The following is a 144179-nucleotide window of genomic DNA, read 5'->3' as shown; positions in this document are numbered from 1 at the left end:
GTTTTTTTTTTTTAATCAAGTGCTTCAGAAGGAAAGTGAAATGTACAGCTGGTGTGTTCAATGGAAATTAACATGGTCTGTTGTAGGATTTCTAAACAATTGTGACCTTGGATAAAGATAGTTTAAGCAACGATAACACATAGGAAGTCCTCGTTTAGTGACCATAATTGGGACTGGCAGCTTGGTCTGTAAGTGAAACACAGGGATGAAATCAACTTATCTTTGCTACTGGTTCGGTAGCAATGTGAGCGTGCGTGCATGAAATCAAAGCATGCACAGGACCTTCTACACATACGAGAGCATCAAAAACGGACTGCAAAGCTAAGAGAACAGCGAGAGGTGGGGAGTCCACTGTGCCATACAATTTAGATTAGCTAGATAGCAGGCAATCTTGTTTTAAGTTTTACATGAAAAAGGTGGGATACAAACATTTGAAAATTAATAATAATTGCACAGCCTCAGTTCTCAGATTGTAATAAATATTCTCCTCCTCCTCACTCATTTTGAAAACTGCCTACTTGTACATTGTCATGGGTTCATGCAAGTTCCTTCTGAAAGGAACAAAACAGGATAATCTCAGATTATAAAAGACACAAGGCTTGACTTCACATAAGGAAGTTGGTACCTCCTTATGAGCATGACAACTTGCTATGTGTTTGAGAACATTTTGCCCACCCAAAGTTCCTGAGAATTGCTACATGCATATCAGAGTTTGTTGCAGCAATCAAATGCAGAAAGCACACACAGGTAACTGATTCAGCAGGATTCATTAACTTCTCTTTATATACATACTATAACACATGAGACATACCAGAGGTGGTATACTGCCGTATCGCTCCAGTTCGGGGGCCGGGCCAGACGTCATCACAGACATTCTGTGCACGCACTCCCAGTTCCGAACCGCTAGCGAAGGTAATTTCATGCCTGATATATACAATACCACAAGTAGTTCTTCCAATATGGTAGAGAGTACAAGCAAACACAGGCAGAAGAGAGAACAGATTCCAGTTCCAGCAGCAGACCAGTTTTCAGCTTAGCACAGACTAGTATACAGTTTTAGTACAGAACTAAGCCACGCCCAGGCTCCAAAGTGTTTCAGCTCCCATTGGCTGACCTTGTTACTAAGCCCTATTCCATTTCATGAATATATCTACTCTGACAATGCACATGTGCTTGGTTCCAACAAAATGGCTCTTTGAGCATAAGTAACTTACTTACAAGATAACCTTTGCTCATGCATAACCTGAAAACATGCTGCAATACAAGCAAACATAAATAAGACTTGTCTTCAGATCTCACAGCTGAATATGTGGAAGTGCTGGAGAGTATCAGGCTCCCATCTTTTCTTTTGCGGGATTGTATTCATTATTACAGAGCAGCTTCTATCTGATTGGTTGAAAATGATGATGACTAGTAAGAATGGGGACTATTTTTTGATAATATCAATTAAGAAAACAATAGCTCTTGATATCAAGTAGGCGTAAGACATAACAGATAGAAATCCATGTGGTTCTTTTTCCGATATTATCTTTGCTTGCCCCCATCAATTGATTTTATCTGAAATGTAATTAAGTAAAACTGTTATATGATCTGCATTGTAAATACTTCATTTACTTTGATGTAGTGGAACAAAATAGTAGGGATTTTTTTAATGCATTGGTGGTCAAAATGAAAATATGTTTATAATGACTTTGCTTAAGTTGGCCGATTAGTAGAATATAAATCTTTCTAAACAGATCACAACCACAGAAATGCAATTAAATAAAATTAAGGATGGGGGAGGACAAACATAAAATAGTTGTTAAATAAATCCATAGTAAAACTCTGTGAGCTGAGTTTAAACAAATTCATTTCCCACGAAGATAAACTGCTATCTCAGAATATATTCCAAGGTTAAATTAAAGGTCTTGGGGGAATATTGAGAATAGCAAATGGAAAATTCCAGTTGTTTTCTAAAAAATAACACATTCCTGAGTGGCAGATGTTAGTATTCACTGAACTCTAGTAAAGAAATTGTGGATTTATCTTTTTGATAACTCTCAAGAATATATTTTTTTGAGAACACAAATTAAGATTGCAATTCATTTTAATTTTCAACAACCATATTTTAAGTCCTCAAATACCTGCAGCAAAAGATACAAGGTTGTTTTTTTTTAAATGTAACGTTGTTTAATCCATGGGTAATTTTATCCACAAATGGATATTTTACACCACCATATAAATTGCCTCATAGAATTGGGCTCTCCAGATCATATGATTGTACAGTGTACAATCAAATTTTGTAGTGTAGCATAATGGGCTGGAAGGCTACATTCAATTCCATGCTGTAAAAGATTTCGAAATTATAGATGGCATCCCAATTTGGTGACTATCTTTATACATGCAATTTGAATAAATGTGAAATATGAAAACATTTACCTATAGGCAATAACTTCCATACAAAGATCAACATATTAGTTTTAGGCAAGAATCTGTACATCATTCCTTGAGAACAAAACACACAATAATATGCTATAATTTGTTATGTTACAGATATTCAGTAGTTTCAAAATAATAAAATTGATATTCCTCCAGACAAAAGTTTTATTTATTTCCAAGGTTAAAATACAGAGTCAGAAAAGCAAAAAAAAAAAAAGACTACATAACAACAAAGACAAAAACGTATATAAATCAGAATGTCAAATATAGACATAAAATATCCTTCCTAGTTGAATATTGATAAATAGGCAATACTAATTTATATTCCTATTTGTTTGTTTGTTTATTTGTACATCACTGAAAAAGAAAGAAGAAAACATTTTGACATTTTTGAAGGATGCTACACCTAGTTTTGATGGTTTTACCATCTATCTTTCCAGTCCATAGGAGACAGCGAATGGAAAGAATACTGAAAATAAATGACTGAGTACACCAATGATCAGAGGGCATATGGACATACTCTCATTTTCTTTAGAAGAGGACCAGGCTGATGAGTCTATCAGCTCAAAAACTGAGGAATTAAGCCTCAGTACCAGAAGATAAAATACATACTTGGACCGTATCATTTCAGATCCTGATGTAGAGAACATTGAATTCTAACTAAGAGGCAAGACAAGTTTTCACATCAACCAATGAGACTGAATGGCAGCAAATCAAAGAAGTGACCACTTGCAGAGAAAGGTACCTGATAGGAAATAAAGGTTGGCAGAATTTGACTCAAAGCTCAGGTCTTCTCTGCTCCAGTTACACATGAAGGAGGAATAAAAAGTAACGCTGTACATTTAGTCAAGAAAAACCAAATGCACAGGTATAGAATAGATGGTACCTGGCTCAATAGTAGTAACTGTTAGAGGGATCTTAGTGTCCTAGTGGGCAATCACTTAAATATGAGGCAGCAGTGTGCTGCCAAAAAAGCCAACATTGTCCTAGACTCCTATAACAGAGGTACAGAATTACAATCACGTAAAGTATTAATACTACTTTAAAACGCTTTGGTAAGACCACACTTGGAATATTGCATCCAGTTTTGGTCGCTACAATATAAAAATATGCTGAATGCAGAGTGCAGAGAAGAGCAACAAAGATAATTAGGAGACTGGAGGCTAAAATATATGAATAGTTGCAGAAATTAAGTATGTCTAGTTTGATGGGGGAGAAAAGAACTAATGATATATCAGTGTCCCAATAGCAAAGGGGTTGCCACAAAGAAGGATGGATGTCAATCTATCCTCCAAAGTACTTTAAGACGGGAAAAGAAGTACCATATTTTTCGGAGTATAAGATGCACTGGAGTATAAGACGCACCAAGGTTTTGAAGAGGCAAATTAGAAAAAAAAAGTTTTGCACTCTGCAAACCTCCCCAAAACAGCCGTTTTTTTGCAAAAACTGGTCTGTTTGTTTTTTTAAAAAGGGCATGAATAGCCTTTAGAAGGCTTATAGAGTGCTCCTGGGGGCTGGGAGGGGCAAAATTGATTTAAAAAACAGCTAATTGAGCAACATTTCTGCCCTCCCTAGCCCCGAGGAGCTCTCTGAAAGCCTCCTAAAGGCTATGCACGGTCATTTTGGTGAAGGGGGTGGGGTTTCGGGAGGTAAAAAATGCTGTATTCGGTGTATAAGGTGCACCCAGATTTCAGCCTCTTTTGAGGGAAAAAGATGCGTCTTGTACTCTGAAAAATACTGTAATTGAAGAAAACTAAACAAAGAGAGAAGCAACCTAGAAGTAAGGATAAATTTCCTGACAGAACAATTAATCAGTGCAGCAACTTGCCTCCAGAAGTTGTGGGTGGTCCAACACTGGAGACTTTTAAGAAGACTAACCATTTGTCTGAAATGGTAATAGGGTTTCCTGCTTTAGCAGGCAGTTGAATTAGAAGAACTCCAAAGTCCCTTCCAACTTTGTTATTCTGTTATTCTGGATTCCTTAGGCATCTTCAGAGAAGAGTTCCCTTTATTAGAAGTTGTATAATTTCCATTGTATTCCTGATCTTTGCACTGGACTTAACAACTATTAACCAACTTCTCTTTTGAACATGCCCATCCTATCCAGTCCACTGTTAATTTTTGACACCTAGATTGATTCAATTATAACAAATGTCTCTCCCAGGCAACCAGACAGTCAATTAAAACCCAATTTACACTTTTATGAGCAGAAATGTTGTAAATTAAGTTTCATGACATATGACTGACCTGTTTATTTTCTACCTGAGTCTAGTTAGGCTATGAAAATCATTATACTTGTTTTCTGGACCGTGTCCAATTCATTTGAAAAATAAACTACTGACCAGAGCAGAGTATACTTCTCACAAGGACTGTCATTTTGCTTAGTGTTTTATTAATGACTTGAATTAAAATGCTGAAAGAATGCTTACCAGAGCAACAAATAAAAATCAAAGTGGTCTTGTTAGTATAGAGAAATGGCCTGAAAACAATATAATGCAATTTAACATAAATGAGTGCATACTGTAGATTCAGGGGTGTAGGTATGCTGGTTTTGTTGTATTCGGGTCTTTTCCCGTGTAAGATTGAGATTGTCTTGGCAACGTTTCAGTGAGGTGTCACTCGCCACTGAAACGTTGCCAGACAATCTCAATCTTATATGGGAAAAGACCTGAATACAACAAAACCAGCATATATATACTTACTCTCTGGAGAAAAATACCTAACACCCCTCGGGGGGGGGGTGTTTTCTATTAAGATACAGTTTGCTGTGCCATACTGCTGTACTATTTTTATTTCTTGGATTTCTAAACCGCCCCCTCTCCCAAAAAGGGACTCGGGGCGGTGTACAGTCAGATAAAATGCAGATAAAATACATGAATAACAATATAAATAGTATAAAAACAATTAAATACTAAACATTTAGATGGAGGAGAAGAGACTGTACAAGAAATAAATATGCTATGGAAACCCTAAAAAACATCCCCAATTAAAATACCCAAACCCAGTTAAAATATATCCCCGGGAGACAAAACTAAGAGAGTGCCAGGCCAGCTGATTGACTGCCAGCTGATTGACTGCCTAGTACTGGCTTCTACTGTACAGCGCAGTAGAGTTGCCATGGTAACGGCTTCACAGTACTCCACAAGGGGACTCCCTCTGGTAAGGGGGAAATTACCAGATGTTAGCAATTATGTTTGGTCCGGACATTTTCCCCCTATAAATAAGTACCGGGGCAATGCCGGGTTATCGGTTAGTACTTATTAAAAATATATTGGAGTGGTAGTCAATTGCAAACTGAATATGAGTCAGCAGCATGATGTGACTACAAAAAAAAGGGAAGTGGACATTTAGACTGCATGATCAGAAGTAAAGTTTACAAATCATGGACATTCTGATTTTATTTGGCATTGGTCAAACATCGACATATTCAGTCCAGTTCAGGAACAGATTCGGATAAACAATGCAAGAATTGGAAATTAAATCAAGGAATAGAAACTAAAACCTTGGAAGAGAATGGAACAGCGTTTAGCCTTTAGAAGAAGAAAAAGAAGATAGCTTTCTCCAGATACCTGAAAGAATGTCTTACAAAAGGTTGGGATCAATTATCTGTCCTTCCAGAATTGATTTAAGTTACAGAACGGCAGATTCCAACGAAATGACCATGAAACCAGTTGCTCAGAGAGATGACAGGCTGTACACTAGTGAAGTCTAGCCATCTGCTACACAGTTCTTTGAACTGGATTCCTGTTATTATTATAATTGATTGCAAGATCAGCCAAATATTTAGACTAGATTTGGTGGTTTTGCCCACTAATCAAGTTCTTCACAAAGACCTGGGATAGGCAGATGTTATGGTTTAATGCTGTTAAAGGTGTTGTCCCAGGATGTAAGATGTTCCAAATGTTACAGTAATTGGAAGCAATTCCAAGTTAGCTTCTTCCAAATGTTCCAGTTATTAATTGTTCTGAAAGATTTTACACAATAATGAAAGCAGTAAAATGTTAAGGAAAAGAACAAAGAAACATAGTGAACAAAAAAGAAAGGAAAAAGAAAGAAAAATATAAAGAAGAAGCTTCCAATCTTCATTAGAGCAGTTCCAAATATATTTATCGTCTGTTCTCCCTCTTTAGAGTTGTTTGAACTGGATTCCTATATTGAGTGGTGGTTGTGATTTGACCATCTGATTATGTTTCCAGTTCTATGATGACAAGATCCTTTTGCTGCCTTTGACTATTAATTCTGTGGACCAATTACAAAAAAAAGAATACAGAAGAATAAATATACAGGGTGGATATTTCAAGTATCTCTTATTTAAAGTGCCAGCTAATTGTTTCAGTCCCTTCTGGAATAAGTTATAAATACTCCTTTTGTCTGAAATAACAACCATCCTGATAATGCAATGAATGTTCAAGTGAACAGTGATAGCTTTCTCAATATATTAAAAATTATCTTTTCATGATTAAACTTCAGAGTAAGCTGCTAGTTTTCCATAAATCTTCATTCCTTCCTCTAAACATGCCTGAGTAATTTATTCATGAATGCAGTGAAAGATGATAAGCAACCGCCAGGCTTTGGGACAGTACAAGAAGACCTTGAGAAGAGCCCTTTAGCAGTTTCTAAACTCAGTCACAAGCCAGCTGTTACCATCTGCCAATGAAAGGGGGTTGGCAAGAGAATTTTTCAAATGTTTGCCAAAATCCAATCCAATCCAAGTGAAAATGGTTTATTTTAATCCTTTGAGGCTGTTTCCTCAAACGGATAAAAGTTTACATAACTGATCATGTTAGATACAGTTTCTTCACACAGATGCGTTATTGACAAGAAAAAAGTGGAAATGTGATCTCATGTAATGTGCCCCACAGAAATAAAGGGGGGGAGGGTTGGGGGTCGATGAGAAACTTCTTACATTTTAAAACTTTTTTCCATTCCCCCCCTCCCCTGCAAACTGAACACTATTTTTTTATAATACTATTTTTTATAAACCAAAGGTGGTAAGAGATATGTTAACTAAGAAATTTGTTTTCATGGCTGATGTTAACTATATTGAAAACAGCAAGCTTTTATAGTTATCAATTTTTTTGGCTTGTTTGTTAACTTTATATTCAGCTATCTCTCCACTCCAATAACTCAAGATGGCATGCATAACACTTCCTCCTCCAATTGCCTCCTGGGACGTCAAACCTGTGAGTTACTGCGGCTGAAAGAGAGTGGTTAGCTCAAAATCATTCAATGAATTTCCACGGCTTCCATGAGAAGGGACTTAACCATGAATCTTCCTGGTGCAGTTTTTGTTTTCTCATGCTGTTACCGACATATCACATGTTTGCCATAGCATTCTTCTGTTCATGGGAACCCAATTTCCTGAGCTATGTTTGTAAAGTCCTTAGGTCCTCGACTTACGACTGACTGGCCGGCAACCAAAGGTTCATGCCTATTGGTCAAGATGTGCCGGGTTGAAAATGGGCTTTTACATTGTTCCTATTGGCTGCTGTGCTTGACAGCTCCCTCATAAATAGCTGTCAAGCAGAGCAAGATGCTGAAGTTGCCGTTCCTACTCTGTTGCTTGTGTTCTGTAACTAAAAGCTTGTTAAAGTACCTCAAAGGCTCCGATGCCTCTATTCCTGACCAGTCCTCAATAATATTCCTCATGTTTCTCTAGGAAATAATGAGCTGCTGAATGTTAACATTCCATTTAGATCAGGGGTGTCAAATTCGATCCCATTGTGGGCCGTATCAGGATTTTGTTTGCCTTTGGGTGTGTGTGTGTGGCCTGCTCATTGCAGACAACTGGATGGGTGGAGGCAGAATGGGTCTGGGAAGGGGCAGCAGGGGCCAGTCCCTTGCCATTTCCATGCCGACCCCATGGAACAAATCTGGGTCTATTGCAGGCTGGATCTGACCCATAGGCCGCATGTTTGACATCCCTGATCTAGATGATACCAATTTTATCCTATTGTTCTACAGTTGGACAATCTTTAGTATTTGAAGACAAAGAATGAGATGTGTTTCCGTATGTGTGTCCGTGTGTCCATGTGTTCGTGTGTGCATGAGAGAGAGAGAGAGAGATCAAGTAGCAGATGCACAATTTAAAAAGGTTTACTTTATTTATTTAATTTATTCATTAAATTTGTTTGTTACTCAACTCCTCACAAGGGCAGCATATTATGTTATGTTATCTAATGTTATGTTATATTATGTTCAATGATCCATATAAAAACACAATAATTAGAAAACTTAATTGGACAATGCTTTTTAATTGCAGTAACACAGAACATATCCACAATGCTCATAATGCTAGCATTAATTCAAACCAATAAGTAGAATGTATGTCATTGATACAGTCATAATAAGATCTAATTCTTACCAATAGAGAAAAAGTGATAGAGGGGTTTGAAGTTTCTGGAACTTGGCCAAGAGTGACCATGTCATACTGGAATTCAATATAATGCAAACAAAAGCAATAGAATATAATCCAACCAATGTCTTAAACTTTAAAAGAGCTGATTTTAACACACTGAACCAGAGTTCTCAGGTTCTGAAGCCTCATATACAAACAGGTTGTGGCAGTTGTGTGAGTGTGCAAGAAATCTCTGAAACAGATCAGTTAGGTTTGACACAAATAAAATAGCACTGTGGTCTTTTCTTAGAATCACCACTTTAGTTTTGTAAATTCCAAATTCATATCACTGACATGTTGCATTTCTTCAGGCAAATGTATCTATGTATTTTGTAGTAGTTGCTTAGTATGAATAGCCCTTCAGAAAGATTCAAACTATGTTAAAAGGTGGGTGCCTCCATATTCCTGAACAAATTTTCCTAAGATTCTGAAATACGTAACACACAATGTATCACATTTCCAATGTGTTACTTATATCATAACTGCAAATTTTGTAAAAGTAAAATCATATATTTCTCAGGTATTCTGATGGATCTTCTCATTCTTTTGACACTTATTATTGCAACTAAAAGAATTAGTTAATTTGTTGGGGAATTCAATTCACTAAAAAAAAGTGTAATTCCATGCTGTCCCAAAGTTGCAACTTTTTCAAGAGACAACTGGACTTTTTGGCTTTTTTTGAATAGGTTTCACTTCTCCTCCAAGAAGGTTCTTCAGCTCTGCACCTATGCTCAACAGTGAAGGGACACAGAGCAGAAAACATCCTGCTGAAAACACAGCTCCAACTTTTCAGTGAAAGAATAAGAATTTCTTTTTCACAATTTCACATAATTTCACAACTGAGGTTTTGAAAGAGAGAGTGGAACACGTACTCCAAGAGCTGAAATCACTTCAGAGCTGAAGAAGCTTTTTGGAGAAGCAAAACGTCTTCAAAGGAAAACCAGAAACTCCCGTTGCTGCTTGAAAAAGCACCTTTGGGACAACCATGACCTGGAAGACAGAGAATCTCCACAGACACGTAACTTCATGCTGCTTATTTTAGAAAATCCTTCTGTCCTAAACATTAATAACATCCATATTAGCTGGTTTAGATTTACTGTAGTTTTGCACATTGTTTTCATATTGTTTGTGGCATGTAAACACATGTTTCTTACTTAACATATTGTATGAATCCAGTCAATTGGGATTTATACAACAATCAAGTTTAAACACATCACATCTTGATGTGATAGGTCAACCTGGTTAGTATGTCAAGCCCAATAATAGATCTTCAGGTATTTTCAAGTGGTATAAAAATGCCCTTGGATATCTCCTTCTCAGTAGTTCCTGTTCAAAACAGAAGATATTATTGTTTCTCGCTTCATTTTTTTACTTACCAAGCATTTTGACAAAGCCCCAACCACTTCCTCTTCTAAGGATTCCCACAGAAAATCATGAAAGCAAATACAAAAATCTTGTTTTCAGTCCATAATGTTAACACTTGCACATAATTACTCCAAGAAACTCCTGTGGGTCACTGTAGGGATAATTTGATTTCTCTGGATGGTCTTCTGCTTATAGAATGACGTATATGGCAACTCAGATCTCTCTTCAGTACAGTTGTAGCTCACCTTTGTAATGATAGGAAAGTTTCATATAGTTGATACAAACAGAGAAGTGATGTTGGAGTTTCCCAAGCTGCTGGTATTGTGGGAATTCAACTTTCTTTTTCTGGGTATTAAGTCAAGAGTGACTCAGAAGTTCATGATTACCATAACAAAAACTGTAAGTTGAACTTGACCCAAATTATGAAGAGCCTGAGGCACATAAGAGATCACAAATGACCTGGTTTTGTTTCAGGGCAAACATAAAGTGATCTAAAAGTGAAAGTATCCAACTCAAGTTCTTGTTGTGGGCAGATCAGTCTCTAATTGTTATAGAGATTCATAGTTCCCCTCTATGGAGTGGGGAAGACCCTGTTGTATCAGTCTGCCTGAAGCACCTAATGGATCTGTTGATCTTTTAGAGGATGTTTAGGCAGTTTCTCAAGGATCTAATAGGCAGTTTGGTTAAGATTTTAATTGCCCAAAGGAATGAAGTATGGCATTTGACCAAGTTGCTCTAGAGCAGCTTCTTTCTATTGGTAGATTTATTGCACATTTTTGGCTTACTGAGAACCTCAGAAAGATGAAGCCTTGTCTATCATAATTAATTAAAGTCTTTTAAGGCAGCAGAAGTTTGGATTTCAATAATACTCAACACTTCTTTCACTGATGGGATGTTTTCATTTACTCAGAAAAGGCTCTAGTATGTACCAATTTCAAGACACTTTCCTTTAATTTACCTGGGATTATTTTAAATTGGTCTTCAACAGTGGAGATAATGGTAACGTTGAAACTCAAGAGGATTCTAGATAAAGTAGATTAATTGGACCTTGGAAAGTGGGTGCAGGGCATGGTATGGAACAGAAACTACTCCATTCTCTCCCCACCCCAGGGGAAGGATACTATAAAATCTCCATTCCCTTCCCACTCCAGGGGAAGGTTACTGCAAAGTCCCCATTTCCTCCTGATCAGCTGGGACTTGGGAGGCAGAGAATAGATGGGGACAAGTCAGAGGTGGTATTTACCGGTTCTCCAAACTACTCAAAATTTCCACTACCGGTTCTCCAGACCTGGACAGAACCTTATGAATACCACTTCTGAAGCAAACCTTTTCAATTACTGCTCTCCTCCTCTGTAATTCCAGAGAAAAGTTATGCTGCAGTTGGTAGAGTAGTCAGGTTTTGCCTGCTTTCCAGAAAGCTAGAAGGGAAGCCAAGGACTGAATTTCTGCAGAGAAGAAGTGCAGTTCAGAATGCTGGTTTACACCGACTGTTCCACAAGGCTTTGGGGCCTTTTGTGAAGTGAACTGAAATGCTCCCAGTGGCAAAATATTATATTAGCTTTAATGTTTACCATAGATTTTCATAATTGACCATTTCTGTTCTTGCTGCAATTGTTTTTTCTAAACTCTGCAAAGTAGCCTTGACTAAAGTAGTGTATCAATTAATTAAAAATACAGGTTGTCCTCGACTTACAACAGTTCATTTAGTGACCATTCAAAGTTAGAACAGCACTGAAAAAATGACATTATCATTTTTCACAGTTTCGACCTTTCCAGCATTCCCGTAATCATGTGATCAAAATTCAGATGCTTGCCAACTGATTCCTATTTATAACCGTTGCTGTGTTCCAATATCATGTGATCACCCTTTGCGGCCCTCTGACAAGTAAAGTCAATGGGGAAGCCAGATTTACCTAACAACCAGGTTACTAACTTATCAACTGCAGTGATTCCCTTAACAACTGGGGAAAGAAAGGTTGTAAAATGGGGCAAAATACACTTAACAAATATCTCACTTGACCACAGAAATGTTGGGCTCAATTGTGGTCAAAAGTCAAAGATTACCTGTAAAGTCCCATGTCAATTCTTAATGTCTCTGTCAGCGTTCCAAATATCATTCAAAATTAAATCAGAGTCCAAGGCAAAGCATTGCTCTAAATTCCAATTTATTAAGAGAGACAAGTTGGCACATATGTGGGGAACCCAAATCTTAACGCTTCCTGGGTTTCCACCCAGTTGAAAGTTCAGGATCTTGTCCCCACACCCAGTAGTTCATCACATGGTCCAATCTTCCTCTGCCATGCTGACATTTCCACCTATCTAGTTCCGGTCAGATGCAGAGGTGCAGAGACAAAGAATGATTAAAAACCGGGCCTTCCCCAATGAAGCCAAAAGCAAACCAACCCCTGAAATAGACAATAGACTGTCAAAAAGCCTCTGAGAAATTAAAACGGCTCTTTGCCCAAGAGCCAATACTGCAACACTCTGACCCCAAGTGACCATTCATAATCCAGATGGATACCAGTGATGTAGCAATAGCTGCAGTGCTACTACAAAAGAATAGAGAGTGCCACCTCTTGCATCTCCAAGAAGCTCACCACTACTGAAAGGAGGTGGGCCATTTGGGAGAAAGAAGCGTTGGAGCCTGCTCATGTGGAGACATCTCCTGGAAGGGGAGGATATGCCTTTCGAGGTCTGGACTGATCATAAAAACCTCAAAGCTATCCACGCCCATCGAAGACCATCCCGCAAATAAGTTCGCTGGGCACAATACTTCTAAAGGTTTAAATTTGGAATTAAACACATCCCTGCTGGGAAGAACTTGTTGGTGGATGCTTTGTCGAGAAAACTGCAGTATGACAGTAAGAAGGAAGAAGTTGTTCAACCCATCATTTTTTCCTCCCACCAACAGGTGGCCCAGGTCACCAGCCAAAGCCAGGATAAGCTAATGACAGAGTTCAAAGCAGCACTCCCAGCAGACCCGTGGTTCAATAATAACAAGGACATCCTAACGATGAGCGGTGGCTTAGCCTGGAAGGGGTGCAAACTGTACGTCCCTGCGGGGTTGAGACTGGAAGTCCTACAGCGAAGCCATGATGGGAAACTAGGAGGCCACTTTGGATTCATAAAAATGCTCCACCTCGCCAGGCGTCAATTTTGGTGGCCAAAGATGAGAACGGAGATGGAAGATTATGTAAAAAGCCATGCTACTTGCACAACGATGGAAACACGGCCGGGGACGCCCCTTGGACTACTACAACAAGTGGCCGGCCCTAGCCGACCATGGGAGGAGATCGCAATAGACTTTATCATCGAACTCCCAGATAGCAGTGGGAATAAAGTAATTTGGACAGTTATTGATTTGTTTTCCAAGCAGGCGCATTTCATCGCTTGCTCAGGGCTGCGGTCCGCAAAGAAATTAGCGAAAATGTTTGTGAAACACATTTATCGCTTGCACGGGGTGCCCAAGAAGATCATTTCAGACCGCAGAGTTCAGTTCACCGCCAAGTTCTGAAGAGAGTTCCTGAAATCCATCGGGTCCACTTAAGGACTCAGCTCAATGTTTCATCCCAGCACGAATGGTGCAGGAGAGGGGGCCAATGAGATAGTGAAACAATTCATCCAGTGTTACGTGGACTATCAGCAAGACAACTGGTCGGACTTGCTACCATTCGCTGAAGTGGCGTACAACAATGCGGTCCACAGCAGCACTGGATTAACTTCCTTCCAGATTACCAGTGGCCTGGACTACTGTAATGCTCTCTACATGGGGCTCCCCTTGAGATGCACCCGGAGACTGCAACTGGTCCAGAATGCGGCCGCGCGGGCAATTATGGGGAGAACGAGGTTCTCCCATATAACACCTCTCCTGCGCGAGCTGCACTGGCTCCCTGTGGTCTACCGGGTGCGCTTCAAGGTGTTAGTTACCATCTTCAAAGCGCTCCATGGCACAGGACCTAGCTATCTGTGGGATCGCATCCTGCCCCATACATCCCTGCGACCAATTCGCTCTCACAGAGAGGGACTCCTCCGGGTGCCGTCCACCAGGCAGTGTCAGAGGGCGGCGCCCAGGAGTAGGGCCTTCTCTGTGATGGGCCCAGCCCTCTGGAATGACCTCCCCCCAGATATCAGGACAACGACCGATCTCCGCTCCTTCCGCACGAAACTCAAGACCCACCTGTTCCAACTAGCCGGCCTGGCTTAACTAGAACCTTCTAACCTTCCTGGCAATTTTAATATTTTAATATTTTAAACGTAAATTTTGGGGTTTTTAAATTGTCTTAACTGTTTTAATTTATTGCTATTTATTTTAACCTAGTGGCTCTCACTTGTATTTGACTGTTAAATATTGATGTCACCTCCTCCATGCCACACTTGTATTTTTGATTTAATTGTACGTCGCCCCGAGTCCCTTTGCGGAGAGGGGGCGACTGATAAATCGAAACAAATAAATAAATAAATAAAATAAAATGGAATTTGTTTTTGTTGGGGAAGGAGGGGGCGTCCCCACTTATTGTAGTAGTCCAGGGGGCTTCCCAGGCTGTGTTTTCATCATTGTGCATCGTTTTCAATTCTATCAGCTCTGTGTCACTCAATATAGTGAAATTCCCAGAAGTGGGATTCAGCAGGTTCTGCCAGTTCTGGAGACCTGGTAGCGGAAATTCTGAGTAGTTTGGAAAACTGGTACATCTCTGACTGGCCGCGCCCCCATCTATTCTCTGCCTCCCAAGTCCCAGCTGATCAGGAGGGAATGGGGATTTTGCAGTAACCATTCCCTGGAGTGGGGTGGGAATTGAGATTTTACAGTATCCTTCCCCTGCCATACCCACCAAGCCACGCCCACAAACTGCTAGTAAAAAAATTTGAACCCCACCACTGGAAAACCCAGATAGGAGCTGTCAATGATGAAGGAAGCAGTACTTGGCATTATGTAGTAAATCTCTCTCTGAAATGTAAGAGCTTTTCATTCATTTGTGTGTGTGTGTGTGTGTGTGTGTGTGTGTGTGTGTTCATGGCCTTTTTCCTGCTGAACATCCAGCTTTCAGAGTCTCTGTCTCTCATTTACACTTACTTCTGCATCACAGGAGCTCAGGGATATAATACATATACTCTGTGTAGTGCTGGTGAATGAAGATTGTGCTACCATCTGGGATAGTTATCAATCCTGTAAGTGTTATACCACCTAACATCTTTCTAGCATGCCATGAGGAATGCAGATAAAAGAGCTTTGCTGTCTGCTATGGCACTGGCATTGAGCAAACATTTCAAAAAATTATTTTCTTTTGCTTCTGTACAATTATTTGCTTTCTATGACACTGCAACACTCAAAAGTAGCAATGTTTTTTTTTCAATAGGAGAATTACCCATAAGTCAAAACTCTCCCCCTTCTATGGCCCTTGCAATGCTAATCCATTTGCAGAAAACAAACTGGATATTTAAAGCAGCTTATCTTGAAACAAAATTACTTCCTTTTCCCACACTTTCTTTAAAAGGCCTTGGCTGCAGCTTGAGATCCCATTTAAGAACAGCACTGGCTTATTTATAGCCATTCTTTGCATATTTAAAAGGGACTTTCCATATGGTATGAGTACAGGAACCTAACAGTGTAGCAATTAACTGACAATGAGAATGGTCTTTACAGCGCCTCCCAAACAGAGGAGAGAGATTATTTAACAATTTGAAATACTGAACCCTGGATTCAAACACTGGAGACACTGCTGTGTTCTAGCGTAGAATTTAATCAGCTGAATTTTCAGAACATTTAGGAAGTGCGTTGTAGAGACCTCATTATACTGAAACAGAATATTGCTGGCAACCTTGGGATAATCAGCTATCTTCTTTCTGTCTTAAAGGCCATGCTAAGTATAATCTATGGGCTACATTTCCATCTTAATCCAATGTTTGTTACTACTTTGGTGCATGTTTATGCTTTCTTCCATGGAGTAGCCTCTTTGAAAACAGAGGAAGTCACATTTTGCAAATGAAGATGGGCGATTTAATCTCGCGTTACCTAAACAAAAGGCAATATCTGTACGAGCAAAGAAAGATTGTACGGTACATATGGTATTATGCAACACCCTGCCTTTGTTTCTAAGACCATATTCATGCTGGGTGCTCAGTATTCTGGATAATTGAAATTTCCTATCCAGAAAACCTTGGTTTTTGTTTTTATTCCGTATTTGGACTTCTTAGAAGCCAACACCAGACAGTGTAGTCACTCATGTACTTAAAGCTGTACTGGTGGCTTTCAAATTCAGTGAATGCTTTGGAAATTTATCTGGCATTCCTTCACATAGGGTTAGATATTGTTGGAAGAAATGTCTATCTGGGTTCAGTTTCAAGTGGGGAAAAAAGACACTGGAAACATGGAGGCTGTTTGGAATGGTGATTTCATTGGTGGACAGGACCACATGGCTTGAAGTACTATGCAAAAAGGGGATCACATGCTTCGAAGATGTAGAGTGAAGAAAAAGAAGGCAACAGGGCTTGCTGAGAGTCCCTGAGTTTTTTAAACCCTCTGTTCGGCCCCATCCCAGTTTCTGGTTCCTGTGCAAGAAATGCATCCAGATTGGTTGTCAAACTTCCAGGGGTCTTAGCTAACTCTGTAGGGTCTTAGCTAACTCTGTAGGCTGTCTTTGAGTCCAAGTTTGGTTGAGCCTTACTGGGTGGTGATGTAATGAAAGGGCTTTGGGATTCCTATTATGGTTCCCCTATAGATCTTTGTTATGTAGAATAGAAGAAACACAGCACCAGATAAATGTTATAGAAATTCAAAGCAGTAGATATGGTCAAGAAAGGTCACACAAAGGGACAAAAGGTACCTATGGCACTGGGACAAGTAACAGAGAAGCAGCTTGTGGATATTGTGGAAACATGCACCATAAAAATAGTGTCTGTCCTGCAAGGGGGCAGATTATGCAGATAAATGCAAAAAAAGAGGACACTTTGCCAGGGTGTGCAAACTGTCTTCACAAACTGGAAGTTAACAAACACGGGCTGTACATGCCATAGAGGACAATGATGCCAATGCAGGGTCAGACTCGGACTGCTCCCCGATATATCTTGCAGTGGTACAAAAAGCACATCGGTCTGCAGATGAAGCAAATGTAACATTACAGATAGGGGCTAACAAAACTCCAGTCACATTCAAAATAGATACTGGAGCACAAGTAAACTGTGTGCCAAGCCACATATACTTGGAACACCTCAGGAACAAATCCCCCTTAGAGACTCTGGACCTACCAAAACTAATGGGATATTGTGGTAAAAAGCTGAAAGTAATGGGTCGCTGTCATGCAAAATGCTCTTACAAGGGATATGAAAAGGTTTTACAATTGTTTGTGATAGAAACGCAAGCCCCAGCCATACTAGGTCTCAAAACAAGTAAAGAGATTGGACTTGTGAAGATCATAATGACTATGGATGGTGGGCACAGAGGTCTGACGGAGGCTGACATTAAACATGATTACTGTGATCTGTTCAAGGGCCTGGGGTGTCTCCCAGATATAAGCCACATACGTATAAAAGAGGGTGCACAGCCTGTCATTCATGCCCCAAGGAAAATACCTCTAACTCTTGTGGATAAAGTTAGACAGGAACTCACTAGGATGGAGAAGCTGGGAGTAGTAAAGAAGGTCACTGAACCATTGGAATTGGTCAGTTCCATGGTTGTGGTGGTGAAGAACAACACAGGTGAAATTCGCACATGCATTGACCCACGTGATTTGAACAAAGTAATAATGAGAGAACACTACAAACTCCCCACCATGGAGGACATAGCACACCAGCTAGTAGGAGCAACAGTGTTCAGTCTGGTTACTGGCAATTGTGCCTTGATGAAACCAGCAGTTACCCCACTCCTGGTACCATGTGATGATTTAACACAATATAAAAGCAGAGAGCAAGGAGCTTGAACCAGAGGCTTGTCTTTACTCAGCAGCATTCATCTTACAACTGCTTCCTGCCTCCAGATAACATGACTAGAAATGTTAACTGTTTCCTAACATGCATAAAGAACTGGCATAACAATTGAACTTGAGATATAACATAAAGCATACACATCATTACAGTCACTTCTTTAAACACCTTTCTTTTTCTTGCTTTTTGTTATCCTTCACTTTTATCCTTTTCTAATCTTTTTCTATTTCTTCTATGTTTCTGCAGTTTTTTAAAAAAATCTTTATAAAATCTTTTTTTAAATAAAATCATTTTTTAAAGAGGAAAATCTCCAAAACAAGTGTGATGAAGCCCACCCACTGTAGTTCCTGAGTTTTTCCTTCAACAATCAGGAAAGTGTGTTCAGCTGTTTTTAAATTGTCTCCAGACCATACTGGCTGGAGATAAAAAGAAAGCCTGGTGATTAGATCCATCAAACATAGATAGTATTCTATGCTGTCAGAGGTTAGAGAATGTTATTCTCTAACATGCCACTATTCCTTGATTTACCAGAAAGGAACTATCTGTCAAACAATATGATAAGGAAAGGATTTCTTGGGGTCAGAAATGTTCATTATTCAGTATTGTAACCATTCAAAACTGCAAAACATTTGTTAGTCAGTGTGATATAATAAGTAATTTGTTTATTTGAATTTAGAATAAGATTAGGGAGCTCTAAATTCATTCTCAGCCATGGAAATCCCTGAGTAATTTTGGGACAATTATTTCTTTTCAACCTGTTTCATGAGTTGTGGGAATGAAACCATGAGCTGTTGGAGGAAAGATGAGTTATGCCATTAAAAGATGGGTTATACATTAACAAGTAGAATAAATAAAACTGTGCCCAAAACCTATATATCTATATTTAATCATTTTTGTATTCAAATAGTTTCCAAACATTTATGTTCCAATACTTGTTAGAATCCTTTTTTATATATAAGTGGAAAGCAAAGGATGAGAAATAATGTCTCTAAAAAGATAAAACTACCATGAAATCTCCATTTTAAGGATTCCTGATTCAGCTTGATCCTTGATAAAAGAATGTTAGGAGAATGTTAGAATGTTTTATTAGAAAGTCTTGCTAAAATGTTCCAGAACTGCATTTTGTGATTTTATAATGCCCTATTATATAATTGTATATGCAGAAGTAGATATTTTATTTGCTGTTCATACCAAAAATGGAATATTCTTCTCAAACAAATGCATAGCATGCCATAGACTCTCCAGATTTATTCACTAGCAGCAGACTAATTACAACTCATAATTTTTATCTAGCACATATATTTTATTTTTTTATCTGCAGGCTGCATAAACATTATGAGATGAGGCAGGCTTTTCATTCTTAAGTAAATTAAGGTATGGAATACTTTTTATTCTTTATACAGAGTTATATTTTTATCCATGGATATTAAAATAGAAATGGCAAAGTGAACTGGTATATATTTTTTCCAAGCTTATATAATAAGAGTAATTCTACCCTTTTCACCCAAAAATAAGACTTCCCCAGATAATAAGCCCAATTGGGCTTTTGAACGCATGCGCTAAAATAAGCCCTTTCCTGAAAATAAGCTGTCCTTGAAAATATTGTAGCACAGCAGCAGCCATGAGGTGACCATGCTCACCGCTTCCTGCACCTCAAAAATAATAAGACCTTCCTGAAAATAAATAAGGCCAAGCACTTATTTTGGGGGTCAAAAGAAAAAAAGATATATATATATATATATATATATATATATATATATATATATATATATATATATATATATATATATATATATATATATATATATATATATATATATATATATATATATATATATATATATATATATATATAAAATTTGTTTTCGTAGATTTTCATGGGTGGTCTTGTTGTATTCAGGTCTTTTCCCATGTAAGATTGAGATTGTCTTGGCAACGTTTCGGCGAGGTCTCACTTCCCATCTTCAGGCTGGTGTTTTCGGCTTAAAGCATGATCGGAGCTGCCGTCTTTCTATAAATCTTGGTGAGGGCTGGAGTGCTGGCTTTGTTTCAGTAAGTGGATTGATAGGCTGTGTGGTTGTATCATGATTGGTAGATTGATGCTGGTTGGGTGCCCATTGTTGTTTTGTGTTGTAATGGCCTGGGTGGTGGGTGAAGCTTGTTTGTTGACTAGGGCTGGTTTCCAGATGTCTGGTAGGCGGGAGGTATCGTCACGTTTATTCATGGCTCATTCTAAATGATATTGCTTTTTCACAGACCTTGGCTTATGATGATTTATGTATTGATTTTCAGGTGGTTGCCCAGCCTAAGCAGTAACTTATCACTAGCTGGGAGAGATATGCCCAATAACTAGACACAGTGACCATGGCCTACAGCAGATTCATATCTACTGTATTTCTCTCCCCTGTTCTCCTGGCAACACCATTACAATTATTTAAAAATAGTTGTATTCAGGAGTATTCATCACATGAGCACTCCTAATAAGTTCCAACAGTGGCAATATTATGCAGTTGAGATCAGCCTTCAGCCATGAATCCCAAAGAGTAAATGTCTTTAGGTGTACAACTCCGTGCACTTGAGCCACATCCCTGACAATGAAGAAAGCAGATACATTTGCCCAATATTGAGTTTCTCAGGCATATTTAGGTGGTGGCAGTTTTCAATTATGATGCCTGAAAATGGCTAATGATCTTTTCCTCCAACCGTTTATATGCCTTTCTGCATTCTGATTCAGAAACAGGTTAGCCACAGTATAAAACTATATTGAGTTGGTCAAATATGCCAGCTTTGGCTTGTATCAAGATAAATGTTCATTTCTTATTTACCTTTTTTTAGATTAAGTTACCTAAATGTAGATACAATGACATTATGTGCCAGTTTAGAAAGTACTTGGGGGATTTCACTTTCTAGGAAAGGACACTTCAGGGCAAGACGTCTACTCTGGGTTTCCACTTCAGACACTTTGGTGGACCATATTCAGGCTATAAACAAAAACTAACACAGTTCCTTTCAAATATAAAACTACTGACCTAATTTTCAGGTATCTAGCTGAAATGCTTCTGGCATTCTGCATAGACCAGATCTGTTTTATTTTCAGAGTATTTAATACAGATACTGTCATGCAGATTGGGTTCTTTTTCTGGGAAAAAAAATGCATAAATGCACATTCGCAAATGTTCTTGTGTGCCTGATGGTTCAGATTCAGTTGCAGAAAGATGTTTTGAAGTATGAGGAAGTGTAAACCTAGCGCCTGCAACTCTTTAAAGCAGCTGCTTTGTTTCCTGCTGGGATTGCATAAATGTTCTATTAAAAAGGTACTGTTGCTTTAAAGAGTTGCATGCAGATTCTACATGCGCTTTCTTAAAACTTTAAAACCTATTTTGGAAACTGAATGTGGAGCACTCCACAACCCTAACATATACACATTGGGGGGAAATGATATCTGTCCCTTTCCTTCAGTTTATTTCTTGTTTTAAAATGGCATGACACATTTTCTTTTGATGTTTTAGAAACTCTGACTAGAATATTTGAATACTTTTCTTGTTAGAAAACAATACATATTTTCAATAATAATTTACAAATTAAATAGACAAGTATTGATTTTAAAAGGAAGTTAGTACCTTTTCAACATCAAAACCTTTGGAACTCAAATTCCAAAGAAATAAATCAATAAATAAGTAAACAATGAAGCAGAGACTAATTGGGAGAAAGATCAGATAGTATTAAAGGTACATCAGAATGCTTAGCCCTGTGATGGTGAACGGAGGGCACCAGTGCCAAAGGTGGTACGCAGAGCCCTTTCTGTTGGCACGTGTTCCATTGCCAACTGCTCTTCCGGTTTCCGATGCACCAGCCAGCTGGTCTTGGGGGTGCTGGAGTGCCGGAAAACGGCCCGAAAAAACAGCCAAAAACCTCCTGAAAACGGTTCAAAAATGGCCTGAAAATGGCCCCAAAACAGCCTAAAAAAGGCCCCAAAAGGCCCCCAAAGCAGGGCATTTTTCAGGCCATTTTCAGGTCATTCAGGTCAAAATGGCCAAAGAACAGGCATGTGCACACCAGCCAGCTGGTTGAGTTACCGACTCTCGGCCACGCGCACATGCACACACGTTCCAGTTTGGGCACTCAGTGCTGAAAAGGTTCGCCATCACTGGCTTAGCCTGTTATGAAGACCAAATCTCAGCTTAATATGAGTATTACAGTTTTGCTACCACAGGAAAGAAAGCATAGTCTGGATCAGCTAATGCCAGCACATCAGTTAATGCCAGTACATTAGGAATCAGTGATGCAATTCAGCCAGTTCTATCTGGTTCAGCGAACCGGTAGCAGTGATGGCAGGAGGCTCCGTCCAACCAGCTGGACGTCATCATGTCCTGTTTTTGACGCTCTGCGCATGCATGGAAGATCCTCATTTGCGAACCGGTAGCGAAGGTAAGTTGATTTCATGCCTGCTCCTAATCAAATACTGTACCTTCTCATTTATTGAGTTACAACTTCCATTATCCCCCTCCCACTCTCCAAAGCATAACCTCCAAGTCTATTGAGGATTATGGAGTTATAGTCTACCACTTGATAAAACCATTGGGTTGGGAAGTTGGTATAGCTGTAAGCCAGCAGTTGATCCCTTATATTTCAACTGTCTGGGCTAGATCGCCTGGTGCAGTCTTTTTCTTACATTTAGCTCTCTATTTTGAGGCCAAGAATCAATATGCCATTCCAAAATTTTATTCACTTAATACAAGTATGACTTTACAGCGTCACCTGGAAGCCTTCTTACATTTTAGTTATAAAGAATCATGTAAATAATAATTTTTAAATTTTATTTATTAGATTTGTTTGCTGCCCATCTTGCTTCAAGGCGACTCTGACTACATAGTTGATTAGGGAGATGAACAGATCCTTGGAGAATCTAAAAGTCAACTCCATTATTTATTATTGCTCAATAGATCATATCCTTGCGTTCACTTGCCTGCTTTCAGTGGTCTGCTATTTATCACTCTGTAATAATAAAAAATTCATCTTTAGTCTGGCTTCAAAGAGAGTTGCTTCCTGCAGTTGCTAGATGACAGCCATCTCTTCAATGTCAACAAACACAAAACCCAACAATTGAGTAGCTAATAGTAATAGCACTAAGGGCAGTACCTTATCCTTTTAATGCTACTCCTTTTTCTTTCTTTCTGAGCAGAGAGCTACATTTGAGTTTTAATGACCACAGTTGGTTTGGGTTCACTTCTCTTGGCAGGTGGTCCATTAATTGAAGTAGAAATTTTGAAGATCTATTTTTAATTCATTCCTCAGGCAGACTTTGATGTGCTTCCAAGTATTCTGAGAAGACAATTATAACAGATTCACAGCCCAGCTATTTTTCTCCCTTCTGAAAGAAAAATAAGAGTCTAGGCACACATACAAAACATGATCAGTTCAGCATTTTCACAACATAAGGCAATTGTTTGTAGGTCATTATTACTATATACAGCATCAGAGAAATCGGTATGGAGTATTTGCACCAAAGTAAGCAAAGCTACTTTGGATCCTGCATCGTTGTCCACTTCAGATCCAAATCTGGTGTTCTGGCCTGACTCCCAAACATGACTAGCCTTTGTAGTTAATGAAACATTCTCTTTATTAGGAGTGCCAGCAGCCGCTCTCTCACAGCAGGCTACAAAGTCTCTAAGTCCTGTGGAAAGTGACTCTCTCTCTCTTTCCGCCTGAACTGGCCCAACACACCAGGAGTCTCTCTCTGTGTGTGTCTCTTCCCACACTTGCAAAGGAAGTCATGGAAGGTGCGTTCGCTTTCTTCAGCAGCACACACACACACACACACACACACACACACACACGCTCAGAAGGCGCTACAGATTCCAAGAATTGTGATAATTTCCAGACAGGATTCGGAAGTGCAGGCTATCAGTGATGGACTGGCAGGGAGATGAATAGTTGTTTGTCATATATATTCATCTCCTCCCCCTGTCTTTTATCCCCAGAGATAGGATGGCTCTTCCGCCCATAGATATCCACTGCTCTCCTCTTCTCTGACTTCTGCACATCCGCACATCAGGCATTGGACCCAGCTGTTCCTCTTTTTTTTCATCAGCCACCTCCAGACCTGGGAGCTGTTGACTCTCCATCTGAGGGCTAATGGAAGGCACAGGCTCCGCCTCTGTCTCTATCTCTGACAGCTCCATTCCCTCTTCCCCCTCAGAGCTCTCGGATTGCCTTGATGCTTGCCCTGACTCCCACGCCACCTCCTCAGATTCGGCTGCCAAAGGGGCCGGCAGCTGACAGGCCACAACATCTGGCTTGCCAAGTTTTAAATAGTTTTTGCCCACTAGCAACTCATTCAACATGTTTTGAGTTTGTCTGTGTAGGAGGGGAGGGCAAGGAGCATCAAAGGAACACATGAAAATAACTGATAACAATACCTTGAAAAAATTGAATTACTGATTACTTTCCTTCAGAGATTATTAAAAAGGACAAAGTAGATACTAAGCTGGTTAGACGTATAACTTGCACTAAGTTTTCCTAACAAAATCAACATCTCATAATCATAAAATGTTTTACTCACTTTTAGTCAGGCTTGAAACCGATTTCAATCCATGTTACATTTGAATGAGATGTTCAGGAGTATAATACTACTAAAATTCATTATGTGAGGTAGTTTGTGTCTCATTTTATCTATTAAAATCTGTCACCAGGTACTAAGGAAGTAAAAATGCATTGAAAACACAATAATGAAGACAATCTGAACTCTCTTGTAGAAAAGGCTTTTGTGGAAGACAGAATTTTCAACTGCCTCAATAAAGTCCCATTCTCCCATCTTGGAAGTGCATGTTTAGTGCCTAAAAGCCCCATAATCCACCAAATATTGTGTTTTCTACAAGCTGTGTTATACGCAAACAATAAACAAACTACTAAACATTAATAAGAAAAATTAAAAAGTCTGGATAATCAATATGACAGTACAAAGAGACAGCAGAATAAAAGAGAAAGAGCTGGAGAAAACCACAAAATACAAAGATCAAATAATAGTACCATGTCTATGGCAAAAGAAAGCAAAGATGGTCCCTTTGGGGAGAGGGGGCAGTCTATAAATCAAATAAAATTAAAATTAAATTAAATTAGTAGCAATGGTAATCCCCAAACATGCAATCCCCAAATAACTGAAGTATCCCTTGAACACCAGAAACTTTATTTGCAACAGCTTACATCCTGTAATGATACCATACTACCAACAAACAACATATTTACCCCAGGTCCTTGGACAAAAATGCCAAATCCAGTCTAAACACCTAGTTCATTGCATTTATTTTTATTATTTTTATTTTTATATTATTATTATTATTATTATTATTATTATTATTATTATTATTATTATTATTGTTGTTGTTGTTGTTAATGATGATGATGATGATGATGATGATGATGATGATGATGATGATGATGATAGAATAAGCAAAGGTGGTACCAATTGTAATAAGTGCCTTGGGTGCAATCTCAAAACACTTGGAGTACCATTGGCATTGACAAACTCACCATCAGTCAATACAGCTTACATTCTGTGATGAGACCTTTAACACATTCACATCTACCTATCCCAGGTCCATGGGAAGGATTCAATAGTTGGACAAAAATGCCAACAATCAAACAACTAGTATGTTTAATCTATAGAAGAGATAGCCTTCAGATATCCAAAAGGTTGTGAAACAGAGGAGACAGTGTAGTTGTCTTTCACTCTAAAGGGACAAAACCAAAATCAGTGGATTGAAAGTAGGTTCAATTTAGATGCATAACTGGGACAGGAAGATCTGTGAAGCAGTCAAATATGCTGCTTCATGAAGTGGTACATCCCCCTTCACTGGAAGTCTTCAAACCTAGGCTGGATACCCACCTGTTAGAAATACTTCAGTAGATTCTGAACTAAGCAAAGGTGGACTAGATGACCTCTGACATCTACAATGTATCTTCTTGTGTTATGATTCTCATTCTAAAAATGCTGGTTTCTGTGGTCCACTTGATCCTAAAAAATAGCAAGGGGCTTCCAGAAATTGAGGACGACAGCCAAAGTTGATAATCTATTTATAGTGTAGAACAGGGGTCACCACCCTTTCAGGTCTCAGGGGCCACTAAATTCATAATTTTAAATTCCGCAGATCACTAATATGATTTTTAAAAAAGATGAATAGTATTTAGCGCAGTATAAAAATGCAAATAATTTTTCTGCGGACCACCAAAATTTTCTCACAGGCTACCAGTGGTCCACAGTCCACCAGTTGGTGACCACTGGTTTAGGTTAACATAAAATCTAGTTTGTGTTAAGACCTACCTCCCACTGGTAAAGCTATTCTAGAATCAGATTTTAATTCTAGCATCTATTTGTATGGAAGTAATTTCCAAGATAGAGACACTTGGGATAAATCTTCTTAGTTCTAAGCATTGTTTTCAAGGAAGGCCTAGTTTTCAGTTGGGAGTAGTAAATTTAGCTATCCAGAAGCATCCCGCATTAAACAAGACAAAAAACTAACTGTAATTGGTTTGCCTAAATTGTCAGTCTTGTCTGACAGGATTTATTTTACACATATCTCACACAATGCAAGTTGTCATTGATTTGAGAAATGAATTGCCCTGGATGCAGCTATTCAGTTTCTGTCAAGTTGTTTTTTTTTTAAAGCTGCAACAGAGCTATATTAAATCATGCAATTTGCCAGCAGCAATTCCATTCTGGAACACTGCTTGAATGAAGTAGATCCATTCTAACAACTTACATATCTTTGCCAAGGCCCATTAAATTTATTGACTTGTAGAGTTCAAAAAGTAGGCAAGATTTTCTCCATACTGTATTTTTATTGGCATATCTTGCAGCAGCGGCATGATAATTATCCAAATAGTAGGAAAGGACAGATAGCCTTTCTAAAGAAGTCAAAGCCTTTGTTGAAATAAACTCTTTATTCAGAAGAATCAATAATATTGCAGAGAGGAATAGATCAAAGAGCTTCAGAGATATTTTTAGAGGAATAACAGTTTTGCAGTTTTTATACTGATGTGAATAATTGCAGCTATGATGATTATTATGGATATTTTAAATTGATAACCACGATACAATATTATAAACTACTGTAATAAACAAACATATACACATGTATCAGGAAAAGTGTTTTAAAGAAAGCATTTGCAGAATAATGGCAAAATCTTTTATTCCGTTCTAAATATTTTTAAACAGTTCTATTAGTAGATCTATATTTTAAAGTAGCAACAAAAATGAAACTTGCTGCTTCTAGAAATTCATCACTGCATCGAGTAGAAATCAGAATGACAGAATGGAAAAGGCCCTGGTGTGCGTGTGCTGGAGTGGCGGTAATTTAATTCCTCCATGGAGTTGAGCTCATGACTAATAAACCTTCCAGTCTGTTTGGTCAGTAATAATGCAAGTAGAACTAGCAGCTGAAGGAGAGTATGACACTTGACTAGTAATATGAAGTTGATGGTTCATTCAGAAAAGGACACCAGAATGTAGTCTAGAATGAAGATGTCTGCATTTCATACAGCAAAAAATATAGACATTTCACTGAACCAAAATATCGTTTAATTTCCCAGCTTATTTTATTACATGGATCTACCTACTGTCCTTGTAAACCATGGTCATACCCTAGCATCTTTTACAACATAGCCACCTGCTTTATTCAGCAACAAATCGTGGCTTATTATAGGTATGATCATTAGTCCATGAGTATCTAAACTTTAACCAGTGCCGTCAATTGACATAACTTAATTTCCCTAAACTTTTGAAACATCCGAGGAAGAGGAGGAGGAGAAGGAGGAGGAGGAGGAGGTTATTCTCTGGTGTTAATAAAAGTAGATCAGCAGCAACTGATCTACTCTTGGCCCAATAACTGGCAATTAGTAGCAGAAAATAAGCAGGCCAGTGTGGCTGGTCTATTTTTTGCATTATGCAAGATATATGAAATGCTAAGCGTGTAGAGTGGTATCGCTCCATAATGCAATGGTGTCACAATGCAGGCATGTAAAGGACTTGCTCAGTGATATCACCGCAGGACAGAGCATCCTATAAAATGTCATATTTTGCTGTTGAGATCCTTAGGCTTAGTCTATTTTTCTGATAAGGTGGACAATGGCACCATGAGCTTTTCTGCTTTTTGTTGAGATAGTAAGTATTCAGCATTGTTGAAATCAAAATCCCAAAGCTTTACTTAATATATAGTGATACCCAAGTCTCTCTTATTTTTTACTAAAATCTATTTTTTTAGATCATTTGGCACATTTAGAATGTTAGAAATACATTTCTTTCTGTTCATTCCCTTTTAAAAACAACCAGGGAATCTTTGTTGTGTACATCCTTTCCTTTATTAAAAAAAGGAAATTATATGGGTTTGGAGCATCAAATAACTACACGCAGCAAACCCAACCTCCTTAAACAGATGTTCCTCTTAAGAAGATTATTCTGTGCCTGAGACAGCTTTGCTTCTTATATGCACAGACATGATATGCAGGATTTCTGGTGAAGGTTGCAACACCACAAAAAATAACTTCATAAACACTGGGAAAGCTGCTTAGTTTAAAAACCGTAGTCCTTCCTATAGTTACAGTAACCAATGAACAAATGATAAAAAGGAATATGAAAGCAGAATCAAATGCATTAGCTACTACTTCAGAATTGAATGAGCTAATAGCATTAAAACTGCAAGTTGAGAATAGAAGGGATACTAGAATATTCATAAAATACTGAACAGCTTTTGTACAAGTTGAGCATATGGTAGATTTCTGCACCTTCTACAAATAAAAACACACATTTTTTTTACCTTATAAGTAGCAAATGCTACAAAAATTTCAAAGAATTCCTCCAGTCTCTGTCTACCAATAAAGGAGAATTTTTGTAGCTCAGTGATGAAATGAAGGATCCTTGGTATTCTCTGAGTTTGGTTGTTTTCTTTCATTACCCAAAGTAGGTAACATCATCAGTCCTAGTAAGGAGTGGAGTTTGCTCTTTATATTCTAGTGGCTTATCCTGTCAGTGTTCATGGGGAGTGGTCTTAGAGGTTCTTTGTTTGGTTTGTTTACTGTTAGCTTGCTTGGCAGTTCCTTGATTTGGGTATTGTTTGCTTCTTGACTGTTGGTCTGATGTTAATCTTGCAGTTAATCTATGGTTATCTGGGTGCTGATTGCTGATGGGGAGGAGTTTTGGTCTTTCTGTTCCTTTTTGGCTTGTTGATTGTTTCTTTCATATAGTATGCAGATATTTAATTTCATGACATATGGACAGACTTAAACCATAGTTTCAGATGGGACACTGTGACCATCCTAGACCAAGTCAAGACGAAAAATATTAGGGAATTTCTAATAGTCTGGCATTCTAACAAATTAGCCATCAATAGACACATAGACAAAAACAATATCTACATACCATGCAAAAGTGACACTTAACAAGCCAAAAGGGGACCAAAAAACCAAAACCACTTCCTACCAGCAAACAGCCTCAGATGAACATAGATTACCTCCAAGATTAACAATCAAGAAGTAAATAATACCCCCATCAAGGAACTGTCAAACAAGCTAACAGTAAACAGAGCAACCAAAGAACCTCTAAGATCACCCCACATCATCTGTGATTGGGCAAGCCAATACAATATAAACTAAGAGCAAATTCTAGTTGTTACAACACGGATGATGTTACCTAGTTTGGGAAATGAACTGTCTGCAAGGGAAAAAAAAACAAATTCAGAGAGTACCAAGAACCCCCCAGTTTCTGTCTATTTTGTGAAATCTTTTGGTGTTCTTTAGCTTAGTTTTGATGATTTATGGAACTCAAAATTTATAAGGAAAAAAAACCTTCATTCTTGCTAAGTCAAGAACAAAATTTAAGGCTTTCCAGACACTGATAGACTTTTACAATAATTCCACCGAGGTACAAGTGTTGCAATCTTGATCCGTTTCTGGTGACACTCTACAGCTCTTCTAAGATCATTCTGGTAATATTCCTATAATGACTCCAACCATATATTTTATTCATTCTCTTCCTCTTATTCTACTTTCTTCAACCTTACAAGCATAACATTTTTCCTGGTCCATACCAAAATCATGAGTTTCTCCTTGCTGATGATTGCCTCAAGACGAGCACCTGCTAAGAACGTTATTTAGATCTATTACCACACATATATTGTCTTTTCCTCAAGCTATGCATTTCTACTAGAAGAAACACATCCTCAGTTGACATATACATAGCTTGATTACTATAGGCAGTAGGCAAATTATATATGTATGTATATGTATGTGTGTGTGTGTGTATATGTGTGTGTGTGTATGACTTTTTTTCATCTGTAATAAAGGAAATTACTCAAACTGAATCTGCGAAAGTTGTATTGTTAGCTAGTTACAACATGTAGGATTAAGTTTCTGCAGAACAGAGATTTATTGACACAACTGCTAGAAATTTGACATTGTCCAACATTACCTCTTCTTGAACCAAAACCAGAAAGCTACTTACCAACTTCATTTATTTGCCATAAACTATAGTCTATTAAGCATGTTGGTTGATATTAAGCATGATGATTAATATTTCACTTTCGTATTCTGGTTTTAGGTTTCCTTAAATTCAGCTAACGAAGTGGTATCATCTGTATTTCTCAAACTATTAGTGTAAACAAGATTTACTTTCCAATATTATGGCAAGTTTTGGCTATTACCTGCTTCTATTGGGGAAGAAAATGGTAAGTGAGCATCTTTCTACCTTAGATGAGTTCAAATCATCAGGACCGGATGGATTACACCCCAGGGTTCTGAAGGAACTGGCAGACGAGATCTCAGAACCACTGAACTATATCTTTCAGAGATCCTGAAGCAGAGAAACTGAAGGAACTGGTAGACGAGATCTCAGAACCACTGAACTATATCTTTCAGAGATCATGGAGCACTGGGGAACTACCAGAGGACTGGAAAAGAGCTGATGTGGTTCGCATTTTCAAAAAAGGGGAAAAAATAGATCCAGGAAACTACAGACCTATCAGCCTGATCTCAATACCAGGAAAGATTCTGGAAAAGATAATCAAGCAACGAATTAGCAAACCCCTAGAAGCAAACAAAGTAATAGCCAAAAGCCAACATGGGTTTGTCAAAAACAGATCATGCCAGAATAATCTTATTGCATTCTTTGACAAAGTGACAAAATTAGTGGACCAGAGGAATGCCGTCGATATAGTTTACTTGGACTTCAGTAAGGCATTTGATAAGGTAGACCATAACCTACTACTAGAAAAAGTAGAAGAATGTAGGTTAGACAGCATCAGCACCAAATGGATTTGTAACTGGCTGACCAACCACACACAATGTGTAGTCCTCAATGGAACTGCATCTACATGGAGGGAAGTATGCAGTGGAGTACCCCAAGGCTCTGTTTTAGGCCCAGTACTCTTCAACATCTTCATCAATGATTTGGATGAGAGAATACATGGGGAACTCATCAAATTTGCAGATGACACCAAGCTGGCAGGAATAGCCAACACTCCAGAAGATAGGCTTAAAATACAGAAGGATCTTGACAAACTTGAACATTGGCACTATCTAATAAATGAAATTCAATTGTGAAAAGGATAAGGTCCTACATTTATGCAAAATGCACAGGTACAGTATAGGTGGTACCTTGCTCAACAGTAGTAACTATGAGAGGGATCTCAGAGTCCTAGTGGACAACCATTTAAATATGAGCCAGCAGTATGCAGCAGCTGCCAAAAAAGCCAACACAGTTTTAGGCTACATAAACAGAGGGATAGAATCAAGATTACATGAAGTGTTAATACCACTTTGTAATGCCTTGGTAAGGTCAGACTTGGAATACTGCATTCAGTTTTGGTCGCCACAATGTAGAAAAGATGTGGAGACTCTAGAAAGAGTGCAGAGTAGAGCAACGAAGATGATTAGGGGACTGGAGACTAAAACATATGAAGAACGGTTGCAGGAACTGGGTATGTCTAGTTTAATGAAAAGAAGGACTAGGGGAGACACGATAGCAGTGTTCCAATATCTCAGAGGTTGCCACAAAGAAGAGGGAGTCAAACTATTCTACAAGGCACCTGAGGTAGAACAAGAAGCAATGGGTGGAAACTAATCAAGGAGAGAAGCAACTTAGAACTGAGGAAAATCAGTGGAACAGTTTGCCTCCAGAAGTTGTGAATGTCCCAACACTGGAAGTCTTTAAGAAGATGTTGGATAGCCATTTGTTTGAAACGGTATAGGGTTTCCTGCCTAGGCAGGGGGTTGGACTAGAAGACTTCCTAGGTCCCTTCCAACCCTGCTATTGTATTGTATTGTATTGTATTGAGGCAACACGGAGACGCAGCAGTTAAGACACTGGGCATGTTGGCTGGAAAGTTGCCCCTAGCGCCACATGATAGGGTACATTCCCAATAGACTGTTTCTATTAGTCCCATGAATTCAAGATAAGAAATAGGAAACAGAAATGGTCTTCCATATACAACTCTCAATGTTTTCCACTATTGACCATGATGTCTAGGACTGTTACGACTTTTTTTTTTAACACAAAGTTTTATTGGTTTTTTTAAAGATTTACAGGGAAAAAGGTAATGGAAAGGTTACAAATTTTGGCAGTTGCGATGTGCGGTAGGTGCCCCCTCCCTCCATATTCGTAGTATAGATTTACACAAAATTCATTAATAAGTAGTAACATATAGTCAGCATATGAATTCAGTTAATAATTTCGATCAGTTTATGTCAGGTAGATTTTCTTGTTCATTTTTGTGATCTGAGTTTTCTCGGTATTGCCCCATCTCCCCCCGCCGACAGAGCTCCGGCCCCTCCCGTGTCCTGCATGCCTGTTGTAGAATCATCTGGTTTTTCTAGGAGTACTTTATTTTTTTCCATCAAGGCATGCGCCTGTATGGGTGTATTAATTCTAACTCTTGTCTCCTCCCAGAATATTAGCATACCTTCAGGCATCAGCCATCTGAACCACACCCCCTTCTGGTATAATTTATTCGCTAATTGCGAATAACTTTTTCTTTTTTCCCTCACTTTCTTGGGGATCTGTTTCAGAATGGTTATTTCCCTATCTTGGTATGTCAAAGCTTGCCCCCTTTGTGCATTCAGAATTTCATCTCTTGTGCTTTTTCTGAGAAATTTAATGTGTACCTCCCTGGGTACGTTATGTGTTCTAGCATAAGCTGAGTTCACTCTATAAACCAAATCTATTTCCCACCCCATCTGTTGTTTCTCTTTCTGGATGTATTCAGCCAAAATATTTGTCATAATGTCCCTTATATTTTCATCATCTGCCTCCAACACGTTTTGAAATCGAAGGTAAAAGGACATTCTCTCAAATTCTATTTTCATCTGTTGGGTATCAAGTTCTTTGTTCCCCTTCTGCACCCCTTCGATCCCCTCCCTCATCTCAGCCGCCCCCCCTCCAAAAGATCCAGTCTCTGTGAGTTTTTGTTGATTTGGGCCTGGTTCTCTTTAATTTCTTCTTTCATCTCCTTTAGTTGTTTTTTTTAATTTCCTCTTATCCCTGTAAAAGTTGCTGAAACATTTGTTGAAACTCCGTCTCTGTAGTTTTAGGTTGCATCAAAGCTGTTATCGTTGATTGTGTACTAGGACTAGATGTTGCAGATGTCGGGGCAGAGGCAGCAAAGCCAGGCTTTCCAGGGGGTGGTTTTTTAGGAGACATTGTTTGTGGAATAGAGAATTCAGTCAGTACAGGGAGTGATCGGTCAGAGAGGTAGAACAGCCAGGAGAGTCCAGGAGACAGAAGGTCCAGGCAGTAGAGGATTTTTCTAATCCCTCTGGCAATAGAGTAAAGTTTTTCACTCCAGGGAGTTCAAAAGGTAGCAATCAACAAGAGATTTGTCTGAGTAGCACGGAGACAAAGACCAGAAGCCTGAAGTTTTAAAGGTGGAGTCAGGTTTCACAGTTCAGAAAGACAACGGAAGTGTGCCATCTTGCCCTGCCAGCTTCGGGTTTAGAGGCATAATAAAGTTTTCAAAGTTCCCAAAGTTTCCAGATCATCATTATGTTATGGAGTTAAATCCGAAAATTTACTTTTAGTAAGGGCGTGACATCATTGGTTGGCTCTCCCCCTCCTCCTTTCCCTGGGGCTGAGAGCAAGAATTGTTTCAAGCCACCTGTCCGAGGGGGGGGGAAATCCCCCTCTCTCCAGCCGCGCCTCTCCAAGTCAAGCCGAAAGGAGGAAATTTAAACTGCTGACAGTTTCTCCAACTTGGTAAAGGGAATGGAAGGGAGTTTTCGCCTCACCGCCCGCAGCCGCGTCCTTCTGCTCGCTTATTCTACGCACAGCCTCGCAGCGAAGACGCCGGAGCGTCTCCCCATCATGCTCCCCAGTGCCTGGAGCGAGGCAGCCCCCCCCCCACCAGCCGCCGCCGATCCCGGGGATCCCCCGCGGTGCCGCCCCTCTGGCAGGAGCCTCTACGGGGCGTCCTGTGCCCCCCAAGGAGTGGGGAGCCCACTGGGGAAGCGCAGGGCGAGCAAGGCTTGCCCGTCGCCGTCAGCCGCCAGAACCGGAAGTGACTGTTACGACTTTCTTGTGGACCACAGATTCTCTATATCTGGCCTAAAGAATAAACATTGTCGGATTAAAAAATGTCAGTATCCAAACTGCATGTTCCCAGTCATGTTGAACACAATAGAATTTTTGAATAGATTCTCTGCAAGCACAGAGTATCTCACACATGCATACAAAGTTATTAGTTGCACAGTAACACTCCCTCTACAATTAATTATTTCATTAAATGATGAGCCACATAATTATAACAATAAAAACCAGTCACACATTTAAGCTATGTACAATCATAAGATGGATTTATTTTAGGGTACCTTCTATAATTAAATCTTGCTATTTTGTGTTGTAAGACTATTTAAAATGCGAAACAGGAAACCCAAATCAGACTTTGGAATTCAAGGTTTTAGTGAAAATGAAACAACTGAGCAGTCTTGCATAAACCAGTTACTTCTCTCCCTGCTTCCACTATGTCCTAGTGATACTTCTTACCATGCAGAATATAACTGGGGAAGGAAAATGCCTAACATTATTTTTAGCCATGAGTGTTGCAAATAAAGTACTGCAAATAACTGCAAATTAGTTTCAGTTCAGTTAGGGTATAATGGCTGCCTTTCCGTTTGTTGCCTAAATGGCACTGAAATGTACAGAGGTGTATTTAGTCAAAGAAAGAGCTTCCATTGAATTGTGCAAAGTACCGTAACTTGGAATAGTCTAATAGCCTCCGCACATTTTAATAGAACATATGTTAAACAGTGAAGAGTGATTTTACACAATCTTGTGGATCTGGTAATCACACACCCGTGTGCCAAGGAAAAATGCTAAGTGAAAAGTGTTCCCATACATGATCATATGAATTCAAACTAGATTTTATCTTCTGTTGATGATAGCAAGGTTATATGATAGTGCAGTATGTGGCAGAAAGACAGTGATCAATCAGATTTGATATTAACTAACGTCTCAAAGAAAGAGACAATTTGGTCTAATGGTTAAGGTGGTTGAAATAGATTTGGCAGCCTAAGTTCTAAAGCTGCCTTAGGCATGGAATCAGCCATGACTGTCTTTCAATTCAACGAAGAACTACTTCTAAAAATGTTGCCAAAAAATGCAGGGACCTGAGAAGTTGGACACCAAAAGTCAAGCCTAGCCCACCCTCCAAAAATCCCAAGCCCAATATTCCAGCTCACAATTTTCAACTGTATAACATGTGGAGTATTGAGATTAAAACTGATTTAATGTTGTAGATAGAACTAAACTTGCTTGATGAGGGAAAAAAGACACTACGATAAGATGGGTTACATTCCTGCATATTTGGCATTTTTCTAGAGGATGTCCTCTAGATTAGTCATATTGCTTCCTGGTCTTACCTTTTGAACAGAGGTACCACCAAGGATCTTTCTTACTTTACTTTAATAGAGCGCAGTTTATAAATAATGCAACAGCTATAAAGCTTTTTGCTGAAAGTTGTTACTTTTCATTGTATGGCATGATGTTTTCCACCTAGAATCACTAGTTGAGATGGGCTTCTATAGAAATCGAATAAATAAATAAATAATACGGTGGCTATATTTATAGGATACTGTAAGCCTGGTTTATAATAAATCACTGATAAAAGTCTTACATGAATGTTATACTAATTATATGATCCAACAATGTCTAGCCGGCTACCATGCCTGTTGGACAGCATTACATCAGCTTTTATGATGACTGACTAATACTTCTTGGTTTTGTCTGAAGGCTGGACAGTTAAAACATTCCTCTGCAGTGACTGGATTGGACTGGAGCCATTAAGTGGGCAGGGAAGGGCTGGAATTCCCTGGCTCCTCCCATCAGAGATATATTTCTTTTTTATTTTTTCAATGCCTGCAGGATCTTTATGTTGCAGATGCTGAGATGCTGCAGCTGGAACAGCAGCCCCATTTTGTAACCCCTCCTGTTTTCTATCCCGGGACAACAAAATGGGGAGTTAAACATAAAGTAATCCCTGTCTGGGTTTCTCTAACATGCGGCCCCACAGATCAGAGAAATCAACTAAGAGCAAGCTCTAAAAACAAATTTAAGGGCCCTCATATTACAGCAGGGATGTCCAAACTTGGCAACTTTAAGACTTGTGGACTTCAACTCCCAGAATTCCCCAGCCAGCACCCCTGTATTACAGACTTGGGACATTTACTGAGCCCAACATGCCATGGCTTAGGATATAACACAAATTAATTCAATGTCTTGATTTATTCATCATGCTAAGCCATGAACTATAATACCAGTAGTTGATAAACCATAATGCAGGTAGTATTCGACTTACAACAGTTTGTTTAATGACAGTTGGAAATTACATCATCACTGAAAAAAGTGACTTATGACCATTTCCCCCCTTACAACCACTACAGCATCCCCATAGTCATGTGATCAAAATTCAGATGCATGGCAACTGACTCATATTTATGACGGCTGTGGTGTCCCAGGGTCATGTATTCACTTTTTGTGAGCTTCTGAGAAGCAAAAATCAATGGGGAATCCAGATTCACTTAACAATTGTGTTACTAATTTAACAGCAGCAGTGATTCACTTAACAATTGGGGCAAGTAGGGCAAACCTCACTTAAATTTCTCATTTATCAACCAAAAATTTGGCTCAATTGTGGTCATAAGTCGAGGACTACCTGTAGTTAGTTTTGAGTACACAAAACGAAATGAATGAGTTCTATGAACCAATCACATTCCATTAACTTCAAATTAAGTCATCTGTGGCATGTTTGCTACAGGTGCTACAGTACTGTAACTTCTCTAAAGATATAATCAAGTCACTGAAGAAACCTGGGAGCAACTTTTTACAAATAGCACATTTTTTTTCCAAAGGCATAGTTTTTGTGAACTTCATGTACAATAATTAATGAACTCGAGGTTGACATCATGATTCAAAATAAGCATAATCAACTTCCCATGACACTCTATAGCCAACCTCAAAGTGAGTGTTTTAGAAGACTGGAACTCTACCATGAATAGGAGGTTGCTGAACTCACATCATCACATCTCAGAAGGTGTCAACAAACACAATGGGTTGTAATGCATTCCACTTATTAATTGATAAGTGTTTGCCCTGCACAGTACTCCATCTCTCAGATAACTTGTATATGTATCAACCTTTCTTTTCCTTTTTCACCCCAGTTTAAATCTTACAACAGCCTAGGCGTTGTAGTGCATCAGATGAAGGGGGCTGCAACTCACAAAAGCTTGTCTTTTAATAAAATGCCTTAGTCTGAAAAGGTGGCATAAGATTCCTTCTGATTTTTCTGCCACCAGACAAGTAATATCTCTCTCCTTCTGGGTGAAATCACTGATGGCTAAGAGATGCTGGGATGCCTGCAATGAATCATCAAAGCGCATCAGGCTTGATTAAAATCACCCGATCGGGGATGATCGCATAAGCCCTTCCAGCTTTCGACGTATGAGACGGCCCACTGACCCAGTTAAAGGCTGCACTGGCCACCATCTGCCCGGTTTAAAACTTGGCCATTCCTGCCTGCCCGCGCAGGGATCATTCACGGGCCGGCCCAGGCCAGGCGAGCTTGAGCAACCTGAGGCCACCGATAGTTGGGGGGGGGGGCTCCCCTCGAAGAAAAAGGCTGGCTGGCAATATTGCTCCGACGGAAAGTTCAGGGGAGCGCCGCGCGCTCCTCGGCCGAGATCGGAGAAGCGCGGACAGAAAAGCGCAAGTGCCCGGCGAGACGGAGGAAGCGGCTGGCTTGACCGTCGACCGAAGGACCAAGACAGCCGCGACCTCCTTCGCCCTGAATTAATAAGGCCGCCAGCTTGCCACTCTCGCCATTTGACCGACGCCGCCGACGCCGCCAGCAGTGCCGGCGGTGGCGAGTCTTGCGAGCTGGCGCTCATGCGCATTGCCGCCGATGCTTTCGCGCTGTCCTCTCCTGCTCCTCTGGCGCTCCTCCTCTCGCGGTGGCGCAGCGGCGGCTATTATACTAGAGTCGTGCGGGTGTTTTTACCCCCTTCTCCCGCCCTCACGTATCAAAATTCCTGAGTCGGAGAAACTGCCTGCTGTGGGGGGATCTTCTCCCTCTCCCGCCTTCACCCCGCGCCTGAGAGCGAAAGAGTGAGGCGGGTGCCCTGGGCGCCGCGCTTGCTCGTTCCCCGGCGGCGTCTCCCTGCCTCCCTCTCCGCCTTCTCCGTTTTAATGTGCCAAACGAGATTGCGGAGGGCTCCAGGCTGCCCAGGCCAGTTCCCGTTGGACCCGGCGCTTCTCGCCGCAGGAGTCGCAGCCGTAGTGCGGTAGTGCCGCCTCCCGCCTCTGGAGGCGCGGCGACTCACGCTGGAGAGGTGGGGAGAGCATCTTCGGCCACGGACTGTCCGGCGAGTCCGGCGGAGGTGCCGCGAATTCTGGTAAGTCGTGAAAGGTTGGCATTTTTAATACGGACCCCGACAAACGACGAGACGGACCCCTTCTGCTTGGGGAGACTTTCCTGCTTCAGGATCCCAGGATGGTCTATTAGATCTTGGAGGGGTGGGGAGCGTAGCTTAGGCTGGCTGTAAGTAGCGAGGGCAGTGCGCTCTGTAGTTGCTCAGAAGCATTTCTGGGAAGCTACAAGAGCCCCAGATTCGGCAACCGTAACTTGGATCCAGAACACTGAACTCCCTGTTCAGAAAAAGCCTTGGCAGTTGGAAGGAAGGGAGGGTAGGGGCCAGAGGATCTTTGCTTCTGGATTCCTGAATGGAAAGGGAACAAGTGGCCACCAGCAGGTTATCCTATGGTTTCGGAAGATTTAGTCCAAGAATTAATGCAATGTACACAGAATTTGAAGAGTGAGCACTCAAATAGCTTGGCCCTGAAAGGCCTTTTTTTTTTTTTTTGCATCTCAAGAATGCATTGATCTGAGAGGGCAGCATTCTGCTAACAGTTTTGGGGCTTGCAGAAGACTGAGACTGAGAAGGGGTGGTGCAGTTTTGGGGTACAGAAATGGCTACCATTTACTCCCACGTGTGCAGAAGGATCTTAGCCTTCTCCAGAAGAAAGTTCAGTGCAAACCAATAAGTCCTTCTTGAGCTGGTGCATTTCTTAGATCTTAGGATTGTGGTATCAGTTAATTGATTGCAGCTTGACTTTGGGGTGGGCAAAATGCAGGGGAATGGTGGTCCCGTTCAGTTTATGAAACTTGCTGGGTGGTCTAGGGAAAAATCCTAGAATAAATGTGTACAGACGAAGGGGGAATGACAAAATTGTTTCTGAGAGGCACTTTAGAAGGCTGAATAATACCGCTTTGCAGAGAAAGGGGGTGAAGAAAGCTCAAGAGGAAAGAAAAAGATGAGAGAGTAGACGCAACTTGGCATAATGTCTAAATAAATTAGTGAAGGTTGCCAGTTATGAACTTCAATAACAATTTGTGTTTAGGTGCCTTTACAGTCTGAAATTAAGGACTTGTGCAGTCATAGAATTTGAAAAGTAAGGTGTTTCCTTGGGGCTGGGGGGAAACCCCTAGTTGTCTATAAATTGTAACATAGAGCTGGTTGTTTGATCGCAGCTATTTGTGGTTGTAATCTTACATAATCCCCATGATGTCAGTGGAAGTATTTCCAAATTAATGGTTTGTAAAAAGCAGTCCAAAGAACTAAAGTCTGTTATGACATTATTTGGGAGAACATGATGGGATGAGGAGATTGCTGCAGTAGGAAAGAAACCTCCATTGTGATTCAAGCAGAGGATGGAGAAAAGGTAGCATGTGGCAAGTGTAATGTACATGCAGTATGAGTAATTTACTCTAGCACAGAAAGAGCTGCAGGATTATTCAGTTCCAGGTATTGGATCACAGGTTGTGCAGCATCTAGTGGATTGTTGCCAAGTCTTTGTAAACATGGCAAAGGGATCTTTTCCCCCCTATTCTAGTCACAGCACATTTCAGTTAGATTTATTTCTAAGTTAACATTCTCTCAGCTATCAGTTAACTGATTACAGCTTGGCTTTGTATGAAGTGGTACCTTTGCTTGTCTTTAGATTTATGTGAACATTTTTCTGAAATCTGTCAGCACCACTTTAGGGCCGTAGTGACTAGTACAGATGCTATATTTGTGCAGATTTATCTTATTTAATTTTGGAACTCATGCATATCAATGGACTTTGGAAGAATCCCAAGAAATAGCTTCTGGGAAGCAATGATGGACTGAAAACTGTTCCACAAGAGTAAAGCTAATGAGCACAACAGAAATGGAAGCTGGTGAATGGATCAGCTCAGAATTCCCCACTGGAATAATAAGAGGACCGGGATCACCCCACAGGTACTCCATACAATGGTGCCCCATAAGGAGACTGTAAGAGCGTTTAATAGTTTTTAGAACTGTGGGAGCTGAAGGAAAGTCATCTCACCTAAGCCACACCTTCAAAAGATACTGGGTTTGGATACTTCTTTTCTTAACCCTTTAGGAAATTTCTTGTTAATGGCTTTATGGATGTCAAGCATCTTCAGAAGAGCAAGTTTCATTACTCTGTGTGAATTTCCTTCTATTTTTGATCAAAGAAGTTTCATGCAAGTTTAAGGACTTAAACTTACTTAAGCCCTTAAGTAAAAGGGCTACTCAAATGTTGGTTTTGGAGAGTTTTGAATATTTTACACACGCATACACAAATATTTTGAAACTAATTGTAAGAAACCTTACTGATAGAAAGTATCTTTATTGTTGAATAAAAATGATAAAAGGGGACTAAAAAAGTTGACTAAAGGAAAATAGAAAGAACTAAAGAGTATAATTAAAGGAGAAGAGATCCATTAATTCAAAACAGAGCACATTTGAATGTAGAACAATTCAAAGGTATTTAAGAAAAAAGCACTAATTATTTTTAAGACTTTGCTATTATAAAAATGGATTTAAAAAATGGAACAGATTTTACTAGATGAAATAGAAGGACTGATCTGAATGTGGATGTGAAAATGGATTTTAAAATATGCTTCAAGAGTGATATGCAAAATGATGTTACACTGAACTTACAAATGAAACCAGCTGATGTTCTGATAATTTAAAGAGGATATATAAATAATAAACCAGAAGAGGGACTTGGGTAGTTTTATTATCTTAGAGTTACAAAAGAGGTGTGCCAAACCTGTAAGGAATTTCTGACAGGACACAAGCTATTGTGTTAAAAATAAAGGAATATAAATTTGATTTATTTGATTGGGGTTAAAATATATGTGTTATTCCTGGTAATTCTTAATGTACTTTTGCTGTTTAGGGCTGAATGATAGGACTTTATAATTTATATATAAAGATGAGATATGGGAAGATATTTTACTGAAATGTCAGAGAAGGTAATAAATTACCTTAATAATAAGTAATGTTACTATATTTGTCTTGATAAAGTCATTTTTATATATCTTTTCTTTTCTTTTTTTCTGGGCCTCTTCTTTTTTCTTTTTTCTTTTTCTTTTTTCCTTAATATTTTTCTTTTTTAACTTAAAGGTACCTTTAAAGGTATCTTTAAACCTTTAAAAAGTTATTATCAAACAGAGCATTCTAAGAAACCTTTTATTTGTTGGCAAGCGCAAGATGATTTTTGACAATATTAAGTATATAATTATAATTTGTGAAATAAATTGATACTAACTCAGTGTATGATAGAAGAGGTGAACTCTGTGTCTGCATTTCATTCTTGGTTTCACAGCACAGCACTTTTATATGGTAGCCAGGAAAACTACGGTAATTGCATACATTATCATGAAGTCAACAGGAATTCAGTTCAATTTTACTTTAGCATGCAGCATTATATTTCAGCCTCTGCAACTTTAAGATTTTGAGAGCCACACAAAATGACAAATGTGCAAGGATCCTGCTATAAAGAATACTCTGGATAGCTGCTACTCATTATTGGCAATGTTTAATTAGTAAACCACAACATCTGTTCTCTGGATCTTTTGAGAGGTAACTACAGGTCAAGCTAATATGGTACCTTCTGCTGTTTGAAAAACTACCTTATTTTGATAATGCGATTGTTTCTTCTAAACCAGGAGAAAGAATAAATAGGCAGCTAGATATCAATCATGATGTATAATATTAATTTTCCTGAACTATGGTTGTAACTGTATCTTAGGTTTACTCAGAAACAATTTTTATAAATGTGTTTAATGATCCATCTTACATCATTAACTGCAAACAGTACATGACATCATAACTTGAAATAGATAATAGAAATGATTCCATGAAAATTTTACATTTACTTTATACTTGCAACAGCCTGTGATGTAGGTTAGCCTGATGAACTTTGCTATTAAATGTAGAAATTAGGAGTCGTAAGCTATAGAAAATGCCGCAATGAGCAAACTATATACTACTGTATATACATGCATAATTCTTGAACATGGTACAGTAAATTAGAATAAACTTTGGATCCTGGGTCTTAAAGTAAATTTTCACATGCATACTGGAAATTTTATGATTTGTAGTTCCTATACAACTAGAAAGCATCATGTTAAAATATTAAATGATAATACATCATCCATCATTAAATGTTGCATATACTTTCTTTGGATTGATTAGAAAAATTTCAAGGTAATTCTCTTGCACATATGGTACAATGCCCCCACAAACTGCAGCTGCAGTGCAGTCTTTGAAATGCCACTCTCAGGCTGAAATCTTTATTTCCTTTGGCTCCCAAGCAGTATAAAACCTTTCCCTCTGCTATGCATAAGCTGGAGCTTTCTCTGCATAGATGCGGAGGTGTGTATTTATGGTGATCTCTCCATGGAACTTACTCCCACTGTTACTTGAAGAGAAAACTTCCAAGCTAGTCATGCAACAGAAAAGCTTTTCAGCTAAATACAACTAATGATCTACTTATCTATGTACACAGCCAGTGATTCATAAGTATCTGAACTGTAATGCTGGGAATATGAAAGGTCTTTAACCTTTTCTTTGGATCTGGCACTCAGAGATCTGGCAAGGAGCAAAGCAATTTATTATCATGATTTGTGCTGACTATTTGAGCTGATAAGAAAAAAGCTTGTTAACATGTATTTGCAAAGCATTAAGAGTCTGCCAGTTAGGATTAGAATTAGGATTCAGAGCAATTAGAATATTGAATAATTTGTGTTCTGTCTTTAGGCCAGAATATACCATGGTTGATGATGTATTTACAAATTGCAGGAAGGATAAAATCCGATCTCAAGAATGAAAGAAGGATTTTTTTAAAAAAAATGCAGCATTTGAAATGCTCTTACTGTTATCTAAATATTAAAATGTTAACAATCTTTAATTAACACCATACAAATAGCACTCTATTGAAAAAATAAGATGGATTATGTAGTTTTACAATATAATAAAATATGACAATAAAATTTTGAGGCATAATTCTTTCATAGGTCCTTTCTTGGCAAGCCTGCTGCAGGGCATGCATTATGTAGGTCTTCAGCACATGGAATCAGAAAAGGCTATCCTTGACTCTTCAACCTGCAAAAGAAACATTTTAGGATAATTTTTATATATTTTGTAATCTATACACAGATTGATTATATTTGTATATTTCACCAAGCCTTAATATGATTTATTATATTTATTTTATTTTATTTCAATTTTATCTTATTTTCTCATTTTGGTTTCTTATGATTTATCAATTCTTGTTTGGAATTTATGATTAATGATTGTAACTATGATTATGACCTATTATTTGCTGTTTATATGTACACTATGAGCTTATGCACCAGAGACAAATTCCTTGTGTGCCCAGTCACACTTGGCCAATAAAGAATTCGATTCTGTTCTGTTCCGTTCCACTCCGTTCCTGTTCCTATTATTGATGTTTTTGATCTGACCTGGATGCAGTTATTTTTTTCTTAAGTTTTTAATCCATTGAACTCTTCAACATTTTATTAATTACTCTGATGAAGGGGCAGAAGGATTATCTATCAGATTTGTACATGATGCAGAATCGGATGGGATACCTAAGGCTGAAGAAGACAGGCAATAAGTTCAAAATTATTTTGACAGATTAGAGAAGTGGATGAAATAACAGAATGAAATTAACATTTAGAAGTATGCCAATTGCTAAGAAATCACATGAAGGACAAAGATTATCCAGGAACTTAGAACAATACAGTAGGTGTTCACAAACTAAATTCTGTAGGAGTCAACTGTAAGATGCAATTGTATGATTGTAAAAAGGCAAAAAGAAACGCATATTCCAAAAATTGGATAGTAATAACAATAGCACTTAGACTTATATACCACTTTACAGTGATTTACCGCCCTCTCTAAGTGGTTTACAGAGTCAGCATATTGCCCCCAACAATTTGAGTCTTCATTCTATCCACCTTGGAAGGATGGAAGGCTGAGTCAACCTCGAGCCTGCTGATATTTGAACTGGCAAATTGAAGGCAGCCGGGAGGCAGCACAAGTAGCCTGCAATACTGCACTCTAACCACTGCGTGACCGGGGCTCATAGTGTTCATAGATGTTTTCTTGTATATATTGGGGTTCTTATCTCCATCTGAGCATATTTTTCTGAACCATTGGAAAAGGTGGATCAAAAGGAGTGGCAGATAAGCCTTGTGAAGAGAGACTAAGGGAACTAGGTATGTTTAGCTTTTGAAAAATGATGACTAAGAAAGGATCAATAGCACTTTATAGCTACCTGAAAAGGTGTCATTCAGAATACAGTCAAAGATCTGTTCTTTATTGGCTAGAGTGCAGAAATAGAATAATAGTGCTTTTTTTTTTACAGGAAAACAGGATTCAATTAAATGTTATGAGAAGTTTCTAACAGGTAGAACAATTGGTCAGTGGAACCATGGGTTATGGTTGGCAATGAGCAGCCTTCACTGAATGTTTTAAGCAGAGGCTGAACAATTACCTCTTGATAATGCATTCATGTGAATTTGAATTTTGAATTTATTAGATTTGTTAGCCGCTCCCTCTCCACGAAGGGACTCGGGGCGGCGTACAATAAATAAAAACACATATTATACAATTAAAACATTTCACGGAGGAGGTATCAAAATCGCATAATACAATACATAGGAATAGTCATAATAGGATTAAAAATTAAAATACCCCAATATAAAATTACAAATTTAGAAGATTGCCAGGAGGATAAAGATGGAACTATAATTGAGCCAGGCCGGCTAGTTGAAAAAGGTGGGTCTTGAGTTTTGAACGGAAGGAGCAGAGGTTGATAGTAATCCTAATGTCGGGGGGGAGGTCATTCCAGAGGGCTGGGCCCATCACAGAGAAGGCCCTGCTCCTGGGCGCCGCTCTCTGGCACTGCTTAGTGGACGGCACCCGGAGAAGTCCCTCTCTGTGAGAGCGAATTGGTCGTAGGGATGTATGGGGCAGGATGCGATCCCGCAAGTAGCTAGGTCCTGTGCCATGGAGCGCTTTGAAGATGGTAATCAACACCTTGAAACGCACCCGATAGACCACAGGGAGCCAGTGCAGCTCGCGCAGGAGAGGTGTTATATGGGAGTATCTGGTACTCCCCATAATCACCCGCGCGGCCGCATTCTGGACCAACTGTAGTCTTCGGGTGCATCTCAAGGGGAGCCCCATGTAGAGATGTGAATTTCTCCATAGAGGAAAAAGTTGAACACAGCCAAAAGGTGAACTTAGCTGTTGCTGATGTTTAGGGGACTGAAGATGATTAGGGGACTGGAGACTAAAACATATGAAGAACGGTTGCAGGAACTGGTATGTCTAGTTTAATAGAAAGAAGGACTAGGGGAGATATGATAGCAGTGCTCCAATATCTCAGGGGTTGCCACAAAGAAGAGGGAGTGAAACTATTTTCCAAGGGACCTGAGGGTAGAACACGAAGCAATGGGTGGAAACTAATCAAGGAGAGAAACAACTTAGAACTGAGGAGAAACATCCTGACAGTTAAAACAATTATTCAGTGGAACAGCTTGCCTCCAGAAGTTGTGAATGCCCCAACACTGGAAGTCTTTAAGAAGATGTTGTATAGCCATTTGTCTGAAACGGTATAGGGTTTCCTGCCTAGGCAGGGGGTTGGACTAGAAGACCTCCAAGACCTCCATTCCAACTCTGCTATTATATTGATGTGAAAAACATGCTTAAATGTGTATGAACTTAGGAAATTGGTTCATTTAACAAATCACACATAACCAAACAATGGGGTTTTTTTTAATAAGAAAAGAGCATTTTACTGTATATTTGTTTGACAGCAATACTTTAGTCTTGCTATATAATATAGGCTTCAGAGGCTTTATAGGAGCCTGGGGAGGGTGAAAAGAGCCTCCCCGCCCCCCGGAGGCCCTCCGGAGGCTTCAGGGACCCTCCGGAGGCTTCCCTGAAGCCTTCGGAATGCTTAAAACGACCCTCCGAGCAAACCGGAAGTGACTTCTGGTTTGCTCAGAGGGTCGTTTTAAGCGCTCTGAAGGCGTCAGGGAAGCCTCCGGACGGTCCCTGAAGCCTTCGGAACGCTTAAAACGACCCTCCGAGCAAACCGGAAGTCACTTCCGGTTTGCTCGGAGGGTTGTTTTAAGCGTTCCAAAGGCTTCAGGGAAGCCTCCGGACGGTCTCTGAAGCCTCCGGAGGGCCCCCAGGGGGGGAGCTCTTTTCACCCTCCCCGGGCTCCTATAAAGCCTCTGGAGCCTGGGGAGGGCAAAAAATGGCTTTTAAAAAGGTGAACTCAGCTGGCCAGCATGCGCATGTGCACTGGCCAGCTGACAGGGCAGCGCCTCGCGTGCCCTGACAAATGGCTCCGCGTGCCATAGGTTCGCCATCACTGCTACATATTAAATATAATTTGTATGAATAAATAATTTTTGTGACTATTTCCATGTTACACTTATAAAATTATTCTTCTTCTTTACAGAGCCAAAATGCTTTAAATGAAGACATCATAATATTAGTACAAGATTACAAATCACTTTGTACAAATCAAATCAGAATCAGTTATATTGTTAAATATTTTTGCTGGTACTGATGTGTATGCCCCATAGATGTTGCATGGAATGTGAGTCATAGTAATCATACTATCCTCTATAACTCAAGGTTTAAAAAAAAACGAGTACTTGGAAGAATTGTTTTAAAAATTTAACAACTACGTAAATTAGTTTTTCTATTTTTTTGTTACAATCTATTTTAATGAAAAATTAATGTTCCTGGATTATTCTTAATATATCTGAAACCCAGTGTTTGCTGAAGAACCTTTAATAACAGTGGATAAGAGAGGCAAGGCTCATTCATGCATCAATTTCCATTAAGTAACTTAAGTTTCACATTATCCAGTTATTAAAATAATTTTAATTTGGTGGATTGTACCATCAGCAACCTGCTTTTTAAGAAGGAAATATTTCATAAACTAAAAAGAAATTGTGAAAAGAATCACAGGGTTATTTGTTGTGACATGAGTCTTTCAGTCATTAATCTTTATTGACCTTAAGGCAGCATTCCATTATTTTTCCCAGTCACAAATGAAAATGTTCAGTTGACCTGGATTCTTCAACCATAGAAAAAAATAGGGAAGAAAATCCTTTTCTGAATCCATGTGGGTCATGCAATACTATATTTAGGCTACATAGCCGTTAAAAAAAACCTCATATTATATATTAATTTACTGATAGCAAAATAATTTCTTTTAAAAATTAGGACTATGATTGAAGATCAGTAGCAATAGCATTTAGACTTATATACCACTTTACAGTGTTTAGAGCAGTGGTGGGTTTTAAATCCTGTCCCAACCGGTAAGGTTGGAACGGGCTTGCTGGCATCCACGTGGATGCGCGCTGCATGCACATGCATCTTGGCGCTTCCCTGAGCCTCTGTGATGCTCCAGCTGCTCAGTGGAGCATCGCGCAGGCGCTGTATGCACTATGTGGGTGTGCGGAAGCTCTGAAGACCTAAAAGGACGGTAAGGAGCGAGGGCGGGTGGGTGGGCCCTCCGGAGCACCGTACCAGAACGGTATCTAGTGCTTCGGACTGGCTCCAGTACGCGCATACCAGAGAGTACGCCTGCAAACCACCACTGGTTTACAGCCCTCTCTAAACGGTTTATAGACTCAGCACACTGCTCCCAACAATCTCATTTTACTGACCTTGGAAGGATGGAAGGCTGAGTTAACCTTGAGCCTGGTGAGAGTTGAACTGAGAAATTGCAGGCTGCTAGCAGTCAGCAGAAGTAGCTTACAGTGCTGCATTCTAACCACTGCGCCACTGCAGGTCAGTAGCTGTATCAATAACTGGATAGCAAATAGCTTTGTATAAATCCAGAGCGGTTTCCCTGAGAGTTCTTTTTTTTTTTAGCAATATATTGATTAGGGTTATGCAAAGCCTTAAGAGAAGGGTCAGAAGCAATCATCCAAGATCCAGTTGCTTTGGCCATTGGGAGATCTCCTTATGTGCTCTCATGTGCTGTGCAGCATTTACGTCAAAGGCTTTGTATGGTGCAACTTACATGGTTAGGGTGTTTACTTGCAAAACAAAACACTGTTGCAAAGGTATGATTATGTTTGAGAATCAGCAAGGTTATTGAGTATTATTCTAGCAAATATCTATTGTTATTTGTACACAAAATACATTACAATATTTCAGATGTACATAAAAAGCCCTGTCTAAAATATGGAAGATTGATACCAACAACAATGGGCATAATTTAAGATAACTTAAGAAGGTCAATTGCAAAATCCATTCCTTTTCCCATCTCTCTTCCTGTTCTAGGACTAATGCTGGTTTATTGTTCTGCTAACAATAATACCGTTATAAGATTCTCTGCTTGTAACTTGAACTTGATTTTAACTGCATAACTGAACATATTTATTTGTTCCAAAGTTTCACAGTATAAATTAAGCAGCTCCTCCTTTACATGTGTTGCCCATATTAATTTTTGCATAAATTGACACGTTTGCTGCTGAGGCGGTAATACTGTTAGAAATCTGTGTTGTGACTGCTGTTGGAATTCTGGTCACCATAATATGATGCCAGTATGTGATTAAAGTAGCTCAAAAAGGTGCAAAAAATGGAAGCCACTCATTCCAGAACTAGAACAATCCCTACAACAGGAAGAAGCACGTTTTCTAAAGCCAGAGGCCAAGGATCAGAGGGGCTTTCTAGTAATGTAGATTTCCCCCCTTTTCTTGTGATGAGAGGAATTGCACAGAAGATGAAATGGGAGCATTTTAAAGGAGTCAAATATCCCTGTTCCTACCTTTATTTTAAGTTTTTTTAAAGCTGAATATTATTTTATTTTGAGTATTCATCCAATTTACATGGGATGCTATTGGCGTGCTTTGGTCTTATGTTTTTAACATTCCATATGTAAACTTCCATTACAGCAACCTGAACTGGGACCAGTTAATCTAGAAACCAAATCTTTCAAATTTTGATTAGTAATACTTATTAAAATGAAGATGCAGAATTCCACTGAACTTTCTACTTATTTAAATGAGAAACCTACATGTGGACAAACTAAAGCAGAGAGATTCTCGTTCATTTTTTCCACTTGTTTTGGTTTGAGAAGAAAAAAGCTTCTCTTTTCCGTGAAAGAAGGAAAGGCTGCACCTGTCAATTGTTTTGGAAATGGCTATTAGGCTTGTTATCAGCGTGAGAATATGCAACATTTTGTGGTTTTTACTGTTATTGCAGCATTATAGCCATATGATTAACATAGGGTTCGGTATGGTTGAATATATACCTGTATATAGGACACATATTTTATTTTTCCTTTCTGCCTGGAAAATATTTTGAAATTCATAATATAATTTATAGACTTTTATCAGCAAAATGTACTCATAAAAATTTATTTTACAAATCAGAGATCTTTACTTGTGTTCTAGTACCATAGCAACTATATTCCAAATTTGGTGTTCAAATTTGGTCTTTTTAATCTTCTGAACCACCTGCCCATTAAATCAGGGAAGCCCGTTATGAGAACATAGTACAAATCTGTACAGCTCAATTAATTCCAGGAGTATGCACATTAGCCAATGTGAAAATGGAAAAGTCAGTTCATTTACTTTCATATTAACACTTTTAAATTATAAATAATCTTATTATTTTTATTCTTTAAGAATAAATACTTGAATATTTTGCTACAAAAGATAAGAACTTGGATTATGATTTTTTTATGACACGTTAAAAAATACAAACTTTTAGTGCTGTGATTCTATTGCTGATACTTTGAAACTGTTTATAATATGACAGTTATGTATAGTGTTCCTTCAGCTTTTCAGTGTTTTCATCTATGTAGATAAGCTTTCAGATCTCTGCAGCACCAGGCAATAATAGTGCAAAACATTTCACTTCCTAGAATAAAGATCCAAATATGATTTTAAAATAAATTTGTTATTTATAACAATAGAAATACAGATGGTTAGATATGTTTTGTTACAATAAGTTTAGCTTAAGTGCTTGCTGCCTTTCATTGCAAGTATAAAATGCTTATCGTGCTCGTAAAGGTAATGGAAATATGTCACTCTGCAGTCCAGCTGAACTTAAAGCTGTGACTTACAGATATGCTCTTGTGAATCAATACAATACAATACAATAGCAGAGTTGGAAGGGACCTTGGAGGTCTTCTAGTCCAACCTCCTGCCTAGGCAGGAAACCCTATACCGTTTCAGACAAATGGCTATCCAACACTTCTTAAAGACTTCCAGTGTTGGGGCATTCACAACTTCTGTAGGCAAGCTGTTCCACTGATTAATTGTTCTAACTGTCAGGAAGTTTCTCCTCAGTTCTAAGTTGCTTCTCTCCTTGATTACTTTCCACCCATTGCTTCTTGTTCTACCCTCAGGTGCCTTGGAGAATAGTTTGACTCCCTCTTCTTTGTGGCAACCCCTGAGATATTGGAACACTGCTATCATGTCTCCCCTAGTCCTTCTTTCTATTAAACTAGACATACCTAGTTCCTGCAACCGTTCTTCATATGTTTTAGTCTCCAGTCCCCTAATCATCTTTGTTGCTCTTCTCTGCACTCTTTCTAGAGTCTCCAAATCTTTTCTACATCGTGGTGACCAAAACTGGATGCAGTATTCCAAGGCATTATAAAATGATATTAACACTTCATGTGATCTTGATTCTATCCCTCTGTTGATGCAGCCTAGAACTGTGTTGGCTTTTTTGGCAGCTGCTGCACACTGCTGGCTCATATTTAAATGGTTGTCCACTGGGACTCCAAGATCCCTTTCACAGTTACTACTGTTGAGCAAGGTACCACCTATACTGTACCTGTGCATTTTGTTTTTGTTGCCTAAATGTAGAACCTTACTCTTTTCACCATTAAATTTCATTTTGTTAGATAGTGCCCAATGTTCAAGTTTGTCAAGATCCTTCTGTATCTTTAGCCTGTCTTCTGGAGTGTTGGCTATTTCTGCCAGCTTGGTGTCATCTGCAAATTTGATGAGTTCCCCATTTATTCCCTCATCCAAATCATTGATGAAGATGTTGAAGAGTACTGGGCCCAAAACAGAGCCTTGGGGTAATCCACTGCATACCTCCCTCCATGTAAATGCAGTTCCATTGAGGACTACACGTTGAGTGCGGTTGGTCAGCCAGTTACGAATCTATCTGGTGGTGATGCTGTCCAAACCACATTCTTCTACTTTATCTAGTAGTAGGTTATGGTTTACCTTATCAAATGCCTTACTGAAGTCCAAGTAAACTATATCGACGGCATTCCTCTAGTCCACTAATTTTGTCACATTATCAAAGAATGCAATAAGATTAGTCTGGCATGATCTGTTTTTGACAAGCCCATGTTGGCTTTTGGCTTCTAGGTGTTCACTAATTCGTTGCTTGATTATCTTTTCCAGAATCTTTCCTGGTATTGAGGTCAGGCTGATAGGTCTGTAGTTTCCTGGATCTGTTTCTTTCCCTTTTTGATCACTTTTAGCAATGGAAATGGCAAACATAGGGAGTGATTCGTTCCAGTTAATTCCAGTTAGGACCAAATAATTAAAAACATCCACCATTATACTAGGATACAAGTCTAAATTAAGTACCTTGTGCTTGCTCTAGTGCAGAGTTTCTCAACTTAACAACTTTAAGACATGTAGACTGCAGCTCCCAGAATTCTCCAGCCAGTATCTTAAACAGAATAACAAAATAACAGAGTTGGAAGGAATCTTGGAGATCTTCTAGTCCCAACCTCCTACTCAAGTAGGAAGCCCCTATACCATTTCAGACAAATGTTTTTTCACACTCTTCTTAAAAACCTCCAGTGTTGAAGCACCTACAACTTCTGGAGGCAAGTCGTTCCACTGATTAATTGTTCTGTCAGAAAATTCTCCTTAGTTTTAGATTGGTCCTCTCCTTGTTTAGTTTCTATCTATTGCGTCTTGTCCTGCCTTCAGGATCTTTGGAGAACAGGTTGACAACCCCCCCCCCCCACCTATTCTTTGTGACAGCCCCTTAGATATTGGAACAGTGCTATCATGCCACTCCTAGTTCTTCTTTTCATTAAACTAGACATATCCAATTCCTGCAACCATTCTTTGTATGTTTTAGCCTCCACTCCCCTAAATATTTTTGTTGTTCTTCTCTGCACTCTTTCTTGAGTCTCAACCATTTTTTAATATTATGGTAAACCAAAATTGGATGCAACATTCCAGGCATTTTGTATTATGGTGGACCAAAACATGCAATATTCAGGTTGCTGAGGCTTGTAAATACTGCTGTAGTGTAATATGTATATATATGACCCTGACAGAACCTTTTTGAGAAATTATAGCTTTAGGGACCAAAGCTTTCCGCTGAATTAGTTAGAACATCATGCTAAGTCAGTAGCACAGAAGGGGGGAGGGGATTGGCAATTCATCCAAGAAGCCGAAAGCAGCAGGAAGACCTTGAGGCAGAAATCTAAAATCTGTCTCCAGTTGAGAATGATTAACTGAGGTGAAATTTTGAGAGATTTTGATGAGGGAAGAGCTATTGATCTAATTAAGAGGCTTTTGCATTTTAGAATTCTATCCATTATCTCTAAGAATGTTAGAAGCTATATTCTGACTCCAGTTGGAACCAACTCTTTATTTCCTTATATAAATAATCTGCTTTTAAACATCTTTCACGTTTTTACCCCCTGGTGAATGGGTATTGATTGTGATATAATTGTCTCCATCATAGAATACACATCCAGATAGATAGATAGATGATAGATAGATAGATAGATACACACACACACACACACACACACACACACACACACGCACACACACACTGTTCATGGAATGGACTCCTGTCTCTAGTTTTCAAAAATCTTATCTCCAGGAAACCTGTATTTTAACCATACATGACAGCAAGAATTGAATCTGGTTGAATAAATAAGAATTACCATGTTTCCCTGAAAATAAGACCTCACCAGGTAATAAGCCCAATCAGGCTTTTGAGACATGCTCTAAAATAAGCACTCCCCAAAAAAATAAGCCTCCCCAAAAATATTGCAATGCAGCAGCAGCAGCCACGAGGCTCGCTGCCTCCTACACCTCAAAAATAATAAGAACTCCCAGAAAATAAGGTCAAACACTTGCATTATCAAGAGGTAATTGTTCAGCCTCTGCTTAAAATATTCAGTGATGTCTTATTTTCAGGGAAACAACTGTGTTGGATGATAATTTTGCAAAAATGTAATTCAAAGGCATGAGTGATTATAGGCGCATAAACACCACCATTATACGAGCTGCACTGGTTAGCTGTAGGCTTTCTGGTGAAATTTAAGGTAGTGGTATTCTCCTATAAATTCCTGCATGAGGCAGCTTCTGAGTATTACATACATTAAACAATGTCAAAATAGCAACGTCTGTGATACTATAGTATGTTTCATTCACGTTTCATTTCATTTCCAATAGAAGTATTTTACAATGGCATATATCGCCAAGTTATGTTACACATGGATAGAACTACATCTGTGTGGCTTTGAAATTTCCCCATTCACACTCAATATGTAGCACAGAGCCAGGGGTGTGTTCCGTCAGTTGCTACTGCCGGTTCGCTCAGGGGTATGTATGCACAATACTAAAAAAAAATGCTTCTGTGCATGCGCAGAAGCAAAAAACAAGATGGTGGTGCCTATGGGGCACCGAGAAGACTGGTTTGGGGGCGTGGCAGGCCGAGTTACTATCTACTTGGCCGAACCAGTAGGAATCCACCTCTGCACAGAGCAATGGTAAAGTACAAAAGAACATTCCACAGTGTTCACCAACGGTGCCACAGAAAGAAATAACAATGTAACAATATAACAATATGCTCAACAGGTAGAGATTATCTTCATCTAAAAAGCCATTGGATGCTGCAGAAATCGCTACTCGAGTATTCATTAATACTGCATTTTAGTAAACTTTAGTACCATGTGGAGAAAATGGATCAACAATAAGCTCTTTCAGATATTGATGCATACATTTTGGACCAAAAAGAATGGCAAATGTTAGGCTACGAATTCTATGTGAAGTCCATAAATTCACCAGCACTGCTGAAGTGAGATAAGAGCCAAAGTTTTTTTTTTAAAACATACTACAAATAAAATCTGTCCAGGCTTCTAAAATGATGTGTGTGACGTGCTATGAATCTTGTGTAATCATAGCATCTTTCTGCTATTCATTAAACCAGGCTGGCTATTCCAAGTTCCCTGCTGCTTTAGAAGTCGCATTAACTTTATGACTAAATCAGAAATGAAATCCTGAAAAAGTCAGGTGCTCTAATGAATAGCAGAGAGATGCTACTGCTGGATGAGAACTGTAACACTTCCCTGAAAGCTTGTGCACATCCCTACTAACTACTACATTTGGCACAAAACTACTTTTAGAATCAAGTGCAAGCCATCCAACCGAATCTAAGGAATTAAAATGCACACGTAGATTTATTACAATCAATAGAAATGTAAATTAAATTATGTCAAAAGACAGTTACAAAGCAGAGCAGGAACAATACATGAAATTAAAGAAGAAATAAGAGTAAAAATGAAGGACTGATTCCCAAATGAGACCCTAAGAAAGGCTGATTTCTAATAATGAAATAAGTTGCAGGAAACAATGCTGTTTTGTGCAGTTACTTTAACATAAGCAACAGAGGTGGTACTCAGCAGGTTCTGACCAGTTGTGGAGAAATGGTAGCGGAAATTTTGAGTAGTCCGGAGAACTGATAAATACCACCTCTGACTGGCCCCACCCCCATCTATTCTCTGCCTCCTGCATCCCAGCTGATCTGGAGGAAATGGGGATTTTGCAGTAACCTTTCCCTGGAGTGGGGAGGGAATGGAGATTTTACAGAATCCTTCTGCTGGAGTGGGGTGGGAATGGAGACTTTACAGAATCCTTCCCCTGCCACGCCCACCAGGCCACGCCCACAGAACCAGTAGTAAAAAAATTTGAATCCCACCACTGATAAGCAAAGTTATGATTTCAAGAAGAATGTCAGTACTAGGGAGCACTGTTAGTAAAATTTACAATTGCAACAGTGTAGACCTTTGGGGGGGGGGAATGCACCTGAGCAAGCATTTCACACATGGAATGAATCAGGAACATTAGGGTTACTTTTATAGTTTTAATGATTCTTTGTCCTGTAGATGCTTGCTATTATTTGAAATGTCAGCATCAAAGCCAGACATTTTACTCATTTAGCTGGCTCCAACCTGGTGTTGGATTTTAGAAAATGTTTTCAAGAAGAAAAAAACCTTTCAAAACTGATAATAATCAATAGGGCAACATTCTTCACTTCCCACTTTATGTTATTTAGAAGCTGTTTGACAGTTTGAGAGCTTCTGCACCTCAGCCTAACATTTTTCAGAGATTGCATCACCATTGACATCTGTGATTTAGTAAAATGAATGTGTTCAGAGTTTTTATCCAGCCATATATGTTATTTCTTTCTTACTTGCTTTTGTCCCATGTATATGACTAATCAGGAGGCGTTCCTGCCAAGATGAATGTCTAGCTCAAGGGAATAGTAATTTTTGTGCCACACTTTAAAACATAGCATTGCAGAGATGGATAGAATAAATACAGATGATTGAGAGAAGCAATGACTTAGTCTGATAGAAGTAATGCTATGCTTTGCAATCAGAAAAATCTGCAGTGGTCCACTCAAATGAAAAAAGGAAATTGCATGAAAACACAAATGTGTCCTCTTCTGTAACTGAGTTATTGCTTTCTTTTAACTAATTCAGAATAACAGAATAGTCTTGGAGATCTTTAGTCCAATCCTCTGCTCAGACAGAAAACCCTATACCATTTCAGACAAATGGTTATCCAATCTCTTCTTTAAAACTTCCAGGGTTGAAGCACCACAACTTCTGGAGGCAAGTCGTTCATCCCTTAACTCTGTCACTAAACCAAGTATAGGATATATATTTTATTTATTGCATGTTATCTGCATTGTTTCTCAACCTTGACAACTTTAAAATCTGTGGACCCCTCCCAGAATTATCCAGTCAGCATGGATCTCAAGCTTTCACACATTTTAAAGTTGTCAAGATTTGTTGACTAAGACTATGCAGATACAATGCAGATTCCAATATCTCAGGAGCTGCCACAAGAAGGAGGGAGTCAAGCTATTCTCCAAAGCACCTGAGGATAGGACAAGAAGCAATGGTGGAAACTAATCAAGGAGAGAAGCAACTTAGAATTAAGGAGAAATTTCCTGACAGAACAATTAATCAGTGGAACAACTTGCTGCCAGAAGTTGCAAATGTTCCAACACTGGAAGCTTTTAAGGAGATGTTGGATAACAATTTGTCTGAAGTGGTGTAGGGTTTCCTGCCTGAGCGGGGGGTTGGACTGGAAGACCTCCAAGGTCCCTTCCAACTCTGCTATTGTATTCTATTCTTTCTAAATTACAACTATTTTATAAACACATGACAGCAAACAAGGCTGTGTTGTTTGGGAAAAATTGTTACGGTATTGTTCAAAGTGATGTAAGGAAGTTTTTATAGCAGGAGGGTGATATTTTAGTGATCCTAGGCTCCGTTTTGACATTTGAGGAGAAGGGTGGCCCACAGTAGATGGACATAAGATGCAAAATAAGTAGATCTGCAGCACTTAAATAGCCAGAAGTCCACTCTATATGATGATAGAGTTGAATTTATCTACATAGCTTTAATGAGCAGCACCACTTGTCCAACTTCAGTTCAGTTGGACTCAGAAATTAAGCAAACTCATGCCTGGTGAATACTTAACAATATGTTTTTGGAAGTACCAGGGTTATAACCTAGACCAGTAGATTGAAAAAATATATATCTTAGGAGAAAGCAGCAACAAACCTTTGTAATGCCATTCCCCTCTCCCCAAAACCATGACGGTGTTTTATCCAAAATCAAAAACTTCATAAATGAAGACTTTATTTTGTATATGTAAATGAATGTTGATGTTTTTAACTTGTTAGCAATACACTGTAATTGTGACATTAAATAGTGCAATAAAAATAAAATGAAAAAAAAAACAAATAAGGTTGGGAATAAAATTCTTTTTTCATTAAAGCTATATCTCAAAGAAATTGCTCATGAGCAAAGCCTGCTGCAATATATATTTCCAGTGATTGCTAATTTTCTATTGTTTTATGTTAGTTGGGTGCTGAAATATGTATGATAAATGGAACAGCACTACCATCAGTACTATCACTTGTGATCACAAATTAGGTTGTTAAATCCAAATCTACTCTGATAGGAAAGTTTCTACCTTGCAATAGCTATTAATTTGCTTTAAAAGATACGTTTTGTGATTCCCCCCAAGCAACACACACAAAGTTCTAGTGCAGAATGTTCAAAGTTTTATCTTCTATTGTTTGCAAAAGACTGGTAGAACAGAAGAAAAGAACAAAGAACAAAAATCACTTCCTGGAGTTCTTATCTATTATATTCACTGACTTTGCTTGAATTGATTGATGTGAATGATGTAGAGACTAGAATGGGATCATTGGCTGCTTCACTCTGGCCCACTACCCCAACCGACTCATGGTGGACTTCCTTTCCCTGCCACTGTTCCAACATTGCCTAGCTGCAAGCGATTTGCTGTGGGACAAATTGACCCGGCCAATTTGCCACCCCGGACAATTAGCCGTGCATCCCAGCAGCCAATCCGTGCACAGAGTGGTGGGCCTCTGTCTTCCCATTGGACACAGCATGCAGGGAAGGTGCTGGTTGGGGCAGGAATGGCCTTGAGTATCGGGCTTTTTCAAAGCAGGAACAAAAGGAATGTGGATAAGAATTCTTAATACAGTACTATATCTACTACTTTCCATCTTAAAACCTTCTCCCCCACTTTTCTTAGCAAAGCAATGGAATAATGGAAGGGAAGGAGGACTGAAATACATTCTGAATTAGAATTTCTGTAAATGAGAAGTAATGCATAAGTAACCATTTTAGGCATGCTTTCGAAAGAAAACAAGTTTATAGCATGAATATCTTTCCTTTCTACCTTTCCTCTATTCCAATTTCAAGCTTCCAGTAAATGACTTGTACTGAATTTTGTTTAATTACTAAAGGTAGGCTTGAACCAGAGCTCCCCAGTACTAACTCAACATCTTAACCACAATCCCACTATGGCTCAAAAAAATAAGATCCAGCATTGCTTCAGTAGCCACATGGCCCAATTTAAATTCTTTTCGCCTAATGTAGCTTTGACCACTTTCTGCAGTTCTTCCTTTTATTGTTTGCCATTACTGCTTTTCTGTGTTAGATCAACTAGACAACATATCTGGACTGCTGATGAAACTGAATGCAGGTATAATACTGTTATTTTCTTCTATTATGAAAGTATATAATTATGCTGTGCTAATTTTGTTCAACATATTCTTTGAAAGTATTATGGTAACTATTATGTTTCAAAAAAAGTATTGGGTCTCCAACGTCTTTGCATTGCATAAAGATAGGGGGGAGGGAATCTAAACATTTATTATTTACATGTTTGAACTTTATTTAAGAAACATTAGACATAATCTTTTTTTGTAATTCCAAAAGGAGTTCTATGTGGTCTTTTTTTCAACAGAAGAAAAAAAAAACATCATAGGGCAGAATAATGACATGTCTTTGCAAGTAAGATGATGAGTAATTATAGTTTACAGTCTTCTTGGAGTGATGGGTGACATTGCTGAAATAGTAGAGACTTCCATATAGTCTATTAACTTGCACACTTTTTTGTTTATTATATATTTGTAACCAATTATTTTGCTTTCAAAATAAGCAGAAGAACAATGAGTGGGCTACATATTTAATGAAGATTGTTAATAGAATTTGAAGATAACATTAAGGAAATAAGGAAAAAAGGGAAGTTGACTGTCAAGGTGCATATCAATAAGTTTAAACTACAGATAAAAGAAATTTGTAGTTCTATTTTTGGTACTTTCTCTGTTTCATCAGATAAAATTTGTTCCAGATCTGTTATTCCTTCATTAACACCATTTAGACTTGTTCTATCAATAGAAGTAGACATTGGTACTGACAATGTCAATATTGTAATTATTAATTTCTGACTCCATTCTTCAAATATTTCTGATGCTATAATGTTCTGGGTAATTTTGTAAGTCCTAGCATTAACTGACATCATTAACAGGCTTGTATTTTTTTCTTCTGCTTAGAATATTTAATCCCCTCTAATGTGCAATTTCTAAAACCATCACTTATCCTTGTCATACCCTATAATAGACAGGATAGCCAAAATAAGTCTGTTTCCCTTGAGAAGTTTTTTTTATTTTGTATAGTTAATTCCAAATAGCAAATGTCAATATTCTAAATTTAACTGGGTCCTTAAGCCACTTATAAATTTCTTAGATCAATGTCTTAGCTTCTTGCTGTTTATTTCAAATTCCTTAACTTCCTGGTCTTATCATTTTTATAGAACTTTTGTTCAGATCTGAACTTAAATTTACTGACTGAAGATTTTTCAAACTTGCCATTCCTATAAACCAGGGGTGTCCAAACTTGGGAACTTTAAGATTGTGGACTTCAGCTCCCAGAATTCCCCAGCCAGCATGGGTTGAAGTCCACAAGTCTTAAAGTTCCCAAGTTAGGACATCCCTGCTATAAACCTTTAAGAATATAAATAGGAAATGTCTGAAAGTGATTAGAAAATGACATTTATGGATTTAGCATCCTTTAAATGGTTGCAACAAGATGGCTGATCCTGTCATCTTCCAACATTTAGACCTGTAGAAAACCAGTACCCTGCAGTCTTCTCACAAGCAGTAGCTATCCAGAGCACATGTGGGTGATCTCCGGTGCTCTTCTTATACAGAAAGATTTCAAAGTACTGGTCTGTTCACTGGTTACTTGGCCTTTCTTGCAGTTGTCAGCTCATTTTGCAGACCCAATTTCAGTTCATAATACCTCTCCCGCAAGTTCTTAATCTCAAAATGATGAACCCTTCCCTTCAAATTTAATATTTTAAAACATAAATATGCCCCAAGTAATTGTACTAGTAAAACTTGAAATGCTTTGACTCTTATACATTAAAATATATATACTTAATGTTCATTTTTGGATGCTTGGACATTATATGAATTACATAAAAATATAAAAAACCAACTGGGAAAAGTTTCTGATTCCTGCTCTTGAGACTTGGTTCATCAAAGTAAGTGTAATAAGGGAGATTTCTATAGCACATTGGAAGTTTCTTCATTTAAAAAGAAAAAAATAGCCATATTTTTAATACTTCATTATAGTTTTTAACAAAAAGCCATGAAAGACTGCTTTAATTTATATTAAAATAATTTATAAATTGGTTAATTTATAACCGAGCTCTGTACAGTGGCATGTTTCTTTTTAATACCTCAAGATGAAAACTACCAATGTATGAATTGTGCTAATATTAATTATGAATCTCCCACTTCAAATTATGTGGGGGAATGTTGAGCCCCACTTTCCCAGCAGGAAGTGTATCATAAATATTTCCCAAGAAAATGAAGAACACTTCATTTTGGATGTAGCATATTACACTCTTTTGATTTTTGTTTTAAGAGTGGTAGAAGAATATTGCACTACTATTTCTTTTTCACCTCTCACCACCTCTATTACTCTCAATTCATATGCCGATTAGTGAGAACTTTCTTGCCTCTGACCAGGAGAGAAGAGCTTTTAATATGATAGATCACTTCAGAACAATTTATAGGGGCTGAGAGATCATTATTTGTATAACTGCAGTTTGCTTTCTCTAGAGGTCAGTTTGAGTTTATTCCAGGCTTATATGAAGACAGTTACGATTGATGGAGGTACCAGTTCTGAGCAATTAAACTCAGTAACAACATTGCATTTAACTTTTAGTGGAACATTTTAACTTATGGCTTAATTTTCCTTTGTGTGCTATATTAACCTATCCTCCCTTCCCTTCACAGCTGGCCGCTGAAACCTAAAACTTATTACCAAGGATATTTATGATCTAGAAAATGTGTGTTATTACTTACATAACCTTTGCAAGTGACTGTTTGCACTCAAATATCTACAAACGGTATAAATTAATTCAGAAACCCTAATCAGTTTTAATCAAAAGCAGTGTGCAGTCTAGATATTGTCCTACTTGAAATGTAACTTCCATTCCCTTCCCGTCTCAAGTCATTTATGATTATAGTATTTGAAGAAAAAAATCCCACAAAACAATTCTTATACCCTTCTTTTGGAATTATGAGAATGACCAGTTCTCCTGATTCTTCATGATACTGCAGATCAGCTGCATTTTTGGTTCCACTTCCCATCAGCCCCGCCCACTTCTCCAATCCCGGAAAAATTTGCAGGGCAAAATGGGCATCTTGTGTCATCAAAGTTTGCCTATCTGGTGTGAAGGAATGCAGACCAGACCTGACCACCGTTTTCCAAGGTACTCTCCACTGGTATTTGAGAGCAATAAGGTTCTCATAAAACCTAAAGTGCCTTTTTGATCATCAAAAGTAAATATTGAAAAAAATAAGATGTTCTTCTATAATGCTACTTCCTGGTTATCTATAAGACATGTAACTAGAGGTTTCAGTTCATCTGTTGGTGGTGCTCTGGGATCCTTATCTTTGTTTTCTAGGCTTCCAAGTGAAATTCAAATGCTGGTTTTAATCTGTGAAGTCCTATATGGTTGTCACAGATCTTATAGGCCATCTATTGGCTTTACCTGTGCAGTTCATATGTTCCAGTGGTCCCAATTTTTCAATTTGAAGAATATAGAAATATATCTGTGTTTGGAACAGTCTTCTGTGGAAAATTGATTGGCCCTAAATTTGATAACCTATTTCAGAACTATTTCAGAAAACATTTGGTGGTGGAGGTGATGCCATACTTTTTTTTTTTTTTTTGCTTGTATATGAGTTTATTTTCTTTTGTATTTAACTATTGATGTTATTGTACCACATACATTTTACTGTATTGTTTCTTTCACGGCTGCACTGAAAACCACTGAGTGTTTTAAAAACTGTGATGTGTCCAGATCCAATACATAAATAGATTCCTAATTTGTGTAGATACATAAAGATAATGAAACGAATTCTGTACCCTACACAGAGAAATAATAAATTAATACAGAAATTTTGGCTAAACATTTTCTTATCTTTTCAGAGATAGCTGTTACATGAAATAGACATTCCTTTTATCTCAATTATAAGGTAGAAAGTAGATATTCTACCTTCTGTGGATCTGGTAAATTAATTCTGAAGCTTTTGAAGAGGCAGACATACCTCAGTCATTTCCCCAAGCCTCAGACCCCAGCTTTTCCTTTTCTGTTTGAAAGGAAGAAAAGCCTTTTATACCCACTGCAAGATAAAGGTCTGGAGGAATCTGCCATTGTTTATGTGACAGACAACTGGTGTTCCTCTTGGATGTTTTCTGAGGAAGTCCAAACTTTTGTGAATGTCTGAACCTGTCCTGTAAGAAGTACATTCAAAATAGCATTGTGATCTTTTTCAATTATCCTCAGCCCTTTGAACACAGTTTCTAGAAGATCAAGAACTAGATGGATGTTAAGTAAGGGAATTGAGAATTAGTGAATAATAGAAATGTCAATTTGCTCAATATTCTGTAGTTTGGGGTCCAGGTCAACATTTTGTTTAATTGTTCATTGGTGCTTAATGAATTTTTGCTCCCTCGCCAAACACTGAGTCCATTTGTGGTTTTTACTTTTAAAACTCAAACCACAAAGACATTTCTTAATCTTTAAGTAACCCATAGCTCTCCATTTCTTTTTCCACTGCAACTGATTAATGAGTCCCAGGTGGCAGCCCAGGGTTCCTTCTGTTGCAATATATCTTGGCTTGTGTTTCTTAATAGTCCATTTGGAAATCAATGTGAATTGTCAGAATGGAGAAGTACTTATTTTCATTTATTATCAATATTAATAAAAAGATTGTGTGTTCCCTCAAGCTCTCGTCTGTTAGTAAGATGATCTTTAGAAGCCAAAATCTGAAATTTGCCTACAGGGACCTTATATATTTTGACTCCATTCTGCTCCTGTCATTAAAACTCTTTTCATCATTTACTTACTTAGTGGGCATGGCTTGGTAGGTGTGGCATGACTTGGTGGGCATGGCTTGGTGGGCATGGCAGGGGAAGGGTGCTGTAAAATCTTCATTCCCTCCCTATCAGCTGGGACTCAGGAGGCAGAGAATAGATGGGGGTGGGGCCAGACAGAGGTGTTATTTACCGGTTCTCTGAACTACTCAATATTTCTGCTATTGGTTCTCCAGAACTGGTCAGAACCTGCTGAATACCAACTCTGTTTGCAACCATCTGCAGTTCCTGGCTTTTGGCTGGCTCTTTTTTATAGGTTCTTCTTTGACTTCAGCTGCTTGAGGGTACTTCCTGTTTCTTTTCCCAGACTATGGATTGTCTTCTGGCCTTCATCCATTGCCTTCTCTATCCGTCATCCTCTTTCTGTCATTCCTGACACACCTAAAAAACATCTTCCACCTCCCACAAGCTGCTGTGGCCTCTTACAGTGCTCTCCTTTGAAACCAGTGACAAAGGATTCTAAGGAGTTTTAAACATTTTTGTCTATAAGTCCTTATGAGCCCGAGCTGGACAGCTGACAGTTGAACCATTGCAGAGAAAAGAAATTTATCTAAACATCCCCAAATAACATTTGTCTGTTTTAGGGCAATTTGTCCTTCCACAAATCTTATGACCATTATAAACTAGTTATTGTTTGTCTGATTCATTGTGGTGGTCAAAATTTGGCACAATGTTTAGGATGCTATTTTGCCAATATAGAATAAACTACATCTTGCAGAATAAACGTACATCTTGTAGAATAAACTACCATCTTGCAGTTTGCGAATTATACTTTTCTACATGTAGCTGAATACAACACTTATTTTGTTCTCTTCTGCAGTGACATCACAACGCTTGCACTTTCTTTGTTTGAAGGAAGTCATGATTTAGTATTTATCTAGACTCATTTCCCTAAGCCATCACTATCACATCTGTAAAGCTGATTTAATAATGAAGAAGCTTTACAATCTTTATACCATCTCTACTTCAGCTTTATATCACATAGCAGAATATCAGTTGCTGTTTTCTGCACATTGTTGAATGGGAAATATGCATTCCATTGGGACTCAGTCAGCATTTGTTACGTTTTGAATTTTGCATGTGTTGTTTGAAAAACAAAACTTTCATCTTCTACTTATTACATCAGATTGTATGCATATTACATTCAAAAATACATTTTTAACAATCGAAGTATTTCTGATTTTGCAAGGGATCTGAGGAAATACACGTAGAAGGAACACATTGAGACCACATTGAGATAAAAATGTTACAAGAATGGAAAAACTATCCTTTAAACAAAATTATTAGGAACCAGAAAAACAATATGTCTGGGGAAAAGACTGTACCAAGTTATACTCTTGGATAGAATGATGAGAATCTCCAGATAGGCAAAATGAGTTTTATCAGGCTCAAAAAATGTTAAATTAAATGTTAAATTATACCAGGAAGCCTTGCAATACTCATTGGAGAATCTGAGTGGAATTCTGAGGGGAATCTGAGAGCATCATGAGAGGAAGAATTATTTTACATGTTTGGGGATTTCCATTGAACCAGCATGGGGAATGGTTGGTTTGGGAATTGCAGGTGTTGAAATCCACATATCTTAAAATTGCCAAGGTTAGAAAACACTAAGCTAAACATAGACTATTTCAACTTGTTACTTGGATCATATGAGAAATTAAAGTAAATAGTGGAATGAAAGTGAATAGTTTTAGGTAAATAATATTCTCAAGCATCATTCTTATATTTCCGGGCTCTTTTTATGTCCAGCATTAATTAGACCTGGAAATAATTTGGGAAACATGTGCTTGTTTTGAAAATGGTATACTGTAATACTTTCTGAATAGCCAACACTTGTTAAATAGTTGCTCTTAGTATTTCTCTGGTGTCCGGGGCCTTTGGTTTCTCTACCATGGTTCTGTAGTAACAGATGTGTGCCATCTTCTCTCTGATATACATGAAGGCTACTATTCTTTTTTCCTTTTTGAATAAATTGTAGTGCACATTGTTTGTTCACAAAATGAAAAACGATATCTTGCACATTTAATCTGTTGGTATTCTGATCCTCTTTGTTGAAAAATCAGCTTGCTCACGCTCATTAAAAATATAAGACCTTTGCAAAATTCCCCAATAGATTTAGTTTTTCAGTGAAGCCTTTATAATGACACAGAGGCTACTACAAAGAGATGCAGTGAAACAAATTCAAGAGTCAAAATAATTTACAATTATTATCCTTTTTTTGCTAGGTGGCAGAAATCTGTCCGTCATTTTATTCAGACTATTATGCAAACAGCATACCAATTCACTTTGGAAATAATTATTTTTGCAGACAGAATATAGAATGCAGTAGCAGCAGGCTGTTAAAGCCTCTGTTTGAAAATGCCACCTTTTTCACGTTTTGTCATTAAAATTGGTCTATAAATTTTAGGCAGACCTCAGTTGAATGAAAGTCTATCACATGCCAGACATATATTGATTTCTCTCTCTCTTGAATCAATGCTTTCAGGACTCCTTATTATTTATTCATAAGATAGAAAAGTTATCTGAGAGGCATTTATAGAAGTGTAAATCTGTAATCCAGATAGCTGTGTAAAATGCTCTGCAGGACCTCAAGCAACTGGTGTTGGCAAGAAAAATATTGCTTGATTTTATTCTAAGCACATATTCATTTCTGTAATTTTTTCTTCACTAACACATGCCCATAGGTATTATTGAAGACTGTTATTCTACATTTTAGTGCTTTCTTAATTTTATGCATGAATATTCAAGTAAAGGAAGTGAGAAGATTTTCCATATTCCTTACAGTTTTTGGAAAAAAGACCCCTTTCAGACATTTTTAAATTGATATTGCACCCTAAGGAATGTTTTCAACAGATCAGATTTTAAACTTTAAATCATTGTTCAATCAGCCTAAAAAACAATCAGTATGCATGTTGTGAATTTCCCTTGACCATAAAGATATTTTATTTTACACTGCTGCCTCTGCATATATTCACAATATTAATGCAGTGTTTGCTGTGTTATGCACTGCAGAGCTGAAATAGTATGGCAACATTCTAAAATGTATCAACAAGTTCAGAGTGTTTATGTCTATGGAGATTCTCAGTCATCCTGGTCATGGCTGGCCCAAAGGTGCTTTTTTTCAAGAGGCAACTGGATTTTCTGATTTTTCTTTGAAGACATTTCGCTTCTCATCCAAGAAGCTTCCTCTGCTGAGTGGTACTTGTAATAATGCAAGACAACGTTATATACCAGTGATAGCTAACCTTTTTCTTCTCGCGGGCCAAAACCATGCCCACGCGTGCCCACACCCATAATGCAATGCGCCTGCGCATATGCATGTGATCCCCTCGCACCCACCATGCATGCACACACATCTCCTGCATGCGCAGACACTCAAAAATCAGCTGGCTGGCAGGAGGCACGTGCATGTGTAGTGAAGCTGAGCTGGGCGACGGCTCGCGTGCTCGCAGAGAGGGCTCTGCAGGCCACCTGTGGCATATGTGGCATAGATTCACCATCACGGTTATACACCCTGTCCTAGGATCCATATCCCTTTGCTTCCATGCATATTTTAAGCTTAACACCCTGATTTAGAGTGAGAAAACTAATCACACTGAGATATGTCACTACAGTCATATTTTTATAATCTTCATTGATATTGGACTAGAGACCAAAAACATGTTAGAGCCTCTGCTCATCAATCTGCCCTACACGCTTATAGCCCAGAAATCTGTTTTAATTTACTATGTGAACTGTTGTAGCAGCTGCAGCTTCAGAGCGAAAAATAATTAGTCATAGCAAAATCTTTTAACTTACATTCAGTCCCACAATAAACTGCACTTATCTGCCAATAATTGTATTTTTTGAACTTCTTAATTACGTTTTTGATATCTTTGATACTCATTTATTCATTTAATCATTATACCATGCGTGCTACTAATTAGTTTATGAATTTTGCACCTAATTTAAATCTCCTTCTTCCGGTCTATCTTCAATCTTCACCTTATACAAAGTAATACAAATATGGTTTCATTTCTCCTCTCCATATCCAATTAAACTTCTTTTCATTATCTCTTGGAAAAATTGTTGGAACTTCAATTCAGACATTTGCTTACTCTAATATTCTGACTGTAATCTCCCTTCCTGATACTGTACAGTATTTTTTATGCTTTCTATACAGCACTTAGAAATTTGAAATTTGAATGTTATATATAAAAGGATGTAAAAACAATTATAGTCAAATTAAGGTTGAGATATAATAATCGTGATATACCTGAATATAGGTGAATTCAAAATATGTGATTTGATATGAAAAGCAGGTGATGACTATGGAAGAGATGCATGGAAATACTGTAACCAACTGACAGACTTTCTACAATTTATTTTTATTTTAATGTTTGTTTGTCTTTGTTCAAAAATAAATAAAAATTGTTTTTTTTTTTTTAAAGAAATTTAAATGCTCCATTCGTCATTGTAGTGATATGTGGTAGTGTTTCATCTCTAATCAGAATATATTCTTCCTTTGATATATTTTCTGGTACCTCTATCCATTGATACCTTTATAGCAGCAAAAAGGGAGGCTATGTGTTATATGAATATAGTATTAACCGATTACTCAGTGACTTACGTAGCTCAATTATTTTTTTCAGCCTTCTGCAACACAACTTTCCTATTTTTACCTAGCAGTAATTAATCAACTACTAAGTGTGAAACTGACTCTTAGTAGTTGAGAAAATAACACAAGGGATTTGATTTTCTTTGAAGTGACAGTTTGCAGGCAAGGGGGATCTTGTGAATCTGGCAGGGCCATCAGAAAGAGCCACATGACATCTGTGGCAAGATCATTTATCATTTTTATTTTGGCTGATAATGATGACTTCTCCCTGTAAAAGAGAAAACTGGTGTTGGTGACACATGCCTGATAACCTTATGGCTGGTTTATTTTTCATAGAGCACCTAGAAATGGAATGTGACAGCACAGATAGAGAATGGAAGTATGATGAAATGTGCTAGTTACTGTTTGTTTTTTGAAGTCAAATCAGGGTTTTTGCAAAAAAACAACCAAGCTCAGAGAGCACCAAGGACCCCTCATTATACCTGAAATGCTGTTTTCTTTCAGCCAAAATTGCCCTCCATGCACTGCTTCCCCAGACATGGTGGGGTGGGGGATATTCAGGGACAGCTTGTTGTTTCTCCCATTAAGATAATAGATTTTTTAGCTTCCTATCTTCAATCAATGGGAAATCAGCATTGTTGGGATAGGATCCTGAATAGAATGGTACCATGTTTTTTTTTAAAAAATTGGGTAGCTCTGCTCAACACCCACCAGGTTGCCAGCTTCTCTTACTGTCACATCAAAAAATATTCCCAAGGTTTTTCCAAGAACTTTCCTGTGAATCAAAACTATTGGCATATAGAAGAAAAAATTGATAAAGATTCATATTACTTTCATGTACGAAGAGCCCCGTGGGTCTGGTGAACAATGCTGGTTCATTGTGTTATGTTGCACAATAGCAATAGCACTTAGACTTATATACCACTTTACAGTCATCTCTAATTTGGGTCCTCATTTTAACCACCTCAGCAGGCTGGAAGGCTGAGTCAACCTTGAGCCTGGTGAGATTTGAACTGTCAAATTGCAGGCAGCCGGCAGGCAGCAGAAGTTGCCTGCAGTACTGCACTCTAACCACTGCACCGCCGCAGCTCATGTGTCACACAAGGGCCCATCACAGGTATGAAGGAACTAAAAGCACAGGCAGGAAAAGGGTAGGCCTATTCTACTGTTGTTCCTCAGATATTGTTGTTCTCCTTGGATTCAGGAGACAGAAATTGTGTTACTGACATTGTATTGTGAATGGGCCCAATGCATTTTAAATCAGTGGTCATCACTCATCTGATGGCTGCAAATTTTGGTTTAATTATGTGGCATTTCAGTCTTGAACAAATGACCCAATGTTCTAAAATTTTGGGAAGGAACAATCTGTCCAGATTTTCCTTATCATCATAATTTTATATCATAACATTATATGCAGGGGTGGGTTTCGGCAGGCACTACTGCTGGTTTGCTTGTAGGCGCGTTGTGCCCACATACATGTGCAGTGCAATAAAAATTGGATTTTTTTCGCAGAAGTTAAAAATAAGATGATGCCGCCGCAGACACTGCCCAGAGAACCGTTTTGGGGGCGAAGCAAGCCTGGGTCGCTGCCGGTTCCAGTGACCCAGGCCACCAAACCACTACCAGTTTGGCTGAACCGGTCCGAACCAGTAGGAACCTACCACTGATTATATGTTTATGTTATGAACCCATTTCAAGTGAAAATACATATTCTTGTTCTACTTCTTCACGCATACGGAATCTGTAGCCAAATCTAGTCTGAAAGGCTTTCATTATTTGAATGTTTTAGTTCACTGCTCCTTTTTCTCTCCCCACACCCACTTATCTTTGATCCTACAATTCATCTTTCCTTGTCAGTGTCAACTTCTGAACACATTGCTCTTTTCCTGTATATAAACTCTCTAGTGCAGTGGTTCTCAACCTTCCCAATGCCACAACCCTTTAATACTGTTCCTCATGTTGTGGTGACCCCCGACCATAAAATTGGTGTCTCGGTTCCTAAGACCATCGAAAATATGTATTTTCCGATGGTCTTAGGCGACCCCTGTGAAAAGGTCGTTCGACCCCCAAAGGGGTCCCGACACACAGGTTGAGAACCACTGCACTAGTGGATCTATTAACTTTCTGTTTTGGTCTGTAGCATTTAAGGAGGTTTGTCAAAAATTGGTAGTTTGGTGGCACATTCTGATTCTTTCCTTCCTTTAGTCTTAACAACTTTAATACCTTTTGACCCAGAAGTATCCCCTTTTTAAATTTTAAATTTCTTTAAAATTCTCTTTATCTTTCATAGAGTTTCCAAGCATTTTTCATGAAATTGAGATGGTTAAAAATGCAAGAGAAATTCTGCACTGGAATACATTTATAGGATTTCATCAGAATAGTCTTTCATGGATAATGAAAGTAGGCAGAACATAAGTAATGGTACTCCAATTCTTAAATGCATTTCATTGCGACGGAGCCAGCCAATTTTATAAATCTGATAAATAAATCAGTGCAGAAGTCATGGGTGCTTAAATACCTTTCCAAAAAGCCGCAAGGTAGATGTTTCTCTCTCTCTTTAACACTTTATTCTATTTTGAGAATTATAGGGTTTAACCATTGCTGTTGAAATTTATTGAAAAAGCGGCAGTGTTATTTTTGGCAGCAGCAGTGGTATGATCTTAGGGAAGTCGGTAATATGGGAAAAGTAAATGAATGCAACAAAAACATAACACTATTCTATCTGATGCTCTTTAAAAAGAGTAAACAAGATGGGTAACTATATCCCCTCAGATCTGTGGTGAGCAGATTGGAGGTCAATGTGAAATTCTAACGCAATAGAGATTATGCCTGATAAAAGGGAGAGGAAATCTTAATGGACTGATCTCTGCTTTCCCCTGGAATATAACTCCATATTTTTCCTAGTTCAATGCTTTAGGAAGTCAGTATTATATAAAAGCTTTTTAACAATTGTTAGACAATCTGAAAAACACGCTTCCATCATATTTGTATATATCAGTTACAATATTTTAGCTAATTTTCATTTGCAGACAAACATCTTTTAAGTACTTTGGGCAATCCAATAAATTTTGTGTGCATGTATTTGTACACGAGAAAGAGACACAAGAAATGCAAAATCAAAAGCATATTTTAGTATGAATGATAGCAGATTTATCTATATTAGAACTTGTTTCCAGCTTGATATATTATAAACACATGCTTAAAAGGATATCAATCTGTAATTTATGAAAATGACTTATTTTGGGATTTTGAAATTAAACCCCAAAAGGTGATGTCATGCATTATACTAAATATACTACTTGTTTGGAAGACAGAGAGAAGCACAATTTTGTGGGTCTGTTTTCTGTGTGGCTAAAGACTTGTGTCAATACACTAGCATTTTAAGTCCACGTGCTCTGTCTGTGGTCAGTTTTGGCATCATGCTCTTCAGCAGTTTTCAGTGGAAAACTCCTGCTTTTCAGATGAAAACCTAGGTCTACACATCCCATTTAGTCACAGTTTGATTTGGTTATATGAACTCCACCATGTGTTTTGCCCTAAAAAAATATGATTTGATTAACCATCACTTAATATGGTAGACTAGACTACATTACCCTATCAATTAATCTATGATGATCAGAGCATGTTTAAATAAACAGAGGTCTTTTTTCCCCCTATTGGTAAGTAGAAACAGGAGATTAGAAGACACTGCATGCTATAATTACTTGTATTAGACTATGCAGAGATTACCAGGAAAATATGTAGGTGAGCACTAACCTTTTTCAGGAACTCTTTAAAGCAGCTGCACCTTTTCCTGGCTAGGCATGGATGCCCTCTGCAGCTGACATGCAAATGAGAGAGAGAGAGAGAGAGAGAGAGAGAGAGAGAGAGAGAGAGATTGATTCTAGTGTAAGTAAGTTTGGTTGCCTTTTAAAATAACTTCGTTAGGCCTACCTTAAAGTAGTTTGCATATTTAAGTAATTAGCAGTAATTAGTAACAGAGGGCTGTCAGAGTCTTGGTCCGCAGACTGGATGCATCACGTGCTGGCCCGCCCGGTTTAGCGAAGGGGAACAAGTCCTGATACATCACGTGACTCTGCTGTGACGACGTGTATTTGATACCCTCTAACAGCATATTGAACCAATACTGTTTGAGGGGTTTCGTTGTACATATCTTTCAATGAACATAATATAAACATAAAAACTTTGTTTATTCCTTGTTGAAAAATGAGAATTGCTTTTTGTTTCCTCTTCTTTCATGTTCATGTACATTGAAGCAGCCCTGTTTAATGTGAGAATTAATATTTGAGATAGCTACAATGATTAAACCACTATTTCCCTCATATTCAAATACCCTTTTAAATTACTTTCCACATTGCTAGCTAAAGTGTAATCATCTCATTTATTTATTTCTAATGGAATGTTACTGAAGGCATTAAATCTGGTATTCCAGAGAAAGCCTTTTGGAGAATGCTATTTTGTTGCTGCAAATAGCATTATTTCTGCATATAAATGATTGATTACGGGAATAAACACTTGATGTGCAACCAATATCTGATTTAAACATAAATGACCATGTGTGAAAATCAAGTTGTTGATTTAAATGGTTATAACAATTGGGACAATTACTTTGCACTCCTGCTTATTAGGGGAATATTTTGGAGTAAAAATGAGAAACACATTGATAGCACCATTCCACAGGTTTCTTCTTAGGATTAGATATGCAATGTAATGTGGATACTCAATTTATTAAAATCAATATATATGTGTATGTATATGTATGTATGTGTGTATACACACACACACACACACACACACACACACACATACAGCTGCCCATATTATAGAAAAATAACCCAGGACAGCCAAGGACCAATATACAAATAACAAAAAATGCAACAAAATTAAGAAGTCTTACATGCAAGGTGTCATAATACTCCATATCAATTACACAAATCCGGGCGTAATGCCTGGAAGGAAAACTCAGTTCTTAATGGCTTTTAGAAGGCAAAGAGCATAGAGATATGTTGGAACAGAGGAGCTGTTACATAGGATAGGTGTCACTATGGAAAAGGCTTACTTGCTAGTCCCATCAGATGACAGCAGTTAAGGGAAGGTAGCTGGAGTGAGCTCTTTTTGTCTAATCTGGTGGGATAGATACCTTCAGGGAGATTTGGTCCCACAATAAGCTAGTTCTGCACCATGCAGGATAAGCAGTAACCTGAATTGTACCTAGAAAACAACTGGAAATCAGTATCAGGAAAATTGATTTGATAGGGTAAACAGCCTCTTACAACTTTGACTCTGTAAGAAGCATTAAAGACATAAGGGAAATATAGCTCAGAACTCTTCAAGCAAAAAAGATGCTTCTCATTTTCTGTATTTTCAGAAATAATGACTTCTGATTTGTATTTATGCTAATAATCTATTGTTATAGGTTTTGCCTGTATTTTGAACATTGCAGTTGTGGGATTTTAAAAAAAATCATTATTGGGTCTCTTCCGTTGTCACTAGCAACAGGAATTCCATTCTAGTTATATGATAATCTCTCTGCCCCTAACTGTATCTTGACAGGAGTGCTAAAACAAGGTAAGATTATAAATTAACTCTGACTCTTGCTATTGTAATTGCTTTTAATTCAAAAGAATTGTGTTTCTCTGTTGCAATTCAGTTGTGTAACATTGCAATGATACTGATTCTGCATGAAAAAATATACTATATGAATATCCTTATTACAAAATTCAAAGGAAACATCAGAAGACTGATGTGAGCATGAATTTATGAATGCTTGGTGAATTGTAAATCTCAGATTAGTTCAGGAGAAGATAACATTTATTTTTGTTGCTTTTTTATGTTTGAGCTAGTAAGCATGCTGCTACACAATTTTTCACTTACTGTTATGGTTGGTCACGCAGCCAGGCACATGTTTAGATTGGATTTAGCATTTTTATTTATCCAGTCCGTCCTAAGAACCTGCAATAGGCAGATGTTGTTTGATGGTGATAAAGGTATCGTTGCACTATGTAAGCTCCAGGTAAAGCGTCTTGTGCAATTGACTGTGGGTTATTTTGTCAGTGCTGAGAGTGTTCAAGTGGTGCTTGTTGTTGTTGTCGTTATTATTTTAGCTGTCTGTCTTTTAATTTTTATTATGCTATTAGATGGGAGCATTAGGAGTGAAAATCAAGTCTGCAGTATTGGTTTTCAATACTACTGTACTAAATTCAACCATTTTAAACTTATGGATCCAGAAATCAAGGTTTCTTAAGAAATGTATAAGTTTGCTACAAATAACTGAACCGAAAGATGAACAGTCTTTTTTGAAAGACTGTTTTGAATCTTTTCCTGCAGTCTGCAGCAAAAACAGTGTTGCTCAATGGTCCATAAGAACCAGCTTAGCCTGTCTACCAACTCCACTATTATCTTACCCGTAACGAGGGTATCTTCTGATAGTGGAGAATACTTGTAAGAAATATGGAGCCTCTTCTTATATCATTGGATGTCTAATCATTTTCACTCATTCTTTTCAATGGCATTTTTAGATAGCTGTATGTAATAACCTATAGTTTAGATTAGCTATATCTTGTTAATATGGCTAATTCATCTTAGTTTTATAAATTCCCTTCCCTGCCACCAGAATAGCTCCACCAGAAATACCATTATTGTTCTTGACTATTTTTCATGCTGCTCCTAAAAGGGGCTGTTTTGCATGTAGCATTGAGCTTGTTAAACATTGTTTTATAACAAATATGCAATAATAATTCTGAAATCAAAAGAAAGCATGGAGGAGGATGGACCTTCTGTTTGCTTATTTTTCATTTTATAGGCATTTATTATTATCAACATTTTCTTGATGTTATCTTGACAGCAATGAATATCTGAAAATCAATTTGTGGATTTGAAATTTTGGGATATTAAATAGTCTGCACTGCATACCTTGGGAACTTCCATGTTGCTTTGGTCAAGACTAATATGTTTTTTTTAAATTTCATTTAGTGCTGGGCAAACATTGATATCTTTGCTTTGTTGCTGCCGTAAATAAACCTTAGTGGAAAGCCAGAGGACTTGGTCTGCAAATAATACACATGATACTGAACAAGTGACATAGGGCTGTGTGTGTGTGTGTGTGTGTGTGTGTGTGTAATGACTCCTGGTGGCAGAAATTACCAAGAAGAAGCAATTGTGCTAACCTGCTTTTATGTGGATTGCCACTGCAATTTACAGTGAATTTAAATTAGTTGTGTAGTGGATAAGGTTTCAGGCTAGAAACTGGGAGATGGGAAGCTCTGGTCCCAACTTAAGCCGAAAGCTAGCTGGGTGACCGTCCCCCCCCTCTGGAAGTTTTATTGATTTATTATTTATTTAGTTTGTCAAACATGTACGAGATAACAGCTATAAGTATAAACATGGACACGAACACAGGAAATGGGTATGAATAAATGGGGACAGTAGGACAGGGACGGTAGGCACGCTGGTGCGCTTATGCACACCCCCTTACAGACCTCTTAGGAATGGGGTGAGGTACACATTAGACCGTTTAAGGTAGGCAGTTTAAGTGATCTTGGGCCAGTCACTTTCTCTCAGCTCTGGAGGGAAGCAATGAGCAAACGACTTCCGAAAGATTTTGCCAAGAGAACTGCAGGGACATATCCAGGCTCTGAGAATCAGACATAGTTGAACAAAAGGGGAAAAATTAGTCCAGAATGTACATTTGAACTGCCCTTAAATTCTACATAAAGGTGTTTTCCCTTCAAGAAATACTTGGACGCACTGATACTTGACTTGATTCAAAGATCAGGAATATAAAGTATAGTTTTTCTATTTGACAGCTGCACTGGCTTTTATGGAGCATATCAAGGTGAAGTGACTAAGCCCAGAATTAATTTGAGCTTAGAGATAGTTACTGACAAAATGAATGCTTTAGGTTGGCTGCATTGAGCCCCTTAATAGCCTCCCAGTTTCCCAAAAGAAATTTTTAAAATTCCTCAAAAGGAGAACAAAAAATTAGTCTTACCAACTTTGGGGCTTCCAAAAGGATATTGGTAGGTATCATCTGATCATTCAGTCATACTCTTTGCATTCTAGCTATATTTTTGTAGCATTATTTAATATAGCTGAGTTATAGTTTTCCTTTATCTCCTCCTACTTTAATACAACTTTAAAATCCTTTGCATTTGTGAAATAGATTCAGTTTCAAAATAACTGATTCTGGTTCTGATTCTCATTTTCTGGAGAGAAGCAACTAATAGAGGTGTAAGACAAGGTTGCATATTAGCTTCATTATTTTTTACTCTATCTAATATCAGATAACAATCTAATATACCAACAATCAAGGCAAATTGGAAGCAGATAAGAGTCAGTGGACTTCAAGGGAGGTTGAAATTAGATCTCTTACAGAAATATAGTAACCAGAGATGGTATTCAGCAGGTTCTGACCAGTTCTGGAGAACCGATAGCAGAAAGTTTGAGTAGTTCAGAGAACTGGTAAATACCACCTCTGACTGGCTCCACCCCAGTGGTGTGTTTCAAAAAATTTTATATGGGCGTGGCTCGGTGGGGGTGGGGCATGTGACTGAGTGGGCAGGGCCAATTTGACATCACTCTCACACACTAAGTCACATGACCCCCCCTCCCCACCAAGTTAGGCCGACTGAAACAACAGTAAATTTTTTTGACAAAGGGTGTGTGTGCCAGGCTGCGGGGTTTTGCTGTCTCCCGGACGGCACAGAGGGCAAGCCAAGCAGCCTGCTCTTGAACTGGTGGCTATGGCCAATGGGCTTGGTCCTGGCTCTCTCTGCCTGGGAGACAGAGCCCAGAGAGGAAGATAAGGTCTGTTCAGGAAGTACTGCCCGGCATCCTTTGGAGGCAACTTGCTGGGCAACCTACAAGGTGGACATGTGCCCCACCTCACCCCGACACCCAGCACCTTTCACTCACACCTGCAGCAGCAGCAACCACTACTCCCTGCCACTGTGCACCTGACTCCACCTTCAGAGGTAATGGAGGCAAGTGCTCCTCTTGGTGCGGCGGCTCTGCTCGAAGCCTCATTCCACCCCATGTCCACCCAGCCAAGTGTGCCACACCAAGGGAAGCACTTCCCTCCGTTGGTCCACCTCAACTCGCAGCAGCACCAGTACCTGCTGCTTCCTGTTGGAAGAAGCCCGTTCGTGCTTCCTTCTCTTTGACAGCTGCATGGTTTCTAATGGAGTGCAGAGAAATCCATGCATTAGAGAGAAGCCATCCCTAGCAGTAGCTTGCCCCGCCACCCACTTCCAACAGCCAAGTCCTCTGCTCCAGCAAAGGAAGTGGGTCGGTGGTGAAGCATGGTGCAGACAGGTGGGGTGATAGAGAGGGAGAGCAGCGACTGGGCAGGAGGGGGAGTAAGCAGGGGTAAGGGGGAGGGGAGGGACCGTTCCGGTACGGGGCCTCCGGAAGCCCCGGTATGGGAACGGATGCAAAATTCTTTCTCCCAGTATGCACTCCCAGTATATCAAAATGTACCAGCTGAAACCCACCTCTGCTCCACCCCCATCTATTCTCTGCCTCCCGAGTCCCTGCCAATCAGGAGGGAATGGGGATTTTGCAATAACCTTCCCCTGGAGTGGGGTGGGAATGAAGATTTTACAAAATCCTTCCCCAGCCATGCCACCAAGCCACGTCCACTAAGCCACACTTACAGAACTGGTAGTAAAAATTTTGAATCCCATCATTGGTAGTAACTCTAAACTGATGATATATTTGACCCCATCCTTGGGATCAGCCTGGACTCCTCCTACATATATTCACCTATTTTAGCTAATTGTGTGATTACAGTATTACTGTATCAGAGGTGGGTTGCTGCCGGTTTGGCCCGGATCGGTAGTAGCGATGGTGGGAGGCTCCGCCCACCTGCCCTGCACATGCACCTTGCTTCTGCATATGCACGAGCGTGCCCAAACCGGTAGTAAAAAATTAGCAACCCACCTCTACTGTATACCAACAGTGTAGTTATTATGTCTATTTCGTAAGTAGGAATGTGAAATCACAATATCACCCATTTTGATTCTGAAATTTTGAAACATTTTCGTTTTAGCCACGCTGGATGCATTGTCCTCAGCAGTCATTTCTGGACATTATGAGCATTCTCCTATGTATCTTTGGTTGTGTCCATATATCTCAATAAAACTGTAAGCCATATGCTACCGTGCTGGTCCCTATAGAAGTCTAGATCTTGAAGAAAATTCCAGGCAGACAGTATGATTTCTCCATAATGTGACTTCCTTCAGAGAAGGATTCAATAATATCTTCGGAAGTTATCCAGCTTTTTTCTATCATTTGTATAACACATGGTACCATTAATTAAGTTTGGAACAATATACTATTCTTATTCAGTTTTATTTTAATATATATTCTCTTAATTGTTTTAGATCCTTTTATACTTATTTTTCTGTTTCTTATACATATAAAAGTGTGTAATCAGGGGTGGGTTCAAAAAAGAATTAACCATTCTTTTTTTACTAAACGTCCTTACACTAAACACTATATCAAATTAAAGAATTTGGCAGGCTTCCTGTTACTTGATTCTAAGAAGATTCAAGTGAACGGTTTGGGTAATTCCACATCAGTAGAAGTTAGATCAATGAGGTTTTCATTTTATTCAAATTGGTTTTGAAATCAACAGCATCTGAACATAAATCCTTGAGTATCCCTTGTCAGTTTCACAATAAGAATATGCTTGTTTATGAATTATATTGCATGCTGTGAAGCTTTTTTGTTATGGACATTTTGTGAATTAGACTGTGATACAATTGATTTGTGGAAGACATTAGAGGCAAAAAAACATTAAGAACATTTATGAGTTTGCTGAGAAACTGTTTCCTGTTAATCTAGGCACTTTTATTCAAAACATGCTTACAAATAAAATGCTTTTGTTTCTTGCATAGAAAATCAAGCAATACTTAGTCATATTGATGCCTCTGAAAAATAATGCTTCACCCCATAAATTGACTCTGGCCTTTAAAATTCTGCTAAAACAGAATGAGAGAGAAAAATTTAATGCTCCATTCTCCATTTCCTGCAGGGTTTTAATGGATTACTAAATAAATGCTTTTTTCTTCTTTTTTGGTCAGAATTTAATGGAATTTTGGCCCTTTCCCATTTAAAGTGGGAAAGTAGCTGTTGGATAGTGGCATACAGCTTTTTTATAGCTAAATAATGAAACTCTAATACACTTTCTTCCTTTAAGAAGTTAGAATGTGTAACAGTTCCTTCAGGCCATAGTAATTTCAAACTTCTAATAGCATCCAAATAATATCTCATGACTTTTTTGTGCAGCTAAAAATCCATCTCAACTACCAAATGTATTACATGCAAAATCATTTTAAGAAGCAACAATATGTTCAAAAGAACTCACTAGTCTTGAAAAAATATTAATGACATGCTCATTAAGCATAAGGTCCAATTAATGCCTGGATAGAGCTAGTTTGTATAGTTCCTTTTTTGAAGGGACAACTTCCAACTTATTATATTTCATTCTATAGCTTTACTGTTAAAACCCTGCTCTGGGCGGAAAGTGTACAAGACATCACCACTTCACTGAAAAACCACATGTAGTGTCCAATTGCAAAAAGTGTGCTTTCTGCTAATGTAACAAGTAGTACTACTTATATAAAATATTTATTTGGTAAGAGTTATTAGAGCTGCATCTACACGTACAGGCATTGTATTTACATCCCCCTATATGTACCTTTTTGTCTTCAGAAAAAAAGCTCAGTTCAAACCTAAAGGTTGTATGTTTCTCAGGTGCTTTCATTTTGAAGGAGTATGGTTTTTTTCTTGTGCCGTAGTCATATGCTTTCAACCATATGCTAAACCTTAATAGCTAGTTTACAAATCAAAATGACTTGGGACAGGGAAAATGTGGCTGGTTTCTGCCTCCCTTAAGATTTTTATATCTCCTTTAGGGGAAATATTTTATCCTGCCTTTTTAATATTTCCCTAAATATTTCATTCTTTGGGGAGGGGGGTTCCCACATCACTAATCAAGAACCAGAAGTATCTAGACTTGTTCAGTTGCTAAATAATTTGATTAAAAAGTTCTGTGACAAAGTTTGTAATGAAGTGTAAAGAGAGTCCGTCAGAGGTGTTATTCAGCCAGTTCTGACAGGTTCTGAAGAACCGATAGCTGAAATTGTGAGTAGTTCAGGGAATGGCAATTAGGCTGGCCCCGCCCCCACTACCTCCCAGCCTCCCAGCTGAACTTTTGTTGCCCTGAACAGGAGAAAGGAGCTGGAAATCAGGTTAGTGGGGTGGGGAGGGAATGGGGATTTTGCAGTATCCTTTCCCTGCCATGCCCACAAAGCCACACCCACAGAACCGGTAGTAAAAATTGTTGAATCCCACCACTGGTCCATCACCTTCAGTATACAACTCAGTTGAGATTCTGCAGTAGCTTTCTATATGCTAGCACTTAAAAGAAAAAAAATGAAGATTCAATGTGAGGGAGGAGGAGGCAATATCAAGATGTTTTGAACTATATGTTTCATAACCCCCAGCCAACCTAGCAAATACAATAGATTCTATTCCTGAACATGTGCAGATACTAGCTTACCCATCCCTTTGTTAACTTATGTAAGATGTTCATAAGGCCAACTTTTGTTAATTTGCTGGTTGAATTAAAGCTATAACTGATGCCCAGCCAAGGTGCATAGTTGCCAAGGCAAGTTAAATTATTTTGACACCTGAAATACAAAATCCATTGACATCTCTTTTTCCCAACCACAGTAAAAATACAGCAATAATTAATTAACAAATTGTTCTTTCACTAAAAATCTCTTGCTTGAGGTAACCATTACAGCCTAATACTTAATATCCAGTGCACGCACGTGTCTTTGTCAGGGCCTGAGATTTCATAAAAGCAACATTTTGTTTTAAATGGAGAAACATATGGCAGTGACAACTTGAGCTTGTTATATGCAGAGATTTTATCCTAAAGTTAAGTCTTTAGGGTAAATTAACAAGGCTGTGTTGAAAGAGCAAATTGGGATACATGTTCAAGATATTGTTGGTTTTAAAGAACAGTTTCCGCCTAGGTAGTATTTTTAAGATACGTCTGTTGTTTTGAAAAAGAAAACAAAGAATGTAAAATCTCAGGCAGATTCTGCTTGTTAATTCATGAGATGTACGATCATTCTTTATATCAGTTGTATGCCTTTGGGTTTATAGAAAGAAAACTCATCTGCTCTGATTATGACTTTAGCAATGCCGTATTGATTATGCTCCGCAAAAGCAATTTTGCCCTTTTCCTAACGGAGGGCAGCTGAATCAGTTTAAAAGCCATTTTGGAAAAACGGATTTTTCTTAATGGAGTTTTCTTTTTAGAGTATGCATATGGGATTTCCACTGTTTTTAATTCAACGATGCATTAAAAAGAGGAAATATCAGTTGATGGGAGTAGGTCATGTTAAAACATCTGTTGCTAGGAGAGCTACAAGATGAAGAGACCCAGCTGGAATAAATATATTAATAAGAGATTAAAGATAGCTGAGAGAAGGAAGTTGGGATAGGGCACTAAAAATGGATGAGGTACTTACAAGTGACTGGTGACTGCTCATTTGTGGAAAGCATTTATGAGGCCATAAATTACTCCTTGGGCTGTTACTGAGAGTGTTTGTTGGATGGTTATAATACAGGGAGGTTGTTTGGAAGGTCTTGTATTGATTTAATTTGGCCTCTTAAATTTTATTCCATTTTGTCACTTTTTCACTCCTGATTTGAAATGGGGCACTTTCAAAATAATGCAAAATAATTAGGGGGATGCACTCCTCGCCCCACTTTTTCCTATATACCATAATCTCTTTATGTTTTTCCTTCATGGCAGATAGTGCTGCCATTTGAAACAGAGGATGTTGGAGTTTCCTGTAGTTGCCAGGCAACAGGAAGAGATATGGACCAAACACCCTTTTGTCTTAACCAGTAAAATGTCCCAGTCTGGCTGTCTGCAGTTGTAAGACTAAGATGAAAACTCCTGAAGAATTTGCCTAGGAACTTTATGGAAAATCTGTATTATGTGTTTGATGAGTTACTTGAATGTAACATTCTTACCAGATGTGAGGCTGCTTATATCTGAAAATTGACAGTCAGTGTTTGGTGTTTAAATGAAATCCTATTCAAGATCTATGATGTCTAAGTTCTCCCCATAATTTGGAGCCTGATTTTATATTGAAAGACATTTTGTAGTGATTAAGGAAGAATTTGAAATTGGCTGTATTGTGTAGTCATTTCTTTAATTATTTCAACATGAAGAAATAGAATATGAAATGATTATTGAAAAGCCCAATACATTCTTTTGAAGAGGTAAATTCTATTTCAAGAGTCAGAAATATTTTACATAATTAATCTTAATTCTCTTCATGCTCTCTTTCGGGCACATTTATTTTTAGTCAGTTGGTTCCCAGATGAAAGAAGTTCCTTTTTGGTTCAAATAAATAAAATAGCAGTTTGGCTGCCTGAGTTCCCACAATACGAGCAAATGATCTTATTTCAGGGATAGCTAAAGCCTTTTCATCATAGAATGATCATTGATTTATCAGAAGCAGCAGCTGCAGACCTCATGGAAAAGTTCACAGCTGTCTGTATCTGCTAGAGTAAATTGCTCTCTTAAGGATCCAATACAGCTTTTTTGAAAAGAAGAGAAAGAAGTGTAAGGAAATAATATTAACTATGAATATAACATGGAAGAGTCTGATAGATTATTGTTTTTTCTCATTGAAGGAGATCTCTGTGTAGCCACAGTTCTGATTAAGTTCTTACATTTTACCTCTCCAACCCTGTTATATTCCAATTATTACTTATTCTTCTGGTATAACAGCCTCCAGGTATTCTACTCGGGTGTCAAACTGGTGGCTTGTGGACTGGATGCATCACGTGCAGGCCACGCCCACTCCAGCTCCATGAAAGGAAAAAAAGTTGCAAAATATCACATGATGGTGACATGACATCCGTGTTCTGTATGGATCAAAGTAATTAGTTTGATATTCTTGTGCATCAGACATGCCATGCGCCTTCCCTTATCACTGACTGTTGCTCATATGAATGAGAATGCAGGACTGGATACCGGTACTTAGCCTTTCTAGGAACTTCATTTCATTGGCTTTTCCAGAATTATTTCAATCTTCTCTTACTATCCAGCTATGTTAGCTTCATCTTCCACTACATGATTCCTTAGATGAAATCTTCTATTTCAGACTTAATCCACACTCAGCACATCATATCATTCTCTATACTTCATAGCCTTAAATCTAGATAATGTCAATCTGCAACATTTATTATTTCCATACAGTATGACCAATGACAGATTTATTCATTATTATTACTATTATGGTGAAGACATTATTATTATTATTCATTATTATGCTTGGATTATGTTGGATAGCCATTTGTCTGGAACGGTATAGGGTTTCCTGCCTAGGCAGGGGGTTGGACTAGAAGACCTCCAAGGTCCCTTCCAACTCTGCTATTGTATTGTATTGTATTGTATGCTACTTTTAACCTAATAAAAAGTAGGATTACCTCCTGTTTTATCTCTTCATTGGCTCAAGGAAATTTTTATTTTGACTGTTTATACTCAATACAGGTAGTCCTTGAATTACAACAGTCCATTTAGTGACCATTCAAAGTTATAACGGCACTGAAAAAAGTGACTTATGACCATTTTTCACACTTACAACTGTTGCAACATCCCCATAGTCATATGATCAACATTCAGAGCCCATTGAACTTAATGAGTCAGGACTAGTATGTACAAACAACAACTAGATAAAAAAGAATGATCAGAGAAAGCAGAACAACAACAGAAATAAAAGGCACTCGGCTTTTATTAATGAAAGAAGACTTGTTTTATACATGTCCTGCCAGAGGGAAGTTTGGGTAAAAGCTGTTAAGTTCTTCACTGGAAACCTCTGCTGAAAGATTCAACATTGGACATTAGTCAACAATTTGCCCATTACAATTGGAAATGTAGTAAGTGATATTCATGTTGTACTAAACTAAATGAGATTCTGCCCATACTGGCAATTTATCACAGTTATTTTCAATTGAAAGAAAGTGTTAATTTTTTCCTGGAAATTGCTTTTCTTCATTTAAAGCTGGACAAATATTTTTTTTAAATCTGCGTACTTCTGAATGTCTTATTCCATGAGCTGGTTTTTGTTTTTTCAATCCTTGCTATCTAAATTAAGCTTCTGAAATTCAAATGCATTTTAAGTAGTTGCATTTCTGGAAGTATATTTTACATGGTGAAGACATGTATGTTTAATAAAAATATAATTTGTTAGGGTAATAGTTAATGGCAGGAGAATCTTCAACAAATTTGTTATAAAGCTCATACGTAGGTGGACAGTGGCTATATAGAAAGAAGAAGGTAATATTTTCAAGGTATCTGTAACAAATGTTTTATCACACCCCAGCCTAAAGGGCTGCAATGTTTTTTGTTATGTCTCCTGCATGCTGATTTCCTGAAACAGATGAGTTGCTCAGAAAAATGTACTTTGGAAAAGTAATAAGAAAATTATAGAATGATTCAAAGAGAATCTCTTTATCTGTAGACTAATGTTAATGTTTCATTAATCAGCTAAAAAATGGGACATTATGTCTCCAACTGTGATGTTCATTTCTTTCTTACCCCATCATATCTTCATTAACAACCTTGTAATTCAAGTGTAGTTCTTTTATAGCAAGTAAAAAAATCTTATGTGAAAATGATGAACTATTTCCAGCTAGAAAACGGTATCTAAATGTTCAGTGGTCAACTGCTTTCAAAAAAGGAATTTTAGAGTTGGGAAATAACTTTATCATTGTAATGGAGCCACTGACGTTATCTCTACTGCTACTAAGGGTAGTAAGTAGTGTAAGGAACAGTGGAACACAACATTTAAAAATGAGCAGTATAATATTGCTTAATTTAAAATGAAATAAGCTTTTGACACTTTCAAAATAGTAGGTAGCTCTAGGGATGTACATTAAAGATGGAAGACCATGAAGGGAACTGAGGGAGAGGTCTACAACTCTGTTAATCCAGATTCATGATCCTCTAACAGCTAAGTTCCTGGTCCCAATTTTACTTACATGCATCTTGTATACACCTTTCTTTCCAGATGACAAAATGTCAACACAAAACATAAGTAGACAGAAGAAGAACATGACTATATAAATCAAACACATTTGGCTGTTACTATATCTATATCTTAGTAACATGTTCCTTATAGATTGACCTCTGAGCAAAGGGAGTTTTTTGAGCATGAACAAAATTTCTGCTAGCCAAACTTAGCGAAATCCATACTTTCACACATAACTATAAGTACTTCAAAACCATTTTTTCTGAATAATTTCTCATCAAAATCATCATTCATTCTAACATTATTGTGTCTGAAACTATAAAAGCAAATCAAAAAGCAACATTTTTTAATGTGCCTTGTATTGATATTCAAAATTTTAGGATTCAAATTTTGGGATTAGTTTTAGGATTAATTATCTGGTAATGTACAATTCCTGGCATCTCTTTCTGGTGAATGAATACATTTCTGGTTCTATTAATATTTAATTTCAAAGTTTTCCATTATACTGACATCCAGTGATTTGGCATGCTACTTGACATTCTTTCTAATCATATATGGCATGTCAGAAAAGCATTGTTATTACCATTCCCTTGTGTCTTAAAGTCTTAGCAAATTTATTTACCCTAGGAAATATTCTGCATAATTTAAATTATGTCCAGGGAGTTTTTATTATTTAGTCATGCCATCATTGTAAATGAGTTGGCTTTTATATTTTTGAAGTCATATTCATTTAAATGTGATTCGAAATCACTAACATAACAGAAGAAAGTACAAAAAGGAAAATACCCCCATGAAAAAACCCTCCTAAATGCTTAATCTGAATAGTGCCACTCCTTCTTATATGTGACACAAACAGTACACTTGAAATGGCAAAGTACACCTGTAGTCCCTGTCTAATATTGAATAATTCTTTCCAGTCTTCACAGTTAATTATTTCTAAAAGCTGTACATTTATTTTTATCACCTTTATTTATTTCAGTGTATATGAATCCATTGATCACTGCACAATCCAATGAATAGATTCAGAAAGAATTAGCTCAAGCCTCAATGTAGGTACTTTAAGATGCTTCGTACTCAATAATTAATTGGTTTGGAAAAAGTGTTTCTTATTCATGTAAGAAGAATCTCATTAGATTCACCAAGGCTATTTCTTATTTCTCCCAGCAAATAGCAAGCAAGTATTCCAAGGCTACAATATGAGGATATTGTAACTGAGTATGGAAATAACTCCAGTAGAGTGCAAGAACACTGTTGTCCTTTTCCCCCTTGTGCAATAAGCACACCAGGACATTTTAGGCAACAAAAGTGTGGTTTTTTAAAAAAAAGTGAACTGGGTTCTAAGGGATTTTTTTTTCTAAACTTGAAATATTTTTCATCTCCATTGTTGTCACAACATAAAGGGATATTCTTGCTCTGATTGTGTCTGAATTCAGCTCTCAAATATACAATTCAGCCAATTGTATAACTTCAGGATTTACTCTGGATCCTGCAACATTATCCTGGAACATGTATATTCACCTTTATATATGTTTTCAGTAGATTAAATCCTAAACTTTTTTTATGCAAATGGGAAGGCACTTCCATCAATGGAAAATTTTTGATTTGATGCAATATTAACTGGATGGAAGAAGGGAGAGTGGCTTTTTCAATTCTTTCTTTCAATCTTCTCCCACTGTTTTGGAGGGCCCACGAGCAGATTTTTATAGCAGGTGAGAAGGAAAATCAACATTTGTTGGCAGGAATTTCCTTGAAATTTTTCTTATGAGACAGGAGAATCTTCTGAACACATCTGTTTCTTGAATCCTCTGTTGAAGCAATTGATTTTCCCAATTTTAAACTCAGGTTCTTTTTATTTTTCATCAAAAAAATTTCTCATAAATAATATGAAAGAATATTGTATGCAATAGCTTCAAAATAACATTAATTAATTCCGTGAGTTACATTTGAGTGCAAGAATTCTACATTACTTAAATGTTATTTGATACTTTTACAAATTAATGAACAAATTGGCCTTGAGCAGTAAATGTTTTCCAAATATCTGTAAGATGTATGTGCGATTTCCTTTTACTATCCACTTGGGAGAACAAGTGCTATAATAAGCAGAAGTAGAACTAAGTTGTATCTTGGAAGAATTAGAAATTCATTGAATGAATTCACTGCTCTTATAATCGTCATGGAGCTGGTATTTAAAAAATGTGTCAAACATAATTGCTGCATGGACCCTATTCATCAGAAGATTGTCTCAACTCTGCAAGGTTAGTTGTCTCGGATGTTTAGAAAGTTGTTATAAATAAATGCACATGAAAAGTTGAAGACTGTTTCTTTCTGATTTATTACCCATGTAAATGTGTAATGTAAATCTACATCATTGGCTAAGATGAAAACTTGAAATTTTGGAAGACTTCCTGTGAGAGTCCTAATTCCAGCCAAAGGGCCATCTGATCTAATGTTCTCTCTCCAGCAGTGACCTGTCAAATGCCCTGAGAAACTCTCAAATGAAAGAGGATGGCAAACAGGCACTCTCTGTTTGTCTGCACATTTGGCAGCTCTAAATTGCCTCAGGCAGTAGGAGAATAAAACAGAAGGCCCAGGAGTCATTAGATACAACTGCTTTCAGATTAGGAATGTAAAAGAATTTCATTATATTCATATTTGATCATTTGTCAGCTTCATATTTTCTCGATCAATATAAATCAAACTTAACTTGTATTTACCCTACTCAGAATTTTATAATGCAATTTTCCTGACAACAAACAATGCATTAAAATTGGAAATTCAAACACAAATATATTGAATATTATCATTAGTCTATGTGAGATACTGTATGTATGTTCAAAATGCACATTATACCATAGAGAAATTCTTCATAAAATGTACATAGTGGGAGAAATGAAAATAACAATAACAGCAATGACTATATAAAATATTTCATCTACAGTACTGTAGTTCAAACTAACATCAACATCTTTTTAATACTGTCTGGAGTCATACTTGAACAACTGTATTAAAACACAGCTATCAAAGGAATACTTTAACCTTTAATCATGTATTTTGAGCTAGGGCAATGTATGAAAGATGTTTATGCAATATATTGCATCTCCAGAAATGTTTACTGAAGAGAATTCTCATTGCTGCCATAGGAGGAAAGAAATCTCCTGTCATTGCAAAGATTTATCTACTTTCTTAACTAAAATCTTACTTGAAACTCTTGCTTTTTCATATAAAAGACAAACGCTATATCTCCAAATCCATTTCAAAACAGAGAACAGAGACATATGTGTCCACATTTAGATGATTCCAACTCAATGTTCTTCATGCCTGTCTTTTTGCACAAACTTTCTAGACTTCATAATGGTTATTCCAGATGTTTTCTTTTTACATTCAGTCACTTGGCATAAAAATAGGAGGCTACAAGATACTTTCCATCTGTACATCTGGGTTTGTGAGGTGTTTTTTTTTAAAAAAAGAACGGTATCATCTTACTGCTCTTTTAATAATTATTATTTCCTTTGAGGAATGGGGAGCATCGTAATACAGATATCCGTGATTTTTTTCCCCATCCGTTCTCACCCTACTTAGATTGCTTTGAAAGGAGGAGGAGAAAGAAGTTCAGATCTGTACATGAGAGGAGTGTCCTTGTGATACTATTCATTCTCTGTTCTGACAGAGAAGGCATTGTCTGTTCAGTGTAATAGGCTTGGCAGCCAAATTAGGTAGTGATCTGTTGCTGTGCATATAGACTCAGAAAGTATCAGAGCAGGCAAGAATCTGATAATTCAAAGAACTGGATCAATTAGAAATGACTTTTTAACATGTTGCTATATATGTAGGAGGCAGAGTTTATGGGGTGCATTGTTTCTGCTTTGAAGTCTGTGCAGTTCTACATAAAGAGGAGTTTTAGACTGAAGGTAATTCTTTCTAAGTTTGCATGTTGCTTGCTTGAAGCCACTAAACATTGAGCATTGTGAGACTAACTTAATTTATTTGGGATTGTGAGAATCATTTATGTTTGGAATGCATGCCTCTTCACTGTGCCCATATTGACTGAATTAACATTTAAATGGGGTAAGTATATGTGAGGGGAAAAAAGACTAACCAGGTTCCTACATTTGTAGCATTATCCCAAATAGCTTATGTTTATATGTTGTGGGTTTGAAGATTTTGTTAATTGAAATGCATTAATTTAGAACCAGTCTGCAGGATTACCGGCTTTTCACTGAGTTTCTTTCTTTTTGATGTCTTTTTGTAATAGATGCTATACTGAATGATGTAGTAAAATATTATTTCTATTAACATAAGAGTAAAATTTGGGAAGTATTATTCCGTATTAGGTTGTGCTGGTTAATGACAGCAATAAAGCAATTTTCTGAATATTAGGAAATAATTTTTCTTAAAAATTGACTACTTAATACATCACAAACTTTTTACTTTAGATTTGTTTTCCATTTCTCTTACAATTATCCCTTGCTAATGTCTCTATATGTTTCCTTAAAAGATTTAGGTTTTTTTTTTAAACAAAAACATGTCTTCCAGCTATTTTTAATTGCAGCTGTAACCTACAATCGTGAATGTATTATTATGTTGAGTATTTCCTAATATTTGTGGGTGGGGGGGTTGGATACTTGTTTACTTATTTAACTTTTGCAAGTTTGGGGAGGAAGTGTAAGTGGCCAGGAATCTGACTTCCAATACTTGAAAGGTGAGGTGGGACTAGAAAACTATCTGCATGGCATCCGGTTAAACACCTGCATCCCTTCATTCTGGAGAACCTTCATCTGCTGTTTGTGGATCTGCTAACAGTTCTGATCTCAAGAGGCTCAGAGTTTCTTTGGGCTTCTGTTATGTCTTAATCCATAGGGAACAACTGCTCTAAGTAGCAAAACACGCTAGGTTATATGTGAGGCACTGGAAACGTGCTGCTGCTTGACAACAGCAGTCCTTGCTTGTCTCATTCAAAAGTGACCTGACCAGCTGCATTTAGCTGTCAAGATTAGGAAACCAATAATTACACTTTTAGCTACATGAAGGAATCATTTTGCATTTCGTTACCAATTGCTTTGAGCTTACCCTTTTTAACAGGAGACATTTAAGTTTTCTTTGCTGTTATATTTTTAGGTGGATTGTTAGATAACGATTAAAAAAAAATCTTCCTCTAGTCAATTCTTAATTGCTGGTGAGAAGAATCAAGAAAGAATGTTCCATTTAGCATTTATGGTTGTGGGGGAAGGAGGAAGAAAAGGAATGAGAGTGAAAGAATAACCTTTCTTGGCTGGGCTGTTTTAATTGGCAGTGCAGGCTTCAATGTGATGGAAAGTAGCTTACCCTCCACAGGGGGGTGGGGAGAGATAGAGAGAAAGAGCTTCTAAATACAGGAGTACAAAAATGGGAAACTTCTAGTTTAGGTGTTTTCACTTAAGGAAAAAAAATAAGGAAGGGGGAAAGTGACAGTAGGAAGGAACAAAGAAGATTTTGCCAGGTGGCAGGATTGGTTCATGGTTCAGAGACCTGCTTGCACAGATGTCCTCCTGTTGATTTATCAGGCTTCAGCAATCAGCAATGCAAATGGGGAAAAGGCTGGGGGGGGGGGAATCTTTACACAGCCTTTGCAAAATTATGAATGTGGGAAACATACGGAAAATACACTTAATACAAAATTTCCTTGGCTGGAGAGTTATGAATATCTGAAGTTTCCTAGTAAGTCTGTAGGCAGTAGCAAATTCATTAATTAAATAATATAGGGAATGGGCCATAGTTAGATTTGCAGGTAAATGAAAATGAAACTGCTTTGTACCACATCAGATTTCTTTCTTCATCAAAGCAAAAGTTGACTAAGTGTACACATCATGGTTTTGTGTGGGCGCACACAAATGTTCATACACACACACACACACACGCACTCACTCACAGGGGTGTGCTTCAAAAATTTCAGCAACGGGTTCTCTGCCCAGTTGCTGGGTGGGCGTGGCCATGGTGGACCCTCCTGCACCACAAAGGGGGGGCTGTTTTTGCCTTACCCAGGGTCCGGAGGCTTTCCTTGAGCCTCTGGGAGGGCGAAAACTGCCTCCTCTGGGCTCCGGAGGCCTTCTGGGACGCCCATTTCTATCCCTCCCCAAGCCTCCGCATGGGCCCTGCATTTACCTCGCATCCAAAATGGGCCACATGGAGACTCCTGGAGGGGAGGGCAGGAGAAGGGTGGGTGGGGCCAGCCAGGGATGGGATTTGGAGGTTGTCCGAACCGGCCATAACATTAGCTATGGGTTTTCCTGAATCCAGGCGAACCTGTAGCAGCCCACCTCTGCACACACACACGCACACACACACCATGATCACTGCCATACAATATACCGTATTCTAAACTATTTCCAAATAATTTTGGCAATACTAAAAATCTAAAGGAGTTTAACCTAAAGGATTTTTTGCCCTACTAAATTAAATAGTTTTGTTTAGGTTTAGGTTTATTTGGATTTATATGCCGCCCTTCTCCAAAAGGACTCAGGGCGGCGTACAACATTAAAAACACACATCACAAAAGTTTTTTTTAAAAAAAGATTAAACCCATTTCCAAAAAGACCAAACCGATTTTTTTTTAAAGAAACAATACATTATAATCTATAGTCGCATACATTTTAAGTAATATATTGTTGGGTTGACTAATGGTCACTATATGACATTCTGACATAATGTTAAACCAGAATGTTTAACTACTGCTGGTGGAATAAATTATAAAATGGTTTGTTTCCCTCATTTTAACTAAATTACAATCTGTCTTCACTGTATCAAAAGCTGAATGGGTAAAATAATTGGAAACAGTATGTTGATTTGTGCTTGAACTTCTGTTATGTGAAGACATATCTGCAACCGAAGATTTGCTATCTTCTGTTCCAGATATTTCTTCACATAACAGAAGTTCAAATTTAATGGTAAGATTTTCTGCAAACTCAAGCACTGATAGCAATAATTAAAATGTCTCTTATACATAAAGTAAGAAAAAAAACTTTTTCAATGTTTTTTCTTTGCTCCATGAAATTAGCCCATGAAGTTTTGACAGAATTAAATTCAGTCCTTTGGTCAAAAAAAAAAAATAGAAACTCATATGGGCCCATGTAGAAAATATTGCTTCTAAGATCTGTGTTTTGTCTAATCTCAATTTTGTGTTAAAGAAAGACTCACTGTTTTCTATAAAAGAAAACCACTGACATGTAATCGTTTTTTCTTTCATATGTTCTTAGGAGTGGGAGGGAAGTGGTGAGAAGATCTATGTCTGTATAAACTGAAAACATTTGGACACACCCCAGTTATGTCTTTCATGAATAGTTACAGAACATATATCTGATTTCCAGATTGCAAACCACTCCTCTCTTTCTGCTTTTAACCACTGTCTTCCTGACCCAGAAAGGGAACTTTTAATCATTGTTAAGCTACATTATTTTCAGAGAACATCTGTAAGATTTAGTATTAAAAATAATCATGTAAATTTCTGCAAAGTCAAGATAAATGTTCCAGAAATAGTCAAACAGTCCAATTAGTCATTCACATAGATTCATTTTTCTGATTATTAAAACACTCAAGCTGGAATTTAGAATGCAAATAGGACTAGAAATGTTCATTGAAACTAATTAGGTTCTGCAGGGGTATATGATATGGGCCAAAGGAACAATATATTTTATAAAGTTTATAACAGTTTGACTAAGAATGTCCTTAAATATATTATTATTTGATTAAAAAGATTTAAAACGTAGCTTGGGAACATACATTTTGCCAGCTAGCTCAGTGTTTCTGAAACTCAGCAAGTTTAAGATTTGTGGGCTTATTCCCCAGAGGGGGCTTCACACATTGTAAAGTTGCTGAGATTAGAAAACCCTGAGCTAGATGACAGCTTGGCTGATTTCAAAATGCAAAGTAAAGTCAAAACTGGTTAGTATTTGTATGGAAGTCCACCAAGAAATTTCAACCCGCCACAGGAAGCCCAGAAAGGCATTGGCGAACGATTTCATAAGATTTCGAAGAAAATGCCATGTCCATGAAGTTTCTCTTTTATGCAAGATATAGGAAGCTCCTATGCCCTTCTTGCGACTAGTCAGTGAGGAAGAAGGGTAATTTTTATGAGATCTTTTTTAAGATTAAGAATAAAATAACCGAAGGAAGGTTAAAGCATATATGGACAAAATGTAATCAATCCATTATCAGTTGCCAGAGAATGTCAGAAAGTGGAGGGAAATGGGTATATTATGCTTTAAATGTGTTCTATGTTCCATAAATCCCTCCTATCAGAGGTGGTATTCAGCAGGTTCTGATCAGTTCTGGAGAAATGGTAGCAGAAATTTTGAGTAGTTTGGAGAAAGGGTAAATTTCACCTCTGACTGGCCCAGCCCCTATCTATTCTCGGCCTCCCGAGTTCCCGTTGATCGGGAGGGAATGGCTATTTTGCAGTAACCTTCCCCTGGAGTGGGGTGGGAAGGGAGATTTTACAGTATCCTTCCCCTGCCACTTCCACCAAGATATGCTCACCAAGCTGTACCATGCCGCGCCCACAGAACTGGTAGTAAAAAAAAATGAATCCCACCACTGCTTCCAATGCCCACGAAATGGAGAAAGTCCAGCATCAGATCTTCCAGTGATGCCCTTATGCTTAAATTCTGTCTTCTTGGTTATAGCTCTTGGCTATGAAAAGATCAAGGCAGCAAAATAGGCCCCAGTCAAAAAGAAGGTATTCCTGGCTTAAAGGAAAGAGCTAGTTGGTCAGCCAAAGGCTAACACTACAGCTTCCCATTCACTAATTCTCCTTGGGAATGTCATCACTCCAAACACCATTTGCATTTAAGCAGCAAATGCAGTGTTTGGTTCAGAATCTATGTCCCCGCAGAATAAAGTACCCTTTCAGTTCATAAAAGGCTTCTGATCCAGCAGAGCATTCTGATGCTGAATAGAAAAGTATTTCTAATCACCAGCAGTTCCACTACAAAACATGATTTGTAGGGTTGAGGTATCTTCTGTAGCAGAATGAAAAGGAGGAAAGTGGATGGACAAATGTTCTCTCCTCCCATTTGCCTTCAGCAGAAACAGCTCCACTCAATATCTCTTCACTCTGGTGGAACTGAAATAGTGGGTCCAAGAGACTTTCTGTGAAATCTATATTTGCAATGATAGCATGTAAAGGCAACTTGAACTTGTCTTTGAAATAACCAGGTTTTTTTTCTTCACTATTGGCTATTTAATGACAGTAACGTTATTTTAAATTAGGAAGAATAGGAGGTTATTCATCTCAAGCCTGTTCTTTTTTCCCCCCAGGGTACACATTGCTTCCTCCCTGAAGCTGCATGACACCTCTATAAGGTAAGCAAGCATTTTGTGTTATTCAGTTCAGTCAAGGAGGTTCAAAAGTGTGGCCATGATTCCCAGTTTAGCACTGGGTTTTATTTTCTATCTTGCCACAGCTCTTGCCTTTGCCCAGGAATGTTTGAATGCAACTTTATACTGGGTCATCTATATCAATAATAGTTACCTACATTATTTCAGTGGCCATCTGTATATAGCCCAAACAGTAGCTTCCATACACAGTTTCTTGCAGATCCTGATGTAACTAAATGATACATTCTAATGTAAAAGTCATTTCCTTGGATTCACTGGACTGTATCAAGCCAGTAAGACTGTAGAATACTCAAACAATTAGAGTCATATCAAATACAGCGCAATTACACATGTCTTTGCCCATTTTGTAATTATACATGGTTTTTAAAAATATTTTTATGGTTTTTAAATTGAATAAGAATGGGTTGAGAAAAACAATGTTGTTTTCTGTTGAACATTATGTATAACAGAATTCCATAAACCTGTAACTTGCCTTTCATAAAAAATACAGTAGATCACAGGAGAAAAATATCATATGTCTACAATCATATTTTTAGAAAATTGTATAATTTGAAAGTTGAATTATATTTCCTTTCAGAAAAATGCAGTGCTTTAAAAGCAGATGTTACATTTAGTAATATCACAAGGTTAAAATGCTTTGGTTTTATTTAATGCTCAGAAGAGTAAGACATCCTGCACTACTCCAGGTATGTCAGAATCACATAGCATCTCCATATAGTCCTTAACATCAAAAACCACCAACTACAGGATCAGTTAATCGCCCAATGAAAAGCAGACTGCTCCTCAAAAGGAGTAGAATAAATCACAATCTCAAATCAGTCAGAATTGGAAAAACATTTTTGAAGGCTGTGGTGTGTTGCTGAGACAACATTTTTTCATAAGTCAATGTCAACCAGTTTCTTTTCCATGGATCTGTCCAAGGTGCTGAAGATTCCTGTTGTCTTATGCCCTGCACCACCATGGCATTGCATGGCTCCTCAACCAGACCAATTATATATAATGTTCTTGTTTTTAAGTGTCAAGTCACTTTCCAATTTTCTTTTATATTATAATAATAATAATAATAAATTTATTTCTTAGCCGCACCCTCTCCTGAAGGACTCGGGGCGGCGTACAATAAAACACATAAAAAACAATATGGACAATACACACACAGAATAAACGAACACGCGTACATGGAGGAGGTATGAAGATAAGAAAAGACAGTTAAAACATAGTTTAAAATCCCCTAATAAAAGTCTAAAAGTCACAAAAATTAAAAAACCCGTCAGGAGCAGTGTGAACGAACTATGGTTGAGCCAGGCCAGCTACTTGAAATAGGTGCGTCTTGAGCTTTATCCGGAAGGCGTGGAGGTCAGAGGTAGTCCTAATATCCGGGGGAAGGTCATTCCACAGGGCTGGGCCCGCAACAGAGAAGGCTCTACTCCTAGACGCCGCCCCCCGACATTGTCTGGTGGACGGCACCTGGAGGAGTCCCTCTCTGTGCGAGCGAATTGGTCGCAGGGATGTATGGGGCAGGATACGATCCCGCAAGTAGCTAGGTCCTGAGCCATGGAGCGCTTTAAAGATCGTTATCAAGACCTTGAAACGCACCCGGTAGACCACAAGGAGCCAGTGCAGCTCGCGCAGGAAAGGTGTCACATGGGAGTACCTTGTACTCCCCATAATTACCCGCGCGGCCGCGTTCTGGACCAACTGTAGTCTACGAGTGCATTTCAAGGGAAGCCCCATGTATAGAGCGTTACAGTAGTCCAGGCGAGACGTCACCAGCGCATGAGTGACTGTGCGCAAGGCATCCCGGTCCAATAGGGGGCGCAATTGGCGCCCCAGGCGAACCTGGTGGAACGCCCCCCTTGCCACGGCTGTCACATGGTCATCCATGGACAGCCGAGCATCAAGGAGGACGCCCAAATTGCGCGCCCGCTCCACCGGGGCAAGTTGAACGCCCCCGATGGCCAGAGATGGAATTAACTGGTTGAACCGGGGGGCCGGAACCCACAGCCACTCCCTCTTGGAGGGGTTGAGCTTGAGTCGGTTGTCATCCATCCAGACCCATACGGCTTCCACACACCGGGACATCATTTCGACGGCCTCGTTGGGGTGGTTCGGGGGGGAAATGTACAGCTGAGTATCATCAGCGTACAGATGGTATCCCACCCCGAAACCACGGATGATCTCACCCAGCGGCTTCATATATGTGTTGAACAGGAGCGGCGAGAGGACCGACCCCTGTGGCACCCCACAGGTAAGGGGGCACAGAGTCGACCTCTGCTCCCCTGTCAACACACGTTGCGTCCGGCCGGAAAGGTAGGAGCCGAACCACCGTAAAACGGTGCCCCCGACCCCCAACCCCTCCGGTCGGCGCAACAAGATACCATGGTCGATGGTATCAAAAGCCGCCGAGAGGTCTAATAGGACCAGAATAGAGGAACAACCCCTATCTCTGGCCCTCCAGAGATCATCCACCAACGCAACCAAGGCCGTCTCCGTGCTGTGCCCAGGGCAGAAGCCGGACTGGCGCGGGTCTAGATAATCATTTTCCTCCAGATGTCGTGGAAACTGATAAGCCACCACACTCTCTACAACCTTCGCCAGAAAGGGAAGGTTGGAGACAGGACGATAATTGGCCAGCTCCGTAGGGTCCAGGGAAGGCTTCTTGAGCAAGGGTCTCACCACCGCCTCTTTCAAGGCGGCTGGAAGGGACCCCTCACCCAACGAAGCGTTCACTAGGCCCAGGAGCCAGTCACGTGTAACCTCCCAGGATGCCAGTACAAGCCAGGAGGGACACGGGTCCAATAAACATGTGGTGGGTCGCAGTCGTCCACGCACTCTGTCCAAATCCTCGATGGCAACCAAGTCAAACTCCTCCCAGATAGGTCTCTCAAGACTCGCCACGGACGCCTCTACAGGACCACTGGAATGGACCCAATCCTTCCGGATTTGAGCGATTTTATCCTGCAGATATTTCCCAAATTCCTCTGCTCTACCCTGTAAAGGGGCCTCCCGCGGCCTCTGAAATAAGAGGGAGCGGGACACCCGAAACAGGGCGGCAGGGCGGTTCTCTGCGGATGCAATGAGAGTGGCACAATATTGACGTTTGGCCACTCTCAATGCCACAAGGTACGTCCTTAAATGGGCTTGTACCTGTGTCCGGTCAAATTCGGAACGAGAGGATCTCCAACGACTCTCTAGGCATCTCTTGCGGCGCTTCATCACCCTTAGCTCCTCGGTAAACCAAGGGGCCAGGGTGGAGCGTTGCCGCCGCAGAGGCCGCAAAGGCGCCACCCGGTTCAAGGCCCCGGTAGTCGCATTGTTCCATGCGACCACCAGGTCCTCTACCCGAGGGCGGGTCAGGGCCGCAGAAGGTGGCCCAAGCTCCATCTGGAACCTCTCTGGTTCCATCAGGCGCCTGGGGCGGAACCATCTAGTATTTTCCGGTTCCGCCTTATGAAAGCTTTACCTAACTTTTTATATTGTAAACAGAAAAAAGTATTAATATAATTTCTCTCTGTGTGTGTGTGTGTGTGCGCGCATGCGTGCTTGTGTGGCTTATATGGTTGGCCATGTTTAGATATGATTCACATGGTTTACAGCAATAATAAACCAAAGACATTAAAACTGCACACTTGAATCTCCATTCCATCAAGCCACATATTCCTTGGGCTCCAAATTCACCCTATCTCAATGCCTGGTGGGAAAGCCAGCCCTTTATCAATTCTAGATGGCTAAAAGAGGGAACCATTCCTATCGGTTTGGACCGGTTCAGCCAAATAAGTAGTAACTTGGCGGCTTGGATCGCTGGAACCGATAGCGACCCAGGGTTACCACGCTCCCGAACTGGTTCTGCCTCGGCAATACCATCTTGATTTTTGGTTCTGTGCAGGACAATTTTCATTGCAGAAATATATATTTTTTTCTTTTTTGACATTTTGTGCATGCACAGCCAATTTTAGATACAAATGCGCACATGCTCAGAGCGCATGTTTGGCGTGCGTGTGAGCAAAGCATGTGCGCTGAACCGGCAGTAATGCTAGCAGCAATCCACCCCTGGGGGAAGGGTGCATTCCAAAGCAATTTTGCCATAATAGCATGTGGATGTAGCCTTTGCTTGTAATTGGGTATTTTTCATTACGCATTTGTCCAATAGATATGTGACCAAGCATACATTACTATTTTGTACTAGCCCTTGGTTCTAGACCTGGGAGAAAATTGATGCAATAAAATTACTTTTAAAAGTTTAAAAAGTGAGATGGATGGATGGATGGATGGATGTGTGGATGGGTGGGTGGGTGGGTGGATAGACAAGACAGACGGACAGACAGACAGACAGACAATCATGCACATATACTCTTCCATATTAATTTAGTTCCTGTCCAGAAAGCTGTCCGGTAGTTTATGGTCTTCCATAATCTCTGAGATTTAGATCTGTATTGGAGATACGAGTGTGAAACACAAGAAGAATGCAAATATTTACAAGACCTAATATGTCATAAAAAGATACAAGAAAGCAGGAAATGTGGAGGAGGGGAAAGCAGCAGCAAAATAATCACAAACAGATGTGAAGTCATTCTAATGTTATATAGCATATGTCACATTACAAGCTCCTTTGTAGTAAGTCCTTCATATTTTTTGGATGCACTAAAGTCAAGAAATAGAAAAGTTGCTGGTATTTTAAATCATACATAACATTAAAGTCACAAATTGAAAATCTAAACGTTTAGAATCATGAATCATTTTATTAGTGATTACCAAAGAACCTATAGAAATGTAGATATAGTTTCTATTTACTTCTAGATGCTACATTTTCCATGAATGATATAGGACTTTTATTGCCTACTTTTATTTTGGTAAAAAAAAAATACTAGAGGAATTAATTAATTATTTAGTTGTACTAATTATGTCTTTTTCTTTTGTTTGCATTAGGAATGCTAATAGGTGGTTTATTTTATTTAATAATCTTATGAAGGAAAGTACTTTAAGGTGAGGGGTTTATTCTGCAACACTGCTGCTAAATTCATGCTGTTTTACTGAGCAGCAAAATGTCACAACTTTCCTTTTGTAATCATCTATTTTTTTTCATTGCTGTTCTGTCTTTTTCTTCTACATTTTTCCTGCACTTAAGAATAAACCTTATTACATAGAAAAAAGACAAAAAACTGTTGTGAAAGCTAAAGCTGCACAAATTGTTTCACAGAAATAGCTGGGGAGGCATCGGATCTCTTTATTTATCATTACTATAATGATATATTTTTCTTGGGTGCTGTTTCTTGTAGTCTCCACATGCGTATGCACAGCTACTTCACTGCAAAGGATATATCCAGCCTTAATGAAAATTAATAGTTGAGCGTCTAATTCCAAAGCAACATATTTTTCCCTATTTCGTTTCTGTGTATTCTTTTAGAAGACAATGTATTATAGCCTCTTTTTTTCAGACTAGATTACCATGAAATGGTATTCCAGATTTGCCAGATTTGTGATATGATTAATCTAGAACCTTAATCTAAGAGAAGTCTCACCACCAGGGCAAATGTTTCTTCCATAGTTGGAGGTACAGAGAAACCCACAGGACAACAAATTAAAAGTGCATAAAAGAGCCAGTACCATGTTTCACATAGTGTTAAAGACTCTTGCCATAGCTTCTGCACCCCCTTCCTGCCCACCATCCATCCTTTTTCTTTCTCCTTAAGTGTTCACTGGAGATTAAACTTGCCATGGAGAATGCCGACCTCTGTGGACCTTCCTATTGTATCCCCTGTTGGGACATGATCTTCAGTGGGCTTTATCTCTTTATCCATATTGGGTGGGCAGTATGACATTCAAGCTCCAAGTCAGTAAGGATTCAGTACGCAACAAACAACATCTTGAAATGTACTTTGGAGCAATCTAGTAACTAGGGCAGCTCCCATAACAAAGATGTTATATGCCAATGCCATGATTGTCCAATAAGTACATGAGCATCTGCTTTTAGGACAGCTACAATGGTCTTCAAGGATATCCCAATGTAGGACAAATTGCATATTCCCGGTGCAATTAAACAAATGAAAAATGGACCATCTTCAACATGTTCTGTTCAAGATAATGCCATAACTGAACCTAGGAAAGACTTTCCTGACATTGATCCCCACCTACTGTATTTCTCCAGCAGAAGTACTACAAGCATGTGGATCCTAAAGAAGATCAGGACCATCAGCAAAAGAAAAGGACCATTCTGGGGAATAAAATACCTGGGGAAGTAAAGATTTAACCTTCTTTGTGTAATGATCTCTACAGTTTAGAATCCATGTATTTATCTTATAACAAGAGGCTTCAAATATTTGTTTGTTTGTCTGTGTATCCCACATTTATTATTTAAAAAAAACCTCAAGCCACCAATTGTATCTAACACACCTTCCTCCCATTGTGCCCACAACAACAACAGAACAACAGAGTTGGAGGGTTCCTTGGACATCTTCTAGTTTAACTCCTTGCTCAAGCAGAAGATCCTATACCATTTCACATAAATGATTGTTCAGTCTCTTCTTAAAACCTCTAGTAATGGAGCATCCACAATTTCTGAAGGCAAGCCATTCCACTAATTAATTGTATTAATTATCAGGAAAGTTCTCCTTAGTTATAGGTTGGATATCTTCTTGAGTAGTTTATATTCATTGCTGTTTGTTCTGCTTTCAGGTATCTTTGAAATATTGGTTATCCCCTCTTCTTTGTGGTAGCCCCTGAGATATTGGAACTGCTATTATGTCATCCTTAGTCTTTATTTTTATTAAACGAGATACACCCAATTCCTGGAACCATTCTTTATATGTTTACGCTTCCTGTCCCCTAGCCATCTTTGTTGTTTTTCTCTGCATTCTTTCTAGAGTCTTAAGGTCTTTTTTTAATATTGTGACAACCAAAACTGGATGCAATATTCCAAGGGTGGACTAACCAAGGCATTATTATAAAGTGGTACTAACACTTCATGTGATCTTGATTGTGTCCCTCTGTTAATGCAGCCTAGGACTTCGCTTTCTTTTTTGGCAGCTGCAGCATACTGCTGGCTCATATTTAAGTGATTGTCCACTAGGTCTCTCCCCCAGTTATTACTCTTGAGCCACTTATTCCATACCTGTGCATTTGTTTTTTCTTGTCTGAATGTAGAATCTTACTTTTTTCACCATTGAATTTTATTTTAGTAAATAGGGCCCAGTGTTTAAGTCTGTTGAGATCCTTCTATATCTTAAGCCTATCTTTGCAGTATTAGCTATTGGTGTGATCTGCAAATTTGATGAGTTCCTCTTCTATCCCCTTCATAAATCATTTATGAAGATATTGAAGAGTACTGTCCTAAGACAGAGTGTTGAGGTATCCCAGTGTATATTTCCCTCTATGTAAATATAATTCCATTAAGGAGTACACATTGTGTAGGCAAGCTGTTTCACTGATTAATTGTTCTAACTGTCAGGAAGTTTCTCAGTTCTAAGTTGCTTCTCTCCTTGATTAGTTTCTACCCATTGCTTCTTGTTCTACCCTCAGGTGCCTTGGAAAATAGTTTTACTCCCTCTTCTTTGTGGCAATCCCTGAGATATTGGAACACTGCTATCATGTCTCCCCTAGTCCTTCTTTCTATTAAACTAGACATGCCCAGTTCTTGCAACCGTTCTTCATATGTTTTAGTCTCCAGTCCCCTAATTATCTTTGTTGCTCTTCTCTGCACTCTTTCTAAAGTCTCCACATCTTTTCTACATCGTGGTGACCAAAACTGGATGCAGTATTCCAAGTGTGGCCTTACCAAGGCATTATTCAGTATTCCAAGCGTGGCCTTACCAAGGCATTATAAAGTGGTATTAACACTTCAAGTGGTCTTAATTTTATCCCTCTGTTGATGCAGCCTAGAACTGTGTTGGCTTTTTTGGTAGCTGCTACATACTGCTGGCTCATATTTAAATGGTTGTTCACTAGGACTCCAAGATCCCTTTCACAGTTACTACTGTTGAGTAAGGTACCACCTATACTGTACCTGTGCATTTCGTTTTTGTTGTCTAAATGTAGAACCTTACTCTTTTCACCATTGAATTTCATTTTGGTAAATAGGGCCCAGTGTTTAAGTCTGTTGAGATCCTTCTGTATCTTAAGCCTATCTTTGCAGTATTAGCTATTCCCGCCACATTGGTGTGATCTGCAAATTTGATGAGTTCCTCTTCTATCCCCTTCATAAATCATTTATGAAGATATTGAAGAGTACTGTCCTAAGACAGAGTGTTGAGGTATCCCAGTGTATATTTCCCTCTATGTAAATATAATTCCATTAAGGAGTACACATTGTGCAGTTATGAGCCCTATACAACAACAGCCCTGTGAGGTAGGTTGGGCTGAGAGAGAGTGACTGGCCCTAAGTCACTTGAGTGACTTTCATGGGACTTGAACTTACATCTGCTTTCTAGCCTGGTGACTTAACCACTAGACAAAACTGGTTTTGCTATTATGTAAGCAAAGTGACATAACATAGGCTGGATTTGCAGATGTTACCTGGGCATCAGAAGGTGATTTCATTCTGGGAAAGCTGTAGAAGTATTTTTCTTAGGTTACATATGTTTGTAAAAGGAATTCTAAGAATATATATCCCTTGTTGCACTATTTTCTGAATTGCAATGTGCAAAAATGCCATCAGACTAAGATGGATTATGAAGGAACATGAAGCAGTGTAAAAGATAAAAGAGCACAGAAAACAAAACAAAAATTACAATAGGCAAAGGAAACAGTTTCTCCTAATGCAGTTTGATAGGAACGGACTTTCATAGGCTTACCAGCTAAGCATAAAATGACACCCTAGTTACAGTAATGATTATGTAATTTCTGTGGGATGCTCAGATTTGCAAGCTGTCTTAAGAAAGAGCTTATCTTTCAAAGTTTGTCTTGCTAAAATGACTTGTGTGGCATAGACCATTTCATTTTAATTCTGGAATTGAAAATGGTAATTCTCCCCTAGAATTATCATATCTGGCTGTTTTTAATCATCAGTTCTATGCATGTGTATTTAGTCACAGTGGGTAAATTTGCAAGCCAAGCAGGACACACAGGCTCTGAGATCCGCTCTGCTTGTTCAGCAGATGGTTGACATAATATCTTGCAGTATAGACCTGCTGAGTCCTAAAGGCAAATGTGCCATAAGTAACCTTGCCATAAGCCAGTTAATGCAAAGGCAATTTTCTATGTTGAGTTTGAAAAGCTCCTCATTTGTCTGCTGTACACAGCTCTGTGAACAGGGGCTGCCTAGCAGATTGTTTGCTTTAATCATACACTTTTTCTTGAAAGTGTTTTAACAGACTGAACATGTGTGAACTTTCAGCCTTTTATCATGGAACAGAACAACACATTATGTTGTCAATTACAACCAGTGAGTAGTGCTCTGCATCTTCAAAAGACATTTCATGTTACTGGGCTGTTTTACAAATCTATCATCACATTTGCCACCCAAGATTACAAGGAAACTGGATGTGCTGTCTGGGTTTCCATGTAACGCTGCAGTAAATAGGAAGCTAATCACTTAGACGAGGCAGATATGAGTCAAGGAAAATCAAAATTTCATTTGAAAAAGGACAGTGCTCTTGCTTCAGTTCAGAGCCATCCAAGCCTCTTATGCTTGCAATAGGGATAAGCTGAATTTTTCCAAAGCTGCATGTCACAGCTTTGTGTATGTGGATGAGGGAGAATTTTTCATTGACAGCAGTGAAACCAGAAATGGGGTTAAAAAAAAGTGTGTAATGATTCCAAGACGCTTAGGAATATAGGAAAACTCCTAGTATCTTTTTTTAAAAAATGCCAGAATATTTATACCTGCTTTGCCCAATTTGCTCTCTAGCACTTGGCTGATCATAGAAAGGCTTAATTGGTTACTGCTTGAGTTGAAAACGAGCAGAAAAGGTTACAGCTAGATTGAGAAAGCATAAACTGGAATAAAATAATGGCTAACAACTTCAGTATCAGAGTTACTAATTTCTGTAGCTCCTGCTTTGCTGACTCTTGATTTTTCACCATGACTAATATTAATATTAAGATAATATATTTATACATCCAGTGCAGAGGTGGGTTGCTCCCGGTTCGGTCCTGATTGGGCAAACCGGTAGTACCAGTGGCGGAAGATTCCGCCCACCCAACTGGATGTTCAAGCACTCATTGTACAAGCACTCCTGAACCAGTAGTAAAAAATTGGCAACCTACCACTGATCTGGTACACAGAAAATCTCAAATATTTCAAGAATAGACATATAAAGGTATTTTCTACAGATACTGAGGACACTGCTGTTCTCTCCCTTTGCTACAGCTTTAATGTCTCATCCTGTGTAGCAGGTTGAGTTCAAATAATAAATTTCAGAGTCAGATTATTCTTCATCCATAAAACTTGATGAGCATTCATGGATCAATGTTTCTCATTTAAACCACCATACAAGCTTGTTAAAGGAAATACAAGGTCCTCAAAGAAAAGTTGAGAGTAAAATGTAATATATGAAATTTAGAACCTACTCCACAGTGGCTTGCAAAATCTAAAAGGATTACAAGAGGCAAACAAGGCAACTGTGAGTTCTAGTCCCTGCCTTAAGCGTGAAAACTGGCTGAGTGACTTTGGGCCAGTCATTCTTTCTCAGCCCAAGCCATCTCATAGGGTTACGAGGAAAATAAGAGGAGGGAAAATATTTGGTATGTTTGTCACCTTGAGTGATTTATATACAATAATAAAGGCAGGATAAAATAAAATAAATAAATAAAATATTTTATCCAATCAAAGACACCTATTGCTGAGACTTACAGCTGAATAGAATATAAAGTTCAGTTCCATGTAAGGTTCTTCTTATTTTCAGGGAAAGGTGGTAGAAGTTCTTATCTGTGAGTGCATGCATACTTATAAATTTTCCCTTTGCGATCATCAGAACTGCAAAATTAGTTGACATATAAAACTGTCTGAGAACTCCATCTCTCTCTCTCCTCCCTCTCTTACCCAATTAAATGTGCAAAGACTGTTATTCATTAGTTGTGCAGATTTTTAAGACTGTATAAGCAGCAGATAATTAGATTTGATAATCATATTTGCTCTGTGGCATTTAAGTAAGAAAATCCACTGCTTGCAAATTGTTCTTTCAGGTTTATAATTTTATGTTTTCCTTTTGCAGAAAAAAGGCAGGCAAGTATCACAGCACTGGATAGTTGAAATAGTTGGCTACAGATTTCTTTATACATTAAGTAACGGTAAAGGTTCCCCTTGCACATATGTGCTAGTCGTTCCCGACTCTAGGGGGCAGTGCTCGTCTCTGTTTCAAAGCCGAAAAGCCAGAGCTATCAGAAAACATCTCCGTGGTCAGATGCTGGTATGACTAAACACCTAAAGTGCACGGAACAGTTTTACCTTCCCACAAAATGTGGTTCCTATTTTTCTACTTGCATCTTTTACCTGCTTTCGAACTGCTAGTGTCAGGCATGCCTCCTTCAATATCCAAGAAAGAAAAACTTCAACTCCATGTTAATAGAGATAAAGTATTTTTACTAGATATGAAGTGAAAGCAGCTAAAAGGAAAGCAAGATCTGAGCCAGAAAGGCGGGAACATATACATATCAAACGTTTACCCAGCACCCTCCCCCCAATTCCCCAACCCAGTGTCCAATCTGCAACTCCCTAAGGCAGGGGTGACGAACAAGTTCGACAAAAAGAGCCAAAATTTTAAACTGTGAGAGTCAGAGAGCCACACCACGCAGTGACCTGCCAAAACAGACCCGGAAGCAATGTTCCCTCTAATTTTTTTTCGATGTGAGCAGAAAAGTATAGTGTTTGAGCGGCACATTTTCATGCCTGAGCACCCGAATTTTTTTCACAGATGTCACCTAAGACAACAACGAAATCAGTATTATTTGAAAGTCAAAGTTATGTTTCTTCAAGGTACCCACTTAATTCAAAGTGTTATATAATATCAGTATCACTTAACAACGCTCCTGCTTAGCAACCAAAATGTTGGCTCAGAAACTCTGGCATTTGAAGCACGCAACTCTTAAAGCTGTCAAGTTACAAGACCCTTGCACCCCTAACCCTTTAGGGAAAAAAAACCCCAGGGGTCTTCAAACCTGACAGCTTTAACACTTGTGGACTTCAACTCCCAGAATTCCTCCTCCAGTCATGTTGCAGCGACGTCATCTGCGTGGATCTGCTCCATCTTTGCTTTCTTCATTGTGGGCAGGGCTTCTGCTGAAGATGCCGACGAGTACGAGTTGCCACCAGAATAACTGCTGCTACCTCCTCCTCCTCCTCCTCCTCCTCCAACAGAATCACCAGATTTGCTCCTGAGCTCAGCGCTGGGTTACCTCTGCCCCCTCCCCCTCCTCCGTGCTTTTGACGAGCCATGAGGCTTTTTTTCCCCTGCTCCCCCCCCCCACCTTCCTACTGGCTCCTCAAAAGCACGGCGGAGGAGGAGGAGGGGGCAGGGGTAACCCAGCGCTGACTGAGCTCAGCTGCTCCGAGCGGAGGGGAGGTGCCACTGCCACGCGCGGAGATGCCGGCTGGAGCTTTGGCGGCTTCATCTCAGCCGCAGCGCCGGGCAGCAAATCCGGCAGTGCTGCCTGTTAGAGGAGGATGAGGAGGAGGTGGCAGCAGTTCTTCCGGTGGCGGTGGGGGCTTTGGGGCTTCACAACTAGCCTCAGTCGCCCCGTGCTCCTCAAAGCAAGTCTGGGGAAGTCCTTTGCAGGCGGCCCGTTCTAGCTGCCTGCAAAGGACCTCCCCAGCTTCCGAAAGGGAGCGCGCGATCCGAGCCACAGTATACTAAATAATGACAAGAGGCAAAGAGCCTCATTTATTTTGGCCGGGAGCCGCATGCGGCTCGCGAGCCGCGTGTTCGCCACCCCTGCCCTAAGGTATCATGTGGGGTGCATCTTCAAACAGCCTCATCAAGTTGGTATGTGAGACAGTTAGCCTTGACCAAGTCCAAACATCAGCCACCAGCATGCGCAGAAGATGGTGAGAACAAGATTCCTCCAGTACAATATTGTTCCCTTCCCCAATACCATGCCCCCCCCCCCCGTTCCTATGGCAGCCGATAGTAAGCAAGCGTAACAAAGCAGCCGTAAGCAAGTAACCAAAACAGAGACTGACAGCTAGGTTGGCAGAAGCTGGGACAAGTAACAGGAGCTCACTCCGTTACGCAGCGCTAGGGATTTGAACCGCCAAACTGCCAACCTTTCTGATCGACCAGCTCAGCATCTTAGCTACTGAGCCATCGCGTCCCATATTTATACATTATTTCATGTGAAAATATTAAGGATAATTAATATTTTAGAAAAGCAATGTTGAGCAGATTTGCTACATGTATAGCAATAAAATTGGAATCCTGAAGATTCTTCAATTAAGTACTTTATGTTAAATGTATTTAATTTCAGATCTCAGTGATCAAATGCACACTATTCTTGTCTTGAGTGTGAAGTGATTGACTATTGATTATTTTTAAATGTATCCTTCTAAAAGTACAAGTATATAGTTCTCAAAACTTTGAAGAGTTCTTTAAACCATGCCATTTATCTTCTCAGCTCCACTCTTTGAAAGAGATTGTTGAAGATTAAGGAAATGTTATATAGGCTTGTTTAGTTTGCTTCCTACTTCGTGTGAAATTAGAGGGAGCATGTTTTACAAAATTTAAGAAAATTAGAGAGTTGGGGAAGCTTCAGAGATATATACATACTTGCATCCCTTTTTAGAAATGACTAATACAGAAGATTTTCAGCAGGAGGCTGAAAGTCTCCAAAATCAGCTTTCGGCAAACAAGGAAAGTTTGGAGAATGTAGTTTGCTTGTTTTAGCATGCATCTGAAATATTTGAAGTATACAGATAATTGTGTTAATTTTTTAAGTTCACACATATTAAATGGATACAAAAGAGCTATTTTAAACCATATTGCACTTTTGGAACACTTCGGTTTTTTTCTTTCTTGCAAGTTTCTTTTAAGTTTGAAGATATGGTTCGGGTCGTTTTAATTTATATTTGATAATGATAAAAGAAAATATTTGTAGTTCAGGGTCGAACTGTGGGGTCTTTGGTCCTCTGAGCTTAGTGGTTATCTTGCAGACATTTAATTACCAAACTAGGTAATACCTTTTGAGGTGTTAGAGGGCATTTCTACCTAGTTTGGTACTGAAACATTTGCAAGAAAACCCCCAAGCTCAGAAAGCACCAAGAACCCCACATATTTGGTAATATTTGTTTAATTAGGGGAAGGGGCTTCAAGAATTATTGTGTGGTGAAGTTTTAGTTATCCTAATTACATAGAGATGATTTCCACATGGACATTATATAACTTAAGTCAGGGGTGTCCAAACTTGGGAACTTTAAGACTTGTGGACTTCAACTCCCAGAATTCCCCAGCCAGCATGGCTGGGGAATTCTGGGAGTTGAAGTCCACAAGTCTTAAAGTTCCCAAGTTTGGACACCCCTGATTTAAGTAATACTCAGTTGTCTCCAGGAAACATAAAAATTGCTATGCACGCAGTCAGGAAACATCAGACTGCTGTCCTCACAGTCATAGAGTATCCCAGAAAGAATATTTATCATGAAAATGATTCCAATCTTGAGAAAGCTCTGGAGCTATAATATATAAAGTTGAAAATTATGCCATGAGCTTAAAAGGGTCATTTTTATTACTTTAATCAATAAAGTGAAAAAAGGAGGGGGAGGACCACTAATAGCATCAAATTGAATTGCAAGCTGCCTAAACATATAGCATCAGCACTGACATATACTGTACGTTTTCTGTAATCTTTAGAGATTTTTTTTTTTTTTACCAAACAGCAAGTTAATAAACAATCAGAACATTTTTTCCCTTTTACTCTAAAATCTTATTTTTTTCAGAGTGGTATCTCTGCTTCATGGGAAGTCCATACATTCATTCTGAAGTTATAGCTTCATGGTCTTTTTTAGGTGCCAAGGACCCCAATGTGTATTGCAATAACAACACCCACAAAAGGAGAGACTGAAGATTTTCACTCTATTCTCTCTATTATAAGTTTTTACTTTATTATAATATAACCATCCATCGTCCATTAAACAGTGTGTCGTCTGGATACAAATATTTTGTGCAGCAACAATTCAAATTTCCAATCATATTCATTATTTATCTATTCCGCTTTAATACCAATACCTTAAATATCTAATATGATAAAATCCACTTCTTAATTTATTTAGCTCTATTAATTATGTTAACTCTATTGATGCATTTTTACACGGCTAATTTTACTTCAAATTCTTATATTTATTCTCTAACCATCAATAAAATGGTTCCCATATAGCATAATAATCAGTTTGTTCTTTCTCTTTAATTTCCTGTGTTAATCTGTTCATTTCTGCACATTCTAATATTTTCCTAATCACATTTTCCTCTGTGGGAATCTCTTTGCTTTTCCAATTTTGTGCAAATACAATTCTAGCTGCTGTTATAACATGAATGATCAAATATACATTTTCTTTACAATAAGTTTCTGGTAAAATCCCCCACAGGAATGTTTCAGGTTTTAAGTCCATATGTTGTTTTATCATCTTTTCCAACCACGTATGTGTTTTAGTCCAGTATTTTTTTGCTTCTACACATGTCTGCCACTTATGATAGCCACGTGTCTGGTGACATTTTCACTCTTTTCTCATGTGTGAAGTGGGAGTCTCAAGGTATTTAAAGGCAAAATACTTGCACTAAATCTAGCAGAGACTGAAGATACCTACTGTCACTCTTTATATAAAGAAAAACAAAAAATTGTATTGTTGAAAATTGTCATTTTGAAAACATAATGCTGTTCGAGGGCTGCAAAAATGAAGAGAGATCAGTCACAATCCACAAGCTATGAAGTTCCCATTTCTGGCACATAAGGATTCAATTGTTTATTACCGTTTAAAACCATAAAGTTGGTGGGAAGAATTGTCTTGAAAAACAGCTGGTACATAATCCCTGTAATTATTTATCTGATTCCAGAGAGAGTCAGAGTAAGAGAGAATGATATGCCATAATTAAGCAATAATGTATGCTTGTGGACAATTATTAGGTAATGCTGACATCACTAAATGCTACATTATAGACGCTAATTAAGAAGTTAGAGAAGTCTGTAGGAAGCAATACTTCACCTTCAGTGTTATTTATGAATACATCAGAGAGGTATCTGCCATCCATTTTTATTTCCATCAGCATTATAAAGTAGTTCCAATGAGATCCAAACTACTAATCTCTATGTATTGCATTTTAAATCATGCTTATTTACCGTGGAATTAAACAACTTACCTTTCAGATGTTGACTATCAAGGGATGATCAGATAAGAAATTTAGGATGAAAAAAATCTGAGATTAAACCAATGTTTCCAAAGACTGCTGTAGCAAATTCCAAAACTATTTGGAGCAGCAACAAAGAGGAACAGCATTGACCCTCCTCATACCCTATTTACCTGAATATAAGACCCCCCTGAATAATAATAATAATAATAATAATAATAATAATAATAATAATAATAATAATAATAATAATAATCGGGCTTTTGAGCGAATGCATTAAAATAAGTCCTCCCCCTAAAATAAGCCTTTCCCTACAATATTTAACCGCATGCATGCTGGTCCCCGCCATTTCCTGGGGGAAGGGGGGAACATGCCCCACGCACCCCACACAGAATGGCTTCATGTAGGCTGTTACCATAAACCTTCGCTACCACACCCCTTCTCTTTGTGGCGGCCACAAAAAGAGCAGCAACCCAGTGATGCTAGGGTTGGCAAGAGTGTACCAGAAACAGAGACAGACCTTCTGGCCCTCTCTGGATCACATGATCTGCGGGCCATGGGCCAAGATTAAGAGGCCTCCTGTACCTCAAAAATAATAAGACCTTCCCCAAAATAAGGTCAAGTGCTTATTTCAGGGGTCAAAAGAAAATAAGACCTTGTCTTATTTTCAGGGAAACATGGTATGAGCCAAGCAATATCCTCTCAGTTGGAGTATTGGAGAGTCCCTCCCGCATAAGAAATCCCACCCACCTACACCTAACCAACCAACTACTTCCCTCCACACTTACAAGTGACATTGTGATCTTAAAAATAATTGTCACAATTTCCCTAGGGGTGGGGTCAGAATTCTGTGTCTTCCTCAATCTACTCCAGGGGTGTCCAAACTTGGCAACTTTAAGACTTGTGGACTTCAACTCCCAGAATTCCCCAGCCAGCAGAGCTGGCTGGGGAATTCTGGGAGCAGAGCTGGCTGGGGAATTCTGGGAGTTGAAGTCCACAAGTCTTAAAGTTGCCAAGTTTGGACACCCCTGATCTACTCAGTTCAAAAAACCAGTGAAACACTTACCACTATAGAGGTCAGGGCAACCTAAGGTACCTCTATCTTTTTAAAAAGTACTAACATTTGTTACGTTATATGTAAAGTTCAATAACACTCAATAACAAAACACTTTATTTAAATGCTATTTTATTCAGTATGTTACACCTATTCACCACAATCAACATTCTAAACATTGGAGCCATCAAGGTAATTAAAGCAATGGCTATTGAGTCTTTAGTTTCTCCATCATCCCTTTATTACTACTTAAATTTCTACCTCGGTATTACGGTGATAATGTCAATATTCATCCTGAAATATCTATAACTTTAGTATGTCTAGCCATCTGTACTAGTTGTTTCAAAAACAGTACATTACAGGTTTTTTTATAATAATATACTTCAAATATAAATTTACATAGTGATATTTATCACTGATTTTCAAAAAACTGTCTCGCTAGCTGTCCATCCTTAGTGGTATTGGTACTTCATTTGTATATTTGTTTGCCTATATTCTAGGAAGAATACATAGTGGAACTGTGACCAAGATAAATTTTCAACGAAATCTGATTGTAGAAAAGTCATACTATGATTAGAAAGAGATAATGATTCACCCTCTTCAAGTGTGAGGATTTTCTTCTTTTTGGTGTCTAGATCAAAGTTTAAACTGCCAGGATGAAACCACCTTCTTGGCTTTGTCATTGGCCCAAAATAAGTCATTATAGGACATATTTCTGATAGTAGCCAACATACCAGCAGATAGGCCTGGCTCTGTGTCTCTCCACGTTCACATAGCATGTGGTTATCTGCTAAGCAGTGGTGGTTCCTACTGGTTCAGCCCAGTTCGGCCGAATCTGTAATGGTTTGGCAGCTTGGGTCGCTGGAACCGGCAGCGACTCAGGCCTGCTACAACCTCGAACCAGTTCTCTGGGCGGCCCCATAGGTGGCGCCATCTTGTTTTTCAGTTCTGCGCATACGCAGAACAATTTTAATTGCACTGCGCATGTGCATGCATCAAGCGTGCATGCAAAGCGCACACATGAGCGAACCGACAGTAGTGCCTGCCAGAATCCACCCCTGCTGCTAAGAGTTTCCACGTGAGCATATTGGTTTTAAATTTAGGTACTCTAACTCTCAACCTGCTCAGGGTCCTCCAAGTAGCATGGCAGGTCAGATCCTTCAGCCATATTCTCCTTCCATGTTATTCCTTGCCCGATGGTCTCCTTCCTCCTTCTTTTAATTTGTTTTCGTTCTTGTGTATCCTTAAGAATGTTTGTTCTTGCCATAAAGCTGTTCCTAGATCTGAGTCAGCTTTATGGGGACTTTATGACACTGTCTAAAAAATTATCTTCAAACATATTTCATTTCTTGTTCTCCATAAGTGGCAAGACTTTTGGGATGTGTGTTTTTTAATGTTGTACGCCGCCCTGAGTCCTTTGGGAGAAGGGCGGCATATAAATCCAATAAAAACAAAACAAACAAACAAACAAACATAAAGAATGGGCTAAAATCATATTTTCCTTTGTGCAATGTATAAAATAACTCTAGGGACTGTTGTCAGAGATAATACTGAAAATACATTTTGTTGTGTGAGTTGTATACTAGTATGAATTGCTAATCTAGTAAAATGCAAATGAGAAAATGTTTGGTAATTGGTAATTTAACTTTGATGGATTACAACAGAATAATCTTGTTCCTGTGAAATTTTATCATAGCTGCAAATTATACTGTGACTTAAAATAAGAATGGTAATACACGAAAATGTAACCGCTTTCAAGTATCAGGAGAAATCTATAGTCCACTTCTGCCATCTTGTGGTCATGGTTGGAACAACTCTTGCCATCAAGCAAAGCTGAAGGAAAACAATTCAAAACATTCACACTGGGCATAAAAATAAAACTATAAAACAGCAATTGGAATCTCTCAAGCAGGACAACCGATTGAAGTTGCCAACTGAGGCAATCTCTGGCAGTCTGATCAGTTTAATTGGTGACATACTACACAATTTGCTGTGTGAACTAGTCACAGTGACAAGGTGGGAGCAGTAGGAAAAGAGAAATGAATATAGGAGAAAGGAGTCTTTCAAATTTCATTGAGTTCCGCCTCTTTTTCTAAATAATTTTAGCATTTATTATCCTAAAATTAACAGGGGTTTTACAGCACAGAAATGTGTTTAAATTGGACTTGTTTAGGTTTTGGTCCTGGAACAAGTCAACTAATAAAACTTGCTTCTCAGCTTCTGAAAGCTGCCAATTTCTTAATACCAGATATTCACAGTTGTTATATGGTTCAGGATAGTGTCCATTTTAATTAGATTAAGCCTTGATTTAATAAGCTTTAATATGCTATAAGGATTAATACCACTGATATTTTAAAACATATTGTTGAAGCTTGATTTTCACTGTTATGGCTTGGTCTATATGGTTTATTTGAATTGCTTCCTCTCCTCTCCCTCTTTTTTTACCCACTATAGAGAAGCTCTCTTGGATAAAATGGCCAAGTATTACTGCGAATAATCACATCAACCGTTCCTATCTTCACATCCTTTTTACGTCATGGGACCTGATGGCAATTTCCTAAGTACTGGACTGCTTCATATCATTGTATGGGGTAGCTTGGGAGCCATGGCAATGCTTCTGGTGTTTAGTTTCCTCCTCTTTCTCTGCTCTGGTTGTGACAGGTAAGGACTTAGTCAAAAAAAAAAAAAAAAGAATAGAAATGTAATTACTTTGGAAAGCTAATAGCCAATAAGTGAAGGGCAAGAAACAATCTATTCTGAGTTCCTTTCAGGGATATTGCAATCTCTTTGACTATTTGTAATGAATCATTGAATAAAATATATTGAAGGGAAATATTATATTGTGGTTCCTTAATAGGAGCCTAGAATCTTATTTATCAGGAAAAAACAAACAAACAAACAAACTCAGGAGCCTGTTAGTTTTTCCAACTAACAAATTTTAATTCAACCTCCCAGAACATGCCATAACAAACTTCAGAGTGATCATCTTATGAAAACAGGACTTTAAAGCAACAATAAATTGATGAATATCAAATTTTATATCAAAAGGTTTCAGGAACTTTCAGAAGGTTTCAGCAAGGTTTAATAGTTATGGTATCCATAATTTGTCTCACATTTCACATCTGATAACCAATCTAGTTTTCCCTTCCTTCCCTTTCTCCCCTCCACCCCCCCTTCTTGGTCAGAAATCATGCTGCCAGGGCTCTAATTTTAGAGTAACATGGCTGTTCTACTATAATAATAATAATAATAAAAATTAAGTACTGTACATATAGCAAGAGTTATGGAGAATTTAGAACAAATGTTTAGCTTTTTTATTTGGTTATTATCTTTTCATAAAACCTGATTAAGAATTTCAAAAGACTTTGGCAAAGATTGTGTAATCTATTTCCATCCAAAGGAAAGGATTTCTTAACAACACAGAGATTAATGTGTTCACTTTGACATGTGCTTTCTTAGCAGATAATAAAAGAATTGCCATACTTATAAAATTATATGAGTACTATTAATGTTTTCAGACTGTAGAACTTATTTTTGGTTGTAGTCAAAAAGCTGAAGTTCAGAACATCAACTGCTCTCTAAATTATATATATCATCTACCTCTTCAGAATGAGAACGTTCCCCATTATACTATCTCATAGTAGAAAGAAATTAATAACATGAGATTTAAGAAATGAAGACTTTTTTGAAGGTATCAAGGTTGCCAAATAATTCTGAATCGGCAACAAAAAAGACAGATTTTTTTTAATGTCCATTCAACACCAGCCAAAAAAAGAATAGAAAAGAGCATCAGCTTGAACTATATTATTTTCATGTGGCAATATTTGAAAGAATAGCAATACAGAATTCAAAATTAAAATATAGTAATAAGCATATCAATACTAGTCAGAAGTCAGAATTAGTAATAATTTACATTATATAAATCTGATTTTTTGAAACTGATTGTGGATTTTCTAACAATATATCTAAATCTGATTTTTATTACAGGGAAAAGAGGCTCGAGCAGCAAAATGGAGACCATGAAAATCTGATGAATGTGGTAATAAAAATAGCTATTTAAAATGTTTTTTCTATAGTTTGTCTTTAATGAAGGAGAAAGACTGAACTATGGAGCTGGAGTATTATTTAAGGGTTGGGTATGAATCAAAGCTAAGGATGCATTTGTGTACTCCTTATACTACTAATAATAAAATAATAATAAAATTTATTTCTTAGCCGCACCCTCTCCCGAAGGACTCGGGGCGGCGTACAATAAAAAACACATAAAATACAATATGGACAATACACACACAAAATAAACGAATACGTGTACATGGAGGAGGTAGGCAGATGAATAAAGACAATTAAAAACACAATTTAAAATCCCCTAATAAAATTCCAAAAACCACAAAATTAAAAAACCCGTCAGGAGCAGTGTGAACGAACTATGGTTGAGCCAGGCCAGCTACTTGGAATAGGTGGGTCTTGAGCTTTATCCGGAAGGCGCGGAGGTCAGAGGTGGTCCTAATATCGGGGGGAAGGTCATTCCACAGGGCTGGGCCCGCTACAGAGAAGGCTCTGCTCCTAGACGCCGCCCCCCGACATTGTCTGGTGGACGGCACCTGGAGGAGTCCCTCTCTGTGCGAGGGACTATCATTTTATACAAAATGATAAATGACATTTGCCACATTTTATAGATGAAAAAGATACACCAACTATCTAGTCAAGATGAGTTAGTTTTACCCTGTGGTATACCCACTTAGCACACCAGTACATGATTTTCTGATCAAAATAGCCATATGTAATAAACAATATAAAATAAGAATTCTGATGCATACTCTTGACAGAAGGAACTTTCACTATTTGAAAATTAATGCTCAGAATTTCAATAGCATGTTTAGTGTTTTTAATGCACATTTTGACATCATGAACATTTCTTCTCTGTAATCATTTCAGGCCTGAGGGATATCCTGCTGAGTTAAGAGGAGTGATTTTGATTTTTTTAAAAGACCATGAAAATACATATTTTTAAAACAAATTTTAAATGATTCTTATTTTGATTTTAATATCTGATCAGCAGTATAATTTGTTACTGGTGTGAGATGGACAGGTATACATACATAATCAGGAACAGACATATAGAAAGCTATAATTTTAAAAACTTTTATTGTTATATACTGTAAGGATTTACATATACACATAAACTTACAGAAACTGTAAAAATCTTAAGATGTACATTTTTATAAGCCTCTTTTTTTCCAAAGGTCATAAAGAATATTGTTATATATCTTTGGTAAAGAAAATTCTTTATTATAGGAACCTTTTATGAGTTCATTAACATGCTAACAATAGACTTACCCGCATATACTTTTTTCACCCTTGTACATTGAAGAGGTTTTGTGCTTTATAGTCATCTTCTCCTCCTCCTCCTCCTCTTCCTCCTCCTCCTCCTCCTCCTCCTCCTCCTCCTCCTCCTCCTCCTCCTCTTCCTGCTACTCCTCCTCCTCCTCCCATTAAATATTGTTACCATTAATCCTCTCTTTCAGGTAATCTTAACATTAAATCTCTCCTAAAAATCCAAGAACAATAAAATACAATACAATAAAATACAAATGTACGATAAAAACAGTACAATGAAACTTTGGTAAAGCTTGACTTAATGTAACAATGTAACTAGAAAGTTTTTCACGCCTCTCCGGGAGTGTACCTGGATCTCCTGAAGGGGAACACCTTACAGTTTGGGAAACTATGTCTGATGCACAGATTAGCAATGTGAGTTATGTGGTTTAGAAGGCGCTTACTCGTTCATTCTATTTTTCCCCTTTAAGTACTGTCTATAGGAAGGTTGGCTGACTTTCTCTTCTAAGGAGAGATGAGAAACAGTCCTGAGATTCAGACTATCTGCAGATCTTCTGTAGCTATTGGATATTTTTGCAATCCTCACTACATGTCATCTACCAATCTACAGCTAGCTAGCTACCATCAATCATAAAATGGATGTTCATATCCTGACCAGTTCATTTAAATCCACATTTTGTTTTGCAGCCTTCAGATAAAGAGGCATTTAGTCACTCTGTCACAAGCCTGGCTACAGATCCAATTGCAAGCAGTGAACAAAATGGTGGAATCAGTAATGGTGATGGTAAGATTATCATTATGTGATTTCTCAGCACTTGATGACTCACCATAAATATATACATTGCCACTCTACTGTTTTAAAAGTGATGTAAGCTGACAATCCTGATTCCATTTATAGTAACTATTGTTACAGAACAGCAGTAGTTCAGATAAGATGATAAATGTCAATGTAAGACAGCTGGCTGATACAAATCAATGACAGAGCTGGCTCAGGACCTTGGACAGTACTATATGATTCGTGACTTGAATTCAGTACCACGGTTAACAGTCCTGCAGATCTTAGTACTGTAGGAGAACCCTAACTAGTGCAAAAACTTAGTTATTAATAGTTAACAATAGTTTTGATAAAAATGACTTTAGTTATTCCTTTGAAAATAGTTAATAAAACTAAGGCTGTTCTTATTGCCTACTAGAAGTTGAATGGGGATATAGCCACAAATAGGATTCTACTACAGAAGAGACTTTGAGTAGCCTTATAACAATATAAGAAAAACAACCAGATGAGAGTAGAGGAAAGCTACAGAAATTGTATCATAACCAACTTAAAACTTACTGATTTCACTGAGATTCTTCAAGATGATTAGTTCAGGATATCACTCTGTGCTGAGGAAGAAAAGAAGAGTGTGTATTTCTATTGTGATTCCGCATGGAAAAATATGTATGTCTGCATAGTTTTTAAATACACTTCTAGACTTGAATATTTTCTGTATATGTTATGATAAGATTTTTCCTGTTACGTAAATAGTGTGACAATTCAGTTCCCGAGTCAATTGCAGGTAGTCCTCAACTTCCATTCGGCTTAAGTTTATTCAGTGACCATTCAAAGTTTCTACAGTAGTGATTCCCAACCTTTGCAGCTTGGAGACCCAACGAGGGAGAGGGGAACCAGGTCACACAAGTGGCGGGCTGGCTACACAGCTCAACTTGCACAAGTTGAGTTGCACGTGAGCACATGCGCCCCAGCACAGTCGTGCAGACCGGTTGCGAATAGGCCACAGCCTGAGAGTGGGCCACGGCCCGGGGATTGGGGATGCCTGTTCTACAGCACTGAAAAAAATGACTGATAACCATTTTTACACTTACAACTGTTGCCACATCACCATGGTTATGTGATAAAAATCCAGATGTTTGGCAATTGACATATATTTATTACAGCTGCAGTATCCTGTGACTTTTTGACAAGCAAAGTCAATGGTAAAGGCAGATTCACTTAACAACCATGTCATTAGCATAACAACTGTAGTGATTCACTTAACAACGGTGGCAAGAAAAACAAGTAAACTCATAAAAGCCATTAAGCAAAGCTCACTTAACTTGCTTAGCAATAAATCTTGCTTAGAAATGGAAATTTTGGGCTCAGTTGTAGTCGTAAGTCAAGAACTACCTGTAATAAACTTTAATATCAATGCTCTACTCCAGGAGTGTCCAAACTTGGGAACTTTAAGACTTGTGGACTTCAACTCCCAGAATTCCCCAGCCAGCTGGCTGGGGAATTCTGGGAGTTGAAGTCCACAAGTCTTAAAGTTCCCAAGTTTGGACACCCCTGCTCTACTCATTACTAATAAACAAATATAGAAGTAAATGTATGTGAGGAAATGGGAGCCAGTTAGGTTTACTCACTTTATAACTGGAAAGTCAACTGGAGGCTCTTCCTGGTTGAGTACACATTTGAAAGTATCTTAATTTTAAAAAGTGCTAAGAACCTTTCTTTCTAGAAGCTTAAAATAAACATAGTGATATTCTGGGACGAATTCCTTAAAGTAAATATCATAGACTTGGATATTTTTGATAGAATGCAGGACATTGCTTTAGCAGCAGTTTGTCTGCTCCCAAAATTTATTTTATTTGTTTACATCAGGGGTAGTCAACCTTTTTATACCTACCGCCCACTTTTGTATCTCTCTTAGTAGTAAAATTTTCTAACCGCCCACCGGGTCCACAGTAATGGTGATTTATAAAGTAGGGAAGTCAATTAAATTTTAAAAAGGAAAGTGCTTCAGTATCGGACAAAACCCGTACCGCCCGCCATGAAAGCTGGAACGCCCACTAGTGGGCGGTAGGGACCAGGTTGACTACCACTGGTTTACATTTACTGTAAAAATTGTGTTTTGGGTTTCCAGTGAGTATGATGTCACATCCAAAGGAAAAAGAAAATAAGGGATAAACACAAACATTGTCTCAAACATCAGTATCCCACACAATGCTATGGGGAAACTGGGCATAGATAGGTCTGATGGGCAGGTTCAAAGCTCGGGTAGCTTAAAATGGTATGAAGCCTATGAAATGGAATTTGTATCAAAGCACCTTTTAATAAAGGAATACTTTGAAAATATTAATAGAGACATTCGAAATATAAGAATCTATAATGGAGACTAGAGTACTTTAAAACCAGAAATTAGAATGTAAATTTCATTTTATTTCAGAGAGAAGAGATTTCCCAAATTGCTTCTCTACATAGCTTCCTAAACCCTTCATTCATAGTTTTAGAAGAACCTCTTCTTATAGATAATAGCTCTAGATATTTCAGAGCCAGGGTTCCTCACCTTATGTCACCTCCAGCTCACTCTGTCCTTATCATTGGCCTTCCATTTCTCTACACTCACTATTTCCTACTCATTCAAATATTCATCCTTAATGCCCTCATCCCTTGTATTGTTGGTTCTAATTCCCATCCTCCTTCCCTTCTGATTCCAGAGTAAATTAGTTTTTGCTCCTGTCATAGTTTCCCCCTACTTGAAGAAGTGCTTAGCTCTCTTTTTCTCCTAGAAACCAACTCACCAAAACTATATGGCTATTTCTAGATTTCCTAATTTTCCTGCAATCTCTTTCACATGCAGTCTCCCAGAAGAATAAAAAATATTATTTTGCTTGGCATAAAGGTTTTCACCAAGGGCAGGGCCAAGGGGTTTTCTTTAGCTTTTATCTGAACAAATCTAGATATATTTCCCTTGCTCTCCCTTGCTAAGTAATGTCAAATCGGTGTCTGGAAATCAGTTATCAATCTTATGATCACAGGAGAGAGTGGAGGGAGGGGGGGGGCTTTACTTGAGCATATCTGGATTTACTTGCCCATTCATGACAAAGCTGTTAAATAAACTTTAGTTTATCGAAAAATAAGCCTCTTCCTGAAAAATAAATCCTTCACAAGGGATAAAAAACTATTAAAAAGAGAAAAGGCCTGGTTTGAAAATAACATAAAGCAATAGTCATTTCAGATGGCATTGACCCAACCCTGGGTATCTTCAACAGTAAAACAGTGTATCCAATTCCCAACTCTTGTAGGTGATCCAGAAGCTAAACATAGTCAATGATATCAAATGCTTCCAGAAAGTAAAATGACACTAGTAGGAAAGTACCATCCCCAGGTCCTGACAGGCAGCGGTGAAATCCTCTGAAATCTGCTACCAGTTCGGTGAGTTTGCTACTGAGCACACGTTTGCTTGCGCATGTGCACTTTGCACTCATGCACGGCCGAGGTGCGCCCACACAGTGCTAAAAAAGGAAGTTTTTGAAGCCGTCTGAGTCTGCAAAGATAAGTAGAACAGCGAGGGGACAATCCGCTGCGCTATGCAATTTAGATTAGCTAGAAAACAGGGAATTTGATGATTCTAAGTCACGTGTTACAGCTGATCATCGGAAATACCGGTCTACTCAAACCAGTAGCAACAGGCGAACCGGTGGCATTACTGGTTTGGGCGAACTGGTCCGAACCGGTAGCATTTCACCCGTGCTGACAGGCATCCACCCAAGTGATGAATGCCATTTCTGTCTCAAGTCCAGGCCTGAAACCTCACTGGAAGCCTAATTGTTTCCCCTAGGGCAGTCTGCCACTAAACCCATTAGAAAAGAAAGGTTGGATTGTTATTCACTAATCTTAAATCCAGAGAATTCCCTTTCAAGGAGAAAAGGGAAATTATCCAGGAAAATTCCATTCACCAATATGGTGTCAATAGTTTCATGAATCCTGTGGTCTGTTTTTGTCTCTTGACCCAGGTCATGTTCAAGCCCACACATAGTGTGTTATTCCAGCGAAATATCAATTACAGTATACAAGCCAAAATGAATCCTAGATAACCATACAAGGTACTGTCCCAGTCACCACGACAGATCCTGCCAATGAGGAATAAGATTCTGGTGAAGTTGAATGACTTTGCATCAAAATGCAAGGGAAATTGATCTCAGTAACTAGGAACTAGGGACACGGTGGAACTAGGAACTATTTACACTAGGTAGGAACTAGGGACGCAGCTTAGCTAAGACGCTAAGCTTGTCAATCAGAAGGTCGGCAGCTCAGAGGTTCGAATTCCTAGCACCACAGAACGGAGTGAGCTCCTGTTACTTGTCCCAGCTTCTGCCAACCTAGCAGTTCAAAAGCACATTAAAAATGCAAGTAGAAAAATAGGAACCACCTTTGGTGGGAAGGTAACAGTGTTCCGTGTGCCTTCGGCATTTAGTCATATGGTACATGACCTTAGAGACATATTCGGACAGCGCTGGCTCTTTATCTTTCAAATGGCGATGAGCACCTCCTAGAGTCAGGAACGACTAGCACACATATGCAAGGAGAATCTTTACCTTTAACTAGGAAGAAATTTTCTTTTCCCTTTCTAGTAGAGATTGAGTGATCTTAAACAGAGTTACTGACCACATACAATAAAAATGCCGACATTTCATACTTTCAAGTATGAATTTTCACACTTACCAATACATTCTAAAGTCTTTAGCCTATTTCATCCTCTTTCCTCTACCAATGTTAGCAGCTCCATCCATGACTTCTCTTCTTGACAAAACAGTTCAGCCTCAACCTTCCAGAACAGTTGGAAACATGCTGCAGTAATAAACAGATCCAATACCAAAAAAACCTCATGTGACCCCCAAAGCAAAAAGAATCCAAATGGAATGAAAAATAATAAAGTTAACAAATGAAGAAAAATAACCAAATATAAACCAAAATAAACTTGTATTAATATTTTCAGTCTGGCAATAAAGATGTTCCTTATGTGCCAATATCTTTTTTTTTTAATGATACACATTATGCTATATAGGTTAATGGCCTTATGAGCCTATACTTAAGTATTTATGCAATTTTCTTCTAGTTCTTTCAGAAGATAGTACAACTGCTTCTCTCCAACCTTATGAAGAAGTGCAAACCTCCGTTACAGATCTTTTGGATCAACAGGACACATTGGGAAGATCTTTAAAATGTCACCAGAGTAGAGAGCTACCTAGAATTCCTCCAAATAATGCCATAGAAACAATTCTTACCACAAGAAATCCAGAAAATGACCAGAGTCTGGGAATGGAGGGGCCCTATGAAGTGTTGAAAGATAGTTCCTCCCAAGAGAACATAGTAGAAGACTGCTTGTATGAAACAGTGAAGGAAATTAAGGATCTGGGAGCAGCAGCCAACTCAGAGAAATGCAAACCAAAGACGACTGTGATGGTTAATGGAATTCTAGATCATGTTCTTGAGAAGAAGACAGAATCGGCAGAATATGCATCTGTTGACAGAAATAAAAAAAGCTGCCACAGTGTTAATTCAGAGAGTCCTCTTAGCAGTACGACTCCAGATGTGGAAGCAGAAGCTCCACCTCCTGTACCAATAAAACTTCTTGATGAAAATGAAAATGTACAGGATAAAGGAGCCAAAGAAGAGGAGGAAGTAATGGAAAGGCTTAATGAACCCGAAAAGGTATATGTTATTTTGTGTTACCAATATAAGAAAGTGAAGCTGTAATTTGAAATACTTGAAGTATGTATGTATATATACTATGGCAAACGCTGTTGCTCATTAATAAATATAAACGTATAGTTAATTTTTTTTCTTTGTATCTTAATGCAAAATCTTAAGATCAGAACTATCAGTATTTGTGTGATCTATATATATAATCTGTGAATGTTTACATGTGCATTGACAAATGAAAGATAATATTCAAGTGGCTAGAGGAAGGCATGGAATCGTATGCAGTTGGTGATAGTTTTAAGAGTACTGAAACTCGCTGCTTCCTAAAATTTTAGAGACATTTGCATGAATGTTTTTTTCCAGCATCTACCCAGGAGACACATGCTTGCCAACTGATCATTAATTAGTCTAATTAGTCTGTCCCTTGTTTTGAAATATTTCAGATAATCTGCATTGGGAGCAGAAGGTATTCAAAGTGTTACTGTTGTCCAACATCTACCCAGCCAATAAAACACAAAATGTAGGAGAGAAGAGAATCCTGGGGTGGAATCTAAAACTGAATTTTGCTAATGTGATATGTTTTTTTTTGCTCTCCTCTCCTCTGCAATATCTCAAAAACCTTCAACATTTGTTCCCAAAAGACAGAATGACTCATGCCCTACTGTTTTCATTAATGCTCATGAAAACTTGCAATTGGATTTCTCCCCTGGCCTCCAGATTTCTGATCTAATTTTAGATTTAAGTGTATCCACAGTTTTAATTTGTAATAAAAAACAAATAACTTTCTCTAATTCTTGCTTCAAAGGTCCAACTGCTTATGACAGCATGAATGTCTATTAAGTAGATTACAGATCAAAATGTGTCAAGTATTTCAGTTTTCAGAAATGCAATCTGTCACATTTTAAATAACATTAAAAAAAACTAATTTGAATAACTCCTTAAAGAGAAGCAACAAATGAGAAAGTTAATTATCCCTAAAATGCTATCCAGGATAGTGGCTAACCAATGATAAACAAATTAGTTTTTTCCTGAGCCAGATCTTTGAATTGTACAATTATAATGCTGAGGAGGAGGATGAAGAAGAATATGATGATGGGGTGCTTGCTGGAACAAAACTTAAAGAAGTTCACTAGTACTATCCAAGGGATAGGAAAATGCTCATGTCTTATTCCTTTGTTTTCTTCCATACCTCACACTTAACAAAATTATCATAGAAGTAAAACTAGGTAAAACTTTTAGCCTTTTTTTCCAGATCAGTTGGCCAAAATTCATGGCTGGATGTGGGGATGAAAAGGAAGGAGTTAAGCACACAAACACAGAGACAGTAGGTTTACTTAGTATTATATTTAAAGTATTCCAATTTTCTTAACCACAAAAAGTTAAAAGTTAAAAAAAATAGAACTAGTATAAATGTCTTTGTTCTAGTTCCATGAATGCTCATCAATTTTTGTTCATCCAAACTAGAAAAATATTTTTGGAGTTATTATTATTCCAAATATTCAAAAAATTATTAATAGAAAATACAAAAATAGAAAATAACAGGAAAACATTGGAGGAAAAAGAAAAGGAAAAAGTGTATGGCAAAAGGGAAAAAAGAAAGAAAAAGCACTGACTTCCAACTCCTTTTGGTGCAGTAGAATAAGATAACAGCATCAGACCTCAACTTTTTACTTTTATATAATACAAACTATAGTGCTATCTATAACAACAGACTTATCTAATTGGCAAAACCCAAAATCGAAGTTTCAGGTTTTTTCACTTCAAGCACAAAGTCCAAAAGCAGTTTCCAAGTAGAAGCAAAGCTAATTTTGTTTTTGTTTTTTCTTTAAATCAGAGCAGTGAATTTGGCCATCTCAGCATCTCAGCATCAACTTTTTAGCCATTTATACATTGTAGGAATCAAAGTATCCTGCCATTTTTGTACATAAATTAATCTTGCTGCCATCAACATCTATAGCAGGGGTGTCCAAACTTGGGAACTTTAAGCATGGCTGGCTGGGGAATTCTGGGAGTTGAAGTCCACAAGTCTTAAAGTTCCCAAGTTTGGACACCCCTGATCTATAGCATCAAAGTTCCATTCCCCCCCCCCACAAATCATCTTCCATAGAGTTATTAACTGTTAATATTTCCTTAGCTATTCCAGATACCATGCTTGACTTGATTAGTTATTTATATTACTGACTATTTGTTGTTAGGGAACAGAAAAAAGCTATTCTCGATTTCATTGGAGGGCTCCACATTTATAGCCTTCTACTTATTCCTTCTCTCCATTCTTTATTCAGTTGAATCTCCTCTTTTATCCTGTACCTACTTGATTTGCTGAAGAATTTCTGATGAAGGCTTTGTTTGAAAGCCTTTTGAAAATCTAGATGATTATCTATCAATCTGAAAAAAATAGCAAGAGACTTCTCTTTCAGAATTTTTTTTCTTTTCAACAAATCTTGATAATTTTATCTTTAATAATAGTTTGTTAATAAGTTTCAAGGGGTTAACTTAACTTGCCCTGATGCATTTTTAAAAAATCACTGTGACATTGCATGCTTTCTAGTCCCCTGGGAAAGAAGCCAATCTTAGAGACATTTTTATTAGCGTATTTTTCGGAGTATAAGATGCATCTTTTTCCTAAAAAAGAGAATGAAAATCTGGGTGTGTCTTATACACTGAATACAGCATTTTTTTCCCTCCTGAAACCCTGCCCCTTTCACCAAAATGGCCATGCCTAGCCTTTAGGAGGCTTTTAGAGTGCTCCTGGGGGCTGGGGAGGGCAGAAATGAGCGAAAAACTGGCTGTTTTTGCTCAATTTTGCCCCCCCCCCATCCCCCAGGAGCACTCTATAAGCCTCCTAAAGGCTATTCGTGCCCTTTTTGGGGGGGAAACGGGCCCGTTTTTGAAAAAACTGGCCTTTTTTGGGAGGTCTGCAGAATGCAAAAACTTTTTTTAAAATTTGCCTCTTCAAAATCTTGGCGTGTCTTATACACCGGTGCATTTTATACTCTGAAAAATATGGTACCTTTTTTTTTAAGATCAGAGAAGTTTATTTCAATAAGATGTAGACCTTAATTTCTCAGACTCTCACTTGAAAAACCTTAACCCAAAACCCTTACAGTATATTCTTTACAGGGAAGATTTTTTTAAAAAAAAAATCAGCTTCTTTGCTAACAGTTTGGTATCTTTTACACCCAAAAGTAAGTCACAAAATAGCCATTTTTCTGTTTCTGATAAAAGCATTCACTGATCTTAATGTTGATATTAATGTCTTCCTTCTTCCATTCCTTCCTAGTATCTTCCCCTCTTCCTTGAATGGAAGGATTTCTATGGTTTGGAAAAAGCAATCAATTTTCCAGTCTTGCATCTTCTTCCTTAGGAAGGAGCTGTAGCTCAGTGGTTGATATAGCATATCCTTTGCATATTCTCTGAATGGGGATGGTTGGAACAAATTCAGGACAACTTGTAGAATTGCTGCAAGTAACTGAAAAGAAAACGTTGACCAAGATATATGGTATACCAGTAGTCTGATAGCATAAAAAAGATTGAGTGAGAGGATGGTTCTGCATATCTTGAAGGAGGCATGGTATGCCTCTTCTTCGGGAAGCCACTGCTGGACCCAACAGAAAATTTTGTCCCATGATCAACCATCCCACTCTAGGAAAGATGGTTGAGGTGCTAGGGGCCCAAAGGGGGGGACCACTAAAATATAAAGACAAAGAAATTACCATTCTTTAGCAAATTCCGAAAAAAATAAGAGATAAGAGGAGGAAATATTCCTCCTTATCAAAGAAATTATATAATAAAGGAGTTTGGTTTAGATGGTTATTGCCAGAAGGAATGTTGATCTTCTGGGAGGGAAACAGAATTAGAATTAACAGAGTTGAGGAGGCAGAGGCCTTCATTAAAAAACATAGTGCCCTCCTAGAAGATGAAAATATAAGAGGTAGTGAAAAAGGTGACAATACACAAGATATGAAGGAGGGAGGGTCTACGGCTCCGCCTGAAGACGGGGGAGGAAGTAAAAGACTCAGGTCACAAAAATAAATGTATTTGAAATATCATTGTAATTGTTGATATATTAGAAAGTGGCAAAAGAGATGATTGAACACATAGTTGATACAATGTATAACAAGACGCTGTTTCTGCTTATCTTTTATTTTTTATTTTCTGTAAAAGTTGTGAGATTTGGAGAGATTTCTACCTCTAGCACGATGGAGCTGCCAAAATATTTGTATATCCACTTACCCTTTCCCATAAATGTTTAAAAATCAATAAAATTCTTTTTTTTTTAAAAGAGAAGAAATTTTTGTCCCATCATCAACCATCCAGCTCTAGGAAAGATGGTTGAGAAGATGGTCAGATTGCAGCTTCAAATGACCCTGGAAGAAGTAGATTATCTGGACCTTTTCAGTTAGGATTCAGGTTGGGGATAGAATAGAGATAGTGTTGATTGAACATCTCAATGCTTCTGACAAAGCTAGTATAGCTGTAGTGCAACTGCTCTGGTTCTTTTTGCTTTCCTGCCATTTTCTTTCATTATGTACTTCTGCATTGACTGCAGGGAGTAGGAGTGGGATACATGGTGATTGTCCATACCATTATAACTTATTTTCTCATTGGGTAGTTTCAGTGAGTGGTGACAGGGTGGCAAGGTTAAACCTGAACCCTGTATGATGCCACAGGTCTGCTTAAGAGCTACATGGAGATGCTGAGGGATGTCATCTATCAAGAAGTGATCAAGTGTCATCAATATGCTGATGCTACTCAATTTTATATCTTGATCCTGGCATGACCAAGGGATGCTGTAGATGTCTTGTCCCAGTCCCTGAAGCTATTGGGCCCTGGATGAAAGGGAACAGGCTTAAACTTAACCCTAATACGACCAAGTAGTTCTGTGTCCCTTGGATTTTCTATCCTTGGTTCTGAATGGGGTGCAATTATGCACATTGGTGCACAATTTGAATTGAAGCTTTTACTTGTACATTAGGTGGCAGCTGTGGCCAGGGATACTTTTGCCCAGATTTATTTGGTATGCTGGTTCTGCTCTTTCTTTGTGTGATAATTTTTCACAATCAGTCCCACCCTAGTCACCTCATGTGTAGACTATTGTATTGCATGCTACATGAGGATGTCACTGAAGATTAATCAAAAGCAGCTGGTCCACATTCTGGCAATGCAGAGAGTTATGGGAACCCCTTGGTGTGCCCATGTACAATCTCTGCTGCATGAGTAGCAATGGTTCCAAGTGCAGTTCAAGCTGCAAGTTGTGACATATAATGTAAAGCTCTTGGCAAAGGACCTATTTGCTATTTGGAGGACTTTCTTTCTTCTATTACTTCTGCTTGTCCAGTAAGGTCTGGCTGAGTCACCATGCTCCAAGTCCTTCTTTAAAATTATGGCATCTAATGAGATCCAGTTAACTTAATTCCTTGGTCACAGCACTTGCCTGGAATAGTATTCCCGAAGAGGGTCACGTTGGCCCAACCCTGCTGTTCTTTAAACAAGCCTGGAAGATCTGGCTTACTTCCTCTGATTGATGGGGTGCTTTCTCTGAGAATATTACTAATGTACTAGAAGTATGAATCTTGAGATTATTGTTTTCCTTTTGCCTTTATTGTGCTGGATGTATTTTTAACTTGAATGACATCCCAGAGTCCTTATGAGTTGACTAGCCTTATAAATCTGATTTATAAATCTGATTCTGTTAAGACAAAGAAGCATTTCAAAACTGAAGCAAAAAACATTTGGTTAAGGTCAAAGGTGTATCAATTTTGTCATTATGTAAGCATTCATTGTTACGATTTTCCCCCGTCCCTCCAAAAATCTGACAAACTGAAGGCGTGCCTGCCTCTTGTTTCTTTGCAGCTCCAACCAGATTTGGCCCATTTAAAACTTGATCTTTATTTTGACAGCTTCTCCTCCCACTCCAAATTAACCATTCAATTCTGTTGCATGTTCAAAGGTTATCCTGCTGAGAGACAGCCAGTCAAATGGGTGTCCTGAGCCAATTCCAAATAGCTACATTCCAAATATTGGCAATGTGTTGGTTGAATCTGATATTTTTGTATTCATAACAACAAAACTCACTGTGGATTAAATTAAAAAATCCTGGATTTATTTGTATTTTTATTGTATTGTTTGGGATTCCTTTATTTATTTATTTGTTTGTTTATTTGTTTATTCATCCATCCATCCATCTTCCTTCCTTCCTTTCTCTCCTTCTATGTAGGAAACAGCTGCTTTCTTAATTCTAGTTTACCTCAGAATATAAAGTTCAAATTGTTTCAGGTTGTGATCATCTTATTTCCTGGACTTCTAATGCACCTTATATTATCCAAATATTATACTGCTTGCTAGGTTTCATTTTATTTTCTGTTTTATCTCTAATTGTTTTTCGTATTGTTTTACAGCTTTATATTGTCATTTGGGTTCCATGAAAAAAGGATAGAAATAAAATTACCAAAAATCACAGCAAAACAAATTGTTGTAAACAATTAATTATTATGTTCTCAGTTGGGCTAAGTGAATAATAGAACAAAATTTGGTATTTTGTGTCCAAAGCACCACTAAAATAATATTGATTATAGAATTCAAAAAAAATGCATAGGAAGTTCCTACATCAGTCAGAAACTTTGTTTCAAATGCTTAAATAAAGACTTATGCTAATCGCATTTCAGTGAAAGTTCAAACATTTAATAAAATCCAGTATAAGAGATATCAGTGCCCTTATTTTTGCCACATGTAAAAATTCTGTTTCAGTCTGCTTACCTTCAAAAGTGGGCTATTGATTTTAGCTAATGAAAAATGGGCAGTTGTATCATGAAAGGGGAAAGCATGTATTCATTTATTCTTTTATTTTTGTTTTGAGGAAGGTGTTAGCTTTTAAAGACATCTTTTATCTTTTTCAGAGACTTAGTTCCTTGATTTATAAATCTCGAGAAGATGACCCATCTCTTACAGAAGATGAGGTGAGTCTGTCTTGTAGGAAATTGTATTTAGAAAATGTTACCTGAATAAAGCAGCAGTAAGCGTTCTTTTATTAAGAAGACCTGGAAATGATGGTTCAAATGCAAACTGGATTAAGTGATTATTTTTGCCAAATGCTTTTTATATCAGTTTCAGCCTTACATAGTAGAACTATTTTGGGTCACTGACTATTATTTGAGACTCCCTTCTGGGCTATTTAAGAAGTGCCAACATTAATATGGATGTAAGCCCATATAAATATCTGAAGGCTGCACACATTAAATTGTAGTTGATCACTGCCTTCTGACTCTGTCCCTTCATATCGCATGACGAAAACTGTCAGGGCTGGGAAGAACGTTTAAAATGGAGTATATAATATGATAAAAGGATTTGTATCGAAACTAGAAAACATCCTAATTGCAGGAAATGAAAATTCTTTAATTTTGTAACATATAGACAAATTTAACCATACTTTCAGTTGGGAAAGTGTGACCATCCTAGACCAAGCCAAGTCCAAAAACACCAGGGAATTTCTAGAAGAGTGGCACATGGACATTAACAACATCTATGCAAAAGTGACTATAACCCAGCCAAAAGAAAAAAAGGGGGGGGGAGACCCAGGCATCTCTCCACCAACGATCAGCACCCAGATCAGCATAGATTAACCCCAAGGTTAACATCAGACTAACAATCAAGTAAACAATATCCCAATCAAGAAACTGTCAATGAATATCTAACACCACCCCACCAGCACTGACAAACAAACCACTAGAACAGGGGTGTCAACTGGTGGCCAGCGGGGCAGATGCATCATGCACAGGCCACACCCACCCAGCTCTTCAAAGGCAAAAAAGTTGCAACACGTCACGTGGTGTCACGCAACACAATCGAGTTTTACACCCATGTATTAGAATATAAACTGACAACAAACTGCACTCCTTACGAGCACTGATGATGTTACCTAATTTGGGTAATGAAACGTCTGCAAGAAAACAAGCAAGCTCAGAGAGCACCAAGGGCCCCTCATTTCGATCCTGACCTAAAAATATTCTCCTTTATTGATTTCTTAGGACTATTTAAGTTTAATGTAGAATGGAGCATATATGCTTCAGTCAATCAAGTTCTTCAAATTAATAAATACGTTTTCCAAATTGTCAACCAAAACATTGTACATTGAACTCCATTCTGTGAACATTTTATGAAGCCTATGGAGAACAGTTATATTTCTCTAAGTCCTGTTCATACATCTTGCTGTCAGCCTAACAGAGATATATCAAGAACAAGCCTTCTGAGCATAACTCCCTTCCCTTTTTTTCATATACCACAATGGAACATTTTTGTAATTACAAATGAGCTGTAAAAACATGATCTTTCCAGGGATGCAACATAAACGGATATCATGTTCATTTTCATTTTAATAGGTCATGTTTTGTTAGATCAAATACCTTATATTGAAATAGACCACTTGTGTCACTATATTATTCCCTGAATATGAAAATAATATCATTGCAAAAATATTTGTCATGTTTCAATGCAATTACTGTATTTCTTTCCTTCATAGATTTCAGCAATGTATTCTTCTATAAATAAAACCGGACAACCCTCTAAAGACTTGGAATCTACATATACCTGTATTCCTGAACTTGTACCTCAGAAGTCTCCATCTATTTGCAGTGGCCTCTATGCCAGTGTGAAGGACTTGGAAACAAATCCAAACCTTACTGATTTGCCTCAATCAACAATACTTCTAAATGGGGACTTGGAACCAGACTATGAAGCCATTCAGACTCTAAGTCGAGAGGAGGAAAGAAATGTTTTGATGTCTAGCAGTCTTCAAACCATCCTCCCACAAGAGAATGACTATGAGAGTATTGGTGATTTGCAGCAAAATAAAGATGTCACCAAGCTTTAACTGATTCAAAAACAAGACTTTGGAACATGCTGTTCAGCATGTCTTTCAAGATGGGTTGACTCCATGACTTTTCACTTTCAAACTCAACACACAGTTGGAAATATAAAATGGCCAAAAAGTATTTTGCTTGAAATGATGTCAGGTAACTTGAAACCTTAGCCTGGGATGTTTGATCAATGATTCCTACTTCATATTCATCAAACTATCATTCAGATATGAACTTACCCTAACAAGCAGGAAACAGGCAAATGCTCCATTTGAAGAACCAAGATCACATGGATGAAAAAAACACACAAAAAGAACAGAATTGCTGCTGTTTCATCAATGTGTACAGTGATTTTTCTACTCCCCTAGGTGATGTTATCACATTATATAGATAACATCAGAATCAAAAATGAGGATTCTGGAAAGGCTTCAATAGAAGAGACATGTTGAAGCAAGAATGACATGTTTGGAGCACATACTCATATCTTAATATATAAAAAAATGGTACTGTTAAATAAGGGCCTTTTTAAAAGATCTTTACTTTCAGTTACTTCAACCATTTTATTAAAATGGGTTCCCAAATTACACATTCATTTAGGTTATTTTCAAACATAGGCACAGCTTGCCATAAAGAGTAGATAAATTTAGTGGGCTAATTTGTCTTAATTCATTGTTTTCAACCATGGCAACTATAAGATGTGTGGATTTCAACTCCCAGTATTTTCCACTCAGCAATAGGAAATTCTGGGAGTTGAAGTCCACACAGCTTAAAATTGTTAAGATTGAGAAATGCTTCCCTAATATATTTATGGTAATGCAGCCATGGGATGTTGTGAATGAATGTGCTGGCCTATTCTCAGGTTCATGCTTCAGCTTTGATCTTGCTCTAAAGTAACACAAGAGCAATGAGTGAAACACAGGCATTTGTGGGAATTAGGAAAGACTGCCTTTGTGAGGAACTACACAGATGCGGTTGAGGAAGTCATATACAACTTGTTTGCTTCATGGGTTGTTTACAGACTGGCTATATAATTCCTTACTATTTTTACAGTTTTTCAATTTTATAATACCCGTTTTCTTTCAATATTATGCTTGGATTGATTTACATTTACTGGTGGTAGGATCAGGATATTTTAAAATATATTTAATACATACACAATTTCTGCTTTTCAAACACTAGCAATCACTTTTATTTTTATTCTTAATGTATTTTGCAACCTGCCCAAACAAGCTGCAACATTTTGCAGAGGTTATAATTCTCTCAGAAACAAAAATGCATCTTTAAGAAGTATCTTTTTATATAAAATTGTAAATAAAAGGTAAGACACGTAATAGACTCTGGAGTTATTTAATGAAGCGTTCAAGATATTTGAGTCTAAAAAAGACTGTGAAGAAAATTGTTTAAAGTAAAAATTAATACAAATAAAGGAAAATAACATTATTCTTAGTAACCTACAATTTTAGATATTCTCAGAATCACTCTTGACAATATTCATGTTCACTTGTTCAATTTTGATTTGCAGCCAACTCAAGATAGCTACTGCCACTGAATCGTTTCTTTTATAGCTAGGCAAGATTTCAGGAAGTTTTGAACCAGCAACCATAGAAACACAAAACAACAGATCTTTCTTGCAGAGATTGTAAATTCCACAGTATTACCAAAAAAGTGATACTGTGCTTGGTTTTTACAAAGATTAGTGCCAATACTTAGCATGTGAATTTCCTCTAATCCATTTTACCAAAATAGCATGTGTGAAATTGTACCTTGTCTTCTTTATATTTCCACTTCCTTTGTTTTGAGGTTTATTCAGTTTATTTACATAAAAATATCTTGCAACATTGAAAGATAAGAACATTTATTACAGTTTAGGATTTTGAATCAGATTGTCACTTTATTCAACTTTCGTTAGGAACCACAAGATGTTTAATCTGTTGCTTAAAAGCAATAAATATGGCTGACCTCTGGAAATGGATCCACACAATTTCCAAAGGATGTGACATTTAAAGATTTCCTGCATAGATACTGTAGAACTAAATATCACTTTATGTAAAAGAGAACTGCATGTCTCCAACATTCAGAGATATATCCTGTATGGAGCTTTATTGGGAATAATGCAGCTTTTTGAAAGAAAAAAAATGCATATTAATTTTCTGAATCTGTTGTAGCAGATGTGTCTCTTTTTGTTAAATACCACTATTTAACATAAAAATGGATATATAAGCCTACGATATTAAAGTAGTTGTATAAATATTAATTCCCATTAGAAAGTTTAATGGGAATGGATTATCATTATCAGAATAATCAGCCATATAAACTGAGGGCCTAGTGACTATGGAAGCGTGGTCTTTAATTTATTAGATTAGTTTTAAACTGAATTAAGTCTTCATCTTACAGCTGTCACACAGACATAATTCCATGGTCTTTTTTTGTGGTTGTTCCATATTTGTTGGAATTGGCCAGTTTGCCTCAAGGACTGAGTGGCAAATGCATGTACATATATATGGGGATACCACATTTTTGATGGTGTAATACAAAGTGAAAATTTCTGCACTGGTGAAAATAATGCTCATAAATCGGTTGATATGGGGGGCGCAAGGGAGAGGACTGCTCATATATTTAGCATTTAGGAAATTTGCTTCCCAAAGCTTTTCATAGAAGTTCTGCATATAATGTATGTCCTAAGATGTTGGCTTACATTTCAATATGCGGTTTCACATGAACATTTCATTGCTGCTGGGTTAAAAAAAATGCTTGGGTGGGTGGGCTACATTTGAAATAACCATCTCCTACTAAGCTTTCAGGATACATGTATACTAATACAAATGGATAATTCTGTGGATAAACTCTGGATCCCATCAATCTTCCTCCTGTGAGGAATTATTTTCACCAAAGCCATCTGTATGAGGAACATCTTATTTTAAAATATATAGCGGAAAGTATTTGTGAACTCATCTTCCAGAATAGATACAGTCTCCTACGGTGCAATATGGCGCTAGGCATCTTATTCCTTTCAGCATAAAAGACTGTGCCTTTACAAATTTACCTTCCATGAAAAGTCTGGACAAATGCTTCTGACAATAGCAAGCGTGGTGCAGTCTCTTAAAACTGTATGGTGCTGTACACAATTCTTACAAATATTTCATTGTATGTGTTTCTGATAGCTTGTTTGTACTGGGTTTTTTGTTTTTTAAAGGGAGAGCTTTTTTCTACTAAATTATCTATGTTGCTTAGTTTGGGATGCTTTATTTCAAGCAATGCTTTAGTGCACTACAAAGAGCACCACAGGCATGCTTAGGAAGTGTTAAAAATGGGTGAGTTTTTCAAAAGCACAGAGCATTACCCATGAAAAGAGGAGAGAGGAGGTATTCCTGGTAGGATCTAAGAAGGTATTTGTAAGCATCTAATGGCAGTAGTAAGAAGCAAAGGAAGTCAATAGTATTGCAAATATACATTTGCTGGCCTTGTGTTATATATGTGATGTGTGTTCTACCTGTATCTTTTGTTTTTTATATATATACACATTTGTTTTTCTTAACAAAAGAAAAAACATTTGATTTGATGTTTTGTACTTCTGCCTTGTACCTGGTTTCTGTCAATCTATTTCTGCAAAAGGATATTAAAGCCGAAAGGTAATGGATGTCAGTATATTGTACGGAGGTTCTTGACCAAGTAACTTTTCTTTTAATCTCAGCAGTTTTCTCACAGGAACTACAGAAGATACCACTACACCATTGCAAACAGGCAGCTCTTTTGTGAGAGTGCTCACAATATTGTCAAAACTCACCAGCCTCAAAACGTTAGGAAAAACCTTGCCTTGGTACTTCTGAAGTCTAATTTGTTTTTGAAATCTAGCAGTGCATGCATTTGAGAAAAGAGTGGAGTGCTTCATCTAAGAGTAAGAAAAAGGTTTCTGCATTTGTTCGCCCAGTTGTAGTTTCCCATCATTGCGTATACAAAAATGAATGCAGATACAAGAGACTCTCTGTTGTTTTCTAACAACTGTGAAATATTTGATTGCCTCCTGTTTGTACCATTATCGAAGACAGTTCCTCTAGTAACAGTAATTATACAGCCCTTTCATGCTTAGAAAAAAAATACCTCTCTGAATATCAGGTGCAAGGACAAGGCTTGCTCTTTAAATGCCCTTTATCTAATTGGCCACTACTGGCAACAGATAGTCCTTGGTCAATCCACAAAGACTGTCAATAAGTTCAAAGAGAGGGACAGCTTACTGTACTAGAATTGTCTTAGAGACAAAACTTACAATTTACTGTAATAGAAGAGACTAAAAGATGCATTCTGGGAAATTAAGAAAATTACTATTTTTCATGCATCAGAGGCATGACAAATCAAGAGAAAAGATAACAGAGTGATTTGTGTGAAATTATACTTTGGAATCAGAATTCTTGACAAGATACTACCTTGAATCTTGAAACTGCTTATACCAACTTATTCCCTATATATTTGTTGATTAAATTTTTGAAATGATCTTCTACTATTTATTTTTATAACATATGGTTCCTGGTCGTTCCAAAAAGTGTGTCTCTAAGTTTAGTTGTCACAGTTTTGAATGCTATAAAATTTTATCTTTGCTTTACACTTTTATCCTATTGATGCCCAAATGCTCATAATAATTCATGTCGTATTCAATATACTGAAAGTAAAAACCAGTAGAAAAGTGTGAAAGATGGTCCGATTTTGAAAATGTCAAAGCACTCCTGTTTCTAAACTCTGATAATAAGTGTTGTGGTTCCTTGAAATTGATTGTATTGACAGATGCGTTTGCCTTTTAATTTGATGATGCGAGCTTTTCCTCCAAATGTCATGCTAATATTCTCTTCTATTACATTCCAATTGCTTCTTCTAAACAGAACTGCCAGAATTGGAAAACACCAATCTGATGAATAATCTTCTGCCATTACAACACAATATTTGCAAAATTTGTAAAATTTAGTCTGCCAATGACCTTTGTTTTTAAAAAAATATCTGGAACAAGCCATCATCAAGACACACAAAATACATTCATCCCTTTTGCAAGCAGGCAGATTTCCATATATAGTCGCATGTTACTTTATATAGTATTTCACATATACCTAGCAGCTGCCTTATACTCTTAATTAAAGAAGTTGGGACTTGAATGATATGCATTTAAAAGGTAGACTAATATTTCTCAAGTTTATACTGAATGACTAAAGATGGCTAAACGTGTTATACAAAATAGATTTTTTTAGGAATAGATCAAATATTTTATGATTGATTTCACAAAACAGTAACATTTGTCCAAAGTAAGAACTCACATGATATCTTTAAAAAATGATCAAGCCAAGAATTTGCTATATCCCTAAGACTTCTGTGATTGGAAAAAAAAACCCAATAAATACAGCTTCTCCCACTGCTATTTTTCAATGACAACACAGTTGTGTCTGCGAATCTTCTCATTTATTGTTAGTTGTTAAAGATTCAGAGGCCACATTCCATTCTATATTAACTAAGCCAACCATTTTAATAAGAGCATTTGGCCATAAGAATGTTTGTATGCAACACAAACATATTTAATGAAGGGCATGCCAATACCTTTTCTGCAAGAGAGATGAAAAAGTAACTTTTACACCAATTTGGAGGTTATCTTAAAAAAAAACTTCACTCCTAGGAATAGCTTAAGAAGCAAACGCTGAGATTCCAACAAGTCTAGATGAACTAAGGATTTGATTTATTGGTGATCTCTCCTCATCCCCCCCCCCCAGTCCCACCACCTGCTGCTAAGTAGTAACCAAATCTATTCCTCTCCAGCTTTTTCTAGATCACTCAGCCAAGGTCAGCGAAGTATTGCCAGGTATATTTCAGCATGCTTACTAACCTTGAAAAAAATGAGTTTCCATTCAAAGCAAAATGATTAGCGTCACTAAGTGACAAAAGGAAATTTTAAAAAAGAAGCTGAGAATTTCTGGTGAAGAATTAGGAAAGGAACATCCCTTTTTCAATCTTGATTGGCAGTGTTTGCCTCTCAGACAACTTGGCTTTGGGGACATACAACAAGTGGTTTATATTAAAAGGGATTGGGGAGGAATCCCATTCCTTATTTGTTAGGAAGCCCAAATTTTGGTTCATATAGAGTGAATTAATATTATGGAATTAATATTATGGCAGAGAAGCCGCCAGTGCTTATAAATGTGACTAAGTGTTTAAAGTACCAGACTAGAAACAGAGATGGAGAATTTCTAGTCTGATATTTTAATCACTACACCAAACTGGATGTCTATACTCTTTTTAGAGTTTCTTATTAATATTTTAGGAAGAGACGCTAAGCCATAGTTCTATTTTTTTAAAGGGTTATGCTTAGTAGATTAGAGTTCAGCCTAAGAGATTGTTTATGCACGTGGATTTTAAAGGCAGACGCTTATCACAACCCAGCAATTAGTTTCATTAATATATTAATATGTTGAAGCTGTCAAAGAAATAGATTTTCCCTGTTATGCTGATCTTCAGAAGATGTTCCTTGAAGACACAGACAATCATTCATTAGGACAGATGGAGTATAAATGCATGCCCAAATACACAGCCAGTTTTCTTTACTGAAGACTGATTCTGGCATGGAGTCTTTCCATATACACAACTGAGCTTCTGGGATTGTAAACAAACATCCAGTTGTACCACTGGCTTCATTTAGGGAGGCATAAATGCATTTATCTTGTGTTAAATTGCAGTGCTCTCAATGGAAATCAGAAACCATTTTTACTGCTGTAGGAACTGCTATATGAAGTGAGTAAAGTTTTACAATGGACAGTAAGTTAGTGTCATTTTTCAGAAATTCCATGCAAATAACTACTTTTGCTACAATTCTAGCTCTCTCTATTGATTAACTAAGAATTGTTGATGGTTATCATTGGTGCTAAATGCAAAGAAAGTCCTTTCAATATTTCTCGTAATATATGTATGTTGTGATACAGTTTAGCAAACCTGTTTCCCCAATGTTGTTCGTTAAATATTTGTAGCCAATTTAACAGTATGCTGCTGAAAGCACAACAGGCTCTTGCATGTATTGACTGTAAATAAATCCAACTCCTATGTAAATATACGATGGAGCCTAGAGGTCTTGTTCAAGAACTAAATTTTAGTGATAGAAAATAAAAGATTCGTTTTCATTGAAAGTTTCTCTCCCTACCTTAACAGCAGACTTATTCGTATTATTTATCAAAGATCTTTGAATATTATTTTAGAAATACATTTTAAAAGCCTTATGGTATGGTCTCAATATAATATAAAGCTTATCAAAATGTATTGTTAATTTGTTAATTTGATAATTTTTCAAACATCTGTCAATATGAACTGGAAAAATTACTTTGATAGGGCCTTCTTATCCCTCATGCCTAAGGCCGGACTAAAACTCACAATGTCCTGGTGTCTAGCCCAGCACTAACTATTAGACCCAACTGATTCTCTTTTTTATCTTTAAATGCTAATAAAAGGAAGAAGTTTAAATATTAATCAGAGTTCAGTGGAATTAATACACAGTACATTAGTTGGTTAACATTGCTACTGGTGACCTGATTCTGGAATTTCCCATCAGCCCAGTTGTGAACAAGGAATCATTCAATACTCTTCTGTCATGTTGACATCATGTAATCTTTTGACCAACACAAGACAACACATGACTTTTAGCAAGACAAAATGCATGTGAAATAAGGTTTTGGATCTAGCATGCAGCTATACTATCATTGCAATTCTGCCTTACACCTCTTTTCACCAGACAGTGTTGTCAGTTACAAAGATACGTAAGTTACTTAATATGTTGTCTTATATTTGCCTACTTTCAAATGAAGTTCCAAGAAGTTCAGAGAGGAGGATAAATTGTCTGCTCTCTTAAGAATATAATTGAAAATGAAAAAATGCAATGCACAGGATAAAAAAGTATGGTGCCTGATATAAAGGCTATTTACATTCAGCCTGGTATATATATTTAGTAAAATCTACATTCACATACTAAAAGCAGCTTGGTTTTCCATATTAACAAATTCTAAAGTGTGTTCAGAGTGATTTCACATATTGTTCATTGTTTATAAAATTTCAAAGATAATTCCAAGGTCCATTATGCTGCTATAAACTAACAAAGCACATGTTAAGTGATTTTCAATACTAATCAACCCTATTTTCACTTAAAAGTAGTTGTACATAATGAGTATTGCAATGTTGATTTGCCTTAAACATAATGCTAAAATCAACTGTTATAAACCTATTCGCCCTTTATGTGCATACATAAAACAAAGCTATGGCTAAACCAGCAAGTACACTGTAATTACAGGAAGTATTATGCAATCAGACTGTTTTTGGATGAGTGAAAAAGTCATTTTTTAAAAATGACTTTAAAAAAAATAACTTTCCATACTTGTGTGTGTCCATGTGTGTGAAAGAGAAAAAAACACGCATTTAATTTGAGTGTGATGATGATAAAATATCTAACAAAACTATATTTAGCTTTAGTTAATGTGCAAATTAGAAAATAGTTTTAAATTAACCCATTAGACAAAGCTGGGCCACCCATCAGGCAAAGTAGCCCAGCCATATTAAACTTACGGGTAGAGTAAAAAGGTAATAATGTCTATCCACAGCTCTGAAGCCACCTGCAGCCACCATCCTCAGCTGAATTTCTGTAATGCTTACTATTGTCTTCTCATTGCCTTGCTCCGATGAAGGTGAGAACATTTCCTCCAAAAGTGACCCACTCTATCAAGGAACTTCAGACCATTGTCCCTATGTTGATCTTAGTCTCAGTAGAAGTTTGCAGGCCCATATGCTCAAGCTTATTCTCCACAAGCATCCTTATTTTTGGCTTGAATCAAAATATTTAGAGAGGACTATCTCAGGCTGACTAGTTGGTAGAACGTCTGTTAACTGTAAACAATATTCACCAAGGCGTTGATTTAATGTATTTTACATTGGATTTGCAAAGCCAGTGAATTTCTAGTCCACAAAATGAAAAACTATTGCACATTATTTTCTCAACCCCCTGAGAAACTCCAAGTAATGAGAGTTTACAGTAAATAACTTCTAGTTTTGTCAGTGAAGCACCTCACATGTCTCAGTATGGAAAAAGAAGTGTGAGCCAAAAATGCATGAAAGTTCATTATATGTCAACTATTGATTATGAAGAGACAGAGGCAGAATTGTCTGTAGAAGCTACCATGATCCACAGGGGACCCACAGACACTTCAAGTGTTAATGAAGGAGGGGTCTGCTTTCCAGAATGCACAGAATTTAAATTGAATGATGAACATGGGCTCATAGGATTGTCTCTTATTGGTAATGTACACATGTATGCCATATTTCCATCTTTGATTATAAATACTAATAAGGCAGACAGAAATGTGAGAAACTTAAACAAATGGAAAGAAAATCAGCTAAAATGGTACGATCATCCTTCAATTTCTCAATGCAGCCCCAATATTTTGTGGAGGAACAGAAGAGAGCTCTAAGCTATGTTAGATTTATGCTGAGTTTATTGATTCAGTGTCTGGATACAGTAGGATTAATTCTTCCTAGTAGGTTATCCTAAGCTTTGTGGAACTTAGCTATCTCTGCTGTATGAAAAAAATATATAAAAGGCAAAACAAAGTTATATTTCAATCTTCCATTTAAAAATAAAACAAGGAATTGGATAAAGATTTATGAGAATGCTGACACTGACGTAGTTAGATAGATAACACTTTGAAATAACAAGTTTTTTTTTAAAAAAAGCTTTCCAAGCCACATCTATAAATATCTTCTACCCTGAGACTTATTCTACGTTCATCTCTTTTCTACTTTCATCTATGTCTTTTACACACTGATAGGTGATTGTATAAACAGGCAGCTCAAGAGTTTTGCACTATGTTCATTTTGACTGTAGCAAAGTAGCCGCCATCTGCTTCACTCTTCTAAATAAAAGTTTTATTGTATGGGAAAAGCTCTGAACTCTTAGTCCTTTTTACAAATTAACTTGGCACTTAATGAAAAAAGAAAAGAAAAGCAGCAATTTTTGGAGTTTGCACAATAAAAGGGACTGGGCAAGAAACCAATTTTTTTTTCTGTTGCACTAAGTAAAATTGGAGCAGGGGGAAGGGCTGGTAAAAAGATTATCCAGACTCCTTCCTTTTCACATATACATTGCTTCCTTTATAATTTTGATCTTCAGGAACAAACTATATAAGAAAGACACTAGTAATCTGTCAGACTCTCTTTTGGCCTGAATTAAAAAAATTAAGGAGGATTAAATGAGACTGGCCAGTTTGGCAGAGGACAAAACTTAATTGGAAACAAAAATCACCAAAGGAATAGATTTGAGGTATTTTTTCAACAAAACGATGGCCAATGTAAGTAAAAATACCATGTGGGATATATGTTATACAAAAAAGGAGACATTTCTCTCCCCTTCCCAAGAGTGTGCCTCAATTAGGCTAACTTACAGAATGGGTCCAAAATCTAGGACCCGTGACTGACATGAGATTGAAGTTTAACATAGATGTGGCCTCTTCACTGCTGCTGGAGTCAGATGCAGTCATGTGATCATCATTTACAACATGGCCTGACAGCTTCCTACAAAGAAACTCAACAAGGAAAGCCATCAGGAAGTTGGAAGTCACTCCTGCTCCCACTGCTTTTTTGTCTACCTATGGCAGTGATGGCTAATCTTTTCCGGACCGAGTGCCCAAAGCGTGCACAAACCCCCAAAATGCAATGCGTGTGCGGCCCCTGTGCATACGCACCACTTCCCACACATTGCCCTTGCACCAACCTGGTGCATCCACCCCCTGCAAGTGCCCCCTGTGCATGCATGCACAGCCCCCCTACACATGCTGAAACACCTCGCGCATGCGCGGCAGAGACCTGAAGACCAGCTGGCTGATGGGATGTGTGCGCAAAAGCGCAGTGGAGCTGAACTGGGGTGACAGCTTGCATGCCCACAGAGAGGGCACTATGTGCCACTTCTGGCACATGTGCCATAGGTTCGCCATCACGAACCTATGGTAATTTTCTTATTTAGGTAAGGAAATAGCAGCGAGATGATGATCCAATTGGTCATGGATTGTCTAGTAGCTTCTAAATTCATGATTCTCAAACATCAGTCAATCAAATTTTCACCATGTTCAGCTACAACCTTCACTTGCTACTTTTCCA

At 38.0% G+C, this 144179-nt stretch overlaps 1 protein-coding gene across 3 annotated transcripts; it reads left to right on the top strand.

The window, feature by feature from the left end:
* Positions 1 to 38691: 38691 nt before the first annotated feature.
* Positions 38692 to 136825, top strand: PAG1 (phosphoprotein membrane anchor with glycosphingolipid microdomains 1). 3 transcript variants are annotated; one of them, XM_081950827.1, is made up of 8 exons: positions 38692 to 39022; positions 94986 to 95030; positions 114831 to 115037; positions 116364 to 116415; positions 118401 to 118497; positions 123590 to 124185; positions 131073 to 131132; positions 132692 to 136825. In XM_081950827.1, the coding sequence occupies exons 3-8, from the start codon at positions 114913 to 114915 to the stop codon at positions 133040 to 133042; spliced, it is 1281 nt and encodes a 426-aa protein (XP_081806953.1). In that variant the 5' UTR covers positions 38692 to 39022; positions 94986 to 95030; positions 114831 to 114912; the 3' UTR covers positions 133043 to 136825. The 3 variants fall into 3 exon arrangements, with proteins under 3 accessions (XP_081806953.1, XP_081806954.1, XP_081806955.1); XM_081950828.1 differs by lacking the exon at positions 38692 to 39022 and adding an exon at positions 89549 to 89605; XM_081950829.1 differs by lacking the exon at positions 38692 to 39022 and adding an exon at positions 89742 to 89762.
* Positions 136826 to 144179: the final 7354 nt, after the last annotated feature.

This window comes from Natrix helvetica, assembly GCF_964273705.1.
Source record: "Natrix helvetica genome assembly, chromosome: 4".
In the NCBI taxonomy this organism is placed as follows: Eukaryota; Metazoa; Chordata; class Lepidosauria; order Squamata; family Natricidae; genus Natrix; species Natrix helvetica.
The sequence above is the reverse complement of the archived record's forward strand: the minus strand, read 5'-3'. Positions and strand labels throughout refer to the sequence as shown.

Coding starts and splice junctions, on each gene's coding strand:
- PAG1 (XM_081950827.1), top strand. CDS start 114,913: ATGGGACCTGATGGCAATTTCCTAAGTACTGGACTGCTTCATATCATT. Junction 115,038..116,363: donor CTCTGCTCTGGTTGTGACAG/GTAAGGACTTAG, acceptor TTTTTATTACAG/GGAAAAGAGGCTCGAGCAGC. Junction 131,133..132,691: donor CATCTCTTACAGAAGATGAG/GTGAGTCTGTCT, acceptor TTTCCTTCATAG/ATTTCAGCAATGTATTCTTC.